The sequence below is a fragment of the Pinus tabuliformis genome, chromosome X (genome assembly GCF_031772625.1).
Source record: "Pinus tabuliformis cultivar Carrire ecotype Pingquan chromosome X, CPIR1, whole genome shotgun sequence".
NCBI classification, from domain to species: domain Eukaryota; kingdom Viridiplantae; phylum Streptophyta; class Pinopsida; order Pinales; family Pinaceae; genus Pinus; species Pinus tabuliformis.
In genome coordinates this window covers 1,145,527,230-1,145,656,523 of record NC_142308.1, presented here as the reverse complement: position 1 = coordinate 1,145,656,523, position 129,294 = coordinate 1,145,527,230, and the positions used below count along the sequence as shown (strand labels likewise).

The 129,294-nt window shown below is 35.8% G+C and overlaps 2 pseudogenes; both read left to right on the top strand.

The window, feature by feature from the left end:
- The first annotated feature begins 7,697 nt into the window (after positions 1-7,697).
- Positions 7,698-71,871, top strand: LOC149143928 (putative cellulose synthase A catalytic subunit 1 [UDP-forming]; annotated as a pseudogene).
- A 40,099-nt stretch (positions 71,872-111,970) lies between these two features.
- Positions 111,971-112,151, top strand: LOC149143927 (U2 spliceosomal RNA; annotated as a pseudogene).
- Positions 112,152-129,294: the final 17,143 nt, after the last annotated feature.

The window sequence follows — 129,294 nt, the reverse complement described above, 5'->3', positions numbered from 1 at the left end:
AGTGACAAGCAGTGCAAGTAAATTCCATAACTTAACTTACAGAAGGATAGAAAGCACCGACAAAATGAATTCGAAACTGGGTCGCAGCCAAAAGAGGGAGCCCTGCTCACAAGGAGCGGCCACCCTTAGTACCATAGTAAAACTAAGTAAATAACTATAGCAAGGAAGGATAGGAATTACTTTGCCAGTACCAGTCGAAGCGAGCACAGGGGTCCGTTGTGACTGCAACCTGCAACCCACAGAGAGTTAACAGTAGATTAACCAGAAATGCAACCAGAGTAATATATACAGAGAAGGCCAAGAGAACAATAGAAATAGTAGCATCCACGAAGAAGAGTAATAAACCAAGTAGAGGAATCCATAACTAGGTGCGGACAAGGCACCATTACGAAACTTTTCATAGTTGTGGACAAACCCTCACAAACCCTCACCGCGAGCAGAGAAAAAACCAAGCACCAAAGTGACAAGTGAAAAGCAGGAAGGAGGAGTATAGTCGAAGCATGGAAGGTGAAGACTGAGGCAAGGACAGTGTCCCCTCTCACCTACCAACGTACCAACAATAACTACGCCATCAATCCAAAACCAAAAAATATCTGCGCTAATCAACTGTTTAATGTTAACTATGATTGCTTTGACCTGATCCAAAATATTAATCATTGTTTAATTAACTTTAATCCATAAGTTAATGGGCTAGTCCCATAATATTGTGGTATCAGAGCAGGATTTGGAGTTTTCCTAAGAAATGGAAGTTGGAAGACGAGGTCGTGGAAGAGGTGCTCGGAGAGCAGTAGAGGAAGGATTATGGGAGGAAATTAGGATCCTTACTACCCGATTGGAGGCAGTTGAAGTAGGAAGGAGAAGAGATCCAGAGGTAGGAGATGACAGCAAAAAAGAAGCAATAGTTGCGACAGATGGATCAAATGAAGAAGGACCGGAGATTAGATTATTGAGGTTGGTCCTATTAGCTAGCAGCAAACCTAAACCATAAATTCCAAATTACGATGGTAGCCTGTCCACAGAAGTTCTATTGGACTGGGTCAGTGAATTGGACAAATATTTCGAGTGTGAAGAGGTCAGCGAATATCGGAGAGTTAAGTTCGCTGCAACAAAGTTGAAAGGACACGCAGCCTTGTGGTGGGACAGTGTCTAGGCAGAAAGAAGAAGGATGAATAAGACTCCAATAAATAAATGGCCAAGAATGGTGGCCAAGTTGAAGGGCAGATTTTAGCCCATGACTACCAGATTGCACTGCATCAGCAAGTGTAGAATTTGAGGCAAAAAGGGATGACAATGAGAGAATATACTAAAGAATTCTACCAGGTAAATTTAAGAGCTGGTTACACGAAGGACACCCTGGAAAAAATAGCAAGGTATGTAAATGGTCTGAGACTAGAAATATTAGATGAGATAAGCATTCTTTCCCCAAAAAATATAGAGGAAGCCTACCAGAGTGCCATGAAGGTAGAGGAGAATATCACTAGAAAACATAATGCTAGGAGAGGATGGGGAACCGACAGAGGAAGAGGAAAGTCCTATGGCAGAGGACGAACCTCCAGTAATAGTGAAGAGGATAGCAGTTCCAAGACTTCTGGAACAACAAAAAAAGGAGGCAGCACTAGAGGCAGAAGGCCATATCAGAGAGGAAGAGGAAATGCTCGAGGCAGAGGAGCTACCTATCAGTGCTACAGGTGCCACAAGTGGGGGCACAGGTCTTTTGAGTGTCCTAAAGTGGAACAAGCTGGTCAAATGGAGCGTATGTTGCACAGCTAGAGGAAGCAGAGGCACCAACCCAGGTGGCAGAAAATGTGCTAGAAACAGGGGAAGCCTTAGTTTTGAATAAAGTATTATTGAAACCAGCCAAGCAGATAGCTGAACAAACTCAAAGGAAGGCATTATTCCGGACAGTTTGTAAGTTGCATGGAAAATGTTGCAAGTTGATTATCGACAGTGGGAGCACGGATAATCTGGTTGCCACATAGATGGTAGAGAAGCTGGGTTTGAAGCGGCTGAAGCATCCCACTCCTTACAAGGTATCGTGGTTGCAGAAAGGCCATCAGCTGTTGTTTGACGAACAATGTGAAGTTGAGTTCCATATTGGCAGGTATAAGGACAAGGTTGTTTGCGATATTATGCTAATGGACATATGTCATATACTGCTAGGGAGGCCATGGCAGTATGACTGGAAGGTAGTGCATGATGGGAAGACAAACTGTTATAAGTTTTTCAAAGATGGGATTAAGCACATGTGTGTACCCATCAAGGAGGAGGAAGCAGTAGAAACAAGAGGGATGAAAGTGTTACTAATGGGTGGAAAACAGTTTTTGAAGTAGATTGAAGATAGTGAAGTGAACTATGCTGTTGTGAGAAGGGAAAAAATAGTTTTGTTACACACAGAAGTGTCCGATTTGCCTGAATAAATTCAAAATATGTTGCAGGAATTCAGCGATATTGTAGTGGATGATTTACTAGATAAATTTCCTCCTAAGAGAAGTATAAGTCATCATATTGACTTTATACCTGGAGCAAGTCTACCAAACAAGGCAACATACTGGATGAGCCCCAAAGCTAGCAAGGAAATTAGAAAATAGGTGTAGGAATTGATGGATAAAGGGTTGATAAGGGAGAGTTTGAGCCCCTGCGCAGTTCCAACAGTTCTCGCTCCCAAGAAAGGAGGAGAATGGCGAATGTGCACGGATTCGAGGGCCATCAACAAGATTACCATCAGCTACAGATTTCCACTGCCATGGATGGACGATATGATGGAATTCTTGAGTGGGGTATCATACTTCTCGAAGATTGATCTGAAGAGTGGTTATCATCAGATTCGATTCAGGGAAGGGGATGAGTGGAAGACAGCCTTCAAGACCAATGAAGCGCTGTATGAGTGGCTGGTAATGCCATTCGGATTAAGTAATGCCCCTAGTACCTTTATGGTACTGATGAACGAAATTCTGAAAGAGTTCATTGGAAAGTTTGTGATAGTGTATCTTGATGATATATTAATTTTCAGCAAGATTAAGGAGGAACACTTTCGACATGTTCGAAGTGTGCTAGAAAAATTGCAGTAGAATAAGCTGCTGATAAATCTTTAAAAATGTACTTTTCTTCAAAGAGAACTAGTTTATCAGGGTTTTGTGATTGCAGAGAGTGAGTTGAAGATGGACCCAGAGAAGATTGCAGCAATCATTAACTGGCCATCCCCAACAAGTCTGTTTGAGGTACGTAGTTTTCATGGGTTGGCAAGTTTTTATCGCAAATTTATAAGGAATTTCAGTGAGATTTGCACACCTATGTTGGACACTATAAAAAAGGCAAGACAACCTTTTCGTTGGACTGAGGTAGCAGAGAAAAGCTTTCAGCTACTGAAGAAGAAGATCACAAAAAGACCAATCCTGAGATTGTTAGATTTTAACAAGCTTTTTTAGGTTCACTGTGGTGCAAGCAGTACAGTCATTGGAGCTGTACTTAGCCAAGAATACAAACCTGTTGTGTTTTTCAGCGAGAAGTTTAATGAGAGAAGATAGAAGTATTCATCTTATGACAAGGAATTCTATGCTGTCATCCAAGCATTGAAGCATTAGAGACACTATCTGCTAGGGAATGAGTTTGTTTTATTTTCTGATAATTATGCACTACAATACGTGACGCAACAACATAAGCTGAATCACAAGCATGCTAAGTGGGTCAAATATTTATAGAGTTTCACTTTTATGTTGAAACACATTAGCGGGCAGGGTAGCAAGGTGGCAGATTCGTTGAGCAGAAGAGCTTTTCTCTTACAGGAGAGTACAATACAAGTGCTGGGCATTGAGCATTTGAAAGACTTGTATCAGACCGGCGTGGATTTCAAAGAGGCTTATGAAGCCTATCAGAATCCTTTGCTGAGAAACAATAGTCCATGGTTGGACTACAATTTACAGGAGAAGCTATTGTTTAAAGGAGGACAATTATGCATTCCTGATTGTTTGATGAGAGAGAATATCATTCGGGAGAAGCACAGTGGAGGTCTAGTAGGGCATTTCAGCATAGACAAAACATTAGATCAGCTCAGCCATTTTTATTATTGGCGAAGAATGCAAAGTGATGTGCAGAGATTTGAGACTAGATGTAAAGTGTGACAGATGGCGAAAGGACACAATTAGAATATGGGACTCTACACACCATTGCCCATTCTGAGTAGACCGTGGGACTCAGTGAGTTTGGACTTTGTCTTGGGTTTACCAAGGACGCAATGGAGTTATGATTCTGTGATGGTAGTAGTAGACCGGTTCTCGAAAATGGCACATTTCACCCCTTGTAAAAAAACCAGCAATGCCATTCACGTGGCCCACTTATTTTTCATAGAGATCGTCAGGCTACACAGCCTACCTAAGTCCATTATTTCTGATAGGGACATGAAATTTACAGGGAACTTCTGGCACACCTTGTGGAATAAGATGGACACATAATTAAGATTCAGCTCTGCTAAGCACCCGCAGACCGACGGGAAAATAGAGGTGGTAAACAGGAGCTTAGGGAACCTGTTACGAAGTTTGATCGGGGAGAATTCATGAATGTGGGATCGTGTACTTGTCCAGGTGGAGTTCACTTACAACGACTCACCCAATCGTAGCACGGGGTATAGTCCTTTTCAGATCCTATATGGCATGCATCCTCGCGGAGTGCATGAGTTACGAGATCTAGGACGGCAGGAAAGACGGAGCGCTGATGGGGAAGATTTCGCCAAAGTAATGAATGACCTACACGAGCATGTAAAGATGAAGTTGTAGGAAAAAAATCAAAAGTATAAGCAGCAGGCAGATCTGAAATGGTGAGAGGTGCAGTTTAATGTGGGGGATGAAGTCCTCATGCATTTACGCAAGGAACATTTTCCTAGAGGTGCATACAACAAACTAAAGTACAAAATGATTGGCCCCTACAAAATTCTCCGAAATTTTTCAGCCAATGCTTATGAATTACAGCTGCCACCAGGAATAGGCATTTTTCCCATCTTCAATGTGGTAGACTTGTTTCCATATATTGCCAGTCCTGAGGAAGACAGTACAGCATGGCCTACATGGGACATAGAGGAAGGGAGTGAAACTTGGATGAGACAAATGCCTTCAGCTCAGCCCCTTGAGATTGAGAGGATCCTCGACACTCAGGTGGCCAAGCGAACTCGGCGAAAGGAATACCTACAGTATCTAGCCAAGTGGAAGAACCATCCCATTGAGGATAGTTCATGGCTCGATGCCAAATAAATACAGTAGGAAGGCTATTCAATCGTGAAGCTCATGGACCTGAGTCATGAATTTTTCTTACCCCGGGAGCCTGATGCAACAGCATCCAGCTGAGGGTACCATGACCAGGTGTTCGGTCTCAGCTAAGGAGGAGAGGTTCATCATCATTTGGTTTTATTTATGTTTGTTGATTAAAACAGTGTTTAGGGACTTGTTTTTATTTCATATTTAGTTAAGGGATATTTAGGAACAACATAGTTAGATGTAGGTGGTTACAGCCACACTGTTGGTTTTATTTTATTTATTTTACAGTTGTTTTCCTTTTAAAAAAAATTATATCATCTATGTATTCCACAGAGCAAGAAAAATCAAACAGCAAAATGGTTAACAACCGTGTAACTGAAGAAACAACTGCAAACAGTTTGAGTAACTGTATCGTAACAATACAAAAGCAAATGTACCACATTTTGTAAAAGGTTCGATACACCAGAATAGGATTAGAATACAGAAGTAAATAATTATCAAAAACCTGAGCATCTAAGTCCATCTGTGACAAGCAATCTTTTATTTTTTTTTTTTCTTTTCCCACTAATTACTGTGTATGACAATTATACAAAGAAATGTGTTTCTTTATTTCCAGAAATCTTTTCTAACAGACAGAGACATAGTTCTTAACTTCGAACAACGAGAATAAGAAGCATTTCATTAACAGGTGAACTAATTACGTAATCCCAACAAAAGTACAAGTTCCAGACACACGGCGCAAGAAACAACCATAGAAGTGAGCCAGCAGATTCAAACACTGTAGAATGCATTTATGATAGAGGTAACCCATGTGTAACTGAGTATCTCTTTTTCCTTTATAGATAATTCAATGTTGGCATACAGAAAGAAATAAAATTGTAAAGTGCGTAAGACCAGCAATAGCAAAGTGGAACGATTTCCTCTTCAGGAAAAACAAATAGCGAAGCTAGGGTTTGAAACCCCAAACGGCTATAGTACTGTCGGAAGGAAGGAATTATTTACAACCTAAACCCAAAGGTCATTGGATGCTAAATAACAGACAGAGAAACCAAATCTCTCAATTCCTAACCTAATAGCAGACTACACCAGTGAAGGATCCGAAGAAGGAAGTCTACAAACAAAAAGACTATAACAGAGAATGACCCTACCGGTTTCATTGATAGAAATCCGAGCAGCAACTCAATCTGGAGCCAACCCCAACCTGCAAAGGGGACAACAGAGGCATATTAGTGTTTGCGTTCCAAAAAACAAGTTGTGAGGACCAGTGACAAGCAATGCAAGTAAAGTCCATAACTTAACTTACCAGAAGGATAGAAAGTACCGGCGGAACGAATTCGAAACTGGGTTGCAGCCACAAGAGGGAGCCCTGCTCACAAGGAGCGGCCACCCTTAGTACCATAGTAAAACTGAGTAAATAACTATAGCAAGGAAGGAAAGGACTTACCTTGCTAGTACGAGTCGAAGCTGAGCACAGGGGTCCGTTGTGACCGCAACCTGAAACCCACAGAGAGTTAACAGTAGATTAACCAGAAATGCAACCAAATTAATATATACAGAGAAGGTCAAGAGAATAATACAAATAGCAACGTCCATGGAGAAGAGTAATAAGCTAGGTAGAGGAATCCATAACCAGGTGCGGACAAGGCGCCATTATGAAACTTGGCATAGTTGCAGACAAACCCTCACAAACCCTCACCGTGAGCAGAGCAAAAGCCAAGAACCAAAGTGACAAGTGAAAAGCGGGAAGGAGGAGGATAGTTGAAGCGCGGAGGGTGAAGACCAAGGCAAGGACAAGTGTCCTTTCTCACTTACCAATGTACCAACAATAACTACGCCATCAATCAAAAACCAAAAAATATCTGCGCTAATCAACTGTTTAATGTTAACCATGATTGCTTTGACCTAATCCAAAATATTAATAATTGTTTAATTAACTTTAATCCATAAGTTAACGGGCTGGTCCCATCATATTGTGGTATCAGAGCAGGATTTGGATTTTTCCTGAGAAATGGAAGTTGGAAGACGAGGTCATGGAAGAGGTGCTCGGAGAGCAGTAGAGGGAGGATTGCGGGAGGAAATTAGGATCCTTACTGCCCGATTGGAGGTAGTTGAAGTAGAAAGGGGAACAGATCCAGAGGTAGGAGATGGCAACGAAAAAGAAGCAATAGTTGTGACAAATGGATCAGATGAAGAAGGACTGGAAATTACATTGTTGAGGTTGGTCCTATTGGCTAGCAGCAAGCCTAAACCATAAATTCCAAATTACGATGGCAGCCTATCCACAGAAGTTCTGTTGGACTGGATCAACAAATTGGACAAATATTTCGAGTGTGAAGAGGTCAGTGAAGATCAGAGAGTTAAGTTCACTGCAACAAAGCTGAAATGACACGCAACCTTGTGGTGGGACAGTGTCCAAGTAGAAAGAAGAAGGATGAATAAGTTGCCAATAAAGAAATGGCCAAGAATGGTGGCCAACTTGAAGGGAAAATCTTTGCCCAAGTACTACCAGATTACACTACATCGGCAAGTGCAAAATTTGAGGCAAAAAGGGATGACAGTGAGAGAATATACTAAAGAATTCTACCGGGTAAATTTAAGAGTCGGTTACATGGAGGACACCCGGAAAAAATAACAAGGTATGTAAATGGTTTGAGACTAGAAATATTAGATGAGATAAGCATTCTTTCCCCAAAAAATATAGAGGAAGCCTACCAGAGTGCCATGAAGGTAAAGGAGAAGATCACCAGAAAACAGAATGCTAGGAGAGGACGGGGAACTGGCAGAGAAAGAGGACAGTCCTATGGTAGAGGACGAACTTCCAGTAATAGTGAAGAGGGCAGCAGTTCCAAGACTTCAAGAATAGAAGAAAAAAGAGATAGCACTAGAGGTGGAAGGCCATATCAAAGAGGAAGAGGAAATGCCCGAGGCAGAGGAGCTACCTATCAGTGCTACATGTGCCACAAGTGGGGGCATAGTTCTTTTTAGTGTCCTAAAGCGGAACAAGCTGGTCAAAGAGGAGCATATGTTGCATAGATAGAGGAAACAGAGGCACCACCCTAGGAAGTAGAAAGTGTGCTGGAAATAGGGGAAGCCTTAGTTCTGAATAAAGTATTGTTGAAACTAGCCAAGGAGACAGCTGAACAAACTCAAAGGAAGTTATTATTCTAGACAGTTTGTAAGTCACATGAAAAATGCTGCACGTTGATTATCAATAGTGGTAGCATGGATAATCTGGTTGCCACAGAGATGGTAGAGAAGTTGGGTTTGAAGTGGCTAAAGCACCCCACTCCTTACAAGGTATCGTGGTTGCAGAAAGGCCATCAGCTGTTGGTTGATGAACAGTGTGAAGTTGAGTTCCATATTGGCAAGTATAAGGACAAGGTTGTTCTTGATATTATGCCAATGGATGTATGTCATATACTACTAGGGAGGCCATGGCAGTATGACTGGAAGGTAGTGCATGATGGGAAGACAAACTGTTATAAGTTTGTCAAAGATGGGATTAAGCACATGCTTATGCCCATCAAGGAGGAGGAAGCAGCAGAAACAAGCGGGACGAAAGTGTTACTAATGGGTGGAAAACAGTTTTTGAAGCATATTGAAGATAGTGAAGTGAACTATGCTATTGTGAGAAGGGAAAAAACAGTGCTGTTACACACAGAAGTGTCTAATTTGCCTATAAAAATTCAGAAAATGCTGCAGGAATTCAACGATATTGTAGTGGACGATTTACCAGATAAATTTCCTCCTAAGAGAAGTATAAGTCATCATATTGACTTTATACCTGGAGCAAGTCTACCAAACAAGGCAGCATACCGGATGAGCCCCAAATATAACAAGGAAATCAGAAAATAAGTGCAAGAATTGCTAGATAAAGGGCTGATAAGGGAGAGTTTGAGCCCCTGCACAGTTCCAACAGTTCTCGCTCCGAAGAAAGGAGGAGAATGGCAAATGTGCACAGATTCGAGGGCCATCAAAAAGATTACCATTAGCTACAAATTTCCACTGCCATGGATGGACGATAGGATGGACTGCCTGAGTGGGGCAACATACTTCTCGAAGATTGATCTGAAGAGTGGTTATCCTCAGATTCAAATCAGGGAAGGGGATGAGTGGAAGACAACCTTCAAGACCAATGAAGGGCTATATGAGTGGCTGGTAATGCCATTCAGATTAAGTAATTCCCCTAGTACCTTTATGGTACTAATGAATGAAATGTTGAAAGAGTTCATTGGAAAGTTTGTGATAGTGTATCTTGATCATATATTACTTTTCAGCAAGACTAAGGAGGAACACTTTCGACATGTTCAAAGTGTGTCGGAAAAATTGTAGCAGAATAAGCTGCTGATAAATCTTAAAAAATGTACTTTTCTTCAAATAGAACTAGTTTATCTGGGTTTTGTGATTGCAGAGAATGAGTTGAAGATAGACCCAGAGAAGATTGCAACAATCATTAATAGGCCATCCCCAACAAGTCTATTTGAGGTACGTAGTTTTCATGGGTTGGCAAGTTTTTATCGCAAATTTATAAGGAATTTCAAAGAGATATGCACACCTATGTTGGACACTATAAAAAAGGCAAGTCAGCCTTTTCGTTGGACTGAGGCAGCAAAGAAAAGCTTTCAGCTACTGAAGAAGAAGATCACAGAAAGACCAATCCTGATATTGCCAGATTTTAACAAGCTTTTTCAGGTTCGCTGTGATGCAAGTAGTACAACCATTGGAGCTGTACTTAGCCAAGAAGACAAACCTATTGCGTTTTTCAGTGAGAAGTTTAATGAGAGCAGGCAGAAGTATTCATCTTATGACAAAGAATTTTATGCTGTCGTCCAAGCACTGAAGAATTGGAGACACTATCTACTGGGGAGTGAGTTTGTTTTATTTTCTGATAATTCTGCGCTGCAATATGTGATGCAACAACATACGTTGAATCAAAAGCATGCTAAGTGGGTCGAATATTTACAGAGTTTCACTTTTGTGTTGAAACACATTAGCGAGCAGGGCAGCAAGGTGGCAGATGCATTGAGCAAAAGAGCTTTGCTCTTGCAGGAGAGTACAATACAAGTGTTGGGCTTTGAGCATTTGAAAGACTTGTATCAGACCGACGCAGATTTCAAAGAGGCTTATGAAGCCTATCAGAATCCTTTGCTGAGAAACAATAGTCCATGGTTGGACTATAATTTACAGGAGAAGCTATTGTTTAAAGGAGCACAACTATGCATTCCCGATTGTTCGATGAGAGAGAATATCATTCAGGAGAAGCACAGTGGAGGTCTAAAAGGGCATTTCGACATAGACAAAACATTAGATCAGCTCAGCCATTTTTATTATTGGCCAAGAATGCGAAGGGATGTGAAAAGATTTATGACTAGATGTAAAGTGTGTCAGATGGCGAAAGGACACAGTCAGAATATGGGACTTTACACACCATTGCCCATTCCAAGTAGACTGTGGGACTCAGTCAGTTTGGACTTTGTCTTGGGTCTACCAAGGATGTAGCGGGGTTATGATTCTATGATGGTAGTAGTAGACCGGTTCTCAAAAATGGCATATTTCATCCCTTGTAAAGAAACCAGCGATGCCACTCGCGTGGCCCACTTATTTTTCACAGAGATTGTCAAGCTACACGGCCTGCCTAAGTCCATTATTTCCGAAAGGGACATGAAATTTACAGGGCACTTCTGGTGCACCTTGTGGAAGAAGATGAACACACAATTAAGTTTCAGCTCTGCTTATCACCCGCAGACCGACAGGCAAATAGAGGTGGTAAACAGGAGCTTAGGGAACCTACTACGAAGTTTGATCAGGGAGAATTCACGAATGTGGGATCGTGTACTTGCCCAGGCAGAGTTTTCTTACAATGACTCACCCAATCGTAGCACAACGTATAGTCCTTTTCAGATCTTATATGGCATGCATCCTCGCGGGGTGCATGAGTTACGAGATCTAGGACAACAGGAAAGACGGAGTGCTGATGGGGAAGATTTCGCCAAAGCAATGAATGACCTACTCGAGCATGTAAAGATGAAGTTACAGGACAACAATCAAAAGTATAAGCAGTGGGTAGATCTGAAACGGTGAGAGGTACAGTTGAATGTGGGGGATGAAGTCCTCACGCATTTGGGCAATGTTTTCCTAGAGGTGCATACAACAAACAGAAGTACAAAAAGATTGACCCCTACAAAATTCTTCGAAAATTTTCAGCCAATGCTTATGAATTACAGCTTCCACCAGAATAGGCATAAGCCCATCTTCAATGTGGTAGACTTGTTTCCATATATTTCCAATCCTGAGGAAGACAATACAGCATGGCCTACACGGGACACAGAGGAAGGGAGTGAGACCTGGATGAGACAAATGCCTTCAGCTCAGCCCCTTGAGATTGAGAGGATCCTCAACACTCAGGTGGCCAAGTGAACTCGGCAAAAGGAATACCTACAGTATCTAGTCAAGTGGAAGAACCGTCCCATTGAGGACAGTTCATGGCTTAATGCCAAACAAATACAGTAGGTAGGCTATTCAATTGAGAAGCTCATAGACCCGAGTCATGAATTCTTCTTACCCCAGGAGCCTGATGCAAGAGCATCCAGCTGATGGTACCATGACCGGGTGTTCGGTCTCAGCTAGGGAGGATAGGTTCATCATAATTTGGTTTTATATATGTTTGTTGATTGAAACAGTGTTTAGGGACTTGTTTTTATTTCATATTTAGTTAAGGGATATTTAGGAACACCACAGTTAGATGTAGGTGGTTACAGCCACACTGTTGGTTTTACTTTATTTATTTTACAGTTGTTTTCCTTTAAAAAAACATCATATCATCTATGTATTCCACAGAGCAAGAAAACTCAAACAACAAAATGGTTAACTGTGTAATTGAAGAAACAACTGCAAACAGTTTGAGTAACTGTATCGTAACAATACAAAAGCAAATGTACTAAATTTTGTAAAAGGTTCGATACACCAGAACAGGAATAGAATACAAAAGTAAATAATTATCAAAAACCTGAGCATCTAAGTCCATCTGTGACAAGCAATCTTTCGTTTTATTTTTTTCTTTTCCCACTAATTACTGTGTATGACAATTATACAAAGAAATGTGTTTCTTTATTTCCAAAAATCTTTTCTAACAGATAAAGACATAGTTCTTAACTTCGAATGATGACAATAAGAAACATTGCATTAACCGGAGAACTAATAACGTATTCCCAAAAACAATACAAGTTCCAGACACACGGCGCAAGAAACAACCATAGAAGTGAGCCAGCAAATTCAAACACTGTGGAATGCATTTATGACAGAGGTAAGCCATGTGTAACTGAATATCTCTTTTTCCTTTATAGATAATTTAATTTTGGCATATAGAAAGAAATAAAATTGTAAAGTGAGTAAGACCAGCAATAGCAAAGTGGAACGATTTCCTCTTCAGGAAAAACAAACAGCGAAGCTAGGGTTTGAAACCCTGAATGGCTACAGTACTTTCGGAAGGAAGAAATTATTTACAACCTAAACCCAAAGGTCGTTGGATGCTATATAACAAATAGAGAAACCAAATCTCTCAATTCCTAACCTAATAGCATACTACACCAGTGAAGGATTCGAAGAAGGAAGTCTACAAACAAAAGGACTATAACAGAGAATGACCCTACCGGTTTCATTGATAGAAATCTGAGCAGGGACTCAATCTGGAGCCAATCCCAACCTGCAAAGGGGACAACAAGACACATTAGTGTTTGCGTTCCAAAAACATGTTGTGAGGACTAGTGACGAGCAGTGCAAGTAAAATCGATAACTTAACTTACCAGAAGGATAGAAAGCACTGGCAGAACGAATTTGAAACTGGGTTGTAGCCATAAGAGGGAGCCCTGCTCACAAGGAGCAGCCACCCTTAGTACCACAGTAAAACTGAGTAAATAACTATAGCAAGGAAGGAAAGGACTTACCTTGCCAGTACCAGTCGAAGCCGAGCACAAAGGTCTGTTGTGACTGTAACCTAAAACCCACAGAGAGTTAACAGCAGATTAACCAGAAATGCAACCAGAGTAATATATACAGAGAATGTCAAGAGAATAATAGAAATAGCAGTGTCCATAGAGAAGAGTAATAAACCAGGTAGAGGAATCCATAACCAGGTGCGAACAAGGCACCATTACGAAACTTGGCACAGTTGCGAACAAACCCTCACTATGAGCAGAGCAAAAACCAAGCACCAAAGTGACAAGTGAAAAGCGATAAGGAGGAGTATAGTCGAAGCACGGAGGGTGAAGGCCGAGGCAAGGACAAGTGTCCCCTCTCACTTACCAACGTACCAACAATAACTACGCCATCAATCCAAAACCAAAAAATATCTGCGCTAATCAACTGTTTAATGTTAAATATGATTAATTTGACCTGATCCAAAATATTAATCACTGTTTAATTAACTTTAATCCATAAGTTAATGGGCTGGTCCCATCAATTAACACTTGGTAAAGGTTTTTGTGTAATTGGAAATAAGTGTTATTGGTAATCACATTTTTGTCTTATTGTGTAACTAAGAGACAATTTGTATATAATTAGTGGGAAATTTTAGTAATTCGAAGATACGTATTGTCTTTTGAGTAATTGGAAAATAATTTTTGTTTTATTTTGTAATTGGAAGGAATTTTTTTATATTTCTATGAAATTGGAAGATAATTCCTATACCTTTTTGTAATACTGGGAGACATTATTTGTATTCTTGCATAATTTTGAGGACAATTTTTATAATTGGAAGAAAAGTTATATGTTTATTTATGGTTCAAAGATAGTTGTTGTCTCCTTGTGATTACAATCCATTTACACTTTGGGAACCATCATAGCGATAAAATAAAATCCCAAAAGAGAAAAATTCCCATAGAAAAGTTCATTGAAGAAAAATAAATGATTGGGGTGGGCATGGAAAAATGAAATTTTATAGAAAAGGATAATCCAACTTCCAACACAATAAATGAACCTCCAATGAATACGCATTAGAAGATATTATTGAGGTTGATTGCATGATGATGGATTTTCTTGGAGTAGATTATAGTATGGATGAAATTACAAAGGTTATTGGTGCACAACTTCTTTGTGAAGAAATTTCTATGATTCAAAATCTTATTAAAAGATGATAGATTTCAAAAACCATCACTGAAAACATTCATTCCCCTTCAAGTCACGTAATTCCACAACAAGTAAGTAAAGAGTTCAATAAATCAGGTCCATCACGGTTACCTAGATTAGACATTGTGAAACAAAAAAATCCAAAATGCTTTTAGGTGGAAGAAAGTGGTATACGATTACTTGAATTTAAGCTATCCAAATGTACTATTCATTACCAATACTATAAAAGTATCAAAGAATACCTTGAATTAAGGTTTGATGCATCCAAATTCCAATTAGTTTTTTCTTTGCTAAAATCTAAGAGTGTAACTATTGTAAGAAGAAGTATAAGCATTAAAAAAATAAAAAAAATATAGAAACGAGTAATTATATGATTAGAAACCTTTTGGATGATTTTAAGAAAATCTGTAAGACAACTCAATCCCAAGACCATAATTCAACCCATCGTATCTCATCACAGTTAATTGTTAACAAGATCACAAGAAAATGTCTTTCGCTAAAACACGGAGCCCATCTCATGAAATGTAATATCAAAACCCTTAGAAAGTATTCTATTACATGAGATAGCCTTGACACATTTTTCCAAATAGAATGATGAGCATTCATTAGAAGGACAACTCATATGGACCTTATCCAAACACATATTCTTGATCTTACAAAACTCATTTTACTACTTAGTTTAGTTTTTATACCCCTGAGATAGAATTCATAATATGTCCCTAAATGCATCCTAGAAGCGCATTTCAACTCGCCATAAAATTAAAACAGGGAATTAGATGGGAAAATAATTAGTTTTGTTGGTTCAGTCACTATATATATTTTCCTTCTTAAGGAATCTCTCCTTTCTGCGAGAGTATGAATCAGTCACTATATATATTTTCCTTCTTAAGGAATCTCTCCTTTCTGCGAGAGTATGAATAAAATTTGTAGTTGTAATTGTCGCACACTTAGGGTGTGATTTCATGTAATTGTTTGGAGCTAGAGAAGCCCTTAAGTCATTTATATTTCATATGTCTAAAAGGCATGTATACTTTGTTGTAATTCCCTGTACAGTGACTGTCATGGTCTATGACATTTTGATATATATATATATACTCAATTTTTTGTAAGGGTAAAGGTATAACAATTTCAATGAGTACATATAATTAAATGTATCTTTTAATTCTTTAAATGATTACCGAAGGCTCTTTTTCAAGTTAACATTATCCTATAATTTCTAATGTTCAATGCGTCCTTGATATGGTAGTTCACACAATGTAGTTTTTGATATAATTACCTCTTTTTCTATTATATATATATTCGTAATGAATTGGTTTAACTTTGCGAGCTTGTTATTTTGTGACCAGCAATTAATTTTCTCGTACTAGTCTTCTGTTTGCAAAAATTGGATAATATTTTTTTTTGTTAAGAGATAAGGAACTCTTAATTTCATAAATTCATTTGGTCATTCATCTAAATACTTCACCTCAGAGGTGAAAAGATTCCTATGTATTCGTTACAAGGTTAACCCCTGTCCTATAATCTATCCATTTCGTTTAAGTCCTGGTTTCTGCCACGACAATGGATGTTAGCAATAATTTTTTTTTGTTACTGATTTATATTCTAGCATATATATAAAGAGCATGGCATTTTTTGTTTCCGACTCTATAATTATTTTGCATTGGTAGTTTACTAGTTTTTTCTTGCCGAATTTAGTAACTGATGCTTCTTCTTTCACCTAATACTTCCATAGTTTATATACACTGCTCGGCAAGTCATAATAATCATATACACTACGAATACTAAATGAGAGAAACCTCTTGTGATTCCAACTTAATTTAATACTTACTCATTTTTCTGGAATATAACACTATTGTTTGCTCATATTATGTAATTCTCTATGCATTTTGCTCTATGATCAGTAGATCGTATTTTCTTACTTCAATCCCTTATTTTATAATAATTAATTCTATAGGCATGCGATTTGCATTCCCTCATCTCCTTACTCACAAGCAACCTATGTATTGGCTATATTTATAGTTCAGGCCATATTCATAGCCTTGAAAGATGGTTATTTCCATACCAATTTAAGTTGGTAGTATGGCCAACCTCGGAACCTGATTAATCCTATAATACGACTATTGGTGCTTCCTAGTGCGATTACCAGTATAACGATAATCCAATTCCCCAATATTTCTAACCAATGTCAATAATTTAAGCGATTACCAAAATTAACGCAACCTAGATGTGGTAGAAAATACTCATAAGGACTCCAAATTATATTCTCACCTAACCTCCTATCATTCTTGCATATTCATTTTTTTTTGGTAGAATTTGTTCCACCATTGGAACATTTATAGAATCTTTCTAAACATCAAACTAAATGAACTGAAACTACATCCTTTACTATCATTCACCATCAATTTTCTTGCACTCATCCTATCTCAATTCTCAAAATATTTGTATAAAATACTTATTGCCTAACATTTCTCTCGCTAAATATGTTCTCTTCAGTCAACCATTACTTTTCATATAATTTGTGTTAAAATAAACATGGTTTTATTTTATTTTATTTTAATTATTATTAAATTTATTTTTTTTCTTTTTTGTAAAATCTAATTGCCTTTCTGCCTTTCATCCTAGAATAAATACACTTTAATTGTATCCAGATAATTTAATCAAAATAAACATGAATAATGATTGTAACGTACTAAAAATAAGCTGTAAAAATATCGCCTAACTAAGTTTGCTGCTGAAAATGCACTTGAGATGAAACACTAGCCTCTCGACTATGAAATGATCTACCAGTTCCCGTTGAGCCGAGATCAATTGCCAAGGAATGAAAAACCCCAATGATCCCTTAAATAGGTGTTTTATACCTTTTCTTACATGATCAATTTTTCTTTCAGCAACGTCCCACTTTTGTGGTTTTCTACACCACTAGTCTAGGCTTTTTTTTAAAGCCCGCTTTTCTCTCCCGTGGTGCTTTATGTTTTTTTCTAGGCTTAGCATCTTTCCCCAGCTAAGAGATTTAATGGATTTTATCTCCTATCCATCAAAACTTATCTATAATCTTTATCATGGAAGATTTATCTTAATCTCATTTACTAATGAGATTTTGTTTGTTTTCTTTATTTGGCAAAAATCTCATACTCAAGTGTTTCATTCCCAAGTACTTTCAAACCCATTTATTTATTTTTTAATAAAAGTATTTATTCACATAATAATTTCAATGTAGTTCATGGCTTTCCTCCATAACTTAGTTTTAACAAAGAAAAAAAAACACATTACAGTCACTGAGGGATATTATAGTGTCCATTTATTTATCCACTATCAAGAAATTACATTTTGAATTTGTGAGTTATCGTTCTATTGTGTAGTATTGTATGTTTTATTTTGAGCTTTTTTAGTGTGTTCAACATTGCAATGAAAACCTAGTAATGAATGTTAAATTTGATTATGATATCAGAGAATTGAACATAATTAGTCCCATATTGCTCACAGTTTTGGCTAGATTATGCAGAGTATAAATTTAGAAAGAATTAGTCATGCATGTGAGAGATAAAATTATATTTTACCATTATTAACATTCTAAGACCCTTCCAGAGGATTTCTCATTCTTCCATTCTAAATTAATTCAAGAACTTCAAAATTTCGAGTTGCATCTCTATCATGTGCTATTATGTGGTATTGTTTGTGTGTTAACTACTATAGCTGAATGGTTTACTTCTTTATTCTTCGTAGTATTATTAGAGTCAAAATAGTAGAACATATCAAAGCTAGCAATGTTGTAGCCAATCAGTTTCACATGTTCTTATGGGGAGAGCCAAAGAGTTAAGACCTTCATTAATTACCAAAGGAAATCTTCATTGTGAGCCACGAACATTGCAGGTTGTAATCTACGATAGTAATTTCCATGAGGGAAAATCAACATCAGGTGTATCAATTGTAACTATTACCATTACTCTAAAAAAAATGAGGGAAAATAACATTGAGAAAAATCTATGCAAATCGATTGTTGAAAGCCAAAGTGATAGATTCCATAGGGATTTGGGTTAGCATGCTCATATAGACTACAAGTTAGCCTATTTATAATTATTAGAAACATTAAAGTGCAAAAAAATCAATAAAAATGATATGTAATATGATTTTACTAAGAGATATTTTATTAGGAAGGAAATGAATTATGTTATTATATGGAAATTGTGAACAATATTATCATAAGAAGAGATCATCATTGTTTTGGCATTGAATATTATCACATGAAATAATAATAGAATCATCAGTGTTTAATGTGCTTAAAGAATAAGGTGTATGTCATAGTTTCTATTTTAGAATTCAAAGTAAATAAAAATGTATATCTTAAATCATGTCAATGAAGGGAACTACAGATACACCTTCCTAAATTTAACTTCATCGAAAATTTAAAAACATAAATTAGAAATGATGATGTATAGCCTATGTATCCCCCCAAGTAACTGGTTGTAACATCTTTGTCCCCTCTTTTGTCAACTACAAACAAAATTCAACAAGATGTGATGGGTTGAAAATGAAATGGCATAAGACAAAGACAGGAAGTAGATCATGAAGGTGTGTTAATGATGTAGGTAATGCAAGTTGATAATCTATTGTCCCCTTCTTCTCCATAAGTTGGAATGGTACAACAAATTGTGGAGACAGTGTCACTTCCTTTCAAAACTTGATTCAAATATTTTGAGGCTTTACTCTTAGTAATACTTTTTATCTAACCTCATATCTCCAATTGATCATATGAGTTTCAACATAGCTATTTTTTCTATCCAGCGTTGCCCTCAAATTATCCTTACTTATAGTCATTTGTGCATTCATTTCTTGTATTACTTGTTGGAAGCATGTTGTTGTCATTGATGTCAGTTCTGTGATGGGCATTGATGTCAACATGTAGGAGTATTTGTACATGATGATATGATCAATATTTGAGGCATTTTTGGTTTTATAGGTCTTTGACATGATTCTTGTGAAAGTTTTGAAGTAGTGTTTGTAGTTCTTGGTGAAGAAATTTGAGTTTTCGAAGCATAACAACTTCTTCTCTAGCTTGCCTCTTCTTGCCTGCATAAAATTGCATAATTTGTGATAAATTTCCTTTATATGGATGCAAAAATCTAATCTAGATTCCCTCTATGTTTCCGCACAAATGCTTGTAGGTGAAGAATTCATGATCCTATGTGTGCACACAAAAAAACCACAGGATTTTCCTAATGCATTTGCCAAGGGTATTTGGAGTCAAGGATTCAATTTGATTTAGTCCCAAATAATTATTTGATTTTCTTTTCAAAAATGAAGTGGAAGGTTATTATTGGGCATGAATTTGGTCTGATTTGTAAATTGGGAAATTAGTTCAAATTGTTATGATGTGGATGTACTTTAGGTTGGTTTCTATACGATTTAGAGTTGAATATATACACCTATAATATAGTTGTTATAAAATGATGTTTTAACAAAAAGATGTTGTATAATTGAGATCATTGGATCAATATATGTATTGTAATTCTGAATATTTTGTTGTTGTTGTACTGGTTATGGATAGAGTGTGGTGAGTACTATACTAGTTAGATTTATTGTTGATGATAGAGATCATAGATCAAAGTTCCAAGTGGTCTTGTATTGTTGCTCATGTGAATAGCTACAAAATTGTTGTTTTGAGCATGCACGTTGAATGGTTGTATTAATTTTTTGTCTTACAACATGAGTTGTGATATTGTTTTATTGTTAGATCATTACTATGTGAGCTTAAAATGGTTTGTGTTGCCACTTATTTTTTATGGCTACAAAATTAGCCAGGTTGTTTTTTATGTTGTTGTTAGTATATTTCTACTGTTTAGTTGATTTGATGAGTAGAAGGTGTTGGCTATGTGTGAGGATATTTTGCAGAGCATAAATTACGTATTATTATAAATGTCATGTATTTTTCGTCGATGTGTGATCATAGAGTTATTATTCTTTAATTTGGATATAGTATTGTTGATTTGATTATGTATATGTCACTTCTAGTGTTTGATGCTATGGATGAATAGACAATGTTGTTGAGTACTGCTGAGTGTGTTGGGTCAACATATATTTATGTATTCAGTTGAGAGGATAGATTTGGTGGATCAAGTATGAAAATAGATGAAATGTGGTCCACAATGTTTTGAGTAGAGATTCATAGGCCCGGTATAAAAATATATGAAAGGTTGTCCACAATGGTTAGAAGGTTGGGGCCTTAAGTGGAAAGTGGCGGCTTGCTGGTATAAGGAGTAGTGGTTTCCTTCAGTTCATGGCCTTAGAAAGTATTTAGGGGTCAGAGCTTCCACCAAATAAGTATGTACAAAACCACTTGGGAATGGGTGCTTCCAAGGATGTGGGTTCCTACACCTTATTGGGGGTTTGCACCTCCGGGAGATGAGTGTCTGTGAGTAGTTGTGGAAGTGGTGGTTTCCATCAGGTTGTGGCTTGGAGCGAGTCGGTACTCGCATATCGCACATTAGTTCTTGCACACTTTTGGGTGCTAGTGGATGATCTAACAAAATATTATATCATAATAATAATAAATAGAATAAAAGATTTTGGATATTTTTCTCCTAAAAGAGTTTCTACCTAATATCTGGTTTGCATGTGTTGATGATTGTTTATGTACTTCAATTTTTTGTGTTTCTTCTCTCATGGTTCATCTATGTATGTGTTAGTTGCTACTAATATGTTATGTGTTGTATATTGTGTTTCTAATCATTGAATGATCTATTAATTGAAAGAAAGGTAAAGAGTTGGAAATGGTGATCATACTGCATAATATTCATTAAACCCCCCCTCGTAATTGTCAAGATCTTAACATTTGGTCTCAGGGAGTCTTCATGTGGAGCTTGACTGTTGGAAGAAGATCTAGTGGTTTTTTTTTCTCTTTTTTTTTTTTTTTTAATGGATCATTAAACTTTGTCCCTATTCCATGCTACAAACTATCAGGTATGTCAAGAAAATGTTAAGACCTCATTGTCAACTCTTGGATCTATTTTTTATAGGCTAGTGTGTGAAGGTTACAGTAAAAGTCCACTTTCAAAACAAGTGTAGCAGAAGAATTCTCAACCAATGTGTGTGATCTACAACAATGTACACAATGTTAATCCTTCATAAGGTAATTTTAATACCCTTGTAAATTTACTTTGTGACTCATAATTTATTTTTACTCTATTGCATTAAAGCTATGATTGAAAAGTAGGAGGGATAAATGAATAGTAATACTTGTTTAAATATTTATTTTGAAAAATTAAAAGAAGGAAATATTTTTGTAATGTTAACCCTCTTAGAAATATGTTAAAGCATGACATGTGATTAACTCCTAGCTATTAGGAAAATGGTTGAAATCAGTTATTCCTAGAGGAAGGAACAAAAAGAGAATAAAATCCTCCTTTGCCATGATCCAAAAGAAAATAATATTTGGCAAGAACAGACCATTGACTGTAGATAAATGTCATAAATTGGAACATGTAAAAAAAAGGAATTGTGGGAGATAAATAAAGTTGCTTAGAAAATAAAACTAGAGGGAGAGAAACACCAGTTTTGAACCTAAAGTAATAACAAGATGTTGTTATGGGTTTACGAAGAAATTTTTATAAGGATTTCTACATAGTTTTCCTGATAGCTAAGAGTGGAGCTCGGTGGGAACTAATAGAGAATTGGTTCATGGTTGGGAGGAATGTGGAAACATTCAACCTATTTCCTGGAACAATTTTAGATAATTACAAAAATAGTCTAATTTATGAATAGTAGAAATTTTGAACGAGCGGACTATTTTAGCAAAAAAAAAAACAGATTAGATGCTTACTTAGAAAGTTAATGGTTCTAAAATCATAGACTGTTAAATGAAAAATTTATTGTTACATAACAATGGGCATAAATTTATGTGTACTAGAATATGTAGTTGTTATTGGTTTATCTATGTTTGTTATTGGTAAAGAAAGATGCTCAAGAGCAAGGATAAAATCCCTTTTGGTCTCTAAAAGCAGCAAGAGGTTACCAAGAAATTCTTGTTGCAATTTTCTGAGAGGAAACAATGTAAATAAAATAAAGACAATGTAAGATAATTGACTAGACAGTTTCCCAAAAAAGGTAGTACCAGGTTGTAACATCGGGTATTCATAGATAGACATAAAACTGAATGGGGGGCTTAGTGGTATGAGAATATGTGTTCTAGAACCATTAGGCGAGAAAGAAGTAAAAATTTATATATATCTATATTTAATATTAAAGTAGAAGCTTGTGCTTATGTTTAGGTTATATGTATAGGCTTGTAGAAAATAAATACTTGTTCATAAGCTAAGCATAAATAGTCCTCAACAAAGGAAGGTTAGGGCACATAAGACTGAAAGAAGTCCCCATTATAGTGGTCCACTAGGCTTATATATATATATATATATATATATATATATATATATATATATATATATATATATATATATATATATATATATATATATATATATAGATATATATATATATATATATATATATAAAACAATAATAATTACATTCTCGAAAAGAAAGCAAATTAATACCTTTAAGAACTCTTAGAAGTGAACAAATGAACTTATATACATCAAAAGAAAAGAATATATATATATATATATATATATAAAAAACAATAATAATTACATTCTCGAAAAGAAAACAAATTAATACCTTTAAGAACTCTTAGAAGTGGAAAAATGCACTTATATACATCAAAAGAAAAGAATATATATATATATATCATGAGAGAACAATATTCTAAAGGATATTTAAACTAAAAAATTATTGTATGTAGTAAAATGCCAAAATCTGTATAAATTGATCATATAAATTGATAACATGCATAGAGAGAAGACTATTCTACTATACAACTAATCAATTTAGAAAAAAAATAAAAATTGTTTTTGTAGGCTTGAGCCTCATTTCTTGTAAACAAAGTAAATAATTTCCCATAACAGCCATAATTATGGTAATATTCATATTGCAATTATAGAGTAAATTATAAACTATTGTCCTCGGAAAAACAATATTCTAAAGGAGCTTTAAACTAAAAAATTATTATATGTAGTAAAATGCCAAAACTTGTATAAATTGATAACATGCATAGAGAGAAGACTATACTACTATACAACTATTCAATTAAGCAAAAAAAATCAAAATTGTTCTCATAGGCCTGAGCCTCATTTCTTGTAAACAAAATAAATAATTTTCCATAGCAGCCATAATTATGGTAATATTCATATTGCAATTATAGAGTAAGTTACAAACTATTGTCCTAGGGTAAAAAATAAATAAATAAATAAAAATGTAATTATATAGTTCCTATTAGAAATAAAATAATTAATTATTAGTGTAACAATATCAACCCTTGTTGGGAGCGAAAAACCATTATGTTTTCAAAAAATAAAGCCCGAGAAGGGTGAAGCAAGTAGCATATTAAAATGGGAAATACCCTTAATATTAATTACAACATTTTCATGTAGAAAATAGTAATCTCAACCACTCTAAGTGTGTGTCTGTAGGATAAAACCCTAGTATAAATATAACAACCATGAACAATTTTGAAGTTTGTTGTGGTGCGAAGGACCTAACATGAAGTAAAAAGGATTATTAAGAACCTTTTTCCATTGCAGAAAAATCAAACCCTTGACACTTTCCAGTGAGCTCTCATTCATAAAGAATAACCCTATTTCCAATGAAGTAAACATGTGAGGACAAAGAGTAAGGTAAACAATTGGTCTATATTCTAAAATAATTTGTTGAAATGAAAGAGAATTAAGAACCTAGGTTTGAATTTATTATACATGTAGATGTGTATCAGAACCACAATATTTTTGTGAGAAAGAACAATAATTAGTGCTCAATAATAAGACATACAAGGAACTAAATGAAACCCTTGACAACGAAAAATAATAAGGTTATGGTTGATAAAATTACTATGAAGAAAACTTGCCATTATAACCTCTTGGAGTGGTCGCAGTTGACCCAAAAACACTATGGAAATTTATCATCGTGATAAGAAAAAAATTAACATCGAAATGTGACACCTGCAAACATAGTGAAATAATGGTTAAATATAAATGGAGTATGATGTTAGCTAAATATATATAAAAAGAATGAATGAGAAATGAAAGGGAACAAATTTTCAAAGGAAAATTTACCAAGTGACGAGCCAGAGCCTCACTAAAAACCATGCAAGTGATCACATAATTTGGTCTTGGTGGTTATCCAAGCAAATCCATCCAAATATTAACAGTAAATTCCTTGAGAGAAGAGTAAATAAATCCCCTCATTACGATAAGGTTTAGAAGAAAAATTGCAAAGCTCATTTTCACCACTAGTGCCATAGAAAAATGAGATAATAAAAGAATGGTTTAGTCAGGTAGTTACCCTAATCATGACCTAATCAGTCCTCACCATCAATCATTCAAGATAAATCACCACTGTAAAAAATTCTAGTTGGATAGGGCACACTTGGACAGTGGGACCCCAAGCCACAAAACAAAAACCACATGATTTTCCTCCTATGTGGCAGACAATATGGACATTGGGCATAAGAGAAAACATTTATATATGCTTAATACTCAAACAAACTATGCCTTATTCACATGCCTTACCAAATTTTCAGTGTATGTGTAATATGTCGAAAGGAACCCCATGATAATATATCAAAAACACAAGTGTTTAGGAAGTAGAGCGAATATGGGCCATCATAGAATACGTTTGAAAAATATGGTGTAAAAGGCAAGACGACCTATGTATATATAGATACATAGGAACATATATATATATAGATATATATATATATATATATATATATATATATATATCACATTCTTGGATTTATGTTTAAAGAAAAAAATGGGAATCTCATACCTTGGTATTTCAGGATTTAGCAATTGATCCCCAAAACTTGAACAAAGGTGCTAAGAGTAAGTAAATATGAAGAAAGTTGTTTAGTAATGATTTTCATGAGAACTAGATAGATGTTGTGTAAATGTTACTTGGTGTAACCAGTAATGTGAGATTAGTAACTCAAGGGGTGACCTTACATAATGTCAGATTATGCAATTGTAGAGGATAATTATTAAGAAAAAAATGATGAATTTCTAGGAGCTTTACATTCTTTTTCTGTGTAAGATGGGAGAGATGTTACATATGGTATCAAATCATGAACAAGTTACAATACTGTGGAATTTGAGCTAAATACACTTTTATTAATTAAATAAATATTTTTGGTTACATAGAATAATAGAAGAACTATACAGGATGAGTAGAATGGTTGAACCACAAGGAGGTACACATATTGGAGAAGAAGAAATTTATGTGCATTTGGGACAACAAGTGCAAGTACCCACGAGAGAGATACTAAACATGTTGAAAAACGTGTAGACATAGCTTGTTAATCTTCGTGTAGGACATGAACAAATGTTGAAAGGAAACACTAACCAAGAGAAAATTATTATGAACGTGACTGATAAATTTAATCCCAAAATAGTAGAAACAATGAGGGATAAAGAAAACAACTTAAACTTTGAAACGGGAACTATAAACTCAAAACATGAACTCTAACCAAAAAACCCCAAAGAAAACATGAAAAAAAGTCCTAAAAACGAAAGATGTGTATTCTGGAATGATGTTTTTTTGGGGTTAATTTTCAACATATTTACAAAATGGCAGTAAAACATATTTTTTTGTGCAAAATAAATGAAAAAAGGACACTAATGTTATTGGTAGAATAACATTTTTCTTTCCTAGGTATAATTTCAACATTTTTTAGTAATGACGATAAAGATAAAATAATGGGATCCGAAACACATTAAAATTCCATGAGTTTTCATCCATTTTGTTAAAAATATAATAACATGACACTAAAGATTGCTAAAATTCTAATTGTTTTCAACCATCACATTAAATATAATAAAAAAAATCGAATTTTTTCAACCATAGAATTAAAAATATCTAAGTTTTCAACACATTTAAACCATGACATTATGAACAAATTACATGACTAAATTAATCAAAATTTCAATACTTGTAGATTGAATGAAACATAAATTATATCTCTAATTTATTGTTGCATTGTAGATATTCTAAACAATAAAACTCATCATAATTAAAACATATAATCCAAAAAAAAAAAAATGACTCATAACTTCATTTAACATCATATGGAAATAAAAAAATATATTTCAAGATACGATGCAAACATCAAATATATAAATTGTCTTACACAATTATTCAAAATCACTCATATTTTCTTGCACACCATCAAACTTCACATCTTTAGATGAATGAATTGATTCGAATGAAGATGTTCCATATTCTTCTCTTTCATCAACTAGTGCCCCATCTGATTCCACATGCATGCCCACCATTTTAGGTTTCAAAATTCTTCTGGATCTATGACTGGTTTCATGAGACTCCCATCTCAACATTGTTTCTTCTGGTAACAACCTCTTAAAAGTATCTATCATCTTGAAGCAAAGAGTTCCTCTCTTTGTTAAATTGAAGTCATAAACAAGTATTTCAACATCCTCAAATTTAAGAGGTTTGTGCAGCCACAATTTATATTTGTACCCTTTCTTTTTCTCTTTCCGCCAATTTTTTATCAACTAACATCTCTGGCTTGTACACACCATTGAATGGGTGTGTATTTTTGGCATACTAATGTACTTCAAAACCTACAACATCTTCATTTTCTGTAATGACCTTTATAACCTTAGCAACCTAGAATGGATAGCCATTGGCATCTCTATCGGCTAGCATTGCGATCATGAAACCCTCCTTAATATCCTATATTGAATCCTTGTAAAGGTCTTCCATGGCTTCACATTATGCACAAGATCTTCTGGAACCAATATATATTTCTCTTTCCTCTATCTGTAAGGAATTAATAATACCTTGAGATTTTTTTTGTTCAACAATGTTTCTTTTCTCATGTTCATTTGACACATTTTGTGGCCAAATAAATGGAGTTTTCAAAGGTAAATCTTCATTTGTTGTTCTTGAAATGATATCACTTTGATTATTGAAAAAGGACTCCCACCAAACTGAATCAACAATATCAAAGTACTCATATGTATATCTAATACATTTTCTAATTTCTTCCAAGAAATCATAATAATTTATATCTCTATTTTGTCTGCTTGCATTATGAACTTCAGCAACTGATTGTAATAACAATATATTTGACACAAACATTAGATGATCTGGAATGAACTTCAAAAATGCCAAACCTGATGACAACGCCCATTCTTTAGTAGTTGAATACTTCTTGCCCCATATTAGTGTTTTGCCACCAATTTTTTTGATACAAAATTGATGTTGGAAGCTAATGTATTTAAGTTGTTCAATGCATTTCTCCTCACTGTTGAAAAATGTGCAACAAGAAATGCTAAATTTAGAATGTGCTAAAAATAGACCTGCTAAAAATAGCGTGTCTAAAAATAGCAGTTTGGCCAGTGAGGTCATTGACCACATTGGGTGAGAGGTGAAACTGCTAAAAATAGAAAGTTCTAAAAATATCATTTCTGGGTCCCTTCCTATTTATAGTAGCCCCTAGTCTATCTATAGGAAGTAAAATTAATTTTGGTCTTAACAGCAGTTGGAAACATTAATTAATTAATTCATTTGAGTTAATTAGTTAAGGAAATTTGAATTTGAAGTCTTTGTGAGCATGCACATGAGTTGTCCCACTGATTAAGGAACTTATTCTTAATTTCCTCCACTGATTGAGGGAATAAGTATGAGTTCTATAATGAGAGAATCAGTTGACTTAGTTCTAACTAGTCAAGTCCAGTTAGATTATTTTAACAAGTTGTTAAAATAATAAAATATAGTTTGTTAATGCTTGCATGCATGTGACAACTATTATTTTAGATAACTAAGGATTCACTCATGGATAATTGTTGCATGTCAGTTCTGTCAAAGACCCAGTTGAGATCAGATGTGGAACAGTGTACTATCAGATGCTTGACTATTTCTAGTAAGTATTTTTTACATGATTGAGGAACTAGTGTCCTCAAAGATTGCGTAGTTGGACCATAGGTTGACTTGGTAAGTTTGGAATTAATTGCATATGCTTTTTCTATTATTTCCTAAGCAAACTGCGTAAGGAAATAGGGATTGGACCATAGGTAAAGCCTTTATATACAGGGCTTGGTTGGTTCATGATACATATCTTCATATCTTCATAGTTCATTTAGAACTGGATAGATGGAGAGTGAATTCTTTTTGTATTGTGAAGAGGATTTCCACTTGATTGATAATACATGGTTGGGGTTTTATGCTAGTGCTTTTCCCTGGATATCTCTTGTGTTATGTGTGATTATTTCTCTTGATCAGTTATGCATGTTTCTACTTGATGTTGCTCATGAATTCGATTATGCTTCCGCTTAATGTTTTGTAGAAGTAGAACAAGTATTATGCTTTAGGACATTGCATATATCGGTTTGTTCTATAGGTGAAATTTCTACACTCACCATGAGATCCCAAAAGAAACCTTCGCATGTCAATAATTTTCTCCAACAAATCAAAAATAGGCTTTAGCATGTATGATTTCTTAATACATTCAATTAATGATGACAATCTCCCAATATCCTTCCTCCTCAATTTGACTGAGAAACGACTGAACATTTGATCAATATGGTCATGAGTGTTCCCAACAAGAAGGAAACCAACCTTTACCTTTTGAAAATTTCTCAATTCAACAAGCATGCTTAGATATCTAAAAACAAATGCACTTTTATTTTCACAATAAGTGTTGTCCAACTGTAGAAACAAAACTTCAGGAATATTACCAAACCAATGAAAAAGCACATCATGAATTATGGTTATTGTCAGATTTGCATCATTATGAATATTTGGGGCTTTGAAGAATACCCTTGGCAACATTTTCCCATCGAAAATGATACAATCCACGAAGTGATACTGAATACAATTTTCCTTGTGTAAATTTTTGGGTGTGCAAACAAAATGTGGTAGAAGTGTTTTCTTCTAGTCCATACCATCAATTATCAAACCCAAATTTTTATTTAGATTATCATAAAACTTCTTTCAATGCTTGTACAACTTTTTTCTCTCACTTATTTGTTGTTTGTGATGCTCTTGAAGCACTTTGACAATGGAATCTACACAACATAAAAGAAAGTCATTAGTAAATACATTTTCATAGTTGATTACTATAAAATTTAAAAAATTAATGTTATGAATGCTTACCTCTTTTTGTCCCTTCACATTTATCCATTTTTTATTTAAGAGAAGCACATGTGCTGCAAACACCCATCCTTGTCTTCTTAGGAATACGGAAATTGTTGAATTATTTCTTCCATATCTTCATGAAATATTGATAAGTAATAGATCAACCATTTTCTTCAACATATTCTACATATTCTTTGTATAAGTTGTAGATTTATCGTCTTGAGAAATCATCTGGAATATGTATTGTCTCTCTATTTGGCATACACTCTCCATGCTTTGAAAACAAGTCTTCAATCCATGACATTCGTGTTAGGTCCCTATAATACTAGTGATTACCCCATTACTATTATAGTTCTATCCCTTATTAATATTGTTGTTCCCCTATTGTCCCCATATTGTTATTACTGTGCCCTATAGAATCCCTCTATTGTTATTTTTGTGCCTTTATATTATTATTGTCAAAAAATTATATATTATAGAGCAATGGAACACATAAAAATATTGCAGAAATATAAACACAGAAAACGCATAAAACAAGAGAGACACAGATATACGTGGTTCACCTAATTTGGGCTACATCCACGGAGAAACATCCAGTCCTTATTTTATTATATTATCCAACAAACTAAAGAGTTACAACCTACAACAAATCCGCTGTAACACCCTCTTCACTCTCAATCTCCTCTCTCTTCCTCACTCAAAATATAGATATACATAGAAACAATACCATTCCCTCATATATAGTGAGGGGTTTCCTTCTAGGGAAAAAACCCTAAATTAAACATAACTTCTACCGTCAGATCATCTGCCTAATGAATGGCCCAGATTGACTAGAAATTACTAGACTTTTACGAGGCAATTTTACATCTATTTTTAGCTTCAGGGGCACTGCCCCCAAACGCCCACTGGGGGATTGCTAGCCCTTGGACCCCCCCATGTGGAGGGTTGTACAGTCTTCCTGGGGTATACATTCAGCTGAAATAATACAGAAGATAATCAGGCTCCACACCCAACAATCTCCCACTTGGAGACCGATTATAGCAACTCCACCATTGCTTCATTTGCTAGACAATGACTCCATTTTGGACCTGGTTGTTTCTCATCTTCTTCATCATACTTGAAGACCAATTGAAACTGAGCAGATTCTCAGTTCTCCCTGGTTACAACTTTTGTTAACATATCTGCAGGATTCTGGCTAGTGTGTATCTTTTCTAGCATCAACTGTCCATCTTCCAACGTTGATCATATGAAATGGAACTTAAGTTGTATATGCTTAGTCTTGGAATGAAATGTAGAGTTCTTTGCAAGATGTATGGCACTCTGGTTGTCACTGTATAACTTGCCCAACTTCTACTTCTTACCCAATTCATCCAAAAACCTTTGTAACCAAATTATTTCTTTACTAGCCTCTGTAGCAGCAACATACGCCGCTTCTGTTGTTGAGAGTGCAACAACACTTTGTAGTTTTGAGACCGAACTGACAGCTGTTCCACCTACATTAAACACATATCCTGTAGTGCTCCTCCTGTTATCTCTGTCACCTGCCATATCTACATCAACATATCCCTGTAGAGCAATGTTTGAACCACCAAAGCATAATGCTTGATTTGTGGTACCTCTCAAATACCTGAGAATCCACTTCACCACCATCCAATGTTCTTTTCTTGGATTGTTCATGTACCTACTTACAACTCCCACTGCATGTGGAATATCAGGGCTTGTGCAGACCGTTGCATACATTAAGCTTCCAACTACTGATGCATATGGAACTTTAGACATATGAGCCATTTCTTCCTGAGTCTTAGGACACACCTCCTTACTTAATTTGAAATGGCTGGCCAAAAGTATACTAACTCATTTTGCATTCTGCATATTAAACCTTTTCAACACCTTTTCTATGTACTCACTTTGAGACAATGTTAATTTGCGATTCTTCCTGTCTCTAGTTATTCTCATACCAAGGATTTGTTTTACAGCACCCAAATCCTTTATTGCAAATGAGTTTGACAATTTTCTTTTGAGAACATTTATCTCCTGCATGTTGGAACCTGCAACAAGCATGTCATCTACATATAATAAAAATATGATATAGCTACCATCATTTTGCCTTTTAAGATAAACACAATGATCAGAGTGACATCTAGTATAACCTTGTTCAGACATAAACCTGTCAAATTTTAGATACCACTGCCTTGGAGCCTGTTTTAAGCCATACAAGCTGTTCTTCAACCTGGACACTAGTTTCTCCTTCCCTTTTACCTCATATCCTTTTGGCTACTGCATATGTATCTCTTCCTCCAAATCCCCATGGAGAAAGGTTGTCTTTACATCTAACTGCTCAAGATGCAAATCTTCAACTGCTACTAGACTTAAAATAGTTCTGATTGAAGTGATTTTAACAACAGGAGAAAATATTTCATCAAAATCAATACTTTTCTTCTGTGTAAACCCCTTCACTACAATTCTAGCTTTGCAACTCTGTTTTCCTCCATCTTCTTCCTTCAGTCTATAAACCCATTTATTCTGCAATGTTGTTTTACCTGCAGGCAACCTGACTAAGTCCCAAGTCTAGTTATGTGCTAAGGAGTCTATCTCTTCTTTCATGGCTTGCTCCCACTTCTTTCTGGTTTCTACCTGCACTGCTTCTTCATAACATTCTGGTTCACCAGAATCAGTCAACAATACATAATATAATGAAGGAGCGTATCGCTCAGGGGGTCTACTTATCCTAGTAGATCTTCTAACACCACTTTTAGGTGTTTGAAGTGCTTGCTACTGTTGTGGTTGTTGTTCTGGTTGTTGATCATTATGATTTTCAGGCACCATCACTTTTCCTGTGATATCGTCAAGCACTGTGTATTCTCTGTTTTCTTTTTCTTGTTTCTTTTCCTGCATCTGATTCTTATACAAGACCTTTTCATTGAATATTACATCTCTGCTCCTGATGATTTTGTGATTTTCATAATCATATAAGCGATAACCAAAATCATTGACACCATATCCAATAAAGGTACATTTCTTTGATTTTGCCTCAAGCTTTGTTCTATTTTCTTTATTAATGTGGACAAAGGCTTCACAACCAAAAGTCTTTAAAAATGAGTAGTTTACATTTTTACCTGTCCATGCCTCCTCTAGAATACCACCATCCAAGGAACTTGAAGGCCCTCTATTTATTAGATAAATAGCAGTATCTATAGCATCTGCCCAAAATTGTAAAGGCAATCCTGCATGCAAGCTCATGCACCTTGCACATTCCATGATTGTCTTGTTCATCCTTTCTGGCACACCATTTTCTTGTGGTGTTCCTAGAACTGTATTCTCTCTGTGAATTCCATTATTTGAATAATACCTAACAAACTCTTTGCTGCAATATTCATCTCCATTATCTGATTTGAGACACTTCAACCTTTTCCCTGTCTCATTTTCAACCAAATATTTCCATTTCTCGAAAGTATCAAATACATCAGATTTATTTCGAATACAATAAATCTAGGTTTTTCTGGTTGCATCATCAATAAAAGTAACATAATAACGAGAGCCACCAAGAGATGATACCTGAGCAGGTCCCCATACATCTGTATGCACAAGCTCTAATTTTTTGCTCTTCTTTTCTTTCCCAACTCTAAGGAATCTAACTCTCTTCTATTTTCCATAAACACAATTCTCACAGAATTTTAAATCAACATGCTTCAAACCTAGCAACAAATTTCTTGAGTGAAGAATCTGCATCCCTTTCTCACTCATGTGCCTGAGCCTACGATGCCACAATGTCGTATCTTCTCCTATAGAGGTTAAAGCATTAACAGAATTAGAAATACCATTACATAAATACAATGTACCAACCTTTTCTCCTTTCACTATTACTAGGGATCCTTTAGTGACCTTCCAGATTTTATCTGTGAAAGTACTTACGCAACCTTCACCTCCCAACTGCCCTGTTGAAATTAGATTTTTCTTCAAATATGGAACATGCCTTACATTCTTCAATATCCATTGATTTCCATTTTGTTGTTTTATGAAAATTGTACCCTTTCCAATGATTTTACAGGGTTTAACATCACCCAATCGAACCTGTCCAAAATCGCCTTGAACATAATCATGAAAATGTTTCTTATTAGATGTGGCATGGAATGAGGCCCCTGATCTACCATCCAAGCATCAATAATATTTTCTAGTGAAAGAATCAAAGCATCTTGCAACACATCACATGTTACATTCGCTTCATGATTAGTTTCTTGTTGTGTGTCTCCTTCTTTTCCCTTCTGAGACTTGCAGTCTTTCTTCAGGTGTCCTTTCTTCCCACATTTTTAGCACACTATCCACGATCTGGACTTGGATCTGCCTTTTCTTGACTTACTGCAATATCCTGGGCTCTTTCCTCCTTCCATTTTTCTTCCCCTAGTCTCTGCAGTCAAAGCATTACATGATGTCTCACCGGAGCTTTAATGTCACATTTCCTCACTAAGGATTGCACCAACAACATCATCAAACTTTAAAGTACTAGATCCAGAGATAGAGTTACTAATGGACATAACTAAGCCATTCCAACTTTATAGCAATGAGCACAGAAATAACAAAGCCCTAACTTCATCATCAAAGTTTACCCCTACAGAACTTAACTGACTTGTAACTGTATTAAAATCTTTTAAATGGTCTGCAATAGATTCACCTTCTGACATATTCATATTAAATAAATGCTTCATAAGAAATACCTTATTTGAGGCCAAGGGTTTTTCATATAGTTTGGCCAATGTCGACATTAAACCCTATGTTGACTTCTACCGTGAGATCATCCTCCTAATGAACGGCCCAGATTGACTAGAAATTACTAGACTTTTGCAAGGTAGTTTTATATCTATTTTTAGCTTCGGTAGCCCTGCCCCCGAACCCCCACTGGGGAACCGCTGGCCCCCGGACCCCCAGCTGGGGGGGGATTTACCCCCCCCCCCCCCCCCCCCCCGCCCCCGCGTGGAGGGGTGTACAGTCTTCTTGGGGTATACATCCGGTTGAAACCTTTGAATACAGAAGATAATCAGGCTCCACACCCAACAGTAATAGATCTACCATTTTCTTCAACATATTCTTTGTATAAGTTGTAGATTTATTGTCTTGAGAAATTATCTGGAATATGTATTGTCTATCTATTTGGCATACACTCTCCATGCTTTGAAAACAAGTCTTCCATCCATGACATTCGTGTTAGTTCCCTGTAATATTAGTGATTACCCCATTACTATTGTAGTTGTATCCCTTATTAATATTGTTGTGCCCCTATTGTCCCCATATTGTTATTATTGTGCCCCATAGAATCCCTCTATTGTTATTTTTGTGCCTTTATATTATTATTGTTAGGTCAGCTTGGTTATATTGTGACTCCTTAGACTCCTATATATAGAAAGGAGGTTTTGTCATTTGAATCATTGAAGAATCATTCATTTGTGTAATGTAAAGGAGGTTGCCCCCTCGAAGAGGCTAAATTCTAAGGAGTTGATCTCTCTTTTCTATCCTTTTGTGAGCTAGTTTCATAACATTTGGTATCAGAGCTTTGAATTCCAGGGTTTCACTGCTCCAAACAGGTCACCATGTCATTTTCTCTATAACTTTTTTTCTGCGACGTTTCAGATGCTAAAAAGAAATACCCATTTGGGCCGAAATTGTTCTGAACCACAGGTCTGAGTTTCAAAGCCTTTCGTGCTATATTTGTGGAGATATGATCTAAGGAATTTGACATTTTTGCAGACTCCCGAATTACATTCTGAATAGGTGACCTGGGGAAAATAGTCATAACTTTTTATCTGAGCATCAGATTGAAATTTCGTAAGAAGTGACAGAAAGAGGATGGACTGTAGTTTCCTATGTATATTTTTCAGATCCTAAGGTCGAAACAGTGACACTTGGAACTTCATACAAGTTCACTCTTCTGAAAAGGTATATAATCAAGTCATCTTGGGAGATTGTGCATAACTTTTTCTTGGAGAATATAAATTCAATCAGACTGGTGGCATTGGAAAGAGGACACAGAGGGCTACCGCAGATCGCAATTTAAGAACTAGAAGATCCGAAATTACAGAGATACATCAGATGCAATATTGAGCTCCTACAATGTGAAAAAAGGTGTGTATATTTTTTTAAATTTTTGCTTAAGCTTGGTTTGAAAAATTATTTTGAAGGAATTCAAAGGGCATAGTAAAGCATTATTATCGGTAATTGATGCCCCGAGGAAAGAAAATGCAAAAACATAGTAGGCAACCTAAAAGCTCTAGCATGACTCATGAAGAAGAGGAAGAAATGCAACATGATATATCAAAATTACGAGACTAAGTGCAACAAATGTCACTCGCACAAAAAGTAACAGAATCTAAGATGGATGGTTTAAAGAAAGATGTAGAAGCTAAGATATATGGTGTGGAAGCTAAGATGAATTACGTGGAAGCTAATGTGGATGATTTGAAGATAGATTTGAAGATAGGCATGGAATATTTGAAGACAAATTTGACAAATTTTCTACAAGAAATACTTACTAATGGTGAAAGGGTAGTAAAGGAAAATCGTGATGAGAAAAAAGTAAATGTTAATCATGATTTCATAGACTCTAACATTGGATCTAAGAACCACCATATTCCAAAAATCGATATGAGGAAGTTTGATGGCAAGGATCCCGCAACATGGATACTACAGATGGAGCAATTTTTCGATCTCAATAATGTGCAAAACACACAAAAGGTATGTATTGCCACTTTATATTTGGAATTAAATCAATTTGTATGGTATCAATGGCTTTGCTCTCGTAAACAAATTGTCACTTGGGCAATCTTTACGGAAGAAATGACAGCACATTATGAGGATACAAAAAGCAACACTTTTTTTAGCCAACTGATAAGTCTAAAAAAAAAGGGTTCAATGATGAATCACATTGAGTACTTCCAAAAATTGAACATAAGGGTGAAAGACATTCCAGAGGAGCATAAGATTGATGTGTTCGTAGGGACTTTAAAGGATAATATCCAACGCGAGGTTCACCTTTGGGAACTTGATTCATTGGAGAAGGCATTTAGGTTAGCAAGAAAAATGGAAAGCAAAATTATGGCAACGAGGAAGCCTACCACTCACAACTATAAAGACGGAAGTGTTGTCGCCCCTAGCCTTCCACAACCTATAAGGTTGACACCACAACAATTGGAAGAAAAAAGAGCAAAATGGATTTGTTACAGGTGTAATAGCAAATACGCTAAAGGTCACAAGTGTGCTGAGAAGAAATTATTCTACATAGATTGTGAAGAGGAGGAAGAAAAGGAACAAGAAATGTCAAAAGAAGAGGATATACTCTAGGAACAAACCCTAGATAAAGAAGTAATGAATCCAACCATATCTTGTAAGGCATTGGCTGGAATTACCACTCCTCAAACTATCAAGATAGAAGGACATATTAAGAAGAAAAAGGTAATAGTGTTGATTGATTCAGGAAGTACCCACAATTTTATTCATTGTAAGATAGCAAAAGAATTGAATTTCCTCCTATATCTAGCATCAGAGTGTCAAGTGATGGTTGCAAGTGGAGGAATGATAAATTGCTTTGGAAAGTGCCATAATATCAAGCTATCCATGGGAGAATATGTATTGAATAGCCCAATGCTTTCCATTCCAATGGGAGGTGCTCATATTGTACTAGGAGTCCAATGGCTACAATCCTTGGGTACAATATCTTTTAATTTTCAAGAACTTTTCATGAAATTTCTGTGGAATGAAAGGAAGTTGAATTAAGGGGTATTGCAGGGAAACTGGGAAATATAGTCAGCTCTAACGGCATGACAAAGCTTCTAAAAAAGGAACAACGAGGTGTAATTGCACAATTATGTTCGCTAGATGTTTCCACATCGAAATCATCTATTTCTCCAGATATCCAAAAAGTCTTGGACAATCATTCCAAGGTATTTGAGACTCCCAAAGGTCTCCCACTTATTCGTGATCATGATCATGCTATTCATCTGACTCCAAGAAGTGTTCCTCCAAACATCAGGCCGTACAGATATCCCTATGCCCAAAAGAGTGAAATTGAACGTATGGTTGCAGAAATGCTAGAGGCTGGTATAATTCAACCTAGTCAAAGTTCTTTCTCTGCTCCAGTAGTATTGGTGCACAAGAAGGATGGATCATGGTGCATGTGTCCAGATTATAGGGAGCTCAACAAGCTCACTATTAAAGATAAGTTTCCCATTCCTGGCATTGTTGAATTACTGCATGAATTGTATGGATCAATTTACTTCACCAAGTTGGATCTTCGTTAAGGATATCATCGAATCAGAATGAAGACTGAAGACATTCTGAAAATAGCATTTAGAACTCATGAGGGTCATTATGAATTTTTGTTCATGCCTTTTGGCCTTACCAATGCACCTTCTACATTTCAAGGTTTGATGAATTCCATTTTCAAACCCTTCCTTAGAAAATTTGTGTTAGCATTTTTCGATGATATACTAATCTACAGTAAGTCTCGGAAGGATCATGTTGAACATGTTGATAGGTGCTACAACTATTGGAGGAGAATAAATTATATTCAAAAAGATCCAAATGTTTCTTTAGAGTACAAGAGGTGGAATATTTGGTTCATATTGTAGCTCATGAAGGAGTTAAGGTAGACCCTAGCAAAATTAAAGCCATTAAGGAATGGAAAATCCCCACATCCATAAAGCATCTGTGAGGATTTCTTGGGTTGACAGGGTATTATCACAAGTTTGTTAAGAATTATGGGAGAATAGCAGCACCTCTAACAACATTATTGAAGAAAGATGCATTTTCATGGACTCCAGAAGCAACAAAGGCCTTCAAAAATCTTAAAGAGGCAATGTGCCAAGCACCAGTCTTAGCTACACCAGAACTCACAAAAACCTTTATTGTGGAATGTGGTGCTTCAGAAAATGGAATTGGTGTTGTTTTAGTGCAAGATGAAAGACCCATTGCTTTTGAAAGTTGTCCAATCAAGGGAAAGTTTTTACACAAAGCTATTTATGAGAAGGAAATGTTGGCAATACTACATGTACTTCAGAAATGGCAACCCTACCTAATGGGAAGACACTTCAAGGTAAAAACGGATCATGATAGCCTTAAATACTTTTTAGAACAAAGATTTTCCTCTGAAGAGCAACAAAAGTGGGTCACAAAGATGTTGGGTTATGACTTTGAAATCATCTACAAAAAAGGGAAGCAAAATGTAGTGGCAGATGCACTCTCAAGAAAGGATGAGGATGTGGAAGCATTGTTGTGTGCCATTTCTATTATCCAACCAAATTGGATAAACGAAGCAAGGGAGGAATGGAAGAATGACGAAGAAGTGTGGGCACTTATTTGAAGGTTACAACAAGATTCTAGTACATCTGATACATTTATCTGGAAAAATGATTCGTTTTGGTACAAAGATCGCTTATACCTCTGCAAGAATTCCCAACTCAAACAAAAGATTCTTATGGAATTCCACACTTCTCCCTTAGGAGGGCACTCGGGATTTTAAAAGCTTACCACAACGTTATGAAGGAATTTTTTTGGGATGACCTTAAATCGGATATTCAAAATTTTGTGGCGGAATGTTTGGTTTTCCAACAAAATAAAGTTGAAACAATTAAGACCCCGGGTCTATTACAACCTTTATCCATTCCAAGCCAACACTGGGAGGAGGTTTCAATAGATTTTATCACAAGTTTACCCAAGTTTGAGGGAAAGAGTGTCATCATGGTGGTAGTTGACATACTTACCAAGTATGCACACTTTTGTGCATTATCACATCCATTTAAAGCTACTATAGTTTCTACTGCATTTATGGAAACAATTCAAAAGCTACATGGAAACCCAAAGATTATTGTAAGTGACAGAGATCCCATTTTCTCTGGAAATTTTTGGACAGAATTACTTTCTTGTCCTGGTACTCAGTTATCTCATAGCTCATCTTATCATCCTCAATCTGATGGGAAAACTGAGATAGTAAACAAATGTTTGGAAGGATATCTTCGTTGCTTTGTATCTGATAAACAGACACAATGGGTCAAATGGTTACCTCTGGCTGAATGGTGGTATAACACTTCCTTCCATACAACAACAAAAATGACCCCATTTATGGTACTTTATGGATATCAACCACCATCCATCACGTCATATTTAAGAGAAAATTATAAGGTTCAAGTAGTGGAACATCACATCGAGCATGAACAACAAGTCCTCCAACTCTTAAAGGATAACCTCATGTTGGCGTAGAATAGAATGGAACAACAGGCAGATCAACATCGCAGCGAAAGAAGTTTTGATGTAGGTGACTGGGTATTCCTACAACTACAACCATATAAACAAATTTCCCTCAAGCAAGCTAAGAAGGATAATAAATTATCACCAAAGTATTATGGTCCATACAAGGTGTTGCAAAAGATTGGTACTATGGTACACAAATTGGAGCTTCCTGCAACTTCTTGAGTGCACCCAGTTTTCCATGTTTCATGTTTAAAGAAGGTTATAGGCGACAAGCTCCCAGTTCAAACAATATTTCCAGAACTTAATGAGGAAGGAAAAATTATATTAGAACCGGAAGCAGTCATAGAAACAAGAACTTGACAGCTACGAAATAGATCAATTTCGAAGTATCTCATCAAGTGGAAAAACTTATCTACTGAAGATTCCACATGGGAGGATGAAAATTTTATACAGAAGCATCCAGAACTACTCAAGCGTTGAGGACAACACTTTTTTGGAAGGAGAGGGGCATGTTAGGTCCCTATAATACTAGTGATTACCCCTTTACTATTGTAGCTGTATCCCTTATTAATATTATTGTGCCCCTATTGTCCCCATATTGTTATTACTGTGCCCCATAGAATCGCTCTATTATTATTTTTGTGCCTTTTTATTATTATTGTTAGGTCGGCTTGGTTATATTGTGACTCCTTAGACTCCTATATATAGAAAGGAGGTTTTGACATTTGAATCATCGAAGAATCATTCATTTGTGTAATGTAAAGGAGGTTGCCCCCTCGAAGAGGCTGACTTCTAAGGCATTGATTTATCTTTTCTATCCTTTTGTGAGCTAGTTTAATAAGAATTCGAGTGTTTGATAATGGCCCAAACTGTTGTTTATGATGCACTTCTGAATAAAATGTGGTATCCTTTTCCAAATTTTCTTGGATTCTTGACATACCAAAATTACCCATTGAATGAAACATTATGAAAGCCTTTCTAGAGATAAATAAAGATCCAATATGATAATCGTAACCTGACAATGCAGATTGCATGCACCCCACTACATATGGATTTTGCATGATTTTTTTCATTGAAAGATATAGCTTTCTTTTCTCCAATGCAAACTTGAAATCCATTTGTTTCAAGAAATCCTTTGGACAACATTCACTTGAGATGAGGGCACTGATAGAACATCTTGTTGTGATATATTCTGCTCTACCCCTTGTATAACTAGAACATCTTAGATTGATACGAAAAGGTCTCCTCCTACTCCTTGATACAATATTTTTTGGCAATTTCTCCATCATTGAATCATCATCTATATAAGAATTTTCATCATCATCAGGAGGAATATTATCCTCACTATGATCATATGTTCTTTTGAAATATTGACTTGGAGGATATTCTTCATCTTTCCCTTCATCAGTGCTACTCTCATAATCCTTAGAATTAGGACTAAATGGAAAGTTTGACTTGATGGTTATTGGATATTCATCATCATGTGCATTGTCAGTGCTATTCTCATACTCCATAGGATTAGGACCATGTGGAAAATGTGACTCTTTACTTACCAGAAATTCTTCATCCTGCCCTTCGTCGCTGCTTCTCTCATAGTCCTTAGTATTAGAACTAAGTTCTTCATCCTACCCTTCATCACTATTGCTCTCATAGTCCTTAGGATTAGGACTAGATGGAAAATGTGACTCTTCATTTACTGGAAATTCATCATCCTTCCCTTTGTCACTGATGCTCTCATAGTCCTTCGGATTAGGACTAAGTGGAAAATGTGACTCTCGATTTATTGGAAATTCTTCATCTTGGCCTTCATCACTATTTCTCTCATAGTCCATAATATTAGGACTAAGTGAAAACTGTGACTCTCGATTTATTGGAAATTATTCATCCTGACCTTCATCACTATTGCTCTCATTATCGATAGGATTAGGACTAAGTGGAAACTGTAACTCTCGATTTATTGGAAATTCTTCATCCTGGCCTTCATCACTGCTACTCTCATAGTCCATAAGATTAGGACTAAGTGGAAACTATGACTCTCAATTTAATGGAAATTCTTCATCCTAGCCTTCATCACTACTACTCTCATAGTCCATAGGATTACGACTAAGTGGAAACCATAACTCTCTATTTCTTTGAAATTATTCATGATGTTCTTTGTCACTCCTGCTCTCATATTCTATAGGATTAGGACTAAGTGGAAACATGTACTCTTTATTTAGTTGAAATTCTTCATCATGCTCTTCATTGCTACTTCTCTCATAGTCCATAGGATTAGGACTAAGTGGAAACTGTGACTCTCTATTTAAAATTCTTCATCCTGCCCTTCATGAGTATTTCTCTCATAGTCTTATGATTAGGACTAAGTGGAAGATTTGAATCTCTATTCATAGTGAAATAATTTTCATTATATTAATCTATATGAATGGATTTTTTACATGATGAAGATGTTGATTCTTCGTAAAGAGAAACTTCACTATTAGAAGAATCTGTGCCTTTCAAATAGAAAAGGTTGGATGATACAAATGTACTCTCTCCTAATGATAATATATAGCTTAAAGAATGAAATTTTCCCTCCAAAGTTTCCCACTACAGTTTTTCGCCGAAAAAATTCCCTCCAAAAATTTTGTTTCATGTATTTCCCTCCAAAATTTTCTTCTACAATTTATTGAAACAATTTAACTAAAATTTTCTCATGAAATTAATCTTTTAAACTAAATTTGTAAACTAAATATTTTACCTAAATTAAAGTTTTACTTAAACTATATAGCATCTACTAGACGATTGAATTTTTTTTTTTGCTTTTATTATATCTTCTATCAAAATTTTAAAATAAATTACTATATCGCCATAACGCGATTTATATGCTATGTTTTTATAATAAAGAAAAAATAATATCACATTCACCATGCGGTAAAACAATTTCATAATTTTTGTTGTATCATAAATTACTATATTGTCATAACACAATTTATTTGCTAAATTTTTATAAAAAAAAAATAATAACACATTCACCATACGGTAAAACAATTCCGTAATTTCCGTTATATCAAAATTTCACTATCATTATTCCTCACATCACATCAAGGCTTTTCGAGGTTCGTTAAAAGACTTGGAGTGATTTTGTGGAGCAGCTACATTGTTATTGACAACACATTCAATAGACGATTATCGCATTTGAAAGGTTAGTTTACCTTTTGTTGAGTGCATGTCATAAAATCCCATAGGTTTAATAGTATTTATGTGTCACTTGGGTTATTATCATCATGTAAAATACGAGACAAAAAACACATTCGAGTAAAATAATATTTAACTTTTTATTAATGAAATCTAGATTTCTTTTAGAAATTAAAAATTGACATGAGCCAGACTTACCTGATAACTCCCTGGTGGGTAGGAGGCCACTACATCAACAATGGGCGTGGTGGGCCCAATCATGGGTTTCCCGGTTCTGGTTGTCCCTTTCCACGATAGAGGGGCTCCCTTATAGGCTAGGGGTCGATTCTTAAAATCAACCCCCTCACCTACAAGGGGGCCATTATTCCCCGGGAGGGCATGCCCAAAGTCAAGCGCGCCCACCCATAGGTAGTGTCGTGGGCACGACCATTGGCAACAGCCACCCCCGTGGCCCATCCCGCCAAGGGTGAGGTCTCCCTAACCTGATGGGGGCGATTCTGGGGAGTAGCCCTCGGTGGGCCAGAGGGCCTTTTTTCCCGGGTGGGCATGCCCCTGATCGAGCGTGCCCATTCACAGGCATGACATGACACTAAGGTACATCAGCCCCCTAGAAAGAACGGGATCGATTCTAAGAATTGGCCCCTTGGCATGCAGGGGTTTGATTCTCAAAATCACAAGGGGTTGATTCTCATAATCGACCCCTAACCTGCCAAGCAACTAGGGACAGATGAAAAAATAAATAAATATTTTTCTAAGGAATGGATTTTTTTTTTTTGCTCCTTGTATGAACCTACCATCCAACTTGTCATGGGAGTTGATGTTCATGTCTCTGGTCTTTTTTTGTTTTTATATTTTGTTTCGTTTTGTTTGTTTACTTAAGATATTATTTTTTTTGTAATTTACTAATTTATATATATGTGTATATTTTTTGCAAGAAAATGGCATCATGGAAGATTTATGTCAATTTGTATGGACCAAAGACTACTAAAACTAGAGGTGGATCCTCAAAAAATATTGTTGAATGAACCAAACCTGGGCTAATAACTACAAATTAATCAAGTGCCTCAAAGGATAAGAAGTTGATTTCTCACTGGAAGAAATCATAACAAGTGAAACATACATAACATATATGGTTTCTGAAATATAGAGAAGGCAAACAGCATATGAAGATATATTTATATGTTGATATCCCTAACGATAGTGGAAGTTACGAGGTGTTGGAAAAAGTACTAGACATGTGTTTGATATCGGACACTGAAGTTGTTTATGTACTTACAAAATCCCCCAAGTCACATGACAAGATTAGATATCAATTTGCATTGTCAATGTATGACATGACAGATGAATCTACAAAGATGTGTAAACAAATCATAAATGAGATTTCACAAGATATCGTAAGTATTGTTATTTATATTTATGTCTTTTGCATTATTGTAACTGTATTATTATATTTTTTATAACTTAGTTTTTATTGACATATGATATTTTTTTTGACAAACTTTTATTGAAAATATTTCAATTATGTTGGGAGACATTTATTTTATATAGCCAGATATTATGAATGTTGTCAGCAGTTTCTACTCAGGGTCAAAAGAAGATATGGCAAACAAGCAAAAAAAAGTAATTCATGACATTGCTACAAAACTACATCCAAGGGATCAACAAAGAATGCTTATAGTGGATAAATTTAGCAAAGGCATACATGTTAGTTTTTAAGTTGAGGAAGTTGAAACTGACACTGAAGAATATGTTTCCATTACTGATGATGAGATTAGAACTGATGTTGGAAAGGAGAAGAGCCATTAAAGACTAAAAGTGAAAATGCCCAAGAATGTCTCTGTTCTAGTTGATGATTAGGATGTTACTTATCTAGAAGAAAAGAGAAGGAAGAAAATAAAATTTGATCATTCTCAAATAGTCAAGACTATTAGTGAAGATGCTAGTGAAAATTCAAAAGAAAGCAGGGAAATCATTACACTAGGAGTTGATTTAGAGGATGACATTAGTAAAATAAAACAAAATGCCATTCAATATCACTTGACAAAGACAAACTTAATTGAGGGTGGTCGTACATTTCAGCTTAATGTCAGACAAATCTATAAGCCAAGTGAAGGACAATTTAAATATCAAATTAGAAAGCCACACCACCTACATGTTCACAACTTGAAGACATTGATGAGGTACAATCCATATGCTATTGTGGTTGATTATGTGCTTCTTGTTGATCTAGTTCAAGTTCCCAACAAAGAAGCATTTGATAATTCAAAATGTTTTTAATATAATTATTATGTGCTTGGGGGGGAACCATTCTATTGAAGCTCAAAGGCAATTAATGGAGGAATATGACAATAACCCGCATTTTGATAACAATGAAACGTATCATTTATGTTGGTTTATTAGATAGAAAAGCAATTTTATTGGCATGGGATCATAATACAGATAGAGTATAGGATGTCTATGACTTTCATCCAAAGTGTTAGGATTATTCATAATGAATTTGAAGAAAAATGTGGTGGGGAAAGACAAATGTTAGCCTAGAATTTCGGAAGGAATGTTGTATGTAAATAGGCTATCAAATTGATGGAAAAATTAATTCAAAAGGAAACGAAGTACATTCTGATATATTCATAAGTATTGATAATATTTTCCAGTTGGAATTTAGGACTCGAGAGATATGGGACTCGATTGATGAGATTTTTAGCATGTGGGAGAAGATTGACATTATTAACCAGAAGGTCAGAAAGTCTAAACCATTGATATGTACCAGCAGTAAATCAGGTCCTGAAATGAAGCAGCTTCTGGAAGATATGACCATCACACCTTGGAGAGCATTGCAAGGAGTGAAGGATGAAAAAATTATTAAAACAATAGTATCTCGTGTGAAGTAAGGGGAATTATCATTGGATTAAATGTGTGAGGAATTTCAAAAGTAAGTTTATTGAATTATTTTTACTTATTTCTTGATTATAATTTTCTTTTAAATATAACATATTGTTGTTGGTAATATTTTTTATGCATGTCATTATATTAAATTTTTTTCTTTATCTATTCAATCACAAAGTTTACATGAAAATACAAGAACAAATGGTTAAATTTTTTAATGAAGATAGTTGGGATAATCTTGTCGCAACTACCCAGATTCAAGTTCTACATTAACACTAAAAGATTTTTATCTTGCATTTAAAACGGTATGTTTATCTGTACATTCATTTTTATTCATATGTATACTATTTTTATTTTATAACTTATACATATATTTATTTATTTTATTAAAGATAAAGAAGGATGCAAATGGAGAACCAGATAGTTTCAGAAGCTCTATTGAAAAAATTAGGATTGAAAGACTGAGAAAGAAGCATCTTAGTAATGTTGAACTTGATCCAACTCTTACTCATTTCATTTGGAATGGGCTTGACACTATTCAATATAAAAAAATACAAGGTGATTGTGAAGAGATTGCTAAACTCATACCTAAAATGGATTATTCCCTAGTTATTGTAGATATTCCCCATGGTTTCAATATCCCAAACATTGACTATGATAGTGACCCTTATACTTATCAAGCTTTTAGTATAGTGGATGTGGGATTTGTAGAAGTCACATCATCACCATCATGGATATTTGTGACATTTCATTCAGACACACAATTGGAAATGTTATTAGCAAACTTCAAGGGGAAAACAAACTCAAGGATGCAGCTTACATGGTAAGATGTTGAAATTGTATGTTTGATTAATGTTAAAAAATTCATTTATGTACAAGTTAATTTAACTTTTACTATTTCTTGTTACAAGAAAAAGGCAAATTTTATTAACTGTGAAGATCAACCAATTATAAGTGATTGTGAGTTCATCCATATTGAAAGTTGGACAAAATATGATAGCTATAAGTCTATGATTCTTAATCAGGTAGATGGAAAGAGTCATAGCTAAGTATTGGTTTATGATGTTGTTGTAAAAAAACTAACATATGAAGATAAAGAAGAAAAAGGAGAGATAGTTAACATTTATCAAAAATCATAGTCATTGATTAACTATCTTATAGACTTATGTTAAAATGAAGGAGATTGGGTTCTGGATTTATTCTCAGGCTCAGGTAAGTTTTATTATATAGAATTGAATTTCAATATATTCTTTCTTAATTTATATGTCATTATATTAATTTACTTCATTATTTCTTTTGTGCTTGATAATTAGGTACAACACTAGCATCTTGCCTACAAAAAGGAAGAAACTGCATTTACATTGAAAAAAACCCAATACGGTGCAAATGTATTTAGCAAAAAAATAATGCTCTTCAATTTTTTATAGATGAAATGAAAGAAATTGTGTTGAGGAAAGGGGGTTTTAATGAATCACATGTCGAAAAAAAAAAGGCAAAGGAACCTCAACCACCATTAAATGGAATAATTAGAAAGGAATGCATTAGGAGATTCGCAGACATCAAAGATCCATCAGAAGAGGAAAATGAGAAAACTGAAGCAGAAAATATTGTGGAAGAAGACAATGATGAAACTCTAGAGGATGAAGAGTTTGGATTACATGATATTATTGATTAAATTTAAGTTATGCTTGGAAATCAAGCTCATTTTTTGTAACTATTAATTAGTTATACTTGTAATGTTGTTATATGTTCAATATTTGTATTATGTGATTTTCGCTTTAAATTTTTAAGTGAATCATTATTTTTTTAAAAAGATTGTGATTATTATTATTTTTTGACATAAAATTCATAAAAAAAATTATTATTTAACCATTTTTGTTAAAATTTTCCTATAAAAATTAAGATTTTGACATGTCATTTCTAGCAAAAAATTATCAAAATGTGTAATTTTTTTGTTATACTTATGTTCAAAATGTTTATTTTTATGTCAATTGTTAAATTTTTTTTTAGAGACAATTATTTGATGTGCATTGAAAAATTAATTAGTGATATATAAATATGTAGAACATCAAAACATTAAGATATCAACATTTTTCTTTAACTATGTAAAAAAATAAAGACCGCACTACCTAAAAAAAAAAAAAGAAGAAGAAGACTACTTCAAAAGGTGTTAAATTTAGAAAATAATTATTCACATTTAATACATTAGAAAATTTAAAGTAAAAAAATAAGCCCTTTAAAAAAAGGGCCTGATGCAGAATCAACACTTTTTAAAATCATCATACAAATCACTAACATTCTAAAAAATAATGTACATAATTTTTTTTTGTAACTTGGTAGGACTCCATCTTCATCATGTCCAATATATCAACCCAATTGGGGCAAGGAATTGAACTGATGACTTCACATCAAGGAGTTCCTTAACAAATCACCCGATCACCATATATCCAAGATCCCATGGATATACATAAAAAAAAAAGTGTCAATAAATATGCTAAAAGAAATATATGTATTCTGCATCAACACTTTTCAAAATCATTTGATTTTTTTTCTACCTCAAAAAAACAGGTAATCATATGAGTTCTCGTTTTAAGTTTTACTTTGTTAGAAATCAAAGGGGATACATCTAAATGAAAAAAACTCCTAATGAAATGGTGGAAAGCAAGGAGGAAAAATATGAATAAGGGGAGGAGCATAGTTCGTAAAAAATTCATAAAAAATTGGGAAAGAAACCCAAAATAGAACTCCACAGAGAATTCAAAACAATCAGGCCCCTAAATAATGATGGGTAGACAAAAGAATTAGTTGAGGCATGGCTACTCAATATTAATAGATACTTTCAAGTGTATAACCCTTCTAAAGAGTTGAAAGCCAAGATGAATACTTATCAGTTGTAGGGAAAGTCCTCTCTATGGTGGGAGGAAATGTGAATAGTTCATAACTTAGAAGGTAGAGAGGTTAAGTGGGAGGAATTCCAACATTTGTTTAAAGGAAAATATTTGACCAAGTGTTATTTTTATGATAATGCTAAAGAATTTCATGATCTAAAACTAGCCCAAATTTCGATAAATGAATTAGTAACCAAGTTCACTCATCTATTACGCTATGTGTCATACCTAAAAGAAGAAACAACAAAAATACAATGTTTCCTAAATTACATTCCACTCTCTTTTAAAGAGTGAATTGAGTATGAAAATACAAACACCATGGATGAATCCATTAGGAAGGGAAGAATCTACTACCAATAAGCCAAGCAGAGAAATAAAAATCTCTCTTGGTCTAATAAGAATAAGGAAAAAATGGCTCAGGGTGGAAAGGGTGGCAGCTTTGGGCCATTTAAACAACCTGGTAAAGGTTTCCATAATAAAAAATTTAACAAAAACAACAACAAATCACCATGAACATAGAACAAGACCCTAGCTAGGTGAAAATAGGTAGCAATCAGTAGTAAGGGAGTTAATAGTAAGGATAGGGAACCTTTAAAATGTTGGGGTTACATAGAACCCCATTTGTTGTGAAATTGTCCCTTATGCATACTTATTAATGTATACTCATATGAATAATATGGTTATTTCTTATCTTAAAAAGCACAAATTAGGTCCAATTCGTAGTGGATTACTATCATGGGTGTCCACCTAAGGTTTTCCTTTAGGCCCTACTATTATCTTGCCTAGGATTGCTTGTCTCTTGTCCAGCTGACGAGACTCTCTTCTTTGTCTTTGGCCTGCAACATGCTAAGTTGGGCATAAAAATTTCTACTTCTACTTAACTAGATTACTTATTGTGTTGTAATGATTCTCTTTTGTTGTAGTTTGCAAATGAACTCAATTTTATACAATAAAAAGTTACCACGTAAGACATATTACTTGCATATTTCTAATTTTCGTTACTAAGAGTAAACCCCTATTTTAGTCAAACCCTCTTGTTTTACTCTTCATGTACACTTGTATAATGAATATCAAGGTTTATTCTTGTTTAGGTCTTTTTCCCCAATTTATCCAATAGAAGAATGCTTAATATACACATGTCAAAAGACTCTATAGTTAATTTTTTTTATCTTTTAACCACCAACTTTCCTGTAATAGAACAAACATAGATACACATACATCTATGTACATTTCATTCACTGAAACATTAATAATCTTTTTCCATTAATTTTCTTGAATACAACCAAAAACATTTATAATCATAATAAAATTATATTTTATTTAGCAGAACAAACATAGATACACATACATCTATGTATATTTCATTCACTGAAACATTAATAATATTTTTCCATTAATTTTCTTGAATACAACCAAAAACATTTATAACCATAATAAAATTATATTTTATTCATTCATAACCTTGAACTACAAAAGTAATACATTTAATATAGATTTTTCTAAATAGTCATATATACTTATCTAAAAGTTTCCTAGAATAGATTAAAGGTTGACATGTTCCTCCCAACCGTGAACTACACTTTTTTAGTAGTTACCCGGGAGCTTCAACTACTCTTTGCCCAGAAAACAACTTAATGATTCTTTCCTAGTTCATACATCCTTAATCCCAACTAGTGTCTTGCTAATTCCTTTTTTTGGTCCATTCTTTCTCTCCAACTAGAGTCTTTCTTTTATTATAATTACCTTTATCTCTCGCAACCCTCTTTAAATCAACATCCACCCATGACATTTATCTCTAGTCATGTATTTCTTTAGTGGTCTACTCAGTCAACAATTCCTAATGTATGGAAAATATGAAGTATTTTTCTTTTTCTTTTTCTTCCTGCCCCCTTCTTGGGCATAATTGATTCCAATTGTTTTCATGTTAGTTAGGGGTCTAATCTCTCACATGATAGCCTTTAATATATTTTCAAGAATAATAATACATAAAATAATTATTAATCAAAATAAATATTTACAGTGTCATAGCATATTACTTATCCCACTTTAACTTTTTAGCCACATGTCAAATATAAAATCCATAATTTTTTTTTACTCGGGTTATCAAAAATACTTTATATGGAAAAAATAATCATAACAAGCCTCTACGTTCTAGTATTGTTGTCCTTTTTAACAAAAAATCCTTAGGATATTCAAGCCAACCGTTACTGTATGCATGCATATATTTTTACAAATAATACGTCACTTTCAAAAATGATCTACCTGCATAATCCCTACGTCAACCATGTAAAATATTATAAGATAAAATCTATTTGAAGCTTTCCAATTCCATGTTCTTGCGTAGCTTACAATAACTACAGGAAAGTATACTTACCTATATTTGCAATGACATTTAAAACATACCCTTCAAAGAAGGAAATTTATATTATTTTTTCTTTGTGGTATTCATTCCAACCAATCCCAAGTTTATATCCTTGTTGTTACTAGTTTTTTCTTAAAACCACCTAAATAATTCATACTCTCCATATTCTATGCATTACTAGACTCTCTCTTAATTACTTGCATACAACAAGAATTACTAGAATTTGTTGTGTATTACTCCACTATCATAGTTTAGGGTCACAATTTCTATAACTAGTACTTACAATAATTTCATCTCCTAACAAGAGTATAAAACAAACTCACTAATTGAGCACATATGTACTTCTATAATATTCGAATATTTATTGAAATCAAAACAATTTCTGAAAAAGACAGAGAATAACATTTCTTCTGAAATATGATTAGATTATTTATCTGATTAATAAGAACTTTGATGGAAATCCTCCCAACCATCGAGTTACACTCCTCACAACTACCCACAAAATCAAGCTTATTTCTCTTCCTCTTTGTTCTTTGAACAATGTCCAAACTATTTTCATTTAGAGGTATTTCTTATTTTACTTATCTGATTAATAAGAACTTTGATGGAAATCCTCCCAACCATCCAGTTACACTCCTCACAACTACCCACAAAATCAGGCTTATTGCCCTTCCTCTTTGTTCTTTGAACAATATCCAAACTATTTTCACTTAGTGGTATTTATTATTTTCCTCCCCGACATATTTTATAGCAACATCTTGCTTGTAAAATATTTCCACCCTTTTTCTTTTCCTAGGATTTTTCAAATTAGGAAAAAATCATTCATTTTTCCTTTATAAGCATGTCTTTCTCTCCAACTATGCTTATCCAGCATAACATTTATCTCTAGTTATGTTGTTTCTTATCTTTTCACCCAACATATATGTTCTCTCCAACTATGCTTATCTTTCCACCCATCACAAATTTCTCTCTAGCTACATTGTTTCCTAATGGCAGTGTTTTCCCTAGGAATTTTAAGAGAATTGGGGAAGGTCCACCATTTGAACATAACCACTTAACAAATTCTTGGAGAATAAGAAACCCACATCACCCACATGCTATTTCATATAATATTCACAAAAGAAAAAACATTTATTTATCATAAAATTTATTTACATCAATCAGTCAACCTAAGTCATGGCCCCCATGGCCAACATGTTAAAACAATATTTACAAGTAAAAATAAAATAATTATGTATGTGAAATAAATTGCACCATGGGTATCACATCTCCTTTTTCTAATGCATCAATACGATCATAAAGACATTATAGGGTGACTTTGCTCAACCTCCCCTTGCTAGATTTATGTTTTGGCATATGGGGTGAAATTCTCACAATTAAAAATTATAAAAATAAAAAGAAAGAAAATAAATAAAAAGAACCTATACAATTAGACTATAAGCATAAAACTGTATTATTGCAAAGTACATTTCCACAAAATTCTTGCAAGTATCTAATTTAAATTAAAAACTTAAAAATAAATAAATAATAAACTATAAATGTAAAACTGTATTGTTGCAGTACCACAAAATTCTTGCAAGTATTTAATTCTAGATTTCTTATCGATGTAATGCTATTTATGGAATACACACTCCTATACATATTCACCACATGTATGCCAAAAAACCACAAATATATTCTTGTACATCAAATTAATTCACTACAAAATGTATTCCTATAAAATCTCCACAAATATTTCATTCAAAATAGCCACGAATATATTCTTGTACATCAAATTAATTCGCTACAAAATGTATTCCTATAAAATCTCCACAAATATTTCATTCAAAATAGCCACTAGTTTATCTAATAAGCTGGCATTTGGATTTATTCTTTTTGTCTTTTCATCATGTCACAAACTTATAAGATGTTCGGATTTTTTTTCTCGAACACTAACTCATTTTCCTCCAACTTTAGCTAAGGACTGACCATGATTATTGTAATCATTGAGAGTCTTTATGTTATTAACACAAAAGCGCTGAGAAGGCGGGACCTATTGATCTTGGCATTCTGAGTTGGGTCGGTTCAGGGCTATTTATTCATCATTTTGTCTCACACAAAATTATATCTTCACTTGCTCGTTCTCTTAATGTCACAAGAACGGGGGACAGTGAAGGCGCGGTCCAGCGATATTGGCATTCATTTATTCCTGGTCTCCTCGCTCCATGACAAACAGACAAAAAAAAGCGAATAATTGTTCACATAAATAAATAAGTGAGTATTCCTTCCTTCCTCCATCATGATAAGTGAGTGTTCAACCTGGTGATTCTCCTCTAATATCTCACTCTTTTGTCTCGCTTGTCTTTATCTCAGGACGACAGTGTGACTCTCGGAAGCACTGTGCGGCACTCCTTCCTCCATCATGAGAAGTGAGTGTTCAACCTAGTGATTCTCCTCTAATTTCTCACTCTTTTGTCTCGCTTATCTCTAGACGACAGTGTGACTCTCGGAAACACTGTGCGGCACAGTACTGTTGTGAGAGCACCGATGGATCCTTCTTTTGAGCCCTCTCTACCTGTTTGCTTGAACCATCCATGCATGTCATCAAAGCGTGTGCAGATAAACATTTAATTACAAGGAGAATAGACAAGCCCAATCCAATAATAAGATATATGGATGGCTGTCAATCAGAAGTATGTTACAATATAATATTTCAGTTGTTTACAATGTTTGCTTGCCTCGCTCTTATCGGTCACTATGTTGCCTTTTTCTTTAATAGAATCAAGAGAAAAAAAATTATTATATCATTGCAACTTTTAATGAAGCACACCCTTTGAAACAAGATGAACTTAAAAATCAACAATAAAATAAACTAATTTTGATGTTAAAGTAAACTCTTTTCAATATAAATATTATTACTTTCTGTAACACCACAAAGCATTTTACATTCTACGGAAACAATATATATACATAAAATTACAAATATTGTTTATTATGTATGCATTTGACAACTGTTATGTTATCGTTAATGGTGCCTTATATTCAATGCAATAGAGGGATTAAGGTTCACACTGAGTCGCATTGTTCTTCACATGGCATGCGAGAGGTTTCTCTCCCTGAATTTACGTGTGTTAATTGCTCCTTGCTCTCAGTTCCACGCGGCATGATCTCGTCGTGTCTCGCTGGCTACATGTATTCGTAAAGGCAAGGGCTTTCCTGCGACACATGGCTCGATCTGCTCCCGTTAGTTTTGGGAGGGTGATCCGACTGTGGGAAAAAGTTTGGGTGTTACCATCTACCCAAAACTCCCACGCCAAGCCGACTGTGGTTTCATTTGGGCTTCTCCTTGTTGCAACTTTGCAACTATGTTGGCCCTTAGTGGCTTCAAGTTGATTCAAACCCTTTTCTGTTGCGTGAAATGGAGGTTTTCGCATAGTCACACCATCAAGTAGCTTAAATCCCATTACCCTGTTCAGCTTTAGTTTGTTAAGTTGTGGTGGTTGTATTTTTACTCCAACATTTGTCTAACCGACTTCTTCCATCATCCAAGGATGGCATCAATGTTTTCAGATTCCATGGCCCACTACTATGCCAAGGGCACTTTTAAGACATTTTTTAAGACAAAAGAAATCTTTTGTCTTAAAAAATCACACTTTATTTTAGTTATTTTACATTAAAATTTAATATCAATTGAATTGTCTTAAATATAAAGTTTAAGACAAAAACAATTTGAGACAAAAATATTTTAAAACAAAACTTTATATTTAAGACAAAAATAGTTTAAGACAAAAACAGTTTGAGACAATAATATTTTAAGACAAAAATAATTTAAGATGAAAATATTTTGAGATAAAAAAATTATATTTAAGACAAAAGTAGTTTGAGGAAAACATTTAAAGACAAAACTTTATATTTAATACAAAATTATTTTAAGACAATTTTATATTTAAGACAAAAACAGTTTTTGACAAAAATATTTTAAAACAAAACTTTATATTTAAGACAATGACCACTTTAGATGAAACCTATTTAATACAATTAACAATTAAGACACAAACATATCAATTTAAGACAATATTATCTAACAACTATAAAATTGACTCTGAAAGTGTGCCCTGAGTCCGCCAACTTGCAGGCAACTACTGTCTTGCACCTATACCAAGGTTGTTATTTTATTTACCATTCACGTTATCTAATATAAAGACAATGATTTATTGGGCTCTTTGTTTTGTGGGGTTAGTCGACTAAGAAGAATGCGACAACTTTTACTGACAAGATTTCTTGAACATCAATTCCTCTTTTGTCCTGTTCATATATGTTGATACAATTAAAGACAACTTGTCTATCATTGCATTCGGCATTGCTACATAGAGGGGGATTTTAAGACATTTTTTTAAGAGAAAAGAAATATTTTGTTTTCAAATTTTCAATATGAGGCGCTAGTAAAAGAAGGTAAAGGTAAAGGATTAGTGGTCTGTTTACTAGCATTCACCAAGTGGTTGGTTTACCATGGTTGTGAAGTGATATTAAACAAAGGAAAAGTGTTCCTGAAAAACTTAGCCACGGGACAGATGAAGCAGATCGGGGTTCGTGTGAAGAACCTGTATAAGATAGATGTGGAAGATTGCGCTGCATTAAGCACTAACGCAGAGAAAGTGCAGGTCACGATGCTGATGAAATTTGGCACAAAATACTTGGTCATTTGCATCATGGTACCTCGAATATTATACAACAAATAACCACTGGCCTCCCTAAAGGAGCACTTAAGCAATAGGATATATGTGCAGGATGTACATTGTGGAAGTACATCAAATCCACATTCCATGAGCTGGACAACAAAGCACATGCAGTCCTAGAAAGGATCACTATGATGTTTATGGACCTTTCTCGACAACCTTCACTGTCAGACACAAATATTTTGTCATTTTTATTAATGACTTCTCATAGAAGTGTTGGATCTTCTTCATGTGGAAGAAAGATGAGACATTCTCCAAGATCGTAGAATTCAAGATACTGGTTGAAAAAGAAGCTAGCAAGAAGGTGAAAGCTTTGTTGTAGCGGCTGCAACACCATCCAAAATTTTGCCCTGCACTTAAATTTCGGAGCCTACTATGGATATCGTGATCGATCGTTCCTTAGCCACTTATTGGTAAGTCGATGATATCAAGCTCCTCTTTTTTATCTTAAGAGTCGTTCATGCTTTTATCTTTATATAGAATGTGTCATCTTTGGGCATGGGGGTTATCGCTTGTCATGCAAAGGGAGGTTTGTTTTGTTTCAAGGGGAAATATTTATTAGAATGGGTTTTCCTCACCACATAGACATGTTTCACACTCATTTCACACACTCTTATACAAGTGTTTCCTTTATCCTCCCAAAGTCTATCATCGAAGTCGCACTTGCTATAAGCTGCCACAAAGGTTGTTGCATTAAGAGAAGTATGTGTTATATGTTCTGGATGGTCTATGTTGTATCACTAAGTTTTCAATTGTGTGATCATAGTCAAGTTTTATCATTGTTCACATCAATTCCACTGATCCCACACTTAGCTAAATTTCGGAGTTTCCTTAGCAACCTAGCCTCATCCAACTTTCCTAAACTGTGCACTTCACATATGTAACCCTCAAGATTTTCCCTTGCCTATTGGAACTGTGCAATGCACAGAAATCCCAACCTCCCTTAGCATTCAAAACTGCGCAGTGGTTTCCTCCAATATCCTTCCCTCAGCTGGAACCCACTATCTCCAGAAACTGTGTAATTTTTTCCCTTGACTACGCAATCTGTCTTGCATCCTAAAATTGCGTAGATGTGTCCTCCCAAGGCATCATCCCATAGTAGTGCCTTGCATCCTAAAATTGTGTAAATGTGTCCTCCCAAGGCCTCATCCCGCAACAGTCACTGCCTACTGAAACTACACAATTATGTCCCTCACGGGCCACGAAGAAAGATGACATGATAGATGACTTTCAAGGAGCTGAGCAAAAAAATAAGCAGACCAAGGAACCCAAGGTATGATAGAATATCAGGACCGCATGAAGACTCCATATGATGCATAACCCTTTGGAGGCTAGGTATGGAAAACAAAGTGCATCTTTTGAAATAAACTTCTTACTGTAGCTTAAAAGTTTGCTTATCATTGTCGTATCATTTTATCTTCAATGACATGCATGGTTGCAAGAACTGAAAGTCATTCCATTTGTTTCCTCTACGTGTCTTACTCCCATTCACTTGTTTATTACATAGCTTAGAAGATAAAGAGTATTACCACTTGTTTATTTAAGCTATGAAGGTTGTGACCAACATGATCTTATGACTAACCAGGCACAATGCAAGGCATCCTAAGTGGGATGAAAGATGTTTTATGATATGTGTATAGTTAGTACACTCCTTTTCATCAATCCTTGCTTTTTATCTTGCATGTACCCTCATTGCTTGTCAGATTTGGCTACCTGTTGCTAGTAGTCTCTTAGCTCTTTCTTGACAAAGCAGGGGAAGGAATTTCATTCAACTTGATTTCTTCAAGGATCTTCATAGAAACTATAGATCTAAGGGAAGGAGATGTGGAATCTCACCATCAAACTCTTGAAAATACTTTGCATTTTCGAATCTATCCAAACGATTACGCTGCCACTCAAGAAAATTGTCAATCTTGGAAGACTCAAGAAAGATCACATCTCTAGATATTATAAACTTCTTATTCAATTCAACATAGAGATGGTATGATTTGGATGTATGAGTACCCAAAGAAGATACATTTGTGACTCCTTGCACTGAGTTTTTTTATCTGTTCCTTAGGTATGAAGGCATAATAGGAGGAACCAAAAACCCTGAGATGCCTCACCGAATTAATGTGGCCATACAACATTTCATAGAGAGTCTTGTTTCTAATAGAAAAAGATGGACACCTATTCTTTATATACACAACACATAGAACCACATCAGCCCAAAACCTTATGAACTTAACATGTGAGCTATGCCAAGTTCATAGTGAAAGCAATAGATTCCAATGAACTATGTGGTGAAAAATGCAGCAAGAAATTCTTAATTTGATTTTTCCTTGATTAAATTGAAAAAATTCAAATTTATACATCAACAGACAACTTGGTTGATGCTAACTTGTGTGACATGGCTTGTGTCACCTAGTTTACTCAGTAAATTCAAGTTGGAGGAGTTGGAGTTCAGCTCTGCATATGTGATTACTAATTTGTAGCAATAAAGGTCAATTATCTCAGGTTGTTGCTAGTTAAACTAGTTCTAACTTTTGGAGGAACTAGTGCAAGGTCATTTAAGTAGTGGAACTTCAGTCAAACTCAGTGATCCTCCAGTTAACTAATCAATCAACCCAAAATAGTTGGGGCATGTAGAGAATTCAAGTTCCCTAAGATTGGTGGATATTCCAAGGTAGTTTTAATTTCTTGTAGCTCACACAGTTGCAAGAACTTACTATAACTATAGTGGAGGAGGTAGCTTGAGTAGGAGCTTCTTGTGAAATTGGAGAGGGAATGATTATTGGTAGCATTAATAGCCTACCAGCAATTTGTTTTACACCACATTTCAATGTTTTGGGTAGGGTTTTTGAGGGTGGATAATTTTTTTTTTATGCTTTTTGGTCATGCGCGTCCTCACTAAGTATCTTGGGAGGTCTATAATAGTTCCTTGCATGCATGTCCTCACTAAATATGTTTTGGGATGTCTGTACTAGTTCCTTGTAAAATTTTTGTTTGTCAAGGCTTAACTACTTATGATCTTAGGTTCTCACAATAGTCTGACAGTTTATGGCACTCTCCAAATCGCCATTCCTGAAAGTATCCAACAAACTGACTTGAGAGGAAGATTAGAAGGGCACACTCTTATTGGAACTGTCCTAGAACTAGTGGAATTGGTTGGTCCCAATGGTTTTAGAGTTGTACTAGTCTAGTTTGGTGGTTCAGGTTGGCTAAGGTTGGTCTTATATTGAACTGACCTTAAAACACCAAAGTGACTACTTCTCTACTAAATGACCAATTCTGAAGAATGTAGTGCAACATAGCTAATGACCACCAAATAATATTTTTTTAATAAAAAATACTTCAAAGGAAAATAAATATATTTACTATAGGGCCCACAGAACCTAACCCTAGTAATTAATGGTAATATTTAATTTTTAAAGTTAAATTAAAACTTGACATTATCCTTATCTTTCCTTTTTGAAAAGGATAGATAAGGATAATGTCAACTTTTACTTAATTTTTTAATATGAATATTATTTATTTCGGTTTGTTTCAGAGTGGTTCCAACTTCATTCAATTTTGAGAAAGTCAAATTTTAGATCCCAATCAAAACTTATCGGTGATTGTTTGAACCAGTTCCTTGTAATGAGTCCTAGACTTTGACTTCCAATTTTTCATGTGCATTTATTGCATAATCATATTCCTCATGAGATTTTGCAACAGAAGTTGATCTTTAATCCATTGCAAGCACTTGACCTAGCTTAGGGAACCATCCGCTACCCTTCCCAATTTTCTCCTCAATATTGAAATCTTCTTTGGAAGCAGGCATTCATTTTATCCATTAGATCATTTTTTCCACTATGACATTCCAACAACACCCCTGCCAGCATATGCTTGACAATCCATCTCATCTTTACTGCTACCTTATAAACAATCTTAAATCTTGTGTCTCCAATATAAAAGAGGAAGAACCATAAAGGGCCTTCCTAGCCCTCTTCTCAACCCACAATATGTTTAGCTTCTCTCTCATGCTTACACTCTAGTCTTCTCGCAGGTTTAGAATGGCGAATCTTAAACAGAGTCTCATGATTTGCATTTAGGGATGCATAATTCACCCTTTCTTTGAATCAAATTACCCCCCTATCATTCCCTTTACCTTTACATGCAAGCATATATTTTCCTTGTGGAGGACTGTTAAGCTTCCCATCTCTATTTCGCCTCACTCTTCTACCCTCATGAACCTGATAAGTTGAATTTAAGCAATCTCATTGTATCTGAGATAAACAACCCATCCAACAGGGTAGATTGAGTTGAGATCTTTTTAGAAACTAAATCCCTCCCTCCACAATGATATTTCCCTCTCCAACAACATCATCATCTTGTGTTCCGGATCTATCATTCCCATGATCACCATAAATTTCCTAGTCCTTCACTTACATCTTTGGTAACATCATCATTCAGATCACTTATACTTTGTTGTATTATTTCTTGTGTTATGATTTCCTTTAATGGAAATATCTCCCTAGTAGGCACGAGTAACCAAATTCAAGTTCTTATTGAACTCTTGTGTTAACATACTTAATTTTCATTTTGACCTATTCGGTTTCAAATTATAGTTTGGTTGGGTTACTCACTGAATACTAGCATTCACCAAGTGGTTATTGATGATCATAGTTAGTTTAGAGTGAAAATTGGACTTTGCCTTGAAAACCAAGCCCCAAGAATATGCAATTATCATGGAACTTTTCAGAGCTCATACTTTTCTACAAAGGAATACACTATTTTCATTCATCAAGAAAATTTATATGGGAAAGAACCAAGTGGTTATGCTTTTCAACATTTTCACCTACATTTCCTATCTATCGTTTCATTATTGAATGGGAAAGTTGGGTTTTATATCAAAACGAGCATTGGTGCAACTTTTAGTGGTGCAATTTTTAAATATATGTAAATTCTATATTGATCTAAGACATGCAATGTTCAATATCTACATGATACCTTTTCTTGACATTCCATTCATAAATTTGAAATTTCTAACAAGTATAAATTTTACTAATTAATTATTATATTGATTATTACAAAATTGAAGACAAAGGAAGAATAATATATAATGTAGGTTTATGTGAATGGAAAATGTTAAGACAAAGGAATAATTATATAATGATAGGTCAACCATAGTGGTTGGGTTCCTTACCATCGATGTATTCTGTATAAGAAGGGAGAATAAGGAGAAGATGGCATCACTTTTTCTTGTGTAATTGAGGACAAGGCTAAGAAGAGACAACATAGTAATGGATTGATGGCTCATGCATGACTTGTTTTTGAAATATCTAGAGCAATAAGCTCTATGGCTAGGTGGAGAGTAGATCTTCAAATATTTTTTTCAATAATCAATCTTGAGAGAATAGAATGTCATATCTACATAGACTTTGCGAGAGTACTCTATTCTAGGTGACGATAGAGTACATAATTTCCTTATTGGAAGTAATTAAACTTTTATCATGGTATAATTTAATTATCAATATTTAAAATACTAGATGTTTACAATCAATTTTATAAAGGGATATGGGCTTCTTAATTTTTTGCTGGAATTTTAAATATTGAGATAGAAATTTGTAACGAGAATATAACGACCTCAATTCCTTGTGAATGCTATAAGTATCTACTATGTGCATTTTTTTCAAATCCAATAGAAATATGATCAACTTTGTTTTTGCTAACGAAAAAATACACAAACATATTCTATTATATAAGATTTTTTGTTATTGTTAACAAAATTATTATCAACCATGGTTTATTTAGAAAATAACATATATTAAACTATCTAATGAATTATTAAATTGAGAACTATTTAATATGGGTTGACTTTTAGTGATGTTTCTATGGATCATCTTATGATGTTGTGGACTATTTATAGGTCATGTCACTAGTAAGTCAAGTTTTCATGTCTCCTTCTCATGTTTATATAAAATAAAGTAGAGAAAGGATGGGAATATTTAATTCATGATACTATAAATGGGATCACAAATTGTCTAAAGTTTACACACAATATATTGACAACGTATCCATGTGAGAAGTACTAGAGTAGAGGGATTGGATCAACCAAGCCTTTTCAATATATGAAAATATTTGGCTTCAAGAGTCATGTGTTGTAGTGATGGGTGGATGTTAAGTTCTATCTATTATGGGAGCATCATCTTTAGTATCTCCTTCGTCTATATGTTCTCCTTAGGTAATGGAATTTTTTCACAAAACTATTTTGAGCGTTAACATTTTCTAATTACATAGTCATCTTGTTTCATTAATAGAATTATATTTCTTGATAAAACAAGTAGCAAAAATCCTATTGGTGTGCTACGATTCAAAGTAATTTTTCCTTCGCCTAGTATTATTTTTTAACTTGAGGAGGTGGAGGATTTTGAGGATGGAATATTATCTTCTTCTAAGTAATGTGAGAAGGCCTCGGTGAAATTTAGGGCCTCAATTGAGAAACCTGGTGAAAGAGAGTCGTTCAGTAAAAAATTTTGATATTGCTGTCAGGATCTCAGATGGTGCCTCCTACCTAACCTATTTACACCTAACCTAGTCACAGTAAAACAAAATAAACATTGAAGTTCCACTTTAGTTCTTCCTGCTAAGTTTTTACCATAATCTTAAGGGACCTTGGTAAAATAAGCCTGCTCATGATTAGTCATGACATTCTGGTGTAATAATACTTGTACCATAGAGTACATAACTCCATCTCAATAAATAACCTTTTGTATCTATGTGGATGATATTTTGGTTATGGATGACATAGTATCTTGGTGGAAAGATGTTTGGATCCATATGACCATGGTGATAATATTTAACAAAATCCTCATGTCTATTCATCAATTTCATGTGTGATTAGTCAGGACCCAACATGCACACTTGTACCTAGGATATAAGATTATGTAATCCTTTCTTGGATGACTTCATTGTCAACATTGAAGGAAACATTTATACTTGATAGTTGGATTTTTGGATGCATTGCTTGGATGACTTCATTCTTAGTGTGGAGTGTAGTACTTGTACATGGGACCTTGGTTTATGGATGATCTCTTTATGGACACACTTCTTGGACTACTTCACTCTTATGATTGGGGGCGATGCCCATACACAGGAAGTTAGCTTATGGAGATACATCATAGATATAAAATTTGAGAGCAATGTGGTTCAAAGGGGATGAAATGGTGGGATCCCCCCTAGTAATGTAATGGGCTCCATAATGGATAATAATATTATAAGTATGGTAGTCGTCTAATGTAATATATCCAAAGTCTATTATGTTAGTTATTATTATATAATTCATACTAGGTAGTTTTCATGTGATAAATGTAATATGGCCTATTCATTAGCATAGGCACCAATAGTGGTTAAAATTTAGGTTTTATAAATGAATAATATTTGAGTCCTCCTTATTGGATTTGTTAAGTATAGTGATTTTGTTTGAGCATTAGTTCATTGGGAGGTTGCACTTGAAGAGAAAAATGAACAAGAGTTTAACTTTCCATAAAATATTACCACATCGTCTTAACTTACCTTGATGGTTTTGGATTTAATGAAGTAAAATGAATTTTTATCATATTCTTAGAGACATTACCCCACAGTGAATTCACGCACTAGAAACTTATGGAGAGCTTTTATAGTCCTTACACTTGTCATTATCTCGGGAGTGGGATCTCATCAACAGTCTAGGATGCAGATGCCCATCCGAAATGAAGGTTTTCTTGAGCTTGTTCATGGTAATTACCTACCCGATCCATGTTGGCCGAGGTTCATTCATGCTATTTTCTATAGGGTTTCTAAATAGCTTCTCCCTCGCAGGTTCCAGATGTTTGGCAAGGTAACCTCTACACCCTTCCCTGCAAAATTTTAACGCCAGTTTCCATAATGGTGATGTAAGGTTTGCTAACGAACCTAATACTTAAATCTGTATCTATCTCTCTCAAATATCCAGATATCTCTCATAAACTTTGATTCATTTTGTCAAAATTATTCAGCATTGCCTTGAGGGTTTTATTCAATATTTTAATGTTTTGTTTTTATATTGGATAGGAACCTCCATTTGGAAAAAATGATCAATCCAATGATCAATGCTCTCTCTCAACAATTGTGAGGCTTCTATTACAGGTACGTTTCCTCTCAGAAGCCCCAACCCTTTCATTTCAGCAATCTCAGGTATAGATCTTCTTGTATTAGTTTTTGCAATCCCATGTCCAGCTTTGTTTTCGTTAATAACAGAAAATTGATGTCCAACCTTGTAATGATGGGAAGGGGCAACATATATAAAAGTTATTATGTCTCCTTAACATCATCACATTCATGTGGAGGGTCAGGTTTCTTAATTGTTGTTTGTCCATGCCATTACTGTAGTTTAACCCTAATTCAATATGCTTGTGTGTTCACTTTTGTAGTATGTTGTAGTTTTAGCTTAGTTAACAGACCTGATTTGTTAATCACCATGATAGGTTATGTTCATGGTTACACATGGGGGCTTAGGTTTTATTTTTATGTAAAATTCTTAGCAATACCTCATCGAAACATTTGTGTTTCACCATCAAATTGATCATAAGGAGGAAGCTTCACTGGTATTTTATTAATTTATCTGTCCAATTAAGCAGTTGTGACAAATTCAAAACTGAGTGGGAAGAATTACAAAACCCCTCCATCAACCACTTCTCCTCTCTATTTGTTTGAAATCAGACTCCAATGGTGGAATTCTGACATGAATAGTAGGATATGTACTTCACAACCTCAATTTGGAAAAGACTCTGTTGGGAGTTCTGTAAAAGGGAACGCCATTAATAGGCAGAGTGATTTGTGCCCCAAAGTGAAAAACATAAATAGGACAACATGTATGATGTCAACCATATATATAGACATAAGTTACATACCTTTTTCTATTTCTTATTATAGAAAATCCTATTGTCTATGTTTTAGAAAAGGATAACTAGAGAAGAGACTAACTCAAAAAGGATTTGTGGAGATTACAACACACGAGAAAAACTTCAACTACCTTCAAACTGGCTAGTTGACTCACTCCCTAAATGTAGTAAATAAAAACTTTCAAAATTGGTTATAATCTTAATGATAAGGTATTTTTAGTTTGATGACTGAAACTACTTGTAATTCACCATGAACATTTTTCACTATCGTTCTAATATGCTAGAGATATCCATCGAAATTTATCTTCCCAAATCACCTTTTAGATAAGCATTAACGACAAAGTACCATTACCCAGTAATCACAGATTTAGTTAGTGCATAATGGCTTCTCTTCAATTTTTCATATAGGATTCCATAAATTTTATTGCAAGGTATGTTTGTGTTGTAAACTATTGTCCTCACTTTTGCATCCGACACACTGCTTTAGAATCTATGAACAATCACTTTGCTGCATGATGCATCCTCTAGGTGACCAATTCATGCATAGTTTGGTCACTGAATGAATCCTGATTGGCAATAATCCTCCATAATAGCTCTGATATCTATATAAAAGTGACCAACCATCATTTTTCTCTACATCTCCTTCAACCAAGATTTGACTATTAGAGATTCCAAGCCATCCTAAAGGTATTCTGATAGTTCTTATTCAGCCATCCATAGTACTTCACTGGGACATACTCTAGAACTTATAATTAAAGAATATAGGTGAGATTTGATTATAACATTGTACTGTGAATCATCCAACCTCAAGATCTATTTGAAGCCCACTAAAGTCTATCAGTGAGAGATTTCAAAGTACCTAACACTAGGCAATTAGGTTGCATCCTTTTCTAAGAGCCAATAAAAATCAAACTCAATTTACTATTCCTGAGCTTAGTATTACTCTTTTCCTTACTCTGACAATGCCACAAATCATGACAAGATGAAACCTAGAAATGGTCCAATCAAACAAAACCAAAATAATGTTTTCGTTACCCACTAGCTTGCCTTAACAAGTGGCCTTTTCCCAACTCCAACAAGGTCAAAGGAAAACATTGTTATATGTCAAACTCCACTTATGCCTACCATATATAACAATTTTTAACTCAGTGTGAGTTTATTAAGATCAACCCGTTTGTGTGTTTAGCATTGTTTCTCTATTAGTGTAGTGTGATCTAGTTTTTTTTTTTTTTTGTCTGATAAATCATCTATATGTCTGGGGACTTGTCATCGATATTATCTATGATGGGATGCTACTGCCTTTGCCTCGCCCATTAACAGTACGCAACTCATACTTTTAGATTATCATAATCAGTGGAAAATTGGCTGGGTTTATAGCTTTTATTCCAATATCATAATGAAATAATGATACTATTAGAGGAAAAAGATTATGATAATAATAGAGGAAATGGGTTAACAGATTTTGGATCAAGTTTGCAAAGATGCATGATTCAATAATCACAGAGATAGTTTTCAGTATATGTATGATTAAAATTATACAAATATTATTATCTTCTTACATCCTTTATCATAGGGAGACTAACATACGTCTATTGATATTCATGTTAAACATCTTCCTCTGTTGCCACTGTAAAATTCCAATCATTCTCGAATAATTCTCATGTCTTCTTTTCTAGCTTATGTAATCAGCAATGACAATAGGTAAGCAGTACGATTCTTTGTGTACATTCACATTTGATATTGCACTAACTTGACATGGCTTGATTAGTAATTTCGGTTGGGTTCCCAAAAGTCCAAGTTGAACTGAGATGAGACTTAAAACATAATAAAAATAAACACAATAAGTTGGCAGTGCAATTTAATCATAATGGAACAATTATCATCAGCACACAATACATCTCAATAGGCCTTCTCTTTTAGTATTCAATAATAATGCTAATACGATGCAAGCTTATAGGATTTATAGACTCAGATCCCATGACTTAAAAACTGATGAATGGTTGACTAGGTCAAAACCCTAACATGATCCTATATTAGGCTATCAATGGTCTCTCTGATTCAGCAAAGCAGCGCAAAGAAGAGTGGCCCAAGTTGTAGATTTTATTTTTCAACTTTTGTTTTTTTGGTTTGTGTAATTGAGACCGGGTGTTTATTGGTGTGCAAGTGAAGCTTTTGAAGCACTCAACCAGCCAAGTATGTTAGATCTGTGGAGATAATGTTGGTGTGACAGCAGATGGGGAGCTCTTTGTGGCATGTAATGAGTATGGATTCCTAGTTTGTAGGCCTTGCTATGAATATGAGTATAAGGATGGAAACCAGACTTGTCCTCAATGTAAGACCAGATATAAGAGATACATAGGTCAACATATATATATTTGCTCTTTTGGTGTTTAGAAAGTCATGGAAGCCCCACATTTCACAAAGGATATACTGCACAAATGATGGTGGCATTTTTGCAGATCTGGATTATGGGCATTTTAGTCCAGTTGGTTGTCTAGTACTAGTGTCTAGGTAGTAACTAATGGTTGTCTTTGATATTGGGTGTTTTTCCATAGGGATTCCAAGAGTGGAAGGTGACGAGGAAGAAGACAATGTTGATGATTTGGAGAATGAGTTCAATTACACTCATGGTGGAAGAGATGACAGGCAACAAAGGGTAGAAGCGATGATGTAGTGGCAAATGCATGGGCAAGGGGAGGAGATCCATTTGGTTACCTATTCAAGATAGGACCCTTAGACTCCAATTCCTCTTCTCACAAATGGTCAACCAGTATAGTGTCTAATAACTTTTGAGAAAACTACACTGTCATTCTCCATTAGCTGCATTTGTGGTTTGAATTGGGACCTGAAATGTGACTATATGGGCTACTATTTACAATAAATTTAGCTTGTATGGATTTAATTGTAATGCCTTTTGGCAGGTTTCTAGGGAGATTCAAGATGTCTCGCCCGAGCATGCGCAAGTCACTGGTAGTGGAGATGGAAAGCATGTTCACTCGGTCCCCTATGTTGATCCCAATCAACCAGGTATTTATATTATTTATGTAATATCAGTGAGATTTTATAATTATAGGATTGAATATTAAATCAAATAAATATCAACATAGTCTTGAACTAGTCTTGGGATTTTACTAGATAACTATGTTCATTTGTGGTTTGAACTGATTAGATATGGACACTTTCTGTGGATTTCATGATGCATTTTTACAGTGCAAGTAAGGATTGTGGATGCTTCCAAGGACTTGAATTCTTATGGAGTTGGAAATGTGGGCTCGAAAGAAAGATTTGAAATTTGGAAGCTTGAACAAGAGAAAAATATGCTTCAAATGACCAATGGAGGTAGATATGCTGATGGAAAAGGGGACATGGAGGGCACCAGTTCCAATGGGGAAGACCTCCCAATGTATGCTACTTGTCACAATTCATGGAATGGAACAATCTCTCTTACCAATACTTGCTTTAATATTCAATATAAGAATATGATTATTCCTTGTCGAATTTTTTTCTCGTAAATCTCAAGTTTCTGGAGTGATGCTATGATACTATATTTACTTTGATAGTATATTTTGTTTTATTGATTGGTGTATGTATGTGTGTGTGCCAGGGTTGATGATGCATGGAAACCTCTTAATAAAGTTGTTCCTTTTCCTTCCACCAAACTTACTCCTTACAAGATTGTGATTATTCTTCGGCTCATAATTGTGGGATTTTTCTTTCAATACCGAGTATCAATGCCTGTTAATGATGCATACCCACTTTGGCTGGTCTCCGTGATATGTGAGGTCTGGTTTGTCGTGTCATGGATTCTTGAACAGTTTCCTAAATGGATTCCCATTAACCAAGAAACATATCTTGACAGGATTTATTTGAGGTTAATTTACCATCTTGAGGAGTATTAATAAATTAATAATCCCTGGCATTTAGCTTCAAATGTGGCCATATTACTTTTAGGATTATATTCAAGAGGCCACTCATTTAAGGCTGTTAAAGTAGCTAGCATGTGTATTGTAGGAACCTTGTGGACAAGATTGAATTTCTTCTTTTGCAATTTCACAGGTTTGACAAAGAATGAGATCCATCTCAGTTGGTCAGTGTTGATACTTTTGTCAGTACATTGGACCCTCTAAAGGAGCCTCCTCCTGTCACAGCAAATATTGTTCTGTCTATCCTTGTCGTGGATTATCCTATTGATAAAGTTTCTTGTATGTCTCTGATGATGGAGCAGCAATGTTGACTTTTGAAACCCTTTCAGAAACTTCATAATTCGCAAGGAAGTGGGTTCCATTTTGAAAACAATAAAATATCGACCCCAGGGCTCCAGAATTCTACTTTGCTCAGAAGATTGATTATTTGAAGGATAAAGTAAAACCTTCCTTTGTTAAAGAGCGGAGAGCACTGAAGGCAAGTGCACATTAAAGTATCCAAACATAAGAGGTACTTTTGTTGGTTTATTGGTTTTTCTTTCCCTTGACATCTTCCATCTTTGTGCCAATATCAAAGGGAATATAAAGAGTACAAGATCCAGATAAATGCTCTTGTGGCCAAACCACAAAAGGTTGCCAGAAAAGGGATGCACCATGCAAGATGGAACTCCATGGCCAAGAAAAAACACTCAAGACCATCCTGGGATGATCTAGGTATTAGATACTCATCTTTTACCCAAGTCTTATCTTTCCTTTGGAGTCTATATGTAGTATCATAATTTTCTCTCCATTTCTTTAACATGCTTATAAATATGTTGCAAGTAATAGAAATTAGTACTACTAAATTTTTCACTTTCTGCTTCAGGTATTCTTAGGTCATAGTCGGGGAGTTGACAATGATGGTAATGAATTTCCATGGTTAGTTTCTGTATCCCATGAAAATAGGCCTAGTTTCCAACACCACAAGAAAGCCGGTGCAATGAATGCATTGGTATATTCCTAGCTATGTACACTGTTGATTTACTCATATGAAATTCATTAATTATTATTCTGACGCTGATGATTGTTACCCATTGTTCCACTTAGGTCCGAGTCTCTGCTATCCTCACAAATGGCCTCTTTCTGTTGAACCTTGATTGGGGTCATTATATAAACAACAACAAAGCTATTCGTGAGGCAATGTGTTTTCTAATGGATCTAGTTTTTGGGAAGAAAACTTTCTATGTACAATTTCCTTAGAGATTTGATGGTGTTGATCAACACAATCGATATTCTAATCGTAACACTGTGTTCTTTGATGTAAGAATTGATGAACACCCAAAATGTTTTCTTCTATGAAATTATGCAATTTTCATATAATTTCAGCCTGGCATATTACTTCTGAAATCTTTGGAGATCACCTTGAGAGGTTTCGATGGTATCCAAGGGCCTGTTTATGTGGGTACGAGGTGTTTTTTTAATAGACAAGAACTCTATGGTTATGATCCTATTCTCATTGAGAAGGATCTTGAACCAGCATGTTTTATGAGATGTTGTTGGGGATCTAGAAAGAAGAGAAGAAAAGAAAGAAGAAGGTATGATGATGATAAGACGATAACCAAGCGAACTGAATCTACTATACCCATCTTTAGCTTGGAAGACATAGAAGAGGGTGTTGAAGCTGAGTCCAAGTCCAAACCAGTGATTTGCATTTTTTGACAACCCATTTACCCTTAAACATTTTTCACCCTCAACCTTCTTTGAAATTGTGTATTGCAAGATTTGATGATGAGAAATCATTACTCATGTCACAAAGGATCTTAGAGAAAATATTTGGTCAATCACCAGTGTTTGTTCAATCTACCCTCATGGAAGATGGTGGTCTTCCACAATCTGCGAATCCTCCTTCTTTATTGAAAGAAGCCATTCATGTTATCAGTTATAGATATGAAGACAAGTTAGAATGGGGAAAAGAGGTATGAGTAGAGGTGGATCTGCATCTATTTGATGATGTTGTGGATTTTTTTAGTTCATTGAATTAGTGTCTTCTATAGTGAAGTTGTATAAAAAAATTTCCTGAATTTGCATAAATTCTCTTTAGAATAAGGAAACATTTTATTTAGGCAACCAAGCACTAGGCAACTGTTCTTGAAGAAAATATCTAATATGAATGGGTTCTCATATTTTGTGTAGATTAGGTGGATTTATGGATTTGTCACAAAAGATATTTTGACTGGGTTTAAAATGCATGCTCAAGACTGGATTTCAATATACTGCATGCCTACACGTCTTGCATTCAAGGGGTCTTCACCAATCAATCTTTTAGATCATTTGAATCAAGTGCCTTGATGGGCCCCTGGTTCTATTGAAATCTTACTAAGCATGCATTGTCCAATTTGGTATGGATACAGCAATTGCAGAGGCTGGCATACATCAATACCATAATTTATCCTCTCACATCCCTCCCACTAGTTGCATATTGTACCTTGCCAGTTGCTTGTCTTCTTACAAGGAAGTTTATCATTCCTAAGGTAAGATTGTCAGCCCTTACTAACCTTAATCTTGTCAACCTTTACTCACCTCTAATGCCACTTGTCTTTTAGATTTTTTTTGGATTTTGTTCTCATACAATGCTTCACATTTTCCCCCTAATTTTTATATTTATTTTGATTTGCAAATTAGAAACTTTACAATTGTGTTATTCATATTATATTTTATTTCCATTTTTACAACTTCTATTCTTAAGTTACGTTGGAGTACAATTGGCATCAATGAATGGTGGAGGAATGAATAATTTTGGGTTATTGGAGCTGTATCAGCACATCTATTTGTCATCTTTCAAGGGTTACTGGAAGTTCTGGCGGGGCTTGACACAAACTCTACTGTCACATCAAAGTCTTCAGATGAAGATGGTGAATTTGCTAAGCTTTATGTTTTTAAGTGGATAAGTCTTCTCATCCCTCCAACTACTTTGCTTGTGGTAAATCTTGTTGGTGTAGTAACAGGTGTTTCCCAAGCTATTAATAGTGGTTATCAATCTTCAGGTCAATTGCTTGGAAAACTATTTTTCTTTCTATGGGTGATTGTTCATCTTTATCCATTCCTCAAGGGATTAATGGGTCACCAGAACTAGACACCAACAATATTTCTTGTTTGGTCAATTCTTCTTCCATCCATATTCTCCCTACTTTGGGTGAGGACAGATCCTTTCACAGCAAACACAGGATCATCATCAAACACACATCAATGTGGTGTAAATTGCTAAAACCCTTGTTAGTGTTCGTTAGTAGCAAATAAGGAGGAATTAAAAACACATCTGAGGGCCAAGAATATCTCAAATTCATTTGTATCATCTATAGTTAATAATATTCGAGAGGGAGGGGCTTTAATCATATTGTTTTCTAGCTAGTTCCAGCATAGGGACTAAACCTTGTACTTTGTCTTTGATTGATAGTTAAGATTGTACGGTGCATTTGGTTCTTCGTTTCAACTAAGACAACTGAGGTTTACTTGGAGTCATGCTTGTTTCAGAACTGATCTGATGCCACAGAATAGTGGGCAATGGATTATATGGTTTGATATTGAAGAATATATTTTTCAAAACATTTATTCATTTTTAAGTGACATTCCGGTCATGGGCAAAATTATGGCATGTCTTAATTGAATATCATCTTTTTTTAAATGTGGAGTGGTCAATATCAAATAATTGTGTCATGTAGGAGCAGTGGAAGTTATTAAGATTTTAGGCATACAAGTGCCTATGAAAATGGTAAATGTATGTTGTTTGTTCGTTTCATAAAATACAATTATAAGTGCCTAGGAAAATAGTAAATATACGTTGTTCATTTGTTTCATAAATTATAATTATAACTATTTTCAGAAATCATTGACCCCATCTTTGATGACTTCATTGCATCCAAAATGTTATTTCTGTAGTGTGTTAAATAACATGCATGTTTTGACCTAACCCTGAATCATCTAAATTTGAGATTTTTTTTAGAAGTCTTTGTTCTAGGTTTCTATTTAAATTTCAGTGAATGGCAGTTTTAACTATGTTAAACTTTTTTATCAGAGAACTTTCTTAGCACACGATTCTTCATCTTGATTTTGATACATTTAGTTGTCCGGTAATATTTCTCTGATTGTATAAAGAGAACATTATTGTTGGATGCCCAAGCTCTTCTTCTCAGACAATGTTGTGGGCTAAAGAGACAATGTCCCGACCCCTTGTTGCAAAAGTTCCATTGGAAAGGCATTTTGATTGTTACCAGGTGTCATCTATCTCACCAAGAGAAGAATCTATTTTGTGTGATATTTGTAGATTTCCAGAATCTACTCAATCAAACATGATTTGTGTTTGCAATTACTACTAGGTAATCTAGCTATTCCTTCCTCTATTTTATTTTTATCTCTCTATTTACTGCAGTATTGTTACAGTGGATTATAGTGGGTATCTTAAAATTTTCATGTCAACATTATATTGCAGGTAGAAGTTCACCAAGATTACTATGGTATTTTAAGGAATTATTTTGGAGGATGGTATTGTTAGCCATGTGAAGCTTTAAACTGGCAATACCAACTCCAAGGCATGAGGCATCCAAATGTAGCTAGCCATGGTATGCCTGGTTGTGGTATGAATTGTGCTCTATGTGGTGGTTTGAGTGGTGGTTTTAAGAGGACTACTGATGGCCAGTGGGTTCATGTATTTTGCGCTGAGGTAAAAATCATTGATTGAATGGTGTTCACTTTAGAAGAATACATGAAGTCGATTATGCAAAATCATATTGTTGATTTTATCTTGCGTGTTAATGATTTGGTGAGGAGCAATATATTTTCTCCCTTATGGTATCTTCATTTCCTTTGTGAACCTGCAGTGGTTGTTGGAGAATATGTTTAGGAGGGGTCAAATGGAGCTTGTTAAAGGGATGGTATGTTTAAATTGAAATGTTTCTTCATTACAAGTAATGCATATAAGTTTGAGCATGCTGAACTGTTTTGTTTTACTTGTTTTGTACATGATTGTTGCATCTAGATTCTATCTACTGAGATGTTGTTAGAGACCTCTATTAGCATCCCCAAAGCCCAACTAGTCTTTCTGAGAAGACGCGGGTAATTTAAAATTGTATTTTCTTGGTAGTGCCAGCATTGCTGTTGGCACACACTATTTGATCTAGTTTCATGCCCCGCTGTTCTCTTTTATTTCTAGTATCTTGTTACCTAGAGATGGAGGACACAATTACCATTATAGAAGATAGTTTTTCCTAAATTTTGTTTCTTTTCTTCTCTTTGTCGAACACAAAAGCAAGGAGCAACAAGATTTGTTGTATCTTGATATAATCTTAGGAAGGTATTTAGCTTTTGCAAGATTGGATTCATGCTTGAAGAAAGATCACAAAATGGTGCTAGATGTTGCTGGGATGTAGGGAATAGATTGAGTGTTAGGTCAAGCCTTTCACACCCTTGTAATATCATTGGGTTAGTTCAAGAATTTGTCCACCAAAAAGAGCTCCTAAAAGTTGGGTACTTTTATTATGTACAAAACATGCATTAATATATAGACCATTTTAGTCACTCGAATGAGTGATGAACGTCAATTTAAAGGTAACTTGCAATCTCCACCTCATTATTTGAATTTTAGATATTCTTTGGAGGAAATATCGAAGTATTATTACCTCTAATAAAGGTGTTGGAGAATTGACATTCAGCTTCAGAAACTTCACTTGTAAAATATTTCCATTATTTCCCTTACGTAAGTTATCCATATGATATCAAATTTCAGGATATGTATTATAATATACCCAAATTTTCACTTTGCAGATGGATCAAATTTAACACATTCGTTGATTCAATAGTTTATGGAAGGCACTAATTTTTACTGGGGCATTTTTGCAGAAGAAGCAAGAGTAATTGTTAGAAAGGAAAAATCAGGGTTTCATTTTGGCCAAGATGAATCCCCTACTTGGCTGAATCATAAATGAAATCTTATGAATCTTGGGGAGACTATTTCTTATTTTGGCAAGTCCTTTAGTAAATAGTGTTTCAGTTGTAGTTTTTTAGCATTTGGTTGTTGGAGATGGATAATAGCCAAGTTTTAAAAAAGAAAAGTTCAAGCTTGGAGTAATATTGACCTACTGCCTTCCAAGAAGATTGCAATTGTTGATAAATTTCTAGTTGCAGGTCACATTGGTTTATGTGTCTTTTTCTTTTTTTCTTTTCAAGTAGCCTATAAAATGCTGGAATAGGTACTCCAAAACTTTTATTGGGCAAGCAAGGTGGGGTAAAATGGATTGATATGGTGTCTTTGAGTTTTTTGTAATTGCACTTTCCATATATTTCACTTGCTTATTGGCTTCCACATTCCCACTTCTATCGGCATTCCTTTGCACCTCTCAGTGCAATTGCTAGTTTTAAAATCAATTCCTATATATGTAATTTCACATTACCACTTTTATCAGTGTTCCTTTGCACTTCTCGGTGCAATTGCTAGTTTTAAAATCAATGCCTATATATGCAATTTCAAGGACTACCATAATTCTCACATAATTCTTTAAAGGGTTCTAGCTCAATGGTAGAGTACCTACTTTATAAGAAAGAGGTTGGTGGTTCGATTCCACTATGTCCTAATATGAATTAATCAATGATATTATAGTTTATTTTTAATTAAATACTTTTAATATTTGTTTATTTCAATGGTGAGATATTTTTCTAGATTTATTATTTTATATTGTCTCTAAAGAGACAAAAGTGATGATGTATTATCTTTGAATGTAATTTTTTATTGTCTCTCGAGATACAATAGTTAAGATCAAAGACATTGTATTTTTAAAGACAATATATCTTTAATTCCAACTATTTTCTCTAGAGAGACAAAAATGAAATTGTCTTTGGAGAGACAAAAATGAAATCGTCTCTAGAGAGACAAAAATGCTTGTGTTATATATTGTGTTTATAGAGACAATATTTTAAGACAATTTCATTTGAGACACACGCTTAAAGAAAATATTTAAGACAATAAACAAGTTTTCTTTTGTCTCAAGTTAAGACAATGTACCCAAATATTGTCTTAAATATTGTCTTAAAACCCCCCTGTGTTGTAGTGGTCGGTGGCCAGAACCCAAATCAACTTCTGGAAGGTGAGCCGACTTTTGTCTTAGTTTTCATGCATTCACTTCTAGAGTTTACTAGCAGCTTTTATTCCAGGGTTTACTCACCAACACCTCTTGTAGCAAATGCAGGAGGGTCGTCATCTATTGGAGTTCATCAGTTTCAGGTAAGAACCCATTTCTTGGCATTACTTGAACATCTGGTTATTAGCAGATTTTGTATTAGATAGATTTATGAGACTGATGATCTTGTTCACAGGTACCCTGTGCATCATACTACAACTGGTTTTCTTATCGGGTGGTCTCGACAATGCTACTCATATCTCCTTTAAGGGCTTATGGGCTTTTGTTTTTGTTACAGGTTGGAAATTCCCTTCTAGTTCATTAAATGGTTAATGGTCATGAAGTAAATGAACTGTATAAGAATTTGTTTGACAGGCCGCGACCTTATGCCGAAATTGCTGAGCCATACTTTCATTTGTATCAATGTATTTTTGTTGTGTTATTTATGGTGCTCGACACTACATATATTTTTGGCACTACTCATTTTGAGTTTCGATTGTGGTTTAGCGAAATGTGTCTCTTGGAAAGGCAGTCAATGGATAATTATGTTTAATGATTCAAGAGTTGAGTTGTTTTAAGATCATGGGATCTTTCGGCCGAAGATCCAATACTGTTACTTCATGATTGATTCAAGTCCTTAGAATTTACTATTGTTTTATGATTATGAGGTTTTCAGGTCGAAGAGCCAATACTATTACTTTATGATTGATTCAGGTCTTTAGAAGTTACAGTCACCTATTTGACTTGGGAACTTTATTTGAATTTAGTCCTTCTTTATATTTTTATAAAGAAAGCAATTTCCTATAATGGTATTTCTCTTACTAATTTTCTTTGTCATTGTAATGACTAGTAAAGGTTATTTCTATTTTCCCTTTTAAAAGTAAAAACAGAATGATTGGGTAATGATCTCTAGTTAAGCAGAAAAAATACTAGCCTTATGCACTTTATTGCTTCTATTCATTCAGAAGTCTATACCCACTATCATAAAAGTATATTCTTATAAATTTAAGAGTTTGTGTATCTATATAATGCGGTAAAATACTAGACCATGCAATACTTAATTGTAATATTTCACTATTAGTTCTATTGAATGTAGACATTTTAATTATGTGCACTACCTATATGCATTTTCATGCAATTTTCCTCTTGAAGTACTTCTATCAAATTCATTCTTATTTCTTTTCATTCTACCAGCACTTTCTAGGTATAGACTTGAATTACTTATCTGTTAAAAGGACTTGTAATCATACAACTTTTTTCATGTCTGGATAGTCTCACCTCCCAACCGCGAGTTTGGCGATTACATCCAGAATCTCCCCCAAGCACTTCCTTCTTGTCACAATTGAAGTAAGTCCATCTACGGTCGAGTAACTTGGGCCTCAAGACTCATTGTCCAGCCTCAAGTCCCATACCTCGCAAATTGTTCTGGAGCATTTTTCCCATTGGTCTATTTGACCCAGCTCAAGGAAATCATCCCCTATCTGGACTTCTTCCCATATCTATATTCCCTTTTCCTCAGGAACATATGAGTAAATGTTTCTTTTTAACTATTTCTTTTAACTTGTTTCAAACAAACTTCTATAAAAAAAATACCGTAACTCCTAATTTATCCATTAGTTAGGTAACAAAAGAAATATCTAGGCCTTCCAACCTCAGTCATTTATCACTTTAACAATATAAAGTAATCAAATTAATGTAGTAAAAGGTAAAACAAAACATAGTAACCACAACAATTGTTTATGTAGCTTGGGGTGTTACATCTCCTCCCATAAGAGAAACATCGTCCCTCGTCTTCTTTTTAATTTAAGAAAATAACGTCGGATAGGCTTCCCACATGAATCCCTTTTCTTCCCAGGTGGCCTCATCTGGGTGAAAGTGCTTCCACTGCACTTTAACCAAGGTAATGGCTCACTTGCACAAGGTGGTTTCTCTCCGATCGAGAATACGAAGAGGTTCTACCAAAAATTTTCCTTCCAGTTCGACCTGAATATTTTCCCAGCTAATTATATGTTGAGGGTTGTACACATTTTTTAGCAAGGAAACATGGAAAACATTGTGGACTCAATATGGCTTGGTAATGCAAGATTGTATGCTACAATTCCAATCTGTTCCAAGATTTAAAAGGGTCCACAGTACCAGGGTGCTAACTTTGTACAAACCCTTCATTGTAAGGAACTTTTCCGGGGCTTTACTCTTAGGTATACATGATCCCCTATCTAAAATTCTTAGTATGTCCTATTTTTATCTGCATACATCTTCTGCCTGTCTTGGGCCACCTTTAGATTTTGTCGGACCTTCTTAACCATTTCTTCCATTTCTGCAAGCATGTCAGGACCCAAAGCCAATTTATTGGTTGGGCTATTCCAATCTATGGGCACCCTACACCTTCTCCCATATAACACCTCGAAGGGGCTCATGCCGAGTGACTCATGATGTCCATTATTATAAGAAAACTCCACTAGGTGGAGATAGTCTTCCCACTTCTATGGTTGTTGCATCACAAACATACGTAACATGTCCTCCAACACTTGATTCACTCATTCAGTTTTTCTATCTGTTTGAGGATCGCAAGCCGTACTAAATTGGATCTAGGTACCCAATCTTAAAAAGAGGGTTTTCCAAAATGTGGATGTAAATTTTACATCCCTATCAAAAATTACCACCCTGGGTATTCCGTGCAGACGAAAAATTTCCCTCATAAATATGTCTGTAATTTGCACAGTTTTGTAAGTGGATTTCACAGGTATAAAGTGAGCGGTTTTGCTCAATTTTTCCACCACCACCATAATTGAGTCATGCTTCTTCTTGGTCTGAGGTAAGCCTATGATGAAGTCCAGAGATATGGTCTCCCATTTCCACTCTCGAATGGGTAATGGTTGCAACAAACCAGTGAGATGTTGATATTTCTCCTTTACCAACTGACATTCCAAACATTTGGACAAGTACTCAATGACATATTTCCTTATCCTGGGCCAAAAATAACCCTTATTGATGCCTGAAAACAGCTTTTGGTAGCCTAGCTGGCTAGTACATGGTTTCATATGGAACTCATCCAATATCAATTGTTTAATAGAATTTTGGTTAGGAAAATATATTATGTTTTTGAAGGTGAGGAGTTGATCTGAATTTATTTCAAAATCTTATACTTCCCTTTTCAACTGAGCTTCCCTTCCCTGTTTCCAAAGGAAAGTGTATTATGGGTCTTTGATGGAGGCTTCCTTTATGATTTCAAGGATATTTGAGCTTACCTTACTAATTTGGAACTCCTAAATACAATGTAATTTCCTACTCAATGCGTCGGCTACTCAATTATCCTTCCCTTTTAGATGTTTCAATTCGAAATATGAACTCACTCAAAAATGTTTTCCATCCGGCCTACCGAGAATTTAAGCTAGGTTAGTTAAAGAAATTGGTAAGGCTGCTATGATATGTTAATAGCAGAAATTTCTTCCCCAACAAGTAGTGTTGCCACATTTTAAGTGCATGTACTACTGCTGTTAATTCAACGTCATAAGAATAATATCGATGCTCATATTCCTTCAATTTCTATGATTCGTAAGCAATAACTTTTCCTTCTTGTGTTAACACACTGTAAACACCTTCTTTACTAGCCTCTATGCAAACCACGAAAGAATTTTTCGGATCTGCTGCCTTTAACATGGGTGAAGTGGTAAGTAGGTGTTTTAGCCTTGCAAAGCTTTGCAGACATTCTGTTGTCCATTGGAAAATATTTCCCTTTTTCTACAATGAAGTTATTGGAAAAGCGATTTTTGAAAATCCTTCGATGAACCGACAGTAGTACCCGACCAAACCCAGGAATGACCTGATATCCACAACATTCTTTGGAATGGTCCATTCCATAATGGTTTTGATCTTTTCTGGGTCCACTGCTATTCCATCTGCTGATATAACATGACCCAAGTATTGAATCTTACTTTTGAAAAAGTCACACTTGCTATATTTAGCATATAACTAATTTTCCTGCAGAGTTTGCAATACTATCCTCAGATGTTGTTCATGCTCCTCTTGATTCTTGGAGTATATTAAAATGTCATCAATAAAAATCAGTACAAATTTATCAAGATAGGGCTAGAAAATACAGTGCATCAAACTCATAAACATGGCTAGGGAATTTGTAAGGCCAAACGGCAACACCATGAACTCATAATGACCATAATGAATTCAGAATGCAATTTTTCAAATGTCTTCCTCTTTTATCCTTATTTGGTGGTAGCCAGACCTTAAATTGATCTTTGAGAATACTTTGGCTCCTTGCACGTGATCAAATATATCGTCAATTCATGGCAAGGGATATTTATTCTTGATGGTCAGTTTATTTAACTAACAATAATCGATGCATAATCTCAGAGTTTCATCTTTCTTCCGTAAGAACAGTACAGGGGCTCCCCAAGGGGACACGCTGGGGCAGATGTATTTCTTATCTAGGAGTTCTTGAAGCTGAATTTTAAGTTCTGTTAACTTAGGTATGCTCATGTGATAAGGGGCCTTAGATACAGGGGCTGCACTCGGAATTAGTTCAATGGTGAAATCAATATCACACTTTGGTGGTAATCCAGGAATGGATTCAGGAAATACATCAGCAAATTCTTGAATAATAGGAATATTTTCCAAGGAGGTCATTTTATTTTTAGAATTCGTAAATCCCACCTGGACAGCATATATCTGACAGCCTTTCCTAACACATTTTCCTAGCTGACTAGCAGTGATGGTACATAACTTGATATTTGTCTTGATTCCTTGAAGTTCTTTCCTTTGACCGAACTAAGTGATAAAACTGATAGTTTTCTGCTTGCAATCAACTAGGGACCAACATTTTTCCAACCAATCCATCCCTATTAAAATGTCATATGAACCCAAAGGGAGTATATTAAGGTCAACATAAATGGGTTGACCTGAAACTGTTATGGGACAACATTCTGATTTTGTAATGAACCTTCTTTTTGCCTTGGTGGCTAGTTGAACTAACCATGGCTTTGGAAACTTACTACTCTATAGTTGACAACTTTCTACAACCTTAGGGCTAACATAATTTAGGCTAGCACCGGGATCAAACAAAATAGAGATAGGTTTCTTAGAAATTATACCTTCACATTCAATCATGGTGGGTTAGTATTCTGCTTGATGGTCATCCATAGCAGCATTAATTATGGGCATGCTCCTCGCCACTTCTCCAACCGTGGAAGTCTCCTGCATGTTTGATAACTATTCCTTCCTTGCTTTATGTGGTAAGTTTTTGTAATAGTGGGGTTCTCCATAGCCCCAGCATTGCAGAGGTGGTTTTCACTGTTGGTCGTTAACAGATTTATTAACTCCTTCTGACTGTCTATTTTCAGAATATGCAGCTTTGGTTTGGTTTGTAGCTGGAAATCTACTAAGAGGTTTTTGATATGTATTTCTGCGATTAGTAAATTTTGTTTGTATGTTTGGGATCAAGTTCCTTCCCTTCCCATTCAATCCCCTTTTAGGTCCCTCGTTCTTCTGTCTCATTTTCTGGTAGAAGATGTGACCTTTTCACAATGCATCATCCATGGTTCTTGGGTAATCAAACTCGAGCTTCTCCTTCATGAAATTAGGTAAGCTATTCATGAAACGTTGAATTTTGGCCTTTTATTCTTGCATATAAGGCACATAGCACAGTAAGGAGGTGAATCGTTTCACATATTCGTCCATGGTTAAGGTTCCCAATCTTAACTCATGAAATTCATTTTCTTTTTCGTCATAATAATGTTCAGTTAGATACTTATCCTTGAAATGCTTTTGAAATTCTTTCCATGTAACATGTTCTTCATCGATTTTTCTCATTGTTTTGATTTCTTCCCACCAAAGGGTAGCCTTAATTCATAACTGATAAACTGCCAAACGTGCCTTTAATTTATCAATGTAATCATAAATCTGAAAGTATTTGTTCATGTCAATTAACCAAGTTTTTGCTGCCTCTTCAGATTCCCCTTCAAAGAGGGACGGTTTAATCTTTTTAAATTCTCCTTGTAACTCAAATTTCTATCTTTTTGTCATGCGCTGGTTAGAGACATTGTCCGAACGCCCTTCTTCATCTTCCCCATGTTTTTTAGCTGACTGATAATTCTCTTCTCCATGCTAATTTGTAGGGGTTTTCTCTCTATCTTCAGCACTAGGGTCTGGATCTCATTGGTTTTGTCGATTGGAAAAACTTCTAAGGATTCTGTCCTATTCTAGGCGTAGCAATTCATTGTTTGTTCTTAAATTTGTCATCTCAGCATGCAGTTGATGAATGATTTCGAGTAGAAAAACATTAGCTTAATGAGATTCCTCTCTTATCTATATCCAAATATCAGGGTTGGCGTTCACATACATTGTCTCTAGTGGGTCTGGTGGTCCTAGGCTCCTATGCATTCTGACCCCTTTTTGTGCTGATGCGGATCTTTGTGTTCACAAGCACACTTACTTAGTCATTTTGATTAATGTCACATTTATTCATATATACGTAATTCCCCAAAGAGTCTCAGTGTATGAACCTGAGCTCTAATACCATATGTAACACCACAAAACATTTTACATTCTACAGAAACAATATATATGTACATAAAATTACAAATATTTTTTATTATGTATGCATTTGACAGTTGTTATGTTATTGTTAATGGCACCTTGGTAATTTATTGCTGATGGATTTGATTATATTCAATGTGATATGGGGATTAAGGTTCACACCGTGTCGCATTTATTCTTCACATGGCATTCGAGAGGTTTTACTGTCCCTAACCTAACCTGTGTTAATTGTTCCCTACTCTCGGTTCCACGCAGCATGATCTCATAGTGTCTGGCTGTGTGTATTCGACAGAGGCAAGGTTTTTCCTATGACACATGGCTCGATCTACTCCCGTTAGTTTCTGGAGGAAGATCCAATGGTGGGGAAAAGTTTGGGTGTTACCATCTACCCAAAACTCTCATGCCTAGCTGACTGTGGTTTCATTCGGGCTTCTCCTTGTTGTAGCTCTGCAACTTTGTTGGCCCTTGGCAGCTTCAAGTTGATTCAAACCCTTTTATGTTGCGCATAATGGAGGTTTTCAGCATAGGCACACCATCAAGTAGCTTAAATCCCATTAACCTATTCGACTTTAGTTTGCTAAGCTATGGTGGTTGTATTTTTACTCCAGCATTTAGTATAGCTTGGTGTCTAACCGGATTCTTCCATTGTCGAGGGATGGCATCAATGTTTTCGAATTCCATGGCCGGTGGCCAGAACCCATATCGACTTCTGGAAGGTGAGCCAACTTTTGTCTCAGTTTTTATTCATTCACTTCCAGAATTTACTAGCAGTTTTTATTCCAGGGTTTACTGACCAGCGCCTCTTGCAGGAAATGTGGAAGGGTCATCATCTATTGGAGTTCGTCAGTTTTAGGTAAGAACCCCACTTTCTTGGCATTACGTGAACCTCTAGTTATTAGCATATTTTGTCTTAGATAGATTTCTAAGACTGTTGTTCTTGTTCACAAGTACCTTATGCATCATACTACAACCGGTTTTCTTATCGGGTGGTCTCGACAATGTTACTCATATCTCCTTTAAGGGCTTACGGACTTTCGTTTCTGTTACAGGTTGGAAATTCCCTTCTGGTTCATTAAATGGTTAATGTTCGTGAAGTAAACGAACTGTATAAGAATTTGTTTGCCAGGTCGCGACCTTATGCCGAAATTGCTGAGCCATACTTTCATTTGTATCAATGTATTTTGGTTGTGTTAGTTCTCGTGCTTGGCGCTCCATATATTTTTGGCACTTATATTTTTGGCACTACTCGTTTTGAGTTTCGATTATGGTTTAGTAAAATGTGTCTCTTAGCAAGAGAGGTCAGTGGATAATTATGTTTAATGATTCAAGAGTTTAGTTGTTTTAAGATCATGGGATCTTCCAGTCGAAGAGCTAATACTGTTACTTCATTATTTATTTAGGTCCTTAGAATTTACTATTGTTTTATGATTATGAGGTTTTCAGGCCAAAGGGCTAATACTATTACTTTATGATTGATTCAGGGATTTAGAAGTTATAGTCCTCTGTTTGACTTGAAGAAATTTACTTGAATTTAGTCCTTCTTTATCTTTTTATAAAGAAAACACTTTCCTATATTTCTCTTACTAATTTTATTGGTAAAGGTTATTTATATTTTCTTTTTTAAAAGTAAAAACATAATGATTGGGTAATGATCTCTAGTAAAGTAGAAAAAATATTGGCCTTCTGCACCTTATTGCTTCTATTGACTTTATGTATCTATATAATGTGGTAAAATACTAGACCATGCAATACTTAACTGTAATCTTTCACTATCAGTTCTGTTGAATGTAGACATTTCAATTATGTGCACTACCTATATGCATTTTCATGCAATTTTCCTCTTGAAGTACTTCTATCAAATTAATTCTTATTTCTTTGCATTCTACCAGAACTTTTTAGATATATACTGGAATTACTTATCTATTAAAAGGACTTGTAGTATTACAACTCTATTCCTCTTTGGACAGTCTCGCCTCCCAACTGCGAACCTGGCGATTACGTCAAGACTCTCCATCGAGCACTTCCTTCTTATCACAATTGAAGTAAGTCCAGCTACGGTCAAGTACCTTGGGCCTCAGCACTCACTGTCCAACCTCAAGTCTTGTACCTCGCAGACTATTCTAGAGCATTTTTCCCACTGGTCTATTTCACCTCGCTCAAGGAAACCTAGCTCAAGGAAATCATCCCCTATATGGACTTCTTACCATCTCTATATTCCCTTTTCCTCAAGAACAGATGAGTAAATGTTTCCTTTTAATTGTTTCTTTTAACTTGTTTCAAACAGTCTTTTGTGAAAAAATACCTTAACTCCTTTATCCATTAGTTGGGTAACAAAAGAAATATCAAGGCTTTCTAGCCTCAGTCATTTATCAATTTAACAATATAAAGTAAGAAAATTAATGCAGTAAAAGGTAAAATGAAACTTAGTAACCACAGTAATTGTTTATACGCTTGGGGTGTTAACTTTTTTATCAGTCCATAATCTTGACATGGTTTTTGAAAAAGCATAAAATTATAAAGGTATTGAAATCTTTATATTATTGACTATTAAAATATTTTTCCCCTTTTCTTAGAGTGAGTTGCCATGTGAAATGTAAAAATAGGATATAAAATATTTTATAATATGATAATTTATTTTTATTTTTTGTTTTTATAAAATAATATAAAATGGGTGGGTTGTCATGTGAAATATAGAAAGGGATATAAAATATTTTATAATATGATAATTTATTTAATTTTTATTTTATAAAAAAATATAAAATTAAAATACATATGATAATGTCGAAATCTGATTTTCTCTTTAAATAAAAAGTTACAATAGTTAAATGTTTTTACATATCTTTATATAAATTAATAAAAAATATATTTTAAATTAATATATAAATTTATGAAATTTTAATTAAAAATTTATTTAACTTTAAAAATAAAATATTAATAATTACTTTATAAAATATATTATATTTAAAAAATTTAATTATTATTATAAATATCTAATAATTTCAAATTTAAAGTTATTATGATTAATAATTTTATTTTTTTTTGGTCAAGTGAACGGTTTATCTAGGCTTAACAAACGGTGATCTAGGGACATTTAAGTCTTCAAAATTACCTGAGGATCACCTAGGCTTGGACCACACCAAAGCTAAGCTCACTGGATTCTAGCATGTCTCCTCTCCCTAGCACTAGTGCCTAGAGCGAAATAACCTCAGCGAGGTTCAATCCTAAGTGGTCTTGCTAATGAGGCTCATCCTCAACTGATTCTACTAGTAAGACTTAACAATAATTTACTAATTATTATAAATACCTAATAATTTAAAATTTATATTTATTATAATTAATAATTTACTAATTTTATATTCATATAAAATACTGATTACAAATTTGCTTTTTTTTAAAATAAAATATTAACAATTACTCTATAAAATATAAAACAATATAATCATGTAATAAAAATGTTATTTTTTTCTTGTTTATAAAATCAAATTTTACATCTAACTAATATTAAGTTAGATGTAAAATTTGATTTTTTCTTATTTATTAAAGTCTAACTATTTCTGATTATTCATAACTATATAAATAATAATAGCTATATTATTTTATATTTATATAATTATACTTATTGTTATGTATATTAATATACTATTAATTATTACATAAAATTTTGATATATTTAAAACTATAATATAATTCACATAAATATAATAATGGTATTTAGTTATTCTTAATAATATGTATTTATTGTCACCATTATATTATGGCCTATAATTATTATAAACAATGTAAACTTTGAAACGGGAACTATAAACTCAAAACGGGAACTTTGGCCAAAAAACCGCAAAAAAACATCAAAAACAGTGCTAAAAACGAAACGTGTGTATACTGGAACGATGTTTTTATTTTTTAGGCGTCAATTTTGAACATGTTTTAAAAATGGCAGTGACTATGAAAATTACTATGAAATTTTCATGCAAAATATAGCTTCAAAATGAAAGTGATGATACTGGAACAATGATTTAATTTTTTTAGGGTCAATTTTCAAAAATTTTAAAAAATGCTAATAAAACCAAATTTTTATGTCTCAAACAAAGTTGTTTATGAGGAAAAAAACACATTAATGTTTTTGGTAGAATATCATTTTTCTTTCCTAAGTATAAATTTAACATGTTTTCAACCATAACATGCTAGATACAAAAGAAATTGAAATTTTTTCAACTATAAAATGAAAAAACCATGACATTATGAACAAATTACATCACTAAATGAATTCAAAAGTCATTATTTGTATACTGAATAAAAGATAAATTATATCTCTAATTTAATATCGCATTGTAGATATTTTAAACAATAAAATTTATCATAATTAAGACATATAATCCAACAACATAAAAATGCCTCATAACTTCTCATTTAACACCATATGGAAAACATTAATTTTATTTGAAGATACGATGCATACATCAGTTATATAAACTGTCTTAAACAATTATTCAAAATCACTCATATTTTCTTGCACACCATCAGAATTCACATATTCAGATGAGTGACTGGATGCTGCCGAAGATGTTCCATATTCTTCTCTTTCATCAACTAGTGCCCCATCTGAGTCCACATGCATGCCCAACATTTCAGGTTTCAAAGTTCTTCTAGATCTATGACGGGTTTCAGCAGACTCCCATGTCAACACTGTTCCTTCAGGTAACAACCTTTTCAGAATCTCTATCATCTTGAAGTGAAGAGTTCCTCTCTTTGTTAAATTGAAGTCATAAACAAGTATGTCAACATCCTCCAATTTTAATATGTCTATGCGGCGGCGATTTATATTTGTACCCTTTCTTCTTCTTTTTACGCCATTTTTTTGTCAACTACCATCTCTGGCTTATATACACCATTGAATGGGTGTGTATTTATGGCATACCAATGTACTTCAACACTTGTAACATCCTCATTTTCTATAAAGACCTTTATAACATTAGCAACCCAAAATGGATAGCCATTGGGATCTCCATCTGCTAGCACTGCAATCAAGCAACCCTCCTTAATATCATGTACTGAACCCCTATAAAGGTCTTCCATGGCTTCACGTTGTGCATGAGATCTTTTGGAACCAATATACATCTCTCTTTCCGCTGCTTGTGAAGAATTAATAATACCTTGAGATTGTTGTTGTTCAACAATGTTTACTTCCTCATGTTCATTCGACACATTTTGTGGCCAAATAAATGGATTTTTCAAAGGTATATCTTCATTTGTTGTTGTTGAAATGATATCACTTTGTTTATTGAAAAATGACTCCCACCAAACTGAATCAGCAATGTCAAAGTACTCATATGTATATCTAATACATTTTTTAATTTCTTCCAGGCAATCAGAATAATTTATAACTCTATTCTGTCTGCGTGCATTATGAACTTCACCAATTGATTGTAATAACAATATTTTTGATGCAAATATTGGATGATCTAGAATGAACTTCAAAAATTGAGAACCTGATGATGGTGCCCATTCTGTAGTAGTTGAATACTTATTTCCCCATATTAGTGTTTTCCCATCTATTTTTTTGATACGAAATTGATGTTGGAAGCTAATGTCATTAAGTTGTTCAATGCATTTCCCCTCACCATATGATCCCAGAATAAACCTTCACATGTCAACAATTTCTTCCAACACATCAAAAGTAGGCTCTGGCATGTATGATTTCTTAATACATTCAATTAGTGATGGCAAGCTCCCAACTTTCTTCCTCCTCAATGTGACTGAAAAACGACTGAACGTCTGATCAATATGGTCATGAGTGTGCCCAACAAGAAGGAAACCAACCTTTACATTTTGAAAAATTCTCAATTCAACAAGCATGTTTAGATATCCAAAACCAACTTAATTTTTGTTTTCACGGCAAGTGTTGTCCAATTGTAGATACAAAACTTCAAGAAGATTACCAGACCAATGAGAAATCACATCATGAATTATGGTTATGGTCAGATTTGCATCATTATGAATATTTGGAGCTGTGAAGTACACCCTTGGCAACATTTTCCCATTGAAGACCATACAACCGACCAAGTGAAACTGAATAAAATTTTCCTCCTGTAAATTTTTGGGTGTGCAAACAAAATGTGGTAAAAGTGTTTTCTTCTGGTCCATACCATCAATTATCAAACCCAAATATTTATTCGGATTATCATAACACTTCCTTTGATGCTTGTACAACTTCTTCCTTTCATTTGTTTTTTGTTTGCGATGCTACTGAAGTTCTTTGACAATTAAATCTACACAACATAAAAGAAATTCATTAAGAAATATGTTTTCATAGTTGATGACTATACAATTTTAAAAGTTAAAGTTATGAACGCTTATTCTGAACCTTCACATTTGTCCCTTTTTTATTTAAAATAAGCACATGTACTACAAATACTCATCCTTGTCTTCTTAGGAATACGGACATTGTTGAATTCTTTCTTCCATAGCTTCACAAAATATTGATATGTAATAAATTGGCCATGTCCCTCAACACCTTCTGCATATTCTTTGTATAAGTTGTAGATTTCTCATCTTGAAAAATTATCTGGAATATGTATTGTATCTCTATTTGGCATACACTCTCCATGCTTTGAAAATAAATCTTTCATCCATGACATTGCAGTATTTGATAATGGCCCAAACTGTCTTTTATGACGTACTTCTGAATAAAATGTGGGATCCTTTTCCAAATTTTCTTGAATTCTCGAGAGATGAAAATTCCCAATCGAATGAAACATTTTGAAAGCTTTTCTACACAATAATAAATTCCTAATATGATAATCATAACCTAACAATGTAGATTGCATGCAACCAACTAAATATGAATTTTGCATGCTTTTATTCATTGACAATTATATCTCTTCCTGCTTTCTAATGCAAATTTGAAATCCATATGTTTCAAGCACTTTTTTTGGCAACATTCACTTGAAATGAGAGTGCTGATAGAACTTCTTCTCATCAGATATTATGCTCTACCCCTTGTATAACTAGAATAGCTTGCATTGATACGAAAAGGTCTGCTCCTACTCCTCGATACAATATTTCTTAGCAACATCTCCATCATTGGATCATCATTTTTATAAGGATTTTCATCATCATTAAGAGGAATGTTATCCACACTATGATCAGCTTCGCTTTTCAAATATTGACTTGGTGGATATTCTTCATCTTCCCCTTCTTCAGTGCTACTATCATAGTCCTTAGAATTCGGATTGAATGGAAAATTTGACTCAATGTTTAATGGATATTCTTCCTGATGTGCATTGCCAGTACTACTCTCATAGTCCATAGAATTAGGACTACGTCGAAAATGTGACTGTTTACTTATTGAAGATGCTACATCCTATCCTTTGTCACTGCTACCTTTATACTCATTAGAATTAGGACTAAGTGCATCATCCTGTCCTTCATCACTGTTGCTCTCATAGTCCTTAGAATTAGGACTAAGAGGACACTGTGACACTCCATTCTTTTGAAATTCATCATCACGCTCTTCATAACTGTTGCTCTCATAGTCCTTAGAATTAGGACTAAGTGGACACCGTGACACTCCAATCTTTTGAAATTCATCATCCCGCTCTTCATCACTGCTGCTCTCATAGTCCTTAGAATTAGGACTAACTGGACACCATGACACTCCATACTTTTGAAATTCATCATCATGCTCTTCATCACTGTTGCTCTCATAGTCCTTAGAATTAGGACTAAGTGGACACTTTGACACTCCATTCTTTTGAAATTTGTTATCACACTCTTCATCAATGCTGCTCTCATAGTCCTTAGAATTAGGGCTAAGTGGACACTGTGACACTCCATTCTTTTGAAATTTGCCATCATGCACTTCAAAACTGGTGCTCTTATAGTCCTCAAAATTAGGACTAAGTGGACACCGTGACACTCCATTCTTTTGAACTTGACCATCATTCTCTTCAAAACTGCTACTCTCATAGTCCTCAGAATTAGGACTAAGTGGACATCGTGACACTCCATTCTTTTGAACTTCACCATCATGCTCTTCATCACCGCTTCTTTGATAGTCCTTAGAATTAGGACTAAGTGGAATCTGTGATTCTTTATTTATTTGAAATTCTCCATCTCCTCTTTCATCAATGCTATTCTCATAGTCTTTAGAATCAGGACTAAGTGGAAGAATTGACTTTCTATTCATAGTGGAAGAATTCCCGCTATATTCATCAATATGAATAGAGTTGTTACGCGATGAAGATGTTGATGGTGTATAAATTGAAACTTCACTATCAGAACAATCCATCCCTTTCAAATAGAAGATGTTGAATGATACAAATGGAGTCTCCTAAGGATATTATATAGCTTAAAGAATGAAATTTTCCCTCCAAAATTATTCCCTCCAAAAAGTTTCGCGAAAATATTTCCCTCCAAAAATTTTTGCGAAAATATTTCCCTCCAAAAAGTTTGTTAGATTTATTTACCTTCATTATTTTATTCTACAATTTATTGAAAAATGTAAACTAAATTTTTTTTATGAAATAAATCAATAAAATTAAAGTTGTAAACTACAACTTCTACATTAATTATTTTAATAGTTAAAGTATATAATATTTACTAAACAATTGAATTTTTTTTTAATTTTTATAATATATTCTAAAACAAATTATCCCACATTAACCGTATGGAAAAACATCTCCGTAATTTCACTTATATATTAAATTTCATTATCACTATTACTCACGTCACATCCAGGTTTTCTGAAGTTCGTTGAAAGACTCGTGAATTTGTGGAGCAACTATATTGATATCAACAACATATTCAACAAAGAATTCTCGAAATTGAAAGGTAAGTTCAATTTTTTTTCCTTGAAAATTTTCATATTAAATTAATTTAATGAAGAATAATTTTTTTTTTAAATTAATAATTTTTCTGAGCCAAAATAACAATTACGTCCATCATGAGCATGGTGGGCCCGATCAAACTCAATCGCCCAATAGCTGTGGGTGGACCGCCATGGTGTCGCACGGTGGGCGGGGAGGTCGGGAGGGGTGTAAGCGTTGCGGTACCCACCTCGGTGGCTTGCCCGCCTATCCCAGGGGTTGGGTGATTCTCAGAATCACCCAACCCCCGCGGCAGGCGGGCGAGCTGCCGAGCTGGATGCCGCAACTCGACTCGCCCCCTATCACCAACCCCCCACTCTCGACATTCTGACCTCCTTCAACCACACCCCGTTCCCCTCCCTCCTTACCCCCACATCCACATCCCCACATGACTCGTCAACACTCCCATCCCTACCCGCACCTACCCCCTCACCTGCACACCCTCCCCGTCATCCACCACCTCACCTCACGCGCCCTCCCCACGCGGCGACCCTCCCCACCCCCTCACACTCCTCCCTCTACCCCCCATCCACCTACCCCACGCCAACCCCCCCGCCCCTCACACTCCCCCCTTCCCGCCCTTCCCCAACACCCCCTCTCCTCTTCCCCCCTCAAACCCCTACTCCCACCTCTCACCCACTACCCCCCATGCCCACCCTCCCCCTCACCTTTCGCCCACACCCCCCCCCCCCACAAACCCCCCCGCTCCCAAACCCCCCCCACCCCCCAAACCCCCCTCACCCGCAACTCCCCCCCCAACCTCTCCCCCCCCCCCCCCCCATCTCACCTCTCTCCCCACCCTTATGCCCACCCCCCCTTCACCTCACGCAACCCTCCCCCATGCCCCACCTGCCTGTCACCTCTCGCCCCTCTCCCCCATGTCCCACCCCACCCCCAACACACCCCCCACCTCCATGCGCCCCCCCCCACCTCTCTCCCCCCCCCCCCCCAACCTCTCCCCCCCCCCCCAAAATCCCCCTCCCCGCAAACCTCTCTCCCAGCCCCCGTGCCCACCCCCCACACCTCGATGCCCCACCCTGCCCCCCACCTCTTGGCCCCCGCCCCACCCCATCCCCCACCCGCCCCTCACCTCTCGCCCCCCCATGTCCCACCCCACCCATGTGCGACCCCCCTCAACCCCTCACCTCTCTACCCCCCACCACCACCCCACCCCCTCTCCTCCCTCCGCTCCCCCTCCCTCCCACGGCCTCCCCCGCCGCCCTCTCCTCCCTCCCCTCCCCCTCTCCTCCCTCCCCTCCCCCTCTCCTCCGCTCCCACGGCCTCCTTCGCCCTCCCCAGTTGCTCGCCCCCACGCCTGACCGGCCACCTATCGTGCGGGGGGGCGGGCTGCGAGGGTGGTGCATGGCCGAGGCCCCCTGCCCAACTGGCAGCCGGGTGATTCCCGGAATCACCCGGTCTCTGATCGGGCTAGGGGGCAGACCGCGGGGGTGGCGCTGGTTGAGGCCGCGCCACCCCCGCGCCAGTCGGGCATGGTGGTGGGCAACCAGGGAGGGCGGAGGAGAGGGGGAGGGGAGGGAAGAGAGGGGGAGGAGAGGGCAAGAGGGTGGTGGGGGAGACCATGGGAGGGGGGTGAGCAGAGGGAGGAGAGGGGGTGGGAGAGCGGTGGGGGGGCGGTCGGGTGGTGGTGGGAGGTCAAGAGGTGAGGGGGTGAGGGGGGTGGCGCATGGGGGGGGGGTGCGTAGCGAGAGGTGAGGGGTGGGGGTGATGGGCCGAGAGGTGAGGGGGTGAGGGAGGTGGCACATGGGTGGGGAATTGGGGGGTGGGGTAGGACATTGGGGGGAGCGGGAGGTGAGGGGGTGAGGGGGTTGGCGCATGGGTGGGGTGGGACATGGGGGGGAGGGGTGAGAGGTGGGTGGGTGGGTGGGAGGTAGGGGTAGGGGTAGGGGGTAGGGCATGGGGGGGTGAGGGGAGATGGGCCATGGGCATGGTTTGGGGGGGGCAGAGGTGAGGGGGGTGGGGCATGGGCGTGGGGTGGAGGTGGGGGTCGAGAGAGGGGGGTGAGAGGTGAGGAGGGTGGGGAGAGGGATATGGGGGTGTAGGGGGAGGAGAGGTGAGGGGGCTGGGGCATGGGGGTCTGTGGGGTGGGTGAGTGAGAGGTGAGGGGGGGCCATGGGCATGGAGGGGTAGTGGGGGTGAGGAGCCATGGGCCTGGGGGGGTAGGGAGAGGTGAGGGTGGTGGGGCATGGGCGTGGGGGGGCAGGGGGGTAGGGGTGAGTGGGGTAGGGAGAAGGGGGGGTAGTGGGGTGCATGGGGAAGGGGAAGGGGAGGGAGGGAGGGGTAGGGATGAGGGTAAGGGGGAGGTAGGGCATAGGGCATAGGTTGATGGGTAGGGGTGGGGGTAAGGGTAAGGGTAAGGGGGGGTAGGGCATAGGGCTTAAGGCGATGGGAAAGGGTAGGGGGTGTGGGCATGGGCACGTAGGGGGGGTGCGTGGGGAAGGGGAAAGGGAAGGGGAGCGAGGGGTAGAGGTAAGGGTAAGAGGGGGGTGCAGGGGTAGAGCGTAGGTTGATGGGAAGGGGTAGAGGGGTGAGGGGTAAGGGTAAAGTGGGGTGGGAAGGAAGGGGGGCTAAGGGTTGGAGTAGAGGAAGGGAAGGGGGGGGGTCGTGGAGGGTTGGGGAAAGGGGAGGGAGGTAGGGGGAAGGGAAGGGTCGGGGGGCAAGGGGGCAAAGAGGGAGGTTTGGGGCGGGGGAAGGGGCGGTTAAGGGGGGAGTGGAGAAGGGAGGTAGGGAAAGGAGGGGTTGGAAGGGGCAAGGGAAGGGGGGAGAGAAAGGGGGAGTCAAGGGGGAGGAGAGGGAGGTGGAGGGGGGTTAAGGGGAGGGAGACGGGGGGTCGGAGTGGGGTGGAAAGGGCGTGGGTGCGTGGGGGGAGGAGGGGGTGGATGTGGGTGGAGCAGGGCGCAAGGGGGTGGGTGAGGGGAGCGCACGTTTGGGGGGAGGTGGGGGCATGTGGGTGGAGAGAGTGGTGGGGAGGACGTGTGGATGAGGGGGGTGAGAGGGATGGGGGAGAGGTGGGTGGCTGTGAGGGAAGAGGGTCGGCGTGGGCGCGTGGGGGTGGAAGGGGGTCGGGTGTGGCGTCCCCGCACGTTCACCCCCGCCCACACCCACGGACCCCTATCGCCCACACTCACCCGGCCCGCCCGCCCTCACCTGCCCGGCTGTCCACCTAGTCCCGTCATCCCTCACCCAACCTCTCACCCGCCCACCCATTAGGGGTGGCTAGGCGATTCTAATTATACAAATAAAAAATTTATGATATATTTTCATTGTTAATTTAAGTTAATATGTTTTTGTTATTTACTGATTTATGTGTTTCTATTTTTTAGGAAAATGGCATCAAAGAAAATTTCTGTGAATCTTTCTGGACCAAAGACTCTTAAAGGTGCATCTTCAAAAAACATTGGTGAACGAACTCCACCTGAGCTCATGGCTACAAATCTTTCAAGTTCCTTAAGTGATAAGAAGGTAATTTCAGACTGGAAGAATTCAAAAGAGGTGAAATTTCCATCAAGAGTCTGGTATGTGAAAGAAAGAGAAAGCAAAAATGTGAATATATATCTATATATTGATATACTGAATGATAATGGAAATTTTGAGGTGATGGAAAGAGTCATAGATATGTGTTCGGTACCGAACACTGAAGTTGTTTATGTACTTACAAAAGCTCCCAAGTCACATGAAAGGATTAAATACCGACTAGATCATATTCATTATATGACACGAGAGAGGTATCTACAAAGTTGTGTAAACAAATCGTAAATGAGATGACACAAAACATCATAAGTATTGTTATTTATATTTGTATTTTTCATTCTTGAAAGTGTCTCGCTATATTTTTTTAACTTTGTTTTTATTGACATATGATATTTTGTTTGGAAGAATTTTGTTGAAAGTTGTTCAATTAGGTTGGGAGGCATTCATTTCATAGAGCATGATATCATGAAAGTTGTCAGCAATTTCTACTCAGTGTCAAAAGAAGATATGGAAAACAAGAAAAATGTAGTAATTAATGATGCTACAAAACTAAATCCAAAAAATCAGAAAAAAAGGCCTCTGGTGGATAAATCTAGCAAGGGTAAACAAGTTACTTTTGAGGACGATGAAGTTGAAACTAACAGTGAAGCATATGTTGCCATTACTGAAGATGACATTGGAACTGAGAAAAGTCGTAAAAGACCAAAAGTAACAATGCCCAAGAATAAATCTGTTGAGAATGTTATGACAAAGAAAAGTAAAGTTGAAGATTTTGAAGTAGTCATTACCAGCAGTCAAGAACCTAGTGAAACTTCAAAAGAAAGCAGAGAAATAATTACACCAGGAGCTGATTTAGATGATGGCATTATCAAAACAAAACAAAATTCCATTCGACAGAATTTGACAAAGAGAAACTTAATTGATGGTGGTCGTACATTTCAGCTTAATGTCAGACAAACCTATAAGGCAAGTGAAGGACAATGCCAATATCAAGTCAGAAAGCCACATCATCTGCATGTTCACAACTTGAAGACATTGATGAGGTACAATCCATATGTTCATGTGGTTAGTTATGTGCTTCTTGTTGATCCACTTCAAGTTCCCAACAAAGAAGCATTTGATAAGTCAAAACGTTTTGAATACAATTATTATGTTCTTGGGGGGAACCATTCTATAGAAGCTCAAAGACAATTGATGGAGGAATATCCTAACAACCCATGTTTTGAAACAATGAAATGTATCATTTATGCTGGTTTAAATGAAATAGAAGCAAAGTTAGTAGCATGGGATCATAATTTAGATAATGAATATAGGATGTCTATGACTTTCATCCAAAGGGTTAGATTTATTCATAGTGAATTTCAAGAAAAATGTGGTGGGGATAGGATAAATGTTACTGCAGATTTCCGAAAGGAATGTTGTATGGAAATAGGCTATCAAATTGAAGAGAAAACCACTTCAAAAGGTGGAAAAGGAAACAAAAATAGTGATTTATTTAGAGGTGTTGATAACATTTTCCAATTGGCATTTAGAACTGGAGATGTTTGGAAGTTGATTGATGAGATTTTTAGCATGTGGGAAGACATTGGCATTAAAAACCAGAGGGTCAAAAAGTCTAAGCCATTGATATGTAGCAAAAGTAAATTAGCTCCTGAACTGAAGAAACTTCCAGACGATATGACTATCACGCCTTGGAGGGCGATGCAAGGAGTGAAAGATAAAAAAATTGTCAAAAAAATATTATCTCGTGTGAGGTTAGGGGAATTATCATTGGAGGAAATGTCTGAAGAATTTCAAAAGTAAGTTTGTTGAATTATTTTTATTTATTTTTAGATTATAGTTATCTTTTAAATAAAACATGTTGTTCTTGGTAGTATTTGTTATACATATCATTATATTAACTTTTTCTTACTTTATCTATGCAGTCACAAAGTTTACATGAAATTCAGGAACAAATGGTTAGATTGTTGAATGAAGATAGTTGGGATGATGTTGTACGCAACTATCCAGATTCAAGTTCTACATCAACATTAAAAGGTTTTTATCTTGCATTTAAAAAGGTATCTTGATTTATACATTCAATTTTATTCATCTGTGTACTATTTTTAATTTAAAAATAACACATATATTTGTTTATTTGATAAAAGATGAGGAAGGAAGATAATGGAGCACCAGATAGTTTCAAGACTTTTATTGAAAAAATAAAGATCAAAAGACTAAGGAAGCAACGTATTAAGAATGTTGAACTTGATCCAACTCTTAATCATTTCATTTGGAATGGGCTAGACACTGTTCAATATCAAGTAATACAAGGCGACTATGAAGACATTGCTAAACTCATACCAAAAAGGGATTATGCCCTAGTTATAGCAGATATTCCCCATGGTTTCAATATTCCAAACATTTACTATGATAGTGACCCTTATACTTATCAAGATTTTAATAAAGTGGTTGCGGGATTTGTAGAAGTGACATCATCATCATTATGGAGATTTGTGACATTTCATTCAAACACACAATTGGCAATGATATTGTCAAGCTTCAAGGGGAAAACAAATTCAAGGATGCAGCTTACATGGTAAGACGTTTAAAATGTATATTTGATTAATGTGGAAAAATTCATTTATGTACAAGTTGATTGAACTTTTACTATTTCATGTTATAGGAAAAAATCAAATCTTCTTAACAATGAAGATCAATAATTTATAAATGATTGTGAGTTCATTCATATTGATAGTTGGGCAAAAGATGATAGCCATATGTCTATGATTTTTAATCGGGTGGATGGAACGATTCATAGCCAAATACTGACTTATGATGCTGTTGTGAGAAAACTAACATATGAAGACAAAGAAACAAAAGGAGAGATAGTTAACATTTATCAAAAACCACAATTATTGATTAATTATCTTATAGACATATGTTCAAATGAAGGAAATTGGGTTTTGGATTTATTTTCTAGCTCAGGTAAGTTTTGTTATATGGAATTGAATTTCAATATGTTCTCTTTTTAATTAATATGTCATTGTACTAATTTACTTCATTATTTCTTTTCTGCTTGATAATTAGGTACAACACTAGCATGCTGCCTTCAAAAAAGAAGAAATTTCATTGCAATTGAGAAAAGATCCATTACAATGCAATTTCATTCAACAAAGAATTAATGCTCTTCAATTTCTTCCAGATGCAATGCAAGAAATTGGGTTGAAGAAAGGGGACTTTAGTGAATCACGTGTGGCAAAAAAGGCAAAGGAACCCCAACCACCATTACATGGAATGTTTCGAAAGACATACATTGGGAGATTCACGGACATCAAAGATCCATTAGAAGAGGAAAATGAGCCAAAGGAAGCAGAAAATATTGTGGAAGAAGACAATGATGAAACTCTAGAGGACAAAGAGTTTGGATTACGTGACATTGTTGATTAAATTTAAGTTATGCTTGGAAATCAAGCTTTTCAATGTTTTGACTTTGACATTTTATGAGAAGAAAAATCAATCAATTAAGGTTGTTATGCGTTCAGTATTTGTAATTTGTGATTTTCGCATTGATTTTTAAGTTAATCATTATTTTTTGAAAGAAAAGTGATTATTATTATTTTGTTGACATGAAATTCATAAAAAAAAACTATTATTTAACCATTTTTAGGTAAAATTTTCATATAAAAGTTGTGATTTTGACATGTCAATTCTAGCAAAAAAATATCAAAACGTGTAGTTTTTTTGTTATATTTATGTTAAAAATGGTTATTTTTATGTCCATTGTTAAAAAATATTGTTTTTTGGAAACAATTATTTCATGTGGATTGAAAAATTAATTAAGGATGTATAAATATGTCAATTATCTAAAATTCAAAATATCGACTTTCTAATTTAAAAATGCAAAACAATAAAATCCTCACTACAAAAAAAATTAAAATTAAAATAAAAAACAAGAAAATATGAAGAAAATGACCACTTCAAAAACTATCAAATTTAGAAAATAATTATTTACATTTCATATACTAGAAAATTTAAAGTCAAAAAATAGGTCTTTTAAAAAGAGGGTGTGATGCAAAATACTCACTTTTTAAATCAGCATGAAAATTACTACCATTCTAAAATGTAATGTACATAAAAGAAATTAAAGTGCCAAAAACTATGCTCTAAAAAAAACATGTGTGTTCTACATCACCCCTTTTCAAAATCAGGTCACTTTTTTGCTATCTCTACAAAATAGGTAACAATATCAGTTCCCGTTTCAATGTTTACATTGTTTATATAATTATCTTTATATTTTATATATTTTATTTGGAGTATATTAATAATATAACTATGTACATACTATATATTAAACTTTTATGATGATGATAGTTAGCGTCCACTAAAACCAAACTTTGTTAATATAGTAATAGTTAAAATTCAAACGATAATATTATAATATAATAATATTATTTTGTTATTATTTATAATAAGTATTTATCTCTCACCAAATTCGTAAATACTTATTATATATTTATTAACATAATTGTTAATATCTTTCATATATTTACTTAAAATAAATTAAAAGTATCAATAATATAGAATATATATTAAACTAAAACAATACTATATTACTACTTACTAATAATAATACGAAATAAATTCAAGGAATTATTAATAATTCAAAGACTAATATTATAAACCCAAGGTACCAATAAACCCAAAGGTTTAATATTATAAACCCAAGGAATTAGTAAATCCAAGAGACTAATATTATAAACCCAAGTGATTAACAAACCCAAGGGATCAATATTAAAAACATAAGGGATTAATAAACCCAATGAATTAATAAATGCACGTGATTATGAATATTATAAACCAAAGCTACTAATAAACCCAAGAGTTTAATATTATAGACCCGTCAAATTAGTAAACCCAAGGGATAAATATTATAAACATAAAAGATCAAGGAAACCAAGGAATCAATATTAAAAACACATAAGATTAATAAACCCTAGGAATTAACAATTTAAACCCAAGGGATTAATAAACCCATGGGATTATTAATACTATAAAACCAATAAACTAGTAAACTCAAAGGATAAATATTATAAACCTAAGGGATCAACAAACTGAAGCAATCAATATTAAACACCCAAGAGATTAATAAACTGTAGGAATTAATATTTTAAACTCAAGGGATTAATAAACCCAAGAGATTAATAATATTATAAACCCAATGGATTGAATTATAAACCCAAGGGGCTAATAATCTCAAGGGTTTAATATTATAAGCCCAAGGAATTAGTAAACACAAGGGATACATATTATGAGCCTAAGGAATCAACAAACCCAAGAGATCAATATTAAAAACACAAGGGATTAATAAAGCCTACAAATTAATATTTTAAACCCAAATGATTGATAAACCCACATGATTATTAATATTATAAATTGAATAGATCAATAAACCCTAGGGATTGTTAGTATTACAAACTCAACCAAATAATCCAAATAATAAACCAAAAGGATAAACATTATAAACCCAAGGGATTAATATCAAACCCTAGGCTCATGGTTCTAGTCCCATGTCCAATCTAAATTATTATGACCGTGATACTAATATTTAACCTTAATATTAGAGTTTAATAAACCCTAAGATTAATATTACCAACCCAACAATTAATAAAACTTAATGGATGAATGTTATAAACCCAATAGATAAAAAAAGAGACTATTAATATTATAAACACAATGGATCAATAAAACCTAAATATTAATAAACCCATGAAATTATTAGTATTTTTTTCTCATGGAAAAGGTCGCAATTTCTTTATTGATAAGAAACTACATTTTGCAGATGCGTTGCATATACAATATTCAGGCCTGTGCCTATCAACAACCAAAACCATTTCAACCTGTGTTCCACCTCATGTATGAGGCTTCAATTAAGAGTCTATGAAAATATTATGAAGCTCTTCGCAGAGAGCCTTACTGTGCTGTAAGATAAGGAAAATAAACAGTGAATATTTACATATGGTCATTCAAACTATGGATCCAAAAGTGCAAAAAGAAAAAAACTGTTGGAGATTGATCATATGCCAGGTTCTATAAATGGCCTATGGTAGTACTAATAGGTGTTGTCGTCTCTTTCCTCCACGATCAACCATGAAGTGTCGTCCCTGTGCGTAGCCTCCTTGGATAAGATGTCAGTGGCTGTGTTGCGTTCCCTGTAAATGTGCCAACATGAGAAGACATCAAAATATGTTATGAGTCTAAGAGTTTCATCCAAAGTATGCTTTAGAGAGTATGCATTGCATTGTGCTTTTTTGTTTATCTAGTTGCATATGATTTTTCAGTCTCCAAATAGCTGTAAATGAAGGCATTTTTTGGACAAAGCAAATAACATGAGGTTTTTGGCCACGATGAGTTCTGCATAGTTGTTTGTCCCCCTTCCCAGTCCCATTTGAATTTTATAGACATGTGCTTCAGACATATGAAGTATGCCCCCCCCTCCACAACTAGTCTCCTGAGTTGATCCATCAAAATAAGCCCATGGATGAGCTGTATTGATAACTTCTGGTGTAATATTCCTATGGGTCAGTTGTTCGTCCTCTTCAGGGATGGAGCTGTAGTTGGCTAGTAGTTTGGAGGTGATAGAGGGCCACTGGGGGGCGTTTTTGATGGAATATGGATTGGTTCCTGGCGATCCAGATGGCCCAACTAATAAGGAGCGGGATGTTCTTTTGTCTGACAGAGGTAGTGGAGCACCAATTATTCCATGCTTCAGAGGGATGAGAGCCCTACCATTTCTTTGTGGAGGAGATCAAACTGAGGAAGCCATTCCATAGTTCTTGTGCACATGGATAGTGGAGAAAGAGGTGGTCGGTATCCTCATTGTCGCTTTTGCAGAGATGGCACCAGAATGGCCCTGAGAATGATCTTTTCATCAGGTTGGCCCCAGTCGGGACTTTGTTGTGGAGGATAGACCACATGAGAAATTTAGTTCGAGGGGGCGCCTTCAACTTCCACATCTGCTTCCACCACTGTTCCAATTCCTGTGGCTTGTGCCTCTCCATCAGCACTTGGTAGCCTATCTTGGGGGAGTAAGTACCATGCTTAGCGTATGCCCAGATGAGCTCGTCCTCACCCTCGATTATTCTAATGTGAGCCTCTGTCAATGCATTTGTGTAATTACACCATTCCTGCTGCCAGCATCGGGGGATATTCAGATCTGTGGCAGTTCTCCAAGCTTGCTGAAAGATGGTAGTATGTACCTCATCTGTGATCTGATTAATGTACAGTATGCCATTGGCCTGTAAATGTCCTCTCAGGCCCTCCGAAAGCCTGTGTGTGTTACCACATCCCACCCATGGGTCCGTGCCAATCTGTACCTTTTCCCCCACTCTAATTCTCCAAGTCAGGCCGCTTTGAATGAGCTCCTTAGTGTTATTGACTGCCTTCCAGATGATAGAGATGTTACTCATCCTGGTGTCTTGCCTGATCCATGCTTGCACGCTTGATGGATGGATGTATTTGGACACTGCTACCTTCATCCAGAGACTGTTGTTGATAAGCAATTGCCACCCTAACTTAGCAGCCAAGGCTTTTGAGAAGGTATCCAGCCTCTTTATACCCCATCCTCCCCAACTCTTTGGTAGGGCCAGTGACTCCCAGCTCGTCCATGCAAAGATTCTCCCTGGCTGATTCCCTTTCCACAGGAACCAGCAACATATGTTTTGTAGGTGAGACAGGATGCCTCTGGGGATCCAAGCCAATGTCATCCAATAAATAGGTGTAGCTTCTAGGACAGCCTTGATGAGGATCAGCCTCCCCGCTCTGGAGAGATATTTGTGGTACCAGATGTTGAGCCGTTTCTCCACTTTTGATATGAGCCACGTCTAGTTGGTGATCTTGTAGCCAAGGGGTTTTAGCCTATACCCAAGATACCTCAACCCTTCTTTGATAGGCACTTCTGTAAAGTTAAATCTCCTGAGAGCAAATTAGACCTCATGCGGGGAACAACTGGTGGCAGTAATTGTAGATTTTGCCTCATTCAATACCATGCCCGTGGCTTTTAGGAAGATGCCGAGGGAACGGTGTAAAGAGGTGGTGTCCCCAATGCCCCCATTTAGGATGATCAGTACATCGTCCATGAAAAGCAAGTGGGTAAGGGTGCAGTCATCAGTAATTTTTATTCCCCTTATTCGCCCTTGTCTGCAGTCCTCTCCGATGGTTCTGCTGAGACCCTCCATAATAAGAAGGAATAGTAGTGGAGAGAGTGGGCATCCCTGCCTCAGTCCTCTTTCTGCATGGAAAAAAGGGGATGCTGAGCCGTTGATAAGCACACTGAAGGATACATTCGTGATACAACATAGGATCCATTTGATGAAGGAATAGGGGAACCCGAGATGAGTTAATAGTATATGGAGGTAGAGCCAGTTTACCCTATCAAAAGCTTTGGATAGGTCGATTTTTAGTATCATGCCTTTGAGTTTCCTGGTTTGAACTGAGTGGAGAAGTTCCTGTGCAGTGCCAATGGCCTCGTGGATTTGTCGGTTCTGCAGGAAAGCAAACTATTCCGGGGAGATATGGGCAGATAGAATGGGCTTGAGGCGATTAGCAATAATTTTGGCTATGATCTTGTATATGCAATTACACAGGGAGATGGGTCTGAAGTCATCATAGGATGAGGGGTTATCAGATTTGGGGATAAGGGCTATGAATGTAGAGTTGAAGCTCTCCCACATTCTACCCCTCATTCGGCATTCTTCTATCAATCTCAGGAGGTCGGGTCCCAGGATGTCAAAAAAAGCAGTGTAAAAATCCACAGTCCATCCATCCGGTCCAAGACTCTTATCTTTTTTTAGCCATTTGAGGGTTGCTTCCACCTCTCCCAAAGTCACCTCCTTAGTCAAATCCTGCTCTGCTTCCTCATCCACGAACCTGGGGAAAGTCTGAGCTATGCGCATGACCTCCGCCAGGTTAGCGATTGGGGGCTCCTTGTAAATTTCTTGGAAGTGAGCTCTTGCAAGAGATGCAAGTCCCTGGAAGGTTTTAACAGAGGTGTTTTCCTCTTTCTTGAGCTCCCATATGGTATTAATCGCCTTTCTCCCATTTGCATGTCTGTGAAAGAACTTAGTGTTTTCATCTCCTTCTTTGAGCCATATTGCTCAACTACGAAGCCTCCAACTCTCCTCTCTATCTTTCAATACTTGTGTCCTTTTTTGGAGTAGGGTAGCCAGCTTGTCCTTTTGTTCTTGAGAGCTTAGTATCCCCTCCGATTCCTCCTCCATTTTGGCTATTTCTTCTTCTGCTAATTTGAGCTGGTGCTCGTCCTGTTCTTTTTTCCTTTTGGCCCACTCTTTTGAAAGCTCCTTCAGGGCATTCATGTTTCATGTGAAACCTTCTGCTATAAGGCCTTTCGAGCCCACTGGGTGAGCCTTCCAATAGTCACTCACTACCTTCATATAACTAGCATCCTTTAGCCATGTAGAATTGAACTTAAAGGGAGCCTTTGGCTTGTAGTGGGTAGTTTGTAATTCCAAATATATAGGCCTGTGGTCTGAGATCCCCCCGGAACCAACCCACTATCTAACGTGATAGCCTCTATTGACCAGAGCTTCTCGGATGAGAAAACGGTCCAATCTTCTGGCCAAACTGGCCTCTCCAGTTCAGTTGTTCCTCCAGGTGGGCTGGATCTTTGCAGTAGGAATGTCAATAAGATTATAGGAGTCCAGTAAGTTCTCAAAAAATGTCGACAGAGTATCCATTTGTGCATTGTGACCCCAGGATTCTGTGAAACCCATCGAGAAGTTTAGATCACCTCCGAGGATGATATTATCTCCTTGCAAGGTGGAGGAGGTAAGAAGATTCCTCTAGTAACCCTCCCGATCTTGGCAAGGCCCATAGATGTTGAAGAGCCTAAAACTGGTTTCCAGGGTCGACGAGTAGATGTCTACACCCAGGTAACCTATCCCTCCCCAGACATTTAACAGCTGAATAAAACGGGTGCATAAGCCTAAAGATAACCCCCCTGATCTGCCCGTCGCATCAAGGGAGTGAAAGGACCAATTCAGGAGCCAGGATTCCAGGAGGGGTGTTATGGAACTTGTTGGTCCAAGTGTTTCTTGAAGGAAGATGATGTCCATAGGCTCAGTAGATAACAGTCGTCTTAGGGCTAGTTTTTTCCCAGGGCTAGCCAGCCCCCTACAGTTAAAGGAAAGGATCTTCGTGGATGGAGGGGGGAGGGGGCATCCTCTTCTCTAAGACCCCGTGGGATTAATGTTTGTCTACCTGAGGTGACCTCTTCTCCAGTCCAATGTTTAGCCCTGGTGAGCTAGGAAGGTCGACCACGAGGTAGCTTAGGGAGAAGAGGGAAGGGAATGACCCCAAAACCAACCACATCCTTACCAAGTGCATGAAACTTTGAGCGCATAGGATAGCGGTGGTCCGTGCAGGGGAGGGCCCCGGAGTGGAATGAGGGAGGTTCTCCGAGAGGGAAGGATAGGGAGGAGGGTTAGTGGAGGGAGGGGCCGAAATAGGGCAAAGAATATTGGGGAGGGGATACTGTGAGGGTAAGGAGGGGGAAGGGAAGCCATCGAACCACCCACAGGGTGGGAAGAAATAACATGATAATGTAATGCAAATATATTAAGATTTCCACAAACAGAGATACCAGAAGGGGAGTTAGAAGGAGTCGTAACCGTGGAAAAAGCCTCCCCTGAAGCCACCCGAGCTCTCGTCAACAACGGAGAGGGTGGCCTTAGTGGAGCTTTCCCCCGCTTCTTTCTGGGACCCAGATCTGCTTCTTCGATTTCCTCGGCTTCACCTTGTACCGGTTGTTCCACTGTCATCTGCTCTTGTCGCGCAGGCTCCGAGGGGGGCTCATTATGCTACTCATTTTCCTTTGGCCTCAGACCCCGTTTGGTGATCAGGGGGCAATCCCTGTATACATGGCTGACCTTGTGGCAGTGTCAGCACCTGTAGGGCACACCTTCATAGTCCAAGATTTTCTTTCTGGTGAAGTTCCTCCACTGGATGGTGATAAACTCTTGCAGGCCCCCTCGCGTATCCATATGAACTAGAATACAGGCATATGCCATCTTCCCCATAACAAGATAGGATTTGTCCAAGCCCATATACGAACCAAGCGAGTTCCCAATTCTCTTAAAAATCTCCTCTGACTAGAAATGTGGGGGGAGCCCTGGTAACCTTACCCAGATAGGTCCTATCCCCAGCTGTTTAGATTCCAGATCGAACAAAGGTGACCATCACTTCAAGTGAACTAGAGCTTGGTCGAAGTGCCAGTATGAGGATAGTACCCAGTTTGTATGGTCTGGCCGTGCAAACCTGAAGGTGAACTAGCCCCACACAAATGTCTACACCGTGGGTAGATCTGCTAGTTGATGGCCCCATACCTCAGACACCCAAGCCTTAAGTCTTTCTGCTGAGTAGTTTTGACCATGAATCCTTCTGACCAGGACCCTATCCGCGATATCCATGGATTCCGTCAACTGAATATCTTCCTCCAGCCTCAGGAAAACATCATCTATCTTCGATCTAAAGCACTTAGCCTTCTTCTGGGGCCTCGCTTCCTCCAGTTGTGGTACCCTCACGTCAAAGTTGTATCCAGGGCCAAAGTGATCCTCAAGGCCGGGGGGAGGGGGAGGTTTAGGGGTGCCAGAGAGATCCAAGGGGCTAATAGGGTTTCCAGGGAGGGGTTCAGGGCTGTGAGATGAGGACGAAGGTGCTAAATTTGGGGGAGCTGACGAGCAGTGCAAAACGGAGGAAGGTCCGCTTGGGAGGGGGATGTAAGGAGGGTCAGCCCAAGACTCCAGGAGGTTAGGGTTTAGACAACCCGTAACAAACCCTAACGAGGACAGGGAAGCCGACGGGGTAGAGAGAGACAACCAGGTAGGAGGTACGTCCAGCAGGATGACCGGGTGACTAAACGGCTCTGTGATTGGAGGCAGGTCAGCTATGGCCTCATTCAACTCACTACTAAATGGAATGCGATCGACCCTTCCAGGATGCAGCGATGACCAGACAGATCCTTCCAGCAACGGGTCCTCCGAATAGTCAACAATATCGAGGTCCATTGCTGTCGGGGGATCCTAGTGCCAGCTGCCTGTAACCGTCAAGGCTGGAAAGGTGAAAGCGAGAGGGAAGGCAACCCTAAACGGAGGATGCAAGGTAATGGTAAAACCGTCGCTGTAAAACACAGTAAAACCACCGCAGGCCAAAAGAGAGCAGGGTTAATGGAGGGATGGCCGTAGCCCTAGGACCGTGCTACGTGGAAATCCCTGCAACTGCCATCTGCTGCACAGGTCTACCTCCACGCCTAGTCAGTCGTACTTGCCATCATGCTTCAGAGCCATCATGTCCAAAAAGTCCTTATGAAATTATTAGTATTATAAACCTAATGAATTAATAAACCCAAAAGATAAATACTAATTAATTATTATTATTATTATTAATTAATATTATTATTTAAATTTCATATCATTATTGATTAATAATTATTAGTTAATATCATTATTATTAATAATTATTTAAACTTAATATCATTAATACTAATATAATATAATATGAATAGAAATATAATATTATTAGTTAATAATATAATTCTTAATTAATTAGTTAACTATTTAATAAATAATAATATCATTATTAATTAACAAATATTAATAATAATTAATACATTCATTCAATTAAATATTAATAATAATCCATTAATAATTTTAATTAATAATAATTAATTAATTAAGCAATAATTATAATCAATTTATTCATTTTAAATTAATTATTACTATTTATTATTAAAAATTATTAATATTACATTTTCTATAATTTGTATTAATTATGATGGATGATGATGATAATAATAATAATATTAACAATAATATTGTTTATTTAATAATAAATTATTAATCCATGAACCATGAAATCAAGGGATTTATATAAAAACTAAGAGTTACAATTCTAAACATTATGAATAATATTATCTTCTAAGAATATGAACCCTTAGATTAATAACCTCATGGGATTGATATTATAAACCTAAAAGACCAACTAAAAGGCTAAAGGATTATAAACCCAAGGGAATAATATTAAACCCATAAGACAAATATTATAAATCCAATGTATATAAACCCTAACATAAATAATATAAACCCTTAAATTAACATGGTTGACAATGATTATAAACATAAGGGATTTATTAGATATCATTTTTTGGGATTCAACTGCGTTAAAAAAGTCGTTCATCTATGACCATTTCCATGAGAGGTAGCCGTAACTCACTAATTTCTCATGATTTTTTAATAGTCCACTTAGCACTCATTGCATCGGGTGATGCTCACTAATTTCTCATGATTTTTGAATAGTCCACTTAGCACTCATTGCATTGGGTGATGCTCACAGGGGTGAAGAAGTGGGATTGAAACAAGTGAAATGAATCACATAGCATCAATCATCACTTCTAGGGCCTACACCTGGTAACCAGGAGTTCCCGAGAGGTCCCCCATCCCAAATCGCCTCTAGCTCAAGCACGCTTTACTGTAGAGTTTTCCCCACATTCAAGCCCAGTTAGCTTGCTACCCCATTTGCAAAACCTTAACAAGTATTGTGCCTCATGAACCATTCAAGTAGAGCTCCCTTCACTCTTATGTATTTAAGTATTGAGGGACTTTCGTAGTGAATTATATTAGATATCATTTTTTTGGATTCAACTGTGTTAAGAATGTCATTCATCTATGACCATTTCCATGAGAGGTAGTCATAACTGACTAATTTATCATGATTTTTGAATAGTCCACATAGCACTCATTGCATTGGGTGATACTCACAGGGATGAAGAAGTGGGATTGAAACTAGTGAAATGAATCACATAGCATCAATCATCACTTCTAGGGCTTGCACCCGGTAACCAGGACTTCCCAGGAGGTCGCCCATCCCAGATCGCCTTTGCCTCAACCAGGCTTAACTGTGGAGTTTTGCCCACAATCAAGCCCACTTAGCTTGCTACCCCATTTGCAAATCATTAGCAAGTATTGTGCCTCATGAACCATTCAAGTAGATATCCCTTTACTCTTATGTATTTAAGTATTGAGGGCCTTTCACGATGCATTACATTAGATATCTTTTTTTGGGATTCAACTGTGTTAAGAAAGTCATTCATCTATGACCATTTCCATGAGAGGTAGTCGTAATTGACTAATTTCTCATTATTTTTGAATAGTCCACTTAGCACTCATTATTTCCATGAGAGGTAGTCGTAATTGACTAACTTCTCATTATTTTTAGTAGCCCACTTAGCACTCATTGCAGATATCATTTTTTCGGATTCAACTGCATTAAGTAAGTCATTCATCTATGACGATTTCCATGAGAGGTAGTCGTAACTGACTAATTTCTCATTATTTTTTAATAGTCCACTTAGCACTCATTATTTCCATGAGAGGTAGTCATAACTGACTAATTTCTCATTATTTTTGAATAGTCCACTTAGCACTCATTATTTTCATGAGAGGTAGTTGTAACTAACTAATTTCTTTCTATGAGAGGTAGTCATAACTCACTAATTTATCATTATTTTTTAATAAATTAGTAAAATGAATCACATAGCTTCAATCATCACTTCCAAGGTTTGCACCCAGTAACCAGGACTTCCTGAGAGGTCACCCATCCTAGATCGCCTTTGGCTCAAGCGTACTTAACTTTGGAGTTTTCTCCACAATCAAGCCCATTTAGCTTGCTACCCCATTTGCAAAACCTTAGCAAGTATTGTGCCCCATGAACCATTCAAGTAGAGCTCCCTTCACTCTTATGTATTTAAGTATTGAGGGCCTTTCGCAGTGTATTATATTAGACATCATTTTTTGGGATTCAACTGCATTAAGAAAGTCATTCATCCATGACCATTTCCATGAGAGGTAGTCATAACTGACTATTTTCTCATAATTTTTGAATAGTCCACTTAGCACTCATTTCATCAGGTGATGCTGACAAGAGTGAAGAAGAGGGATTGAAACTAGTGAAATGAATCACATAGTGTCAATCATCACTTTCGGAACTTGCACCTAGTAACCAGGACTTCCCGAGATGTCACCCATCTTAGATCGCCTTTGGCTCTAGCATGCTTAACTATGGAGTGACCTCTAGCAAATTCCTGGTTACCTGGTGCAAGCCCCAAAAGTGATGATTGACACTATGTGATTCATTTCACTAGTTTCATTCCCACTTCTTCACCCCTGTGAGCATCACCCAATGCAATGAGTGCTAAGTTGACTATTCAAAAATCATGAGAAATTAATCAGGTATGACTACCTCTCATGGAAATGATCATAGATGAATGACTTTCTTAATACAGTTGAATCTCAAAAAATGATATCTAATATAATGCACTGTGAAAGGACCTCAATACTTAAATACATAAGGAATTTATATTAAACCCTAGGATTAATATAATAAACCCTATGAACAATATTATACCTTAGGAATATGAACCCTTAAATTAATAAACCCATGGGATTGGTAATATAAACTCAATTGAATAATAAACACAAAGGATTAATTCTAAAACCCCAAGGTAAACTCAAGAAAATAACATTAAACCTAAGGGATTAATATTATAAACCCAAGGTATATAAACTTAAAGATAAATATCATAAATCATAAAATTAAAATGGTTGACAATGGTTCATTTTCATGTTGAGAAAATCTTTGTCACAATGTGGCATTTGACCATGGTTGACCATTGTTGAGAGATTAAACCCCAAGGGATTAATATTAACCCAAGGTATATAAACTTAAAGATAAATATTATAAATCATAAAATAAAAATGGTTGACCAGTGATGTTAGGTTCGATGTAGGTGTCAATCCAAGTGGCAATGCCTGATAGGTGCTGATACAAGTATTTATGCATGATGACAGGTAGGTTCAAATGCACTTTATGGTTCATTTTAATGTTGATAAAATATTCGTCACAATAAGGCGTTCAACCATGGTTGACTATTGTTGAGAGATTGATTTTCAAATTGAGATAATATTTGTCACAATGCAATGTTGGATAATGATTGATTTTTATATTAAAAAAATCTTAGTCACAATGTGACATTAGACCACGGTTGAAATTCCTTCCATTATTAACACTAAAAAAGAAAAAATAAGACCTATTAATCTGGGCATTCTTAGTTCGGTCGCTATTGATTCATTCTATTCTTTTCTTTTGCGGGGGCCAAAATTATATCTTAATTTGTTAGTTCACGCTTGATCTGTCACAAAAATTAGGGGATAGTGAAGGCGGGGTCTTACGATATTGGCATTCATTTATTCCTGGTTTCCTGGCTCGATGACAAGGAGCTGACAAATAATTGTTCATACAAATAAATCTGACTGAAAGCTGCTTCCTTCCTTCTTCCATGACAAGTGAGTGTTCAACCTGGTGATTATCTTGTTATTTCTCACTCTTTTATCTCGCTTGTCTTTATCTCTGGAGGACCGAGGGACTCTAGGAAGCACTGCGCAGCAAAGTGCTTCCCATTCTCCTCCTGAAACCTCTCATTTTCTACTACATTTCCAACTCAATCAAAAATATGTTACAATATATTATTTCAGTCGTTTACAATATTTTCCTGCCCGGCTGTTATCAGTTATTGCGTTCCTTTTTATATGGTATCTGGAAAAAAAAGGTTTTTGAAATCATTACAATTTTTAATTAAGCATACTTTTGAAACAACGTGAACATAAAATTCAACAAATAAAATACACTATTTCATATTAAAAGTAAACTGTCCTTATATTGTTACTCTATTGGTCACTCCGTTTTCCTGAATTGCTTTCCGAATCGTTACACTATTGGCTGTTAAGATCATTTTACCCTTTTCTTCGGACTATGACCGTGAACCTTAAATAAGAGAGGTTTGCTATCTGACATATAAAATACGATACAAGAGATTGGGTAATAAGATAATTGCTTTTAATAATTTTCGTTTTTATAAAGTAATATTATAAATGGATACAGCGAATGTTTAACAGTAAATTTATTTAATCGAAGCTCAAGAAACCATGGTTCAAATTTTATTGAATATAATATTTTGTTATTGTGTGCCGCTCAAGCAGTAGATTCTCTTTATCAATGAATCTCGACTCTTGCCACAATCATAAAAAATTAATATATGGACTTGCAAGTTGTTGGATGTACTCTTAGTATTATAGTGACAGCTACAAAAATTGATCTTGAAATTTAAAACATATTAAATCATTATGTGATCAATATATATTATATAACTAAGATCAAGTGTGTATATATATATATATATAATAAATAGATACATCTCTCTTTTTGACTAAGATCAAGTGTAGTATTTTTTCTTATCGATTTAATATCTGACATGTCGTTCATAGAACCACATGATATTAAATGTATTTTCGTAGGGAGAGGGCTCGTTTACAATAGATTTTTATTGGGCTTTCGGGCGTTGCATTAAAGCACCAGCCGGAGTACCTCGATTTTTTTTGCTTTTAAGTAGTATTTTAAATTAAAAAGTTATATCATGATATTGAAATTTATTTTTATTTATTTTTAAATAGAAAGTTACGATGATGGTGTTAAAATAGTTAATTATTTTTGGAATGAAGAAGTTGGTTAAAATTCGAGAAGTTGTTAACTGAGTCAAGTCAAGTTAATTCATAGTTGAATTTAGAGTGTGGTTGCATGTCAAGTTATTTTAGGTGAGTTGCTAGTGAGAAAATGTTTAAATACTTATCACTAGATTCATTGTAATAAATTAAATTTATGTAAATTATTGTGTGTAAATTATTTGTGTTATTTCGTGTCTATACTCTTTTGTGTTTTTTAATAAATTAGTATGAGAACCGAGGAAAGAATTGAGATCCATGGTATCTGAGAGCTAGTAAGAAAACGGTCAAGAGAAAAAAGCTGGTAATTTTTTTTAAACTGTATTACAAAATCGTCGCACTATTAAAAAGTAACAAGTGCACAGATAATACAGAATCCACACTTACTTAGTACAAAAACTGCGAAATTGCGCAATTTATATGTTTCTGGGTGCGCAAGCACCGTGAATATTAAAAATTCAAAATTTCGCAATCATAAAGTTAAGCTCGTGACCAATTCAAAAACTCGGTGTTCTAAACGTCACGTGGAAGTTAGACGTCACGTGTGTAATGTAATTGAGTGACCGAAGGATGGAATTTGAAGGTCATTTTGCCCGTCATAAGGTCTTTTGAAAGTATTTGATGGTTAGAAATTTTCAAAGCCCATTTTTATAGACGTGTTTGTAACCGTTCAAAACGTATTTTTGACTGTTAATATTTTGCTGAAAATGTCATTAATACCCATTCAAGAAAGCTGAAGCGAAGGTAGTAGACTGAGTTGTCAGGGGCTGGTTCTCCTCAATATGGCCACTTGCCATCTTGTCTCTACCAATGTCGGTCTCCCACTTTCAACGATTTCTAGTTGGTATATGTTTTTTTCATGGTCTTGTTGTAAGTGGATAATTTTACATCTATACAATGTTGGCTCCCCATTAATGGCGGTGTTGAAGGTCAACACTCTCCATGTGTTTAGTGGCATGTACTTAAATCTAGCGATGTGTCTATTTACTAACACCGTTCTCCGTGTGTTTAGTGGCATGTACTTAAATCTAGCGATGTGTCTGTTTACTAACACCGCTCTCCGTGTGTTTAGTGGCATGTACTTAAATCTAGCGATGTGTCTGTTTACTAACACCTTCGGGTTTTGGTGTAACGGCAATTTTGACTCCAACAAATGCTATCAGACCCAGAGGTCTCTAGTTCGAAACACACTTGGCTCGCGTTGGGGGAGATTGTTGCCTTCTTGTTAATGGGAAGGTCAATGCTCACTTAAATCTAGTCTAGCTATGTGTCTATTTACTATCACATGTGGGAAGGTCACTTAAATCTAGTCTAGCTATGTGTCTATTTACTATCACCTGCGGGAAGGTCAACGCTCTCTTAAATCTAGTCTAGCTATGTGTCTATTTACTATCACCTGCGGGCTACAAAGGGTTTTGGTGTAGGGTTTTGGTGTAACAGCGATCGTGACTCCAACACACAATGCTTCAAATTAAGCTCCAAACAATAAAATTTTGAAATCCTGAGAAAGGCATCTAGGAAAGACTCCAACCCACAATGCTTCAAATTAAGCTCGAAGCAATGAAATTTTGAAATCTTGGGAAAGGCATCTAGAAAACCTGAAGTAAATCCGCCATTGCTTTTATAGTCTAGCTATGTGTCTATTTACTATCACCTGCGGGTTACGAAGGGTTTTGGTGTAGGTTTTTGGTGTAACAGCAATCGTGACTCCAACACACAATGCTTCAAATTAAGCTCCAAACAATAAAATTTTGAAATCCTGGGAAAGGCATCAAGGAAAGACTCCAACCCACAATGCTTCAAATTAAGCTCAAAGCAATGAAATTTTGAAATCCTGAGAAAGGCATCCAGAAAACCTGAAGTAAATCCGCCATTGCTTTTATCCTTGATTCTGCACATTAATTTGTTAGCCAAATTGCAGAACTGGTTTTTGGTGGATGTTTGGTTGTAGATTCTTTTCCATTTCTAAGGGTGTAAACTCTGAGTTGAATCAAAGAAATGATTTTCTGAGCATGGTTAATTTAGTGGATCACTTGCAAATTTAAAGGGATTATATTGGTATGTTTTGTGGAGACAACCACAAGTATCCACCCTCTGGAATCATCTTCAACTTTATGGGAAGTGAATCCCAAGAGGCAATGCACCGCCAACAATAGCACCAATGACGGGTTTGAAGAAATCTTTCCTCTATTGCCATGAGTGGAGGCTTCTGAGGAGCACTGCTTCAGGAGACGCGGGGATAATTTGCAACAGGTTGTCGCAAAATGCATTGAGGTTTAGGTGAGGAAGGCCAGTGATGCCAAAGTCGTTGCATCTCAGGCATCGTGTCGGTAAACAATCCACTTGGCCAATTCATTGAAAACAAATCAATTGGGTATTTTAATTTTTTTTTGGTAAATTGGGTTTAATATGAATGCGATTTATTTGGAGCATAACTTCAATTTTGAATACATTTAAACTAAAATATTTATATGGATAAGGGGAGAATTAGTGTTTTTTAATTAGTATTATAAGGTTATTTTTTTTCATTTTAATATTTATCTTAAAAAATTATGATTTTAATTGAATTTATCATGAGAGTTTTTTTTTCTTTTTTAAATTGTAGATAAAAAAAGAACTCACTTTAATTTATATATGAAATAGTATTTTTACGGTGTCATATAATTTCAAACAAGATTGTGATTTTTTGTTATTTAAAATAAATTTTAAATGCATAAGTAGATTTAACACTTTAAAAATTAAAATCTTTGTCATATTTTAATTAAAATGAACCTAAAAAAGTCATTTCATGGATAAGAAATAATTTAATTAGTAACAATAATCATTCTAACATATTTAGATATACTTCCCTAAATTAAATAATCAGTAAAAAGCATACCTCAATGAAATGTGATATTTTTTTAATATTGTATTTGAGTAATGATTTTTTTCATTTAATAAATTGGTTTTGATGTAAATACTATTTTTTGTTACAATGTATATTTTAAGACAATGAGGATTTCCTTCTTTTCTAAAATATTTGTGAGCAAACAGCTCTCCAATATGGTATATGTTGTAATTTCTTTTATAACATTTGAGGCAGTCAAAATAAAATTAGAAAAATAAATCAGTTAAATTAAAAAAAAAAAATTAATAATTATAATTATAATTAATAATTAAAGCAACTTAGATCCATCTTAATTGGGATCCAAGTGGCCAGAAAGATCAAATCTTAAAAATATCTTATTAAAATATTTGAAAGGAAGATAATTCAATTATAAAAACAATAATTATTTATTATTTTGATATATTTGTTTTAATGTAAACTTAATTTATAATTTTTTTTAAGTTTCATAATGTTACTTAATTTAACTTAGTCACATTATGCTTAATCAAAATTTGAGTATATTTGTAGAGTTCACATTGTTTTGTTTAGGTCCAAAGAAGAGTAAACAAATCTTTTCAAATCTTATCTCCCTGTCACTTTAAAAAGTAAATATTTATTTTAATCTCAAACCTATTAAACATAGATAAGGATTAAAAATATAAAGAATCCAAAGCATAAACATGCTTATGACAACCAAAAATTGAACTCCAACATGATATTCTTTTATCTAGTATAATTAAGGTCAAAATATTGCATTTTTATGTCAAATTAATGTTTAAAGAATAAAGTTCTATAATATTGAAGGCCCCACTACACCACATATTGGAGAATGAGATGTTTATTATATTTTTTTATCTATTTTCATTTCATGTACCTAGGTGTCCCACATCTTACCGACCTTTTTAAAAATGCAGTAAAAGATGTGAAACAATTAGATTAGAGCATTTTTCTACTATGGCATAGCATCATTCCGTTTATGTTTCTCAATATGCATTTAAATATGGGGAGATTCTTTTACACATATATCAAATCTCCATCTTTATTTGATTTAATGCATAGCTTCCATGCAATTTGACGCATTTCTTTTCTTACCTTATCATTGGAGCAATGGAATTTAGAAACTTGTAAGTTGTGACATCAATTTGAAACATCTAATAATTTGTTGTAAAAATAATTTATCTTATTAGATGGATCTGAAAACTCGACGTTAATGGTATGTTCTTGTGCCCTTTAGGGTGTCATATATTTATGTTTTGTATCAAGCCTTATATTATATAATGTCAAAAATTATCTCTTAATTTGCATGGAACTTAGTCTTAATGGGAATCTAAACATTCTAGTGGTATAATATAAATTGTTGTTTCTTGAAAGATATGCAATTGATGACCATGAAGTACTCTACCTAGAATTGATTATATACTTTCAATAAGAAAAATAAACATGTTTCAAATGTTCAATATTTTTTTTTGAAATCTCCACGATTGTAGTTTTCAAAGTATTATAATTTAAATATATTTAATTTTTAGTTGACATGTCTACAAGTTATATTAAAGGGTATAGTCTATAAATAATACACCAAGGTGAAAATTATTTTCAATTTTCAAATAAATTCTTTTGTCTAAAAAATAAACTAGTTAGTTAGTTAGAGTGAGTTTCTTATGATTTTATTCAATTTTACTTTAATACACAATGGTTTTTTGTTTATATATATTGATTTTGCTACAATTTGGTGATAAATAGAGGGAATGATTTGATCGGAGCACACTTTTACCACATTTAATACTTATAAGTGTATGTTCTCTAAGAATGTAATAGTGGGGGAAATCATAACATAATCCTATAACATTATGTTAAGAGATCCACTGATCCAAATCGATTCTAGAATACTCTCTAAGTCTTCAAAATCATTCAAAAGATCAAAACCATCGCATAAGGGGAACCTTCAAAAAAGGCGGAAAAACACAAGAAAACGAGGAAAATAGGCTTATCGGAGGCTTCAACAGTGAATGCACAGTAGCCGTCAGATCTGGCTGATCAACGGTCCAAATCTGATAGGAAAATCACAATCGGCAAAGGCTATCGGAGGTTATCAGCAGAGACCATATGTATGTTGTGATAGCGATCGGCGGGGTCAATGAGGATCGTCGATCGAGTGCACAGATTGACGGCCCATGTTGCACCGCCATATCGCATCGGCGGATTTCAATAGAAGCACTTACCACGACCTGGGGCCCATGCGACATGCGACTGCGACAAGTCACATTACAAAGTCGCATCGGAGCCATATAGAAGGGCGGACATAAATATATATGCGATGCAATCAGCCGAACCCGATACAATATATAAACATTATTTGATATGATTTGAGATCTGTCAAATGGCAGATTTCTGTGCTTTCAGTGTATTTCGTTTATTAAACAAAATACAAAGGGGAAGCGTTGATGCGATGAAACCCGGACCCAAAGGGGTATGGGAATGAAAATACATAATATTTGAAATCCGTCATAAGCCATTTTTTGCGGTATTTTCATAGTTTTAATGTATTTCTAAAATACAAAGGGATAGGCCATTTGTAACATGCGATAGCAACTCACAGGCGCACCCGATAGGAGAATAGACCAGATTTGAGGACTTTTGAAGTCCAATAAACAGTGTTTTTGGTGGATTTTCATAGTTTTTGAATGCATTTCTTTGCGTTAATAGAAAGCGGCCATTTCATGGATTTCAAAGGCCTGATGCACTCATCCGTTGCAGAATAGGTGGCCACCTCCCCTTAATGCATTATGCAATGATTGTTTAACACTAGAAGAGGGATTCGAGCGGACAGAGGTTGGGAGACAGAAAGCCGAGAAGTGGAAATGAACAGGCAGAGCAGATTGGCTTTAAAGCCACAGACAGAGAGCAAACAAAAGCAGGCAGTATTGAAGGCAGTGCCGAGATAGAGCAAAGACAGAGACAGAGAGTGATTGAGAGAGTCTGTGTACTCAGAGAGGCTTGAGAGGTTCAAGAAAACTCTTGTTGTTGTATCTGTTGTGTGTTGAGTCTCAAATTGAGCTCATACTATTGTAAAACTCTGTTTGAAGACATAATAGAGAGGTCACCACTGAAGGCTGGACCAGGAATTATAGCCCAGGAGTATTGTGTGAACTCCTTATTAATTTTGATGTGTTTATGTGTGTTGTCTATTATGCTTCTTTACTGCTTCATTGTCTATGTATTTCGCAATATTATCGATCCATTGCATAAAATAACATAGGAAAATCCATTCACATGAGTGTGTAATACCTTAATAGTTATTTAAGATCTCATTATTAGATCAAGTGGTATCAGAGCTTTAGGTTGCTAAGGTTAGACAAGCTTGTGCTAGATTGTTGAATGCTAACTAGGTCAAAGCTCAAATTAGGAGAAGGAGAATTGGTTGAGGCTAACCCAGAAATTGGTAGAGTCTATCCTAGGAGGAAAATGACAGAAGAAATTCCCTTGGAATCAGACTCTCAGTTCATGGACAATTTCATGACCATGAGAGCCATGGTAGAAGAGATGTATCGAGAATTTAAGAAAGGTCAAGGTGAAGATACTTCAACCTCCAAACAAGACAAAGGAACAGAGGAACCTCTTCTAGATGGCCATTTTGAAGGCAAAGGGAAAGGAAAAGAGCCTCCTCTATCCACACCTCCTTCTAGCCCTGAAAATAAAAAGAAGAAAACATCTTTGATTAAGTTAGATGTAAAATTTGATTTGCCAATATATGACGGAGAATTGAATGCAGAAAAGCTAGATAACTAGATTAGATAGATTGATGTGTATTGCAAGGTGCAGTACATTGCTTCAGACAGGATTAAAATTCAGCTGGCCAACCTACGCCTTGGAGGAACTGCCTTAGTGTGGTGGGAAGGCAGGACACAAGCTGATTTGAAGAAGCATGGTAAAATTCTTTCTACCTAGAGTGAATTTGTTTCTGTCATTAGAAAACAATTATATCCACTAGCTTATATGCAGCAAGCGATGATGAGTTGGCAAACTCTTCGCCAATTAAAGGGGAAAAGTGTACAAAGCTACACCCAAGAATTTAGAAAAAGAGCTTTAATTCTAGGCATTTCTCTAGACTCACCTGAAACTTTGTTGAAGTATATAGGTGGTCTACACAGCTATTTGAGGCACACCATTCGCACGTTTAACCCTACTAGCATATATGAGGTATCTGTTCAGGGTACACATCTAGAGGCTAGAAATAAGAATGTGAACCCAGAGATTGGGGGATCATCAAAACACACTGCAAGCAAGAACAAAGAAAAGAGGAAGTAGAAGTGGAAAGAGAGGAAGGAAAATTCTGTACAGAAAATTAAACCTTCATGCACTCACCGCAAGAAGGATGGACATGATGATGAACATTGTTGGTCTTTGCATCCGGAGCTGAAACCCAAGAAGTTCGATGGCAAGAAGAAGAAGATTGCTACTGCTATTCAAAAATATTTGGGGTCAGACTCAGGTGATGAAACAACAATCACAGCCACAGGTATAAAAGGTGAAAATTCTGTAGCATCTACTAGTAATTCTGCACAATCTAATGATAATGAAGAAAATGAGAGGAAAAGACATGAGCTTTTTCATATTAGAGTTATTTCCCAGCATCAAAAGATTAATACTTTATTTGATAGTGGCTCACAAGTAAACTTGATTTCTGAAGCAATTGTAAAGAAGTTGGGACTACTAACCACACCTCACAAGAATCCATATCCATTAGGTTGGGTATGTGATAAAGCAAAGCTACAAGTGACTAGACAATGTAAACTTAGGTTTTATTTTGGGTCAGCATTTGTAGATGAGGTTGAGTTAGACATAGTTCCCTTGGATATATGTGGTATTGTTTTAGGAAGTCCTTACTTGTATGATAGAAAAGCCATTTTATATAGAGCTGAAAATAAGTATCAACTCACAAAATATGGAATAGAATATATTGTAAGAGCTCATCAGCTCAAAAATAACTACACTCTCATTAACTCAGGGCAGATGAAAAGAATTTTAAATTCATGCAAGCAATTTTTACTAATGGTTGTAAATGAAAAGAAACCTAATAAAACCAATGTATTTGAAGGCTGTGATGCTAAACAGAAAACTGATTTAGAAAAAGTTGTTTCAACATATGATATCCTATTTCAAGAACCTAAAGACCTGCCATCCAAAAGTGAAATTGTACATGATATACATTTGCAGCAAGTTTCTCCATTGCCTAACATCGAAATGTATAGGTTATCCGCTTTAGAGAATGCATAGATCAAGAAGCAGGTACAGGAGCTGCTCGACAAAGGATTCATAAGACCAAGCACATCACCATGCGGATCTCCAATTGTGTTGGTGAGAATGAAAGATGGTTCATGGAGGATGTGCATTGATTACAGAGCACTGAATAAAATAACGATCAAGAATCGTTATCCTCTTCCTCGCATAGATGATCTATTATATCAGTTGAAAGAAGTTGTTTAATTTTGCAAGTTGGACTTGCATAGTGGCTACCATCAGGTCAGAGTTGCAGAACAAGATGCATGGAAGGCTGCTTTAAAAACAAAGCAAGGGTTGTATGAATGGCTAGTTATGCCTTTTGGCTTAACTAATGCTCCTGCCACTTTCATGAGAGTAATGAATGATGTACTCTGACCTTTTATTGATGATTTTGTAATTTTATGTTTAGATGACATTCTTGTTTTCAGTAAAACATGGGAAGAACATTTGTAGCATGTAAAGCATACTCTAGATATTTTGAAAGAAAGCAAATCTCTATGTTACGTTATCAAAATGTGAATTTGTAAAACATCTTTGAATTATTTGGGTCATATAGTAGGGGGTCCTGAATTGAAGATAGATCCCTCTAAGGTCGAAGTCATTGTAAACTGGCCTAAACCCAAATCTGATACATAAGTTAGAAACTGCCTAGGAGCAGCACAGTATTGGAGAAAGTTTATTGCTAACTTTTCCTTAATTGCAACTCCCTTACATGCTTTGACAGGATTGAACAAGGTGTTTCAGTGGGGAGGCAAACATTAGAAAGCCTTCGACACCTTGAAAGAAAAGATTAGTACAGCACTAGTACTAGCATTGCCAGATCTTCAAAAACCATTTGAGATCAAAACAAATGCTAGTGACTATGCCATGGGAGTAGTGTTGATGCAACATGGTAAACCCATATGCTACCATTCTGAGACGTTTAATTCTGCAGTAGTTAATTATCCCACATATGATAAATAATTGTATGCATTATTACAGAGTGTAAAGAAGTGGAAACATTACTTAATGGGAAAAGAAATAGTTATACATACTGATCATCAACCACTTCAATATTTTCACTCACAAACTAAATTGCAACAATCAAAACACTATAGGTGGATGGGTTTTCTACAACATTTTCATCTAGTCATTAGATATAAGAAAGGCATACACAATAAAGTTTCATATATGTTGTCCAGACCAATCATAAATGCATCTACTATACTTAAGCATAATTGATTAATGCATGAAAGCTACATTGAACAATATGCTCAAGATATAGACTTTAAATATGTATACGCGACTTTAAGTCATGGAAAACAAGTAGAAGAATTGAATTACTATGTCGAGGACCAACTCTTGTATCATTTGGGAAAGTTATTCATTCCACAAACTGAGAGAGTTAACATAATTAGGGAAGCACATACTTCTCTGATATCAGGTCATTTTGGTGTAAGTAAAATGTTGCACAACTACAGAGATTCTGCTATTGGCCAAAAATGCATGAAACAGTTTCTAGATATGTAAAAGGGTGTACCATGTGTGCTGAAAGCAAGCTCAACAATAGAAAACTAGGCTTGTACACTCCAATTCTAGTTCCTTCTCGTCCTTGGGAAAGTGTTTCCATGGATTTTGTTGGGGGGTTGCCAAAATCTAGAAAAGGACATGACTATCTATATGTTATTGTCGATAGGTTCAGCAAAATGTGTATTTTAATACCTTGTAACAAGAAGATTACAGCTGAACAAACAACGAAGTTGTTCTTTCAGTATGTCTAGGTGCATTTTGGGTTACCCACTTCCATTGTATCTAATCGAGATTCCCGATTTGTTGGGAATTTTTGGTCAAGTTTGTGGGAATTGATGGAAACCAGATTGAAGAAGAGAAGAGCCTTTCATCCACAAAAAGATGGCCAAACAGAGGTGGTCAATAGGACAGTGATCCAGTTGCTCAGGGGTTATTGCAGCAAGCATCCCAAGCTTTGGGATGAACATTTATGTTATGTGCAATATGCTTACAACCGTGCCAAGCATTCTTCTACATAGAGATCTCCTTTTGAGACTTGTTTTGGTTTTATACCAAGGTCTCCCTTGGATTTTGTCTTTGGAAAAGACATAGTTGTTGATGGACACAGCGATGTGGAAAAAGAAACCAAGTTCATTGAACAGATCCAAGAAATTCACCAGGTAGTGCAGGAATAGCTCGAAAAAAGCCAAGCCAAGTACAAGGAAAGGCATGATAAGCATCAGATGGGGCATAGCTTCCAAGTTGGTGATCAAGTCTGGCTATATATTAGCAAAGACAGAATGCAAGGTGAAGGAAAGAAGCTAAAGCCAATAAGGTATGGGCCTTTCAAGATACTTGAGAAAATTGGTGAGAACGCTCTTTGCCTCGATTTACCAGCTTACATGCACATCTATTTAGTGGTAAATGCAAAAAAATTAAGACTGTTTGAACCTTCACTAATTGAAGATCCCGAAGAGCAAAGTCAATTGCCTTCTATTGATGATCTGTTGCTTGAATATCTCAATGAGTTGTAGGAATATAGAGTTCTGGATAGAAAGGTGAGAACCACGCGCAGAGGGGATGTCGAGTACCTAACAATTGGACTCAAAGGTTCAAAAACGAGCAGCGCTTGATGGATGGAAATTTGGCAAGTGAGGAAGTTGTATCCTCACTTGGTTGATGCTTAGAAACCAACTTTTGGTGGTCCAAAAGCCTTTTCAGTGGGAAGGCGTGATCCAAATGGATTCTAGAATACTCTCTAAGTCTTAAAAATATTCAAATGATCAAAACCATCGCATAAGGGGAACCTTAAAAAAAGGCAGAAAAATACTATCGGGAGTCAAAAAACACAAGAAAACGAGGAAAACAGGGTTATCGAAGGCTTCAACAGTGAATGCACAGTAGCCATCAGATCTAGCCGATCAACGGTCTAGATCTAATCGGAAAATGGCAATTGGCAAAGGCTATCGGAGGTTATCGACAGAGACCATATGTATGTTGCGATAGCGATCGGCGAGGTCAATGAGGACCGTCGATCAAGCATGTAGATTGATGACCCACGTTGCACTGCCATATCGCATCAGCGGATTTCAATAGAAGCACTTACCATGACCCAGGCCCATGCAACATGCAACTACAACAAGTCGCATCGGAGCCATACAGATATATATATATATATATATATATATATATATATATATATATATATATATATATGCGATGCGATCAGCCGGACTCGATGTGATATATAAACGTTATTTGATATGATTTGAGATCCGTCAAATGGCGGATTTCTGTGTATTTAGTGTATTTCGTTTATTAAACGAAATACGAAGGGGAAGCGCCGATGCGATGAAACCTGGACCCGAAGGGGTTTGGGAATGAAAATACATAATATTTGAAATCCGTCATAAGCCATTTTTGCGATATTTTCATAGCTTTAATGTATTTCTAAAATACAAACGGATAGGTCATTTGCGACATGCAATAACAACTCACATGTAGACCCGATAGGAGAATAGACCAGATTTGAGGACTTTTTAAGTCCTGTAAATAGTGTTTTTGGTGAATTTTCATAGTTTTTGAATGCATTTCTCTGCGTTAATAGAAATCGGCCGTTTCATGGATTTCAAAGGCCCGATGCACTCATCTGTTGCAGAATAGGTGGCCACCTCCCCTTAATGCATTATGCAATGATTGTTTAATGCTAGAAGAGGGATTCGAGCGGACAGAGGCCGGGAGACAGAAAGCCGAGAAGAAGAAATGAACAGACAGAGAAGATTGGCTTTAAAGCCACAAACAAAGAGCAAACAGAGGTAGGCAGTATTGAAGGCAGTGCTGAGACAGAGCAAAGACAGAGACAGAGAGTGATTAAGAGAGTCTGTGTACTCAGAGAGGCTTGAGAGGTTCAAGCAAACTCTTGTTGTTGTATCTATTGTGTGTTGAGTTTCAAATTGAGCTCATACTATTGTAAAACTCTGTTTGAAGACATAATGGAGAGGTCACCACTGAAGGTTGGACCAGGAGATGTAGCCCATGAGAATTGGGTGAACTCTTTAATAATTTTTTTATGTTTATGTGTGTTGTCTATTATGCTTCTTTACTGCTTCATTGTCTGTGTATTTCACAATCTTATCGATCCATTGCATAAAATAACATAGGCAAATCCATGCACATGAGTGTGTAATACCTTAATAGTTGTTTAAGATCTCATTATCAGATCATCTACAATGTCCATTTATTATAATTTTAGTCTTTTAAATTTTTAAAGGTTCAAATACTATGCATTCATTGTTTTTAACATTAGTGTATATCTCATTATCCAAAGCAATTCTAAAATATGTACGGTAAAATGTACTTTATCTTTATATCCACTATTATATATTAGATTAAGTAAATAATAACATAAACCATATTAATTAATCTACTTTTGAGTTTTTATTTATAACATTCAATATTTTTACTATGTTCGTCATCTTATATGTCCTATAAGATATCCTTAGTCATATATCATATATACAAATGCTATGGCATGTCTGGGGCAATGACATTTGATTTCAAGTTACAAAGACTTTATTGTGAACATTCCATGCAATTTCAAACTAAGATTTGAGATTTAATAATCCATTTGTGTGTTATGGTCATTTTGTTTTTTTCCTTATGATAAATATGTGAAATTTTAACATAACATAATTATTTATAATCAAACATTTATTGGTGACGGGTTAATTTATTGTAAGAACATTACTCTTGAAGGGAAAAATTTTAAACATAATGTTTCTTGACGGGGAGCATAAGAACCCAAAATGTCAAAAAAAAAATATATGATGGGTAAAGAGAAATCCAAATTCCAACCCTATACGTGAACACAAATTTTTTTGAAACGTTTCATAATTTATTTTTTTTGAAAGGTATTTTGGAGTGTGTTTTTAAAAGGTCTTTTTTTTAATATAAAGTTTTTTTTTTATGTTTTCTTAATAGAAACTTGAAGTTTGAAAATAAGGTTTTTTAAAAAAGATTTATTTAAAGTCTGTAGTCTTAAAGTTTGTTTTTGAGAAATAGTTTTATTAAAAAGGGTTTTTAAAACGGCATGTAAAATTTTTTAACAAAAGAGGGTTCTTATTATTTGAAGAGAAGTTTTGAAGAAATATGATTTTCTCAAATTTCCAGCCCCAGTTCTCACAATTTACAACGAAGGATTATGATGTGTGGGCCATTAATATGGAGACCAAGTTAAAGGCTCATGATATTTGGGATCATGTCCAGTTTGGGTTTTCAGAACCTAAGGATGAAGCGAAAGAATGAGCTCTCACTAATGCAGAGAGGGATCTATGGAAGAAATACAAAAAGAAGAATGCACAAGCGTTGTAGCTTATCCAACAGGGAGTGGACCGAGTAGTGTTCCAAAAAAATATGATCATGACTTTAGAGAACACAACATGGGAGACCTTGGTGAAAATCTATAAAGGTGTGACCAAATTCAATATTGTTAATTTGCAGAATATTAGGAGAGGTTTTGAAATTATACAGATGAAGGAGATAGAGGACATTGATTCATTCATGAATTAGGTCATGAGTGTCGTAAATTAGTTAAAAATTTATGGTGAAGATATTAAATATCAAACAGTGGTTGGGAAGGTGCTTAGATATTTGACTACAAAATTTGATGTTGTGGGAGCGGCCATAGAAGAAGCCAAGGATTTAGAATCATTGATATTTGATGAGTTGATGGGATCACTTTTATCACATGAAGCAAGGATAGACAGAAATAAGGATTACACTTTAGAAATCGCTTTCAAAAGTCAGGTTTCTATTTCAAGAGACAGAGGTCAAGGCATAAGTAGATCAAGAGGCAGAGGATGAGGCAGAAGACATGGTGTTTAGAGAGATGGCCGAGAAGAGCATGAACATGAAAGTGGCAGCAACAACAAAAGATTCAACAATAATCAATGAGTTGATAAATCCAAGGTGAGATGTTATTATTGCAATAAATTTGGTCATTATACTCGTGATTACAGGAAGAGGATAGTTGATCAAGGAAACCAAAGAGCTAATGTCACTACAGAGAGTACTAACTCCATGTTCCTAGATTTTCATACCATGCATAAACCTTATGATAATGTTTGGCTATTAGACAGTGGATGCAGTAACCACATTACAGGAAATAAGAATTTGGTTGAAAATTTAGATCAATTTGTGAAGACAAAGGTAATGTTGGGAACTGACAAGATTGTGGATGTAGATGACAAAGGAGTGGTCAACATTCTGACCAATTAGGGGAAGTCAAAGACAATCTCAGGGTTACATTATGTCTTTGGTCTCAAACATAATTTAACAAGTGTTGGTCAATTGACACAGAAAGGATACAAAGTTTCTTTACAAGGACAAGAATGTATTATATATGATAATCCCCCAGGAAAGTAGCTGATATGAAAGGTGAAAATGACACGAAATGGAGTCTTTCCTCCAATCATGAATTACAGTGATCAAGTCAGTTCATTTACAATAGCATGTTCTAATCATTATTGGTTATGGCACTTTCGGTTTGGACACTTTCACTTTTCTAGTTTAAGATTGTTGCAACAAAAATAGATGGACAAAGGATTACCTCCTATCAAAGAACCCACTAATACTTGTGAGTGTTTCATATTGGGAAAGCAACACTATGGAAATTTTCCAAAGGGAGTTGCATATAGAGCAAAGAAACCTCTTGAGCTGGTGCATACAAACTTGGGTGGAACTATGAGGACACAGTCGAATTGTGGAAGTTTTTACTTCCTCACTTTCATTAATGATTATAGCATAAAGACTTGGGTTTACTTCTTGAAGCATAAGTCTGAAAATTTTGCAAAGTTAAAAGAATTCAAAGCTCTAACAAAGAACCAAAGTGATTGGTAGTTCAAGGTATTGAGGTTAGATCATGGTGGATATTATGATTCAAAGGCACTCCATGATTAGTGCAAAAAACATGGAAACAGAAGATAGTTTACAGCCAGATACACATCATTGCAGAATGGTGTAGCAGAGAGAAAGAATAGGACAATTATGAACATGGCAAGAAGCATGTTGAAAGGAAGAAACTTTTCTAATGAGTATTGGGCATAAGAAGTTGCATGTGTTTTTTATGTGATAAACAAATCCCCTACAAAGAGTGTGATGAACAAAGTACCAGAAGAAGCATGGTCAGGTATGTCTTGCAGTGTATCTCATCTCAGAGTGTTTGGATGTGTAGCTTATGCACATGTGCCTAAGGAGCTAAGAGGCAAGTTGGATGATAAAAGTGAAAAATGAATATTTACTGGTTATAGTGAGCAATCAAAAGCTTACAAATTGTATAACCCTGTCACCAAGAAGACCATAATCAGTAGAGATGTTGTGTTCAAAGAACAAGAGTCATGGAATGGGATTGTAGAAAAAACAGTTGATGTACAAGCACCACCGATGGAAGAGGATGATGTAGAAAAAAATTAGCAACATGGATCAAAAGAGAAGACACCAAACACATTCACACCAGAAAGGACTCTAAGGTTTTCTTAGCAGCATGGATCTTCAAGCAAATCAGTAGATCATAATCCTCCTAGTAGTCAATTAGGCGATGAATCAAGCAATAGTAAGAGAAAAATGAAAAGTATAAAAGATATTGGTGATGATTCGGATGTTAGTTCAAACTTTGCACTGTTGTCATTCCAACCTTCTTCGTTCAAAGAAGCAATCAAAGATGAAAATTGTGTGAAAGCCATGGATGAATAAATTGAAGATATTGAAAAGAATGATACATGGGATTTGGTTGATTTTCCAAATGACAAAAATATCATTGGTATAAAATGGGTGTATAATACAAAGTTGAATGAGAAAGGTGAAATTGATAGATTTAAAGCAAGACTTGTAACAAAAGGATTCTCGCAGCAACTGGGAATATATTTTGGAGAAACGTTTGCTCCAATAGCCAGATTGGATACTATAAGACTAGTTCTAGCCACAATAGATTATAACAAGTAGAAAGTATATCAAATGGATGTGAAATTGACCTTATTGATGTTAGTTTGACAACGAATTATGTAATTTTGGGTAAAATGTAACTAGTCAGTTCTATACCTAAATGTTAGTTATGTAACGGAGGTGGATGGTATAAAACTAGTGAATGCCCGAGAAATGTAATTGTGGAGAATCATTGTTGAATAAATAGATTCCAATCCCTTGCCCTGTGGATGTTTCCTTGACACCCTATCAAGGTTTTACCACGTAAATCCTGAGTATCTATTTGTGTGTTTTGGTTTCAGTTTTCAAATCTGTTATGTTGTTTTCTTGGTCAATATATAACTGCATGTGTGTAATTCTTTCCTATTATTTCTCCTATTCAACCAACAATTGAATGGAATTCTAGAAGAATGAAATTATGTGCAATAACCTCCAAGTTATGTAGTTGAAGGTATAAAATACAAGGTTTATAGGTTGAAGAAAGAACTCTATGGACTCAAACAGGATCCTAGAGCTTGGTATTGCTGAATTGGCAGCTACATGATCAATAATGGATTTTGTAGAAGCAACATTGAACCTACCTTGTACCCAAAGGTAAATGAGCACGAACAAATTTTGATTGTTTTCTTATATGTTGATGACATGATTTATACAGGCGATTTTGAATTGGGCAAATTTAAAGTAGCCATGAAGAGATAATTTGAGATGATAGATATTGGTCTCATGAAATATTTTCTTGGAAAAGAACTTGAGAAATCTAAAAAAGGAATTTTTTTGTCAAAATAAATATGCTAGAGACTTGCTGAAAAGATTTAGGATGGAAAATCCCTACACCAGTGGCAACAGATAAAAGGTTAAACAAGGATGATAAAGGATCAGATGTCAATCCAACTCTATTCAAAA